General features: G+C 47.7%; 5 protein-coding genes and 2 pseudogenes across 5 annotated transcripts; 4 read left to right on the forward strand and 3 right to left on the reverse strand.

Annotated features, from left to right (window-relative positions):
* The first annotated feature begins 4,359 nt into the window (after window positions 1–4,359).
* Window positions 4,360–9,523, forward strand: LOC149346258 (uncharacterized; annotated as a pseudogene).
* Window positions 9,524–22,707: 13,184 nt separating this feature from the next.
* Window positions 22,708–44,176, reverse strand: LOC149346259 (uncharacterized). The gene is made up of 3 exons (XM_089541271.1): window positions 44,044–44,176; window positions 38,808–39,485; window positions 22,708–23,551 (listed from the first exon to the last, which is right to left on the reverse strand). Exons 1-3 carry the CDS (start codon window positions 44,174–44,176, stop codon window positions 22,878–22,880), a joined length of 1,485 nt encoding a protein of 494 aa, XP_089397397.1. The 3' UTR covers window positions 22,708–22,877.
* Window positions 26,347–37,389, forward strand: LOC149346260 (uncharacterized). The gene is made up of 9 exons (XM_089586357.1): window positions 26,347–26,452; window positions 29,352–29,548; window positions 29,842–30,018; window positions 30,152–30,235; window positions 30,721–30,783; window positions 34,945–35,001; window positions 35,264–35,460; window positions 35,531–35,696; window positions 36,544–37,389. The coding sequence occupies exons 1-9, from the start codon at window positions 26,421–26,423 to the stop codon at window positions 36,696–36,698; spliced, it is 1,128 nt and encodes a 375-aa protein (XP_089442483.1). The 5' UTR covers window positions 26,347–26,420; the 3' UTR covers window positions 36,699–37,389.
* On the forward strand, window positions 26,466–28,856 carry LOC149346261 (uncharacterized). The gene has a single exon (XM_089586008.1). It carries the CDS (start codon window positions 26,466–26,468, stop codon window positions 28,581–28,583), a length of 2,118 nt encoding a protein of 705 aa, XP_089442134.1. The 3' UTR covers window positions 28,584–28,856.
* A 259-nt stretch (window positions 44,177–44,435) lies between the features above and the next one.
* On the reverse strand, window positions 44,436–44,999 carry LOC149346262 (uncharacterized). Its single transcript, XM_089541272.1, has one exon. The coding sequence runs from the start codon at window positions 44,997–44,999 to the stop codon at window positions 44,436–44,438; it is 564 nt and encodes a 187-aa protein (XP_089397398.1).
* An 8,803-nt stretch (window positions 45,000–53,802) lies between these two features.
* LOC149346263 (uncharacterized) lies at window positions 53,803–54,366 on the forward strand. The gene has a single exon (XM_089541273.1). It carries the CDS (start codon window positions 53,803–53,805, stop codon window positions 54,364–54,366), a length of 564 nt encoding a protein of 187 aa, XP_089397399.1.
* Window positions 54,367–54,561: 195 nt separating this feature from the next.
* Window positions 54,562–78,985, reverse strand: LOC149346264 (uncharacterized; annotated as a pseudogene).
* Between the last annotated feature and the right edge of the window lie 64,665 nt (window positions 78,986–143,650).

Consider the following 143,650-nt stretch of genomic DNA (forward strand, 5'->3'; position numbering starts at 1 on the left):
CGATTAATAGAAAACTCTCCATATAGAGCCCCCTCAGCCCCACTTTTCGGAAAACATCAGATATTAACTATCACGAATATCATGAACAAAAGAGTAGCTTTGAAAATATATGATCAAATAAAAATGGACCCGGCTGGGTTCTCGCAAACTTTCTTCTTTAGAGACCACGACCATAACCTTCGGCATATTACCTGTAGAAAAGAACTAGTGCGTACGAACTACGGTACACAAACGCTAAAGTATCGAATCGCTGATCTTATAAATAAGTACCCGGGTATTATAGAAATCATTCACGACAGTCGTTCCATGAAAGCATTTAGCAAAAAGCTAACCCATTTCTTTTTGTGACATAGCAATGGCTTACTTTTTCTGCACATATCTGCCCTATAAAAAAATAAAAAATCCATGTTCTATTAGAAAAGAAAACCTTACTTTGGCCGGCTTAGTTAAGCTCTTCATGCCTTTTTGTTATGTTCAGGGACACCGATATTTGTATTTTATGTGCAATTCTGTGTAACAATGTTGACTGACGAATATACTTTTTGCAGCATTTCTTAATTGTGTGCCTTAAGCGAATATGAGCTGTTTTCTTGTTTTTTCTTTTTTTTTTGTTTTCGTGTATAATGTTATATGCAATGTCTCTTTGGTGTTACGGTCTGTTTTCTTTGGTTAAACCTGCCCACTGCTCAGTTGTAGAGTGTAAAGGGGGCGGACGCTTCGTCAGGCAACTTTTTATTGCCTTTTTGTTCGCCTCCTCGGCAACCAAGTGTTGTTGAAATAAATCTGAATCTGAATCTGAATCTGAATCTTTCGGGTCGGCAGCCGAGCACCATAACCCCTCAGCCACCGCGGCGGCCTTCAGTTCATATTTTAAGTGCATGGTTCCAGTTATGTTTGTAAGTGACGCGATAAAGTTGCTGCAGAATTTGCTAGTCTGAAGATAAAAAAATTGGCAGTGGTTTGGCTCTGGTTAAACCGGGTAAATTGCGTAAGCAATGGTGCGCGCGTTCTTCTGGCGATTCTACGGCGCATTCTTTTTCGCCTGGTAGAATTGCAGCGTCCCTGAGCAGTCACGTGCTGAGGTTCATCGGTGATGGATGATGTGGAACCACTCTGCGAGGTAGAACGTTGTCGCCGAGCTGCATCCTAAGCACGACGCTTCGCAAGACGTTCTTCATGCTGTTCTGGCGTCTCTTGTGCACGTCGTCGCTTTCTCGCTTTTTCCTGCCGCTGTCACTTCTCCTTAGATGACTGCACAGCAAAGCATTCACGCCAAGGCAAGCGCACAGCTATAGACGCTTAACAGCGCGGGAGCATTGGCGCCGCCATACGTGGTCACGTGACCATTCCGCCACGCTGCCAGGGAGTCCACAGAACGCCATCGCCCGTTCGGCTGTACACCTTGCTCGAAGGTAAATTGGTTTTTCAGGAAAGGAAATCTATCTGTCTCGCATAACTCGGTGGACACCTGAACCTCGAGGTAACGGGAAGGGAAGCAGATGGGAGTGATCGGACAGACCATATTCTCTAGACGCACCTTTGTTCATTCCAAATTATCGAGCTGGCATGGTGGAGTGGTAAGCGTGCTCGTCGGCTCTGGAGCTCCTGATTCGATTCCCCAACTTGACCAATTTCCTACTCGGTGTTATTTTTTATTTATGTGGTCTGACTAGAAATTAGGCTAATTGCTTAACAGATATCATTCGAACACCATCGACGCAAGGCGAAAGCGTTTCCAAGTGAAGTTTCTTATTTTTCATGTTTTAGCCTTTGTATTGTATCTTTTTATTTTTGTTACTTTTTCTTTTCAACGTTTCTTTTTCTTAATTTGGTTTTTAGTTTCTCTTATTCTATTTATCAGACCCATGCATTCACTAGATGAGCCTTTATTCTAGGCCAAAGCCTCAGTCCTCGTGGCGGAGTGGTAGCGTCTCCGCTTCAACGGCACTGTTTTTTTTAGCAAAGCAAACTGCTCGGCGCTGCCATCTTGGGGAGCGCGGCTGAAGCAACGCTGTTCAAGGTCAACGCCGGGAGCTACGCGACGGCTCCAAACCTGGCGTAGTATTGCTTACGCAATAAAATACAAATACCGAGCAGTGTTTGCAATCTCGAATGCTCCTTTTTTTAGATTGTGGACAGTATAGTGGCGGTTGAACCTAAAGAGAACGTAAATATTTGTGTGATAATATGGTTCGCGAAAAATGCACACGCAAGACTTTTAACACCGTTTTTAAACTCTTAGTTAGCAAAGAATAAGGAGTGATCACTTACAGTGCCCCGCCCAAGCACCAGTTCTCCAATCAAAATATCATGCGAGGTAGGAACTGAACCGTGGATTGTAGTAATGGATAGAAACAACTTTATTACAAACAGAAAAAAATCTTCCAGGGTGGTCACCTACTGGTCCAGGAGTCCACGGGCTTGTGGTTCACGTAAAGCCCGATCCACCAGCCGTTTCTGGCCGGCGTGCTGAGCGGTCCGTAGAGCCGTCTCCCAGGAAGCATGAGTGGGATTGGGGATGACTCTGTCCTGCAATAGCAAAACACATCGATCCGAACACAGATGGGCGCTGCCCGCACTGTGGAGAGATCTGCGATATCTTTCACATGGTGTGGGCATGTACTCAGAATCCTCACCTTCCCCCTCCCCCACCCCCACCCGAGAGGCATGGGAGACTGCCCTCCTCAACTGCTCCACACTGGAGTCCCAAAGGCTCTGGTCAAGCGGGCGCGAGACGGGGCATCGTCATGCGGTGTCCCGGACTAAGGATACCAACCATGCAGCAGGTTTTTTTTTTTACCCTCAAGCTCTCTTTGATTAAAGTTTTTCACCACCACCACCACCACCACCTTTGCGGAAGGAGATTCCCAAAGGTAGCGGAAAAGTGTGGATCTGGGCACGCCACAGGCATTAAAATCAGGAGGAAAGGTGGGGTGAAACCATGAGAGACGGCGGGGGGAAATGAAGCAGCCTGTCGGTAATTTTCGCCATGCGGCGCTGGATAAGGGCGACAAGGTACTGTGGGGTGGTGGCAGTGTCATGCTGCTGAGTTTGTAGAACGTGGGGATTTGATGATATGTAGAGAAGGCCGATGGGGCATCTTTGGGTTCAGTCTCGAACCCAGGATCTCGCTGCCAACGCAAACGAAATCAAAAACAAATACGACATCACTCTCTGTCCGGTAAGGGATGTCCGCACCGACTCCTGCCAGGGGCTTTCTTCTGACTCGCCTCCCGCACACAGCCTGCCTCGATCTCTGCTCGCGTTCATAGTCACATCCTTGACATAATGCGCTCCAATTTGCTATCAATAAGAGTGGTCCGTCAGTAACAGAAGAAGAAAGCCGAATACGGCGGGGCTCTCGGCGGACAAGAAAAAGAAACAAAATTGATGCTCATGCATTGCTAGAGAGCCGCCGTAATGTTCTTTTCGGACACCCTTTGCAATCTCGGTAAACAAGTTAAAGAGGGACCCGTTCCTGACGTGTTGAGTCAGTACGTCATGGCGACGCTGTAGTTCCTTTAACCGGCGTTCGTTACCGCCATCATTGAAAGACGCCATTGCTAGGCCACGCGGCAGTGTGGGCAGCTATGGGAAATCGGCCAGCTCTCCGACGATACCTACAGTGTAAGGAGTACGTGAAGACGGCGGCGGTGCGTCAAAAACACTCTCCAATTCTCCTCTACATTTGCCACCGAAGACTCTCGTTTACAATTGAAAGCCGCATCCGTGGATATTGGACTTCCTGCACCCGCGGCCGGCCTTACAGTTACCACGGCGACGAAGCTAAAAACCGCCCTTTGAACCTCCTTGGCTCTTCACACATGTTCTCGTTGAGACGGCTACAGCTTTGGGGGCGATTGCAATGCACAAATGATGGTGTGCTTAGAAACTTCGGCCAGAAGGATATATACGCTCGGCCCAACCACATCTAATCACGCTGCACTGGTTGTCTCGTATGGAAAGTGTCTTGCGTGCGCTAGATCTTAAAGACGAAAAGCAAAGGCGTCCGTATGCTGTGCGATCTCAGTGCACGCTGAAGATCCCTAGGTGGTCGAAACTATTTCGTAGCTCTCCACTGCGGTATCTCTTTCTACGAGCCGTCAAGGAGAGTGGACGCGGTTCTCGTCGGCTCCGCGAAACGGATGTCCTATTGCCAAACCATCGATCTGCATCGCTCAACACTAGTTGAGGTGTGTCCAGCAGGTTACCACGCACCCGTAGACACCATTTTCATCCAGGTGGGCCTGCCTTTGGCGATTTTACGGGGTTGTGTCTGTCGATCACATTGGCGCCGCTGCTAAGCCTAAGGCTTGGCGACGACGCCGGGTCGCTGACGCGGCACTAGGCGCGGCCACCATGAGTCTTGCACGGGGCTACGACCCGGAAAGCATGCAAGTAGTGGAGCTACAGGCTGCGAAGAAACCAGTCTTCGATGAAGTCACCGAATATGCTATTCGGAAGAAATCAGAAGAGCAAGAGCGAGCGTCCGCGAAGCGCGTGAGCTTGGAACGCCAGGAACGCTTGCGCGGTGGAGACGCTGCTGACGGCCTCGACCCTACTTCGGCGCCAAGCAAACCGCTTCAACCGAGGCGTTGGAGACCAGAGGTGGTGCCCAAGTTCGGCACTGAGGACTCTGTTGTCGTCGTGAAACCCAAGGGAAAGCTGAACTTGTCAGATTACAAGGGTACCCATCAGATAGCAGAAGCTATATATGCTGCGGTCGGCATCGAACGCAAATCACAAGCGCTTGCAATTTGGCCAGCGTGGGATCAGAACATAGTCACGATTGGAATCCGAGACGCAGCGCTTATTTGGAAAGTCCTCGCGGTGGAGACTCTACGGATTGGCGGCCAATTACAAACGGTGCAGGTCTACCTCAATATGCCCGAAAATATTTGCCGGGGAGTAATTCAAGTGGCTTCCAAAGTGTCCCAAGCAGATATTGCTCAAGCTATTTACTCGCCAGGCACTCCCGTGGTGGGTGTGAGGAAATTAGGAGAGTCGAACGCGGCGGTGATTACATTCCAGGGCCGTAAAGTGCCGTTCAACGTGTTTTACTGGGGAGAGGCTGTGCCCGTCACTCTACCGGAAGACCACACCAGCTTGTACCCGCTGCGGAACAGTGGGACATAGAGCGGACGTTTGCCCTAATCCACGAGATAAGCTCTGCCGGGCCTGTGGGACTATCATCCAAGAAGAGGGGCACGAGTGCCAGCCCCGATGCCTAGTCTGTGGAGGCGGACACCTCACGAACTCCGCGGACTGCACCTGGAAATACAGGAATGGTGCCGGAGCCGGGCGGAAGCCTGGCGGAAGAAAATCCAGCAACCAGCGTAAATCCAGAGAGGACCGGAAGAATTCAGGGCCTGGGCCGCAATCACAGAAGAAGCGGATGGGGACTCCGTCGCCGGGTCCCGCAGCGAGGACCGCAACGGGGGCGTCCCGGCAGGGGCCTGAAGGAAGCGGTCGTCCAGGTGGGAAGAAAACGGGAAAAGCCGGATCGGAGGAGACCACGGGTAGCAAGGTGAGCTGGGCACAAGTTGCCGCTTCCCCGCCTCCCACTTTGGCTGTTGAGAAACTTAAGGAGGAAAATAGCAGATTGAAAGAGGAACTAGCGAAGTATAAAAGTCAGGAACTGGGAACATCGGCAGGGGGAGAAAATATGCAAGAAACGCTTGGGGTATCTGCAATGGAGGAGGATGCTTCCCTCCCACCTACTCAACAGGCACTAACTCCTGTCCCCTAGGGTGAGAAAAAGGAGGAGGGGGAGAGAAACAGTAACGTAGTGGCAACGGAGACCGATAAGGGGGCTGGTGTCAGAGAGAAAGAAGCCAGGATTGAGGCTATTGTGGAGCGATGTTTGCTGAACGACCTTCCGCGTTTGGAAGCTCGCATAACGCGAAATATACAGGCGAGCCTCGAAGGAACTCTACAAATTATTATTGAAAAAAAAAACGTTCAGGCAGCTATTGAGAGGGGCATTCAGGCAGCGGTAGAGCGGGTCTTACAGGGCATCTTAGAGCCCCGTCTGATTAAGCTGCAAGCCTTTGAAATCAGAATCGATCGGAAACTTCAGGAGCTTGCGGAGTGTACGCGGACGAAGGTTCCAAAATTAACTGGCCGCGTGACTAATAGGCAGCTTGCAGCTGCTGATTCGCCCAACACCGGGGCGGACGCACCAAGCGCGATTTCCTTTAGTGTTCAACATGGCCCGCCCTCCTAAATTGCGGATTTTGCAGTGGAACTGCCGGGGGTTCAGAAAGAAGAGGGATTCGCTACAGCAATACGTAGATTCGTTGGATAAATTACCAGATATTATTGCACTGCAGGACGTGAATACGGAAGCCAAACTCAGACCATACAGCACGCATCAAAACAGCTCATCCACTTGCATTCTGGTGCAAAAGGATTGCACGGCTGTGACAATTGAGCTGCATTTAGTCACTGAGGTGGAACACACATTTATTCAGCTTTTACCGAACGTACGCACTAGCAGAAGTGCGTATGTGTTGAACATATATAGTCGACCGAAGAACAGGGGTGCGTCTTTCGATGAGATTTTCCAAAAGGCCGCGCAATTGGCAAAAAGTGCTCCTCTCATCATTGTGGGGGATTTTAACGCGTATAGCTCCTTGTGGGGATATAGTATGGAGGATATTAAGGGCAGGAGACTCGCTGCGGTCATATCGGACCTAGCACTGACGATTCTTACTGACCCGCAGCATCCCAGGAGGATTGGAAACAGTGTCTCGAGAGTTACATGTCCAGATCTCTCGTTGGTTAAAGGATCGAGAAACTATGATTGCCACAACACGCAGGAGACCTTAGGGAGTGACCACTGCATTCTCAAGATCTGCCTCGACTACAATAAGCATCGCATAGCGAGAGGGAATGCACGGCTCACGGACTGGTCGTTGTTCTGACAGGCGGAAGACTCTACGCTCAACGCGCCCATTGAAAAGTACGAGGAGTGGGCTGAGTCGCTGCTGAGAGTCAGGGACCGCTTCACACGTACGCTTCAGACATCAGAAGAAGTCCCGGCTATTGACAACCACCTACTACATCTATGGGAGGTCAGAAGAAGTCTCACACGGCGGTGGAAAAGTCAAACACATAACCGCAAGCTCAAGATCAAGGTCGCGAAATTAAGCTTGCAAGCAGAAGAGTATGCACGATCCCTGGCCAAAAACAACTGGTTGGCCAAATGCGACTCCATGAAAGGCACCCTAAGCACCAAGGCGACGTGCAGTCTTCTTAGATGTTTGATAGAGCCCTCTAAGTCTCGCGGGGATCAGCAACGTAATCTCAAGAGAGCCCTACACGGCTTCGCGGGCACGGACCAGCAGCTAGTTGCCGCCCTCGTGAGCAAGTACCTCTGTACAGTGAAAGACAACGAGCCAGTACGGGATTATGAGGGTATGGACAATCCGGACCTGGACAGAGAGTTCGAAGTCGAGGAAATACAGGCGGCGCTTATGGCCATGAGGCGGGGCACGGCGCCAGGGAACGACAGGGTGACGGTGGGATTGCTCGTCAATCTCAATCAGCAAGCGCTTGAACATCTCACGCAGTACATCAACGAATGCTGGAAAAGTGGACAGTTACCCAAGGCATGGAAGACGGCTGATGTCAGCTTTATTCCTAAGCCTGGAAAGGAGGTGAACATCAATAACCTCAGGCCCATCTCGCTTACGTCGTCCGCCGGGAAACTGATGGAGAAGGCGGTACACATGCGACTTTCTACGTATATAGAAGACCACAATATTATACCTCACACAATGTTTGGGTTTAGGGCACACTTGTCAACCCAGGACGTGTTACTGCAGCTGAAGATGAAGGTTATCGATCCCCCGCGCAAACGAAACAGTAGGGCCATACTGGCATTAGATCTGAAGGGGGCTTTCGACAACGTGAAGGATTCCAAGATTCTGGACAATCTACAGGGTACTCACTGCGGAAAGCGTACCTTTAATTACATCAAGGCTTTCTTGCAAGATAGGCAAGCGCATATAAGGATTGGCGACTCGAGGTCCGAGGCGATACCCATGGGCACCAGGGGGACGCCTCAGGGAGCAGTCTTTTCTCCACTGCTCTTCAACGTTGCCCTCATGCACCTGCCGGAACAACTTAATGCCATAAGGGGAATCCGCCACGCCCTATACGCGTTTGACATAACCATATGGACAATGGAGGGAAACATGGGACAGATGGAGGAGGCCCTCCAAGAGGCTGCCAATACATTTGAAAAGTATGCTGAAGAATGCGGACTGCGCTGTTCCCCGGACAAGTCGGAGCTCCTCGTCCTGCAAGGGAAGGGGGATACTGCATCTCTGGAAATCTCGGTCCATGACACACCTATTCCCGAGGTGGAAACAATACGGATTTTGGGGCTGCTCATTAACAACAAGGGTGTGAACGCAGCAGCGATCACCAAGCTCCGAACGGTGTGCGAACAAGTCATCCGTATGATATCTCGGATCACAAGCAAGAAAAACGGCATGCAAGAACAGGATACCCTTAGACTAATACAGGCCTTTGTCATCTGCAGGATAGTATACATGGCCCCGTACCTTCGTTTGAGGAAGACCGATCTAAACCACCTGGACGTTATCATTCGAACGGCTTATAAGAAGGCACTCGGCCTACCCATGAAAGCATCTACGGAGCGTCTACTAAAACTAGGGGTACACAACACGGCTGATGAATTGATTAGCGCCCATCTTACCAGCCAGGTAGTGCGACTGGCCACAACTACGACCGGCCGCAGGGTCTTAGAAGATTTAAACATTAGCTTTCCGCAGCAAGTGGCTGGGAGACAAGATATACCTAAAGAGTGGAAGAGCAAATTCCTACGCTTCCGCTTCCCAAAAACATGCACCCGGAGCATCATTATGCTAGACGAGTGGCGAAGAGCAAGAAGGTGAACGAGTGCTATTCAACAAAAGAAGGAACCTTCTTCGTGGACGCTGCGGGTCCTGTACAAGGAATATCAACAATCTCAGTGGTGCACCAAATGCAAGTCGTGGACGGGCTTTCAGTTCGTAACGGGGATACACAGGCTATGGAGGAAGTAGCGATAGCCCTAGCTGCAACGCACTCCGAATCTAAGTTTCGGCGTCACTACTTATAAAAAAACAATTGTGTCGAGGCTGACAAACGTACCAGGGCCTTTGGCATTTGGGCGGAGACGCTACCACTCCGCCACGAAGGCCCTGGGTTTGAGCATGATTGAAGGCGCATCTAGTGAATGCATGGGTTTCATAATTAAAATGAAAGAATTAAAAATAAAATGAGGACGCAAATAAAAATAAGAAATAAAAATGAGAAAAGAAAGAAAACAAAAAATAAATATAAAATATGAAAAAGTAAAAAAGTAAAAATTCAAAAACCAAACAGTGCGTCAGGCAACGCTTTCGCCTTGGAGCACTTTAAAGAGCCAAAGTGCCCCCTGAATTTTTACATCTAGCACCTCGAAATCTTGTACTGGAACGAAGATGGAGAGGTCATGAAGTGCACTTGAACCTTAACGAGAAAAGCGAAAAGGAACAGTTTTAAGTGACATCAAATCTAAGGAAACAACACAATCAACAGCACTGCTGTTCCCGAAATGTATGGAATTAATAAACATGCAATCCATAATTTGAACTTGTTTTATTTCCGCATTGTAGCATGCCAAAAACTCTGGAATGAGCGTTCCAAAACTACGAAATTGGTGGCGATGTTGAACGAAACATGCAGTCGATAGCTGTGTTATTGCCAGTTGCCAGCAAAACTTGTTACGTACACCGATCTAAACTGATTGGCAGCTTGCGGCGCATATGTCACAATAGTTTGTTGGCTTATCAAAAATAATCCGAGAACTGAAATATTCTGACGAGTAAGCGGGAATGCAGACCATGTTGCTACCTTGCCATAATAACCACGTCACTGGCATGCAATTGAAACAAAAGTGGCGGTCATGTCATAGAGAAACATTGTAACTCATCGTAGTGTTCTTTGAGATGCGGTGAGACTTCAAAAATGGTGATCGATATTTGGGTGTAGAGTGATAACGAAAGCCATAGCAATAAAAAATGCTGGCAATCTTATAAATAGATGCAGCTGGCACTAGGTTTCAAACTTAGATGTTAATTTTCTAAATTTTTGTTTTAGATTTTTAGCAATATACATTTCCGTAGAATGTACTGCACGTAGTATTAAAATTCTGCAAGACAATGTGATCAGTTTTCCTACAATAATTGTAATAAAAGTACAAGGAGTAATGAAAAATGATTTATTTTTCTTTCTTGGTACACTAAAACTGCCACCATTGAATGGCTCTTCCTCATTATAAAAGTACAGATAGGCTTAGGCTTATGGTACTAGTGCGAGTCATGTAAAAAGCATAGGTTAAAATCTGTGAAAAGTTTTGTTTGCCCACGCCTAATTGTCCCAGAAAAAAAGTCATAACTTCAAAAAATGCTGTGTCTAGAAAAATTGCAGGCAAACATTTAAACACTCGCACCTATCCACTCGACATAAGCACAAAAAATATGAAAAATATATTAAAATCACGATACAAAATGAATATATGATCTCGAAGGTAAAAAAATCCTGTATCAGATAGCTGCAAAACATGAAATCCTAGAACGTACTGTGGGGAGGAGATATAAATTAATCCTCTTAAAGTAATACCTTCCGCTATGACATGATCACGAAAGAAAACCTTGCTGAAGCCGTTAATCCGCAAGTGTTTTATATTTTGCGCTGCAGCAGAACAGGCAGAGTGCGAATTGCTAACCGACGAACATCACCCAACTGGACAGGGGAACAGCGTCAGTCCAGACACGTGCCCTGACTTAACCTTCGTAAGGGGCGCCAGACAAGCAGAATGGGAGAACCTGCTCGAGAACCTTGGAAGCGACCACCACATAATAAGGATCAGCACAACCGCAAACGGAAAATAGGCAAGGTCCGCCTAACGGACTGGGACGCCTTCAGAGCACACTGCAAGCAGATCAAGGGCGACATTGTATCTGCGGAGGAGTGGAGCCAGCAACTCAGACAGATCCAAGAACTCTATACTAAAGAGGTGGATAGAACCGAACAAACTCCGGAGGTGGACAAGCGGCTCCTCAAGCTATGGGAGGCGAGACGCGGGCTCACCAAGCATTGGAAAAGACAGAAGTTCAATAGGAAGCTAAAGATTAAAATAGCCGAAATAACTAAACAAGCGGAGGAGCATGCAACGCAGCTGGCTAGGCAAGGATGGCAGCAATTCAGCAACGCGCTGAACGGCACCCTCAGCACGGCCAGGACGTGGCAGATCCTCAAGTCCCTCATGGAACCGAGCAAGAACAAATCACAAAGCGGCAAATCGATTCAGAGGCTGGTGCACCAGTACACGGGCAGGACGAACAGCTACTCGAGGAAGTCCGGGTCAAATGCTACGGCAGAGACCAGGTCGAAAGCTACCAAGAAGAGTACCAGGGCGAAGAGAATCCAACCATGGATCGGCCCATAACGAGAGAGGAAGTCGTCGAGGCGATCAGGTCGGCAACAAAAAACACGGCAGCGGGGGCGGACAGAATCATGAACTCGCTCATAAGAAACCTCAGCGATGGAGCCATAGATCAGCTCACAGCCTACTTCAACAAGCTCTGGCAAGAAGGAACAGTGCCGGCCGAGTGGAAACACGCGGTAGTGGTAATGATCCCGAAGCCAGGCAAGAAACTCCAGGTCGAGAACCTCAGGCCGATCTCCCTCACGTCGTGCCTGGGCAAGATGTACGAGAAAGTAATCACAAAAAGGATCCAGTCGCACCTAGAGAAGAACCAACTGTACCCAGACAGCATGTACGGGTTCAGAGCCCACCTGTCTACGCAGGACGTACTACTCCAACTCAAGGAGGAAGTACTCGAGAAAATGCCGAGAAGTGGCGAAAACGTTGTCATGGCCCTCGACATAAAGGGAGCCTTCGACAACGTGAGCCACGCCGCCATCATGGAAGGCATCAACAACACCAACTGCGGGGGAAGAACCCACGACTACATCAGGGCCTTCCTGAGCGACAGAACAGCGACCGTGGGACTAGGCGAGCTGAGAAGCGACGTCTTCACCACGCCTTGCAAAGGAACACCCCAAGGCTCCGTGATATCGACCGCCCTGTTCAATATGGCGATGATCGGGCTAGCAAGACGACTCAAGGAAATCCCGGGCATCCAACACGCGATATATGCCGACGACATCACGGTGTGGGTCACCCAAGGATCGTTAGGGGAGAAGCAAGACAGACTACAAGAAGCTGCGACCTGCGTAGAGACCTACGTCAGGGAGAGAGGCCTCAGATGTTCGACGGAGAAGTCGGAAATCATCAGGATCGGAAGAAATCAATACCAAAGCCTCGCTGGAAGTAGTTCTAGAGGGGCAACTGATCCAAGAACAGAACATGGTACGAATCCTAGGCATGTGGCTGCAGAGCAGCCGAAAATGCAGCCATACCATCAGCCTGTTGAGAAGAGCCGCGGAGCAGGTTGGCAGAATGATCAGTAGAGTCTCTCAGAGAAGGTACGGGATGAAAGAAGAAGATACCCTCAAACTCGTCAACAGCCTAATCGTTAGCAGAGTTATTTACTCCTTGCCCTACCACGCAACAACAAAGGCGGAGCGAGAGCAAGCCGACTGTATTCTCAGGAAGGCATACAAGATTGCTCTACACCTGCCCAGAAACGCATCAAACGAGAAGCTACTCCAACTCGGAATCAGCAATACCTTCGATGAGCTTGCCGAGGCTCAATTGGGGGCACAACTCATCAGACTCAGAGGCTCCTCTACGGGAAGGGCGCTCCTGAGAAGGTTGGGTCGGAACACGTGCGGACTGGTAGACAGATACGCGGACGTACCGGACGACCTTAGAAAGACCTTTAATGTAGGACCCCTGCCTAAAAACATGGATCCTAACCTACACGAGGACAGACGAAAAGCAAGGGCCGAGCAGATAGAAAGGAGGCTAGGCCGATCAGAGAACACAGTCTATACGGACGCCTCCATGTACGTACATGCAGAGAAGCGCTTAGCGGCTACGGTGGTAGTTAATAGCACAGGAGACATGGCCACATGCGCCTCAGTGGAGGTCGTGGGCAAACGGAGGCCGAGGAAATTGCCGTCGCGCTGGCGGTACCAGAAGGCTATAGGAAAGGCCGATCCCTAAACATCTTAACAGACTCGAAAGACACGTGTAAAAACTATACGAAGGGCAGAATTAGCGGCATGGCCCTCAGGATAATCAGTGGGGCAGCAGCCTCTGCTGAGAAGACACCCATACAACACATAATCTGGGTCCCGGGCCACGCAGGCGTAGCGGGGAACGAAAGAGCAGACAGCCTAGCTCGAGGGCTTACATACCGAGCAGGCATGTCAGATGTTCTGGAGCTTCAGCTACTAGCATGCGAGGGGGGATACACAGAGACATTACAACTATACAGGGGGACTAGATTCAAGTACCCACCACCACACAAATCCCTCACGAGGGAGGAAGCAGTCGGCTGGCGTAGGCTACAAACAAACTCCTTCCCCAACTTGTACATCTATAGCAAGATGTCACCAACACAATACAGAGCAAACTGCCCCTGGTGCGGCGACACACCCACACTATACCACATCACATGGGAGTGCGAACGAAATAAAGCATTCCACCAACACGAATTCCCGAGTGCGGAGCAATGGGAGAGCCGGCTCACCAGCAGCGAGCTCGCGGCCCAAAGGGCCTTAGTGCGGCACGCTACTGATGCAGCGCAACTCAGTGGAGCCCTGGACTAGGGGCCCAACCTTGCTGAAGAGAAGCCTCCAGTCGCCGGCGCCACGAAAGACGACGGAGGCTTCGAATCCGCGAATCTCTTAAAAGATCTCAATAAAAGTTTTCTACTACTACTATATTTTCGAAAAGCTAGCAAAAAACTAACGCCTTTGGCAGTTCAATTTTGCTCCTGTCAAAAAAGAAATTTGAAAAATGGTTTTTTGTTTATGTTCGGATAACAACTTTATTGCACATTAACCGAAACCGAAAATTTGATTTCGAGAAAATAATTTTTTTATTCGCAAGTCCTTGGCGAATGTTGCTGCTTATAAAACCGGCTGGCAGGCATAAAGCATCGGCTGCCAAAGGTGCACCATCATGTTTAGAGCCTATCATCCTGGATACCTTTTGCATCGCCCCGTCTGCTGTAAATAAACTGAACACAGCGCGCTCTCATCTGTCATGTGTCAGAGTTTATAATACACAGCCTACTTGAACGACCACTTTGGGAAAGTGATAAATACCATCAATTGTACTCTTTAGTAATGGCGCAAATTAAAAAAAATAAATTGTCATTTATTGCTCACAAAGTGGCATTATATTAGAGTTGCATCATCAAAGTACTGAAGCTATATTTGAATTAATTATTGAATTTTATGCACAAAAATAACGTAAAGAGACTAAAACAAACAAACACTGAACTCTATTTAGACGCGAAGCACGCAATAATTAGTTTTTCCGCCCGATTCCTACGAACTAACTACTCACTCACTTCTATTATTCCTGCAAGGACTATTACGAAGATAAGAGATCGCGCTCCCCCCCCCCAAACGCAATGTAAACACAGGCATGGCCCAACATTTGTCGCCTTCAAGCTCAAAACAAATAAGCTTCTTAACACCTGACTGCTGAGAGCTATTTCAACCGTTTTAAGCCTCCGGAGCAAGTTATTTTTACGGCGGTCCCAGGGAGGGACTTGTACAGTCTACGCAGGGCCATATTCGCACAATATACATTTTAGTCTGTTCACCCTCCCTCGCACTATGACGACACGCGTAAACCGGAACCATTCTGTCCTTAGTTAGTGTGACCTTGATAGTGCCCCTGGTACCCAAAAATTCTTCACTAGCGCATCTTTCAATGGGAAGGTTTTTATGAACACGATTTTTTCATGTATTATGGGATTCCACTTTAACAATCAATAGAACGGCAGAAAATCCCCTTTTGCTGGCTTGCATTTTATCCCTGTTAACGTTTATGTATCGTCAGAAGCGTTTCCTGTTGCACTTTTTAGCAGTTCTAAATTATCCATCTGACCGATGTGCAAACTCTAAAAGAAGGATTTTCCTACGCAGCGAAGAAGTGCACCGCTACCTTCGAAATTTCCGTACATTAATATTTCCTTACATTATTCCACAGCTGTCTCTCAGAACTGATGCCCAAGAATCCTGAACTTGAAATCGACGCGCGCATTTCGAGACCACGCTGGTAGATACCTGAATAGAGAGTACATCGTAGATTGCAGACTGGCAGTCTTAGTTAATTCTGGTTATATTTCGCAGTACAGCGACTCACGAGGATAGACGTATACCGGATTACCACAAACCGAAATACACGCGTAGCGCCTACATTTCAAAACTTCACTGCCTCTACACGTGCGCAGACAGCGTCCTTTAATCAGGTGTATATCTAAGCTAATACGCCTCTGCTATGCTAAATCTCTCTGTTTTATGACTAGTTGCCGTTCCTGCACAATTCTCGAAGCCAGCCGTCCAGCGTTCTGCTGCTCAGTTGTCGTGGCAGGCCTACGAGAACCAAGCTTTTTCCTCTACAAACTACAGGAATGCTTGTTAATGAAATTTCGAGCGTAACCAGTTACTTTTCTCGCAGAACTACTGGTCTAACGCAATTCATTGTATTACCTAAATGTTATGAACGAAATGTAATTCATTGCATTACAAACTAATGAAAAGTTGAACAAAAAACTGAAATTTTTTAGAGAAATTCAACTGCTTCCATGCCAGACGTACAGTGCAAACATTTCCTTACACGTTGTAGTAAATAATTTTGTTGATTGAAAGTGCTTCACATCTCATGTATCGCTCAAGAAAATCATTCACTTTTCAAGACACGCGTGTTTGCTGTAGCCTGCTGCATAACCATGACTCACGCTATGCTCAGCAGCATTATTAGCCATGCTTTCGGAGACAAACTAAAACTAAGCCCCAGTTGAAACTAAATTACTAACGTGCTTCTTAATCATAAAAGCAGCACTAAAGTAAACGTGTACCATCTCGGATATCTTCACTTATTGTAACATCGGAGCACTACAAATTATCATTAGAAAGCCATTCGCTTTACTTTTTTTCAAAGTATCGCTTAACTGACACCTTAACTAACGTTGTGAGAATTTATGAGATTGTGGCCTTGCGGCTGCGCAGAAAGACTAAGGAAATCAGGTTATTTTTGTTTTTGCTAAACTTCCCGTGTTTTCCACAAGTCCAGACCTCTTCCTTCTATCGGTCACTACTCGTCTAACACTGAATTTTTACGACCAGTCGATGAAATTAGGCCATTTAAATATCCATTTCTTCCAGGCACTACAGGTGACCGCAACAAGTTGCTGCCAAAAATTCAAAACAGTGCTGATTCATTTCATACATTTCGTTGCTAACCGTTCGCAGTCTCAAAACTAAATTTCAGTGTGATTCTATATTTGCAGCCAGGTGGGCGGCGATGATTACGAAAGCTGTGGGAGTAAGATGCCGTAGCAGTAATAAGAGAGGGCTTAAAAAAGGGATATGGAATCGACCCGCGTCTTTTAGAGGAGGTTGCTCTGATAGAGATATTTACATTCTTCATATGTATGTATTAACAGATTAGCAATGCGGATGCTTAACAGTGAGCATTTTTCAAACGCACTTTGTACTATAAGAGGAGTATCGAATTTGTTGTCCCATACATTATGTTGCGACGTGTACTGTTCTGTCACACGTCATTGCTATCATGCCTACCGGCCCGTGCTGAGGGACTGCGCAGAACAACGGGCGACCAGCTGGTGCCGGAGCATGCAACAGACGCAAAAGTCACACTCGATGTTAAGAGCGCAGAAACACGCAGCGCTGGGCTTGTTTTCACCGACTGGCTGTAGCCTACGGTGCACTTCAACCAGGTGTCGCGGGTACTAGTCATGGGATCGGAGAAACAAGGAACGGAACACGTGCACTCAGCTAACTTATCGTGGAAACTATTAAAACAATACGGCGGTGATTCAGCGAATACATACCACATCAGTTGGCGAAAACATACCGAACGCCACGTGCCTCGGCGCTGTTTATTTATTTATTTCAGAATACTGCAGGCCACTGCTTGGCCCAAGCATTGTTACGTAACCAAAAGAATAAAATTATACAATACTAGCATCACACGAATACAAAACACACATATAAACAATATTTGCAGGTAAGTAGACGATTCAACGCATCAGAAAAATTTTGCGAGGAAAAAACAAATGCCGGTAACGAATTCCAATCTTGCACTACTCTAGGGAAAAAACTGTACTTAAAACTTAGTTTTGGCGAAAAGGGGAGTAAGCGAATGCTCATGAACGCTCCGAGTCCTTCTCACTATAGGACGCTTAATGCACTCTGGAAGCTTAAGTTTATTTTTCCCTGTTAAACTATTAAACAAGAATACCAATCTATTAATCTTTTTGTGGTTTTTTAGTTTAGGAATGTTATTTGAGATCATTAACTCCCATACGACTGAGGCATATTCAAGTAAAGACCGCACACAGAGATTTGCGCAGTGTGTGGCTCCGGATAGGTCTTACTTGGCGGTACGCACTGCCGAGTATGATGCTGCGAGTTCCCACCAAATGTGTTGTCACCTCGGTGGACTAGACAGGACAATACAGGTGACAATATCGCTTTCTGGTCTTATCAGTTGCCTTCTGTGAGGTTGATTGATTTATAATCCCACCGCAGATGCCTTATCTGAAACAACGCACTATGTCCTAAATAAACTAAATAAAGAAATATTGCACATATTATGCATGTATGGAATGTTTCATTTTCAAATACATTATATACCCCCATAGCGAATTTGAAATTCGCAGTTTGGGACTACTCGAGAAAGCTTAAATACTGAGAGAAACGCCATAAAAAATTCAGTGCGGAACTTTTTTATGTGGAACATTATTGAGACCAATCACACAAAACACTCACCGTATGCGAGGCTTTGCTGTCAAGGACAGCGGTTTCTCTCCAACAATGACATATCAGCGGATTTGGCTTGCATTGTAGGTATTCGAACGAATACTCCACCTTGCTGCCGCTTAAAAATGTCGTTCCACATAAACTCATTTCATTACATTTCTGTTAACAAGGAATGACAATGAGGTGTTGTCACGTGTACAACTTTTAATGCTGTTGCTGATTTGTTTAGAAGATAGCATAGAAAAATGTCGCCTACTAAGCGACGCAACCAAGCAGCAACCAAGGCGTCCTCTCAACAGGCTCATCACTGACTTCTGCCGGGAGATATTCAAATGATCACTTCTTGAACTCGGGAGAACTCCAACTTCTAAGAGAACTCCAGCAGCAGTGCTTTAGTTGAGATGCAGGGGTGCTTCAACAATCCCCGCAACGTTTCTTAAAGCACGCGCCAGTGTTCGGCGCCCACAATCTCATTATGTTTATATTCTTTTACCTGCTGAACGATTTGTGTTCCAGTCACGTTGTAATTGCTCCTAATTTTATGGAGCAGAATATCGTCTCCTAAAGGACGCACCTACTACCTACAGATAAATTGTTTATTTATTTATCGTGAACACACCAAGACAATGAGCATACATTAGGTTGCATGTAGTAGCTTCTGTTGGTATGTGCTGTCTGCCCGCACCCGATTGTTGATCTCGACTTAATCGCTAGTGGAAATCGGCATCCTGATTGTTTCGCGTCTGCTTCAGGTCAGCGGTACGCCGAGTTTTCACGAGTAGCTGGTTCACTGTCTCCTCCTTTTCCTCATCAGAAGGCGTCAGATTTGCTGGCCTGGAGCCGGCTGTGGCTGCTGAGGGGCTGTCAGAGGATAGAATGCAGTTATCTGTCAAATCAGTACCGTCTAGAATAAGCAAACATGTTTGGACAATATGTGACAAGACTATTCACGCGAATACAGGGAAACAGTAGCGTGTGAAAACAGGTGCATTTAGTGCTTAATGAACGCACCTCAGTTTCGACAAATTTGATCTGCGCACTCGCCAAACAAACAGTTGACATCACCGTCTCCATTAAAAGAGGAGAAACCTGCACAGGCCACAAATGTTTCCTACATAGGAGAGTTTCCTACCCGCTTATTAAGTGATTGCGGTTACATCTCTTGACCTGTATATCATGCTAAGTTCAAGCAGCATCTAAAGCGGGTAGTGCCCAAGCTACACACTAGAAGGCTGATTCACTACCTGTGCCACAATCACTCAGCTCCTCGACTGGTGAGGCTGCAATTGTGGTCGGTTCGAAAGCATTAAAGCACAACTGATCAGTGGACAGTTTCAGCAAAGCGTCTGGGACATCACAGTAAAGAGAGCGGCTAGTTAACCAGAGACCCAGTGAGGACAATCACATCCCTGACAGCAGTGCAATAAAAATCTGGAAACAATTCTAAAATTGCAAACGTAACCTCCAATTTCTGCATTCCAAATAGATCAAACCCACACATGAGGTCAACAACGTACACAAATAAACTATACAGCACAGAGGGTGAAATGGTCTTCCCACCTCCACACAGTGCGGGCACTGGTGCTGGCGACAGTGCTGCTGCTGCGTCTGGAGTTATTTATGGGGGTAGTGCTGAATCTGCAGGAAGTTGTGGCTGCAGGAATGCAAAACGCCGCACGTTTATAAAGAAGTCCTCTGGAGTTCATCCTGCAGGCGCATTATTCCCTGCACGTGTCCATGTGAAACAGTCTAGAACCTCTCGTTACCAGCACGCGGGAAACGGCGAATGTGTCCATAACATCACTGCGATTCCTTACCATTTCAACCGCAACTGTGCCCAGCAACGGGGGGAAAGGCGGGCGTACTTCCTCTACACTAACAGGCCCCAGCATGACAAAAAGACGACCTTCTGCACCTGGCAGACTCCAGTGCCCCTGGCACGCTAATGCGGCATTCAATGGACCAGTGCTGACAGACACCTTGGGTTGGCTCGCGGAGGCGTCACTTTCGCCCTTGTGTAGCAGCAAATCTGTGTAGCAGCAGTCGCGCGAGGCCCACCTAGTTTACCAATATACGCGGCTCGCAGACGGCTCCTGGGCGCCGCCTACTAAACCGCTTACACATCCAACACACATGCATAGTGGAAGAGACGGAGAACATGCCGGTTCTGTGGTGCCATATGCTCTGGGTCGCTAGGCTCCCGCGTAATATGAACACGACTTCACATGAAGCCTTACGACAAGCAGGGGTTCGCACACTTCATCATCATCATCATCATTTATTGAACCCTTAAAGATCCCGTCTGGGACATTACATAAGGGGGGGGGGGAGACAGTGATGTGAAACAGTCATACAAAAGCATGTAAGCATATAGAGAGGCAATATAGACCTAGACTTGAGAGGCAATATAGACCTAAAGCGAGCGTCTGCTACGTGGACATCACAGGGCTGTCGCCCGCAGGATTCTACGCGGATGCCGCAGTCCACTGAGGAATGAATGTCGACGGGCTACCTTTTCGGGCCCCAAATTCAACCCGAGAGGAGGAAGTTGCAATAGCTCTCGCTCCCGCCGATCCAGAATCGAGAACGGTTATCACAGACTCTCGCCGGGCAGGTGAACATTATCTTGCAGGCGAAATATCACCTCTTGCCTCCCAAATTCTAAGATGCTCTCCCGCCGATCCAAATCGCACAAAAGTGATCTGGGCTCCTGGCCACCAGGGTCTACGAGGCAACGCGGCCGCTGATGCGGCCACCCGAGCGCTCACACACTGGGCTCCTCATCCTAGCTGTCCTGGCTCAGAAGCTCATAAATCGCTCCTGCGGTTCCGCGAAATCCTAATTCATTATTGCGACAGCCACCGCCTCTACCCGGCACCTGCCAAGGAGCTGAGTAAGGCGGAGGAGCGAACTCTGCGGTGCCTGCAGACAGGAACTCTTCTGTGTCCTGCCATAGCAAAACACTTTGATCCGAACACAGATGGGCGCTGCCCGCACTCTGGAGAGATATGCGACATCTTTCACATGGTGCGGGAATGTACTCGGAAACCTCACCTTCTCCCTTACCCCACCCCCACCTGAGAGGCATGGGAGACTGGCCTCCTCAACTGCTCCACACTGGAGTCCCAAAGGGCTCTAGTAAAGCGGGCGCGAGACGGGGCCTCGTCGTGCGGTGTCCCGGACTAAGGATACCGCCATGTAGCAGGGTTTTCTGACCCTCAAACTCTCTTTGAGTATTAAAGTTTTTTTACCACCACCACTCTCCCCCCGCCACACCCCTCCCTAGATAACAAACAAGCAACACTCTGGCCCAGACTACAGACACCAACTCTCCCCTCACCCCTTAACCTAGCCCACTATCATCCCTCCTTCCCTACTCCGGCATGCGCCCTATGCCCAGAACCCTTCGCTTCTTCCCTCCACATCCTTTCCCTCTGTCCGGCGGACCCTTCCCCCGCGGGACATAGAGAACCTCAAGACCTGAGTGCAGTGGGATTTTGCGGGGACCCTGGGGCGTGCCCTGAATTCCTCTTCAAAAAATTCAGGGGCACTTTGACTGTTTAAAGTGAGTAGAGGCCAAAGCGTTTTCCGCACCACTTTGCCTATGTGGCACTGGTGACGTCACCACTGGATGACGTCACACATAATTGATTGGTTTATTGGGGTTTCACGCCACAAAGCAACTCAGGCTATGAGGGACGCCGTAGTGAAGGGCTCCGGAAATTTCGACCACCCGGGGTTCTTTAACGTGCACTGACATCGCACAGCACACGGGCTTCCAGAATTACGCCTTCATCGAAATTCAGCAGCCGCGGCCTCGATCAAACACGTGTCTTTCGGGTCAGCAGCCGAGCGCCGTAACCACTGAGCCACCGCGGCGGGGCTGATGACGAAGTAATTACAAATTACTATTTAGTGACTAATTACTGATTTATGACTAAATACTAATTAACTGCTAATTAATGACGCTCTTCGCCTTTAGGAGTGGAACGCGCCAGCGTGTTGTAGCGTTGCCAGGCAGTCCACGGAACGCCACCCCCCGTTCGTCGCGATGCCTTGTCCTTTGAACGCGACGCTTTTTGAGCAAAGGAAATTACGCAGTAATTCTCTGTAATCTCGGTTTTACCCCCAAATCGCACCGTACAGGAAGGGACGAACGCCACCACCCGTTCGGCGCGATGGCTTGCCCTTTGAACGCAACGCTTTTTGAGGAAAGGAAATTCTGTGTCATCTCAATGGACACCCGAACCGCACCGTACAGGAAGGGAGGAAGTGGGAGTGAAAGAAGAAAGAGAAAGAGGGGCCGTAATGAAGAAATTGAAAATGGTATTTGAGAAAAGTAAATTATGCAGTAACTGTCTCGCATATCTCGGTGGACAACCGTTAAAACGCGGACACATCTGTCGACACGGGCGCAGACACGGCTGACGACACGGATTGCTAACGTAAGCATGAGGCATTAAAGGCTCTCGCCTTAATATAGCTTTTCTCTCCATCTCTCGCCTCGCGCTCCAGGGGCCATGGTTCGGTTCCCCAACTCGACCAATTTCCTACTCGGTTTCATTTATTAATAAGAGTTGAAGCAGGCATTTCATCAAAAACATTACAAACAATTGTATGGTCGTTGAAGAGAAGTTTATTGGACTGATTATTCATACAAAGGGACCATAGTCCCTCACAAAGACAAAAACAACAAGGCAGCGACTAGTGTCGCTCGGTACAAACAAGCTATGAAACTAGAACACGACGGCGATTGCTGTCGCCGTTCACACAAAATCATTCACAGCAGAGAATGTTCAAAGGGTCCATAATGTCCAGGCATCGCGGGGGGAAGCACGCTCACTAAATACGATGAACGCGCACCGACACCGCGCACCACACACTCAATACGGCAGGAGCCGCACCGTCACGCGGCCCCCGCTGGCGGCGATGAAGCGGGTGCTCCACCGCCGCAGGAACTCGTCTTCTGGGAGGGTCACATGATCTAAACACGCCTGTTGAAACAGGCGCGCCCGAACCCTCTGCAGCATGGGGAACATGGCGCGTTGAGGCCGGCCCTGCAAGGAAGCGACGCCTCTCTGGCGCCACAAAACAAAGGCCCCGACACACAGCAAGAGCCTCACAAATGCGTCGCGCGGCCTGGTGTGCGAGTCGAGGTTAACAAAAAACATGCGCGACATGAGCCTCCAAAAAGTGCGCGCTACGACGCACTCAAAAATCGCGTGTTCGAGGGTCTCTGTCGCACCGCACTGCGGACACCGAGAAGAAGGAGCGATGCCCCACGCGGCGATGCGGACCCCCGTTGGGAGGACTCTCCAGCCTCGCAGCCAGCCGAAGTCGCGGACGTCTGGTGGTATCGAGTGCGACGTCAAGTCTCGCCACCGTACCCGCCTGCTCCGCTCTAGCTGTTCAGGTGTAGCCTCCTGGATGGCAAGGAGCTCGCAAACGCGGGAGGCCTGCGTCTGAGAGACGTCGACCTCGGGCAGGGTGGCGGTGAGAGACTCGGCCGTCCGACAGACATACCGGAAGAACGCCGGCTGCCGTTCGGCTGAAGGACCTACGAGTTCACCAAAAAAGAGGCGCCGCGAAGTCCCGAGAAGGTAGGCGAGTAGCCCTCTTCCTGGGTAGTCGGTGGCGTCGACCAGGTCGCGGACGCCTCTAACAGCAAGCACGCTGCACATTGTGCGCAGGTTGGGCAGGCTGAACCCGCCCATGCGCGTGGAAAGACGGAGGAGCGCGCGAGCGACGGTCTCCGTTTTCCCCGCCCAGAAAAAACTGCCACAGAGAGTGGCCAAGCGGCGCGTAAAGGTTCGCGGCGGACAAGCGACGCGAGCTATATAATAGAGCGGCGCGCACACCGATGACCTGATGATAAACGCGCGTTCCGACAGCGACAGGCGGAAACGCGCTGCCACTGTCAGGCGTCGCTCAGCGGTCGCTCTCAACTCGGTCCACGAGTCGCGGGCTACCTCCCCCGAGGAGAGGAACACGACTCCAAGCACCTTACAAGCCGGGACCCACTCCACCTCGCCCAGCAGGTCCGACGCGAAGGCCCCGAAACGCAGAGCCTTGCTCTTGCCCCTGTTGAGGAGGGCGCCGGACAGCTCGCTGTAACTGGAAAAAAGCCGTACAAACGCTACGAAGCTGTCCGCGTCCCTCAGAAACAAGGACACGTCGTCAGCGTACGCTGACACCTTCACCTGGCCCTGGCCAGGCAAAGGGAAACCGCGAATCGATGGAGACTCTGCTACGCGACGCAAGAGCGGGTCTAAACATAACACGAAGAGCATAGGTGACAGGGGACAACCCTGGCGAATACCGCGCTCTATCCCGAAACGTGCGGACAACGCCCCGTTGAAGAGCAAGCAAGCTGTAAGATCGGAGTACAGCCGCTCCAACCGCTCTACGAACTCCGGCGGAAAGCCGAAAGCCCCGAGAACTCCAAAAAGGTATCGGTGCTCGACCCGATCGAAGGCTTTAGCCTGATCGAGAGAGACAAAACAACCCGGAATTCCTGTTCTCGAGGTGAACGTGAACAAGTCACGCGTTAGTGCGAGAGACGAGAACACCGAGCGTCCAGGCACGCTGCAGGTCTGCGCAGGGCTTACGAGCACCGATAAAACCTTACTCAACCTTTTAGCCAGCAGTGACGCCACGATCTTGTAGTCTGCGTTTAGCAGAGTGATCGGGCGCCACGCCTGCGGGTCAGATCGACACCCGCCGGGCTTCAGGATGAGCACTACGCGGCTCTCTCGAAAAGACTCCGGCCTCTCGCCGTCCCTGACGAAGGCGTTCACCATCCGGAGGAGGTGATCCTCCAGGACGGTGTAAAACCTAGCATAAAAGCTGATGGGGATGCCGTCAGGGCCTGGAGCTGAGGCGGCGTTCATGCCCTTAACGGTGGCGAAGAGCTCTTCCGCGCCTACGGGAGCGCTCAGCTGCGCGCCGAGATCGCTCGGGACCTGCGGTAGCGTAGCGAAAAAACTACGGAGGGAGTCCGTGAAAGAGGCGTCGTCCCGCCTTTCGGCCTCGGAAGCAAACAGCTGCGAAAAGTGACGCGTAAATGCGTCAGAGATGTCAGCCGCGCTGCTGCTCCTGGTACCGTCCGGCAAAACTACCTCCTCCACGCGGGCCTGTCGCTCCTCGTCATGGCTACCTGCCCGTACTTGGCGTAATACGGTCGAATCGGAAACCGGTCGGCCCTGTGCGAGCGCCCTACTTGCTGTCCGCGATGACTGACGCAGGAGTGTGTGGTAGCGCGCCTTCAAGATGTTCAAGTAATCGCGCATGGCGAAAGTAAGCGGCGCGCCACGCTGCACGGCGCGTATACGAGCGAGAGTGATGTTAATTTCGCCCGTTATTCGCCTGCGGCGTTGGCGCCCTTCGGTGATAAGGAGCGCGCGCCATGCCGCTTTTCGCTCGTCCCAGGTAATGCGCGTCGCGTCGCGTCCACCCGGGTTCCCCAGCGCATGTTCAAGGGCTATCACGCTCGACCAATCTGTCAGCAGACATGGGTCCATACCCAAGTGAAATTGGCCGACGGCCGACCATCGGTAAGCAATTGGAGAGTGCTCGGCAGCCGGTATCCTCGGCCAACCAATGGCGGCCCCTAGACGGGCCGTGGTTGGCTGCCATTGGGCTGGTTAATAGTTGGCCAAAAACGCTCAGCCAACTACCGGCAAATGATAGGGAATTAGTCGGCACCCAACGCTCGGGCAACCACACGGGGACCATCGTAGGGCCATGGTTGGCTACCCACTGGCTTGGCCAGTGATGCCAGCCGCAAGACGCACGCGCAGTAGGCGCGTGGAAATTGCGGACGAAACGCTCGATCGACGTACGTTTCATATTATCTCAATATTCTTTTTTTACGAATACACTGCGCGCATCACTGCATGCATGGTGAGCCTAATTAAGTTATCAATCGGTGAAATGTAATGTGCAAGCAATATGCAGGTGCAGTGCTGCTGCATCAATTTCGTTTTAATGCTGAGCATTTAAATAACTGTCGGACGTGTGCAGTTTCATCGAGAGATAAAAAGGAAAGTCCCGTTATTCTGACATCAAACGAAACCGAAACTCAAAAGTTTCTGTTTCGATGTTTTATTGAAACTGGCAAGTAAATTTTTTTATGTAGACGTAGTGAAGCAGTGTAAATTTTAACTTGCATAATTTGAGAACAAAGAATAAAATAACACATTTATATTACTTTTGTTTCTTGCGAACATATTTTCGACAGCACATCTACGAAAGCGCGGTGTCAGTCACAACGACTGAATTTGCGACGCGATGCCCTTCCCGCGCTTTTCACTCTTTCGTCGCGTCGCGTCTAAAGTTCCGTATTGCGCTGTAGCGGCGTAGCTGGCAGAGTGCTTTGGATTTGAAGCATTGGTTGTTCCTGCAGTGCCGTGTCTTGGCCTTTCACCATGACAACACCGCCTGATCTAAACGTCGGAAGGTAAGACCTCATCATGGAGCGGTTCTTGAGGGCGAAACGTCGCCGAGAGCTTTATCTGGCGAAGGCGGGCAGCGTGCGGTGTTTGCAGCAAGTCACAGAAGACGCAGAGGCGGCAGCTTGCTCTGAGACATTCCCCCATTTGCAATCCGACAATCCATCACGTTTAGCAAGTGTTGGAAACGATACATTTGCACCGCTCGGGGACAGCTTAGGGCAAGCATATGCAGCAGTGAATACTTTTGAATCCTCTGTCATCGCAGCAGAGGCACAGTGTTGTTCAAGTGCAGATCAAGCTGAGTCAGATGGAAGTGACTTGCGCGGCCAAAACGCTGGTCCTGTGGAGCCTGATGAACATGACTTGATCGATGTTCCCGATAATGCCGAGTGTCCAGAGGGGATAAGGAGCCAGTTGAGGGCTTGGGCTGTGAAGCATCATATCAGGAGAGCGGCAGTTAATTCACTGCTTGACATTCTTAGGCCGCACTTCACTGATCTTCCTAAGACACAGTCTGCTCTAGTGTCCACGCGACAAAGCGTGCCGCTTGAAAAACTCGGCAATGGTGAGTACGTTCATTTTGGCCTTCAGAGAGGCTTATTGCGTGCATTGGACATGTGGCATTCGGTTCCAAGTAATGTTCTCTCAATATCAGTCAACATCGATGGCCTGCCTCTGTTTAAGAGCAGTTGCACACAAGTATGGCCCATACTTGTACAGGTTCACCACCCTCACAGCAAACAATCTGATATTATTTTTCCTGTGGGGATCTTTTGCGGCACATCGAAACCGGCTTGTCTGGCTGAGTACCTCAAAGCGTTCATTGAAGAAATGGGCCCTCTGCTGTCAAATGGTATTCTACACAAATCCACTGCTTATAAGGTGGTACTAAGAGCCATTCTTTGTGATGCACCAGCGAAGGCCTTTGTGAAAGCCACGAAATTATTTTCTGGCTACTATGGATGTGACAAATGCTGCACCAAGGGCGTCTATCTTGGGCGCATTACTTACCAAAACATGGACAGCCCACTGCGCACCGATCAGTCATTTGCTGATCAAACTCAGACGGAGCATCACAAAGGCATTTCCCCATTGACATCAATTGGTATCCCGATGGTAACAAGCTTTCCATTAGACTACATGCATTTGGTGTGCCTCGGTGTTGTGCGAAAGCTTATTGGTTACTGGTTGCGAGGTCCATTAAAAGTGCGGCTGGCACACTTCTCAGTTATGCAAATATCGGGGCATCTGGCTACAATGCGACAACACATAACTAGTGATTTTGCACGAAAACCCCGAGCAGTCGACATGTTTGAGCGATGGAAGGCTACAGAGTTCAGACAGTTCTTGTTGTATTCAGGTCCTGTTGTTTTGAAGAAAATTTTGCCGAGGGCTATGTACGAGCATTTTCTACAGTTACATGTTGGCATTGCAATTCTTTCTTGTTCATCAATGGACTGTTTCATAGACTATGCTGATCAGTTGCTGCGCAGTTTTGTAAGCAAGTGCAAGTCAATTTATGGGAAAGAGTCCCTAATTTACAATGTACATGGTCTCATTCACTTGGCCAATGACTGCCGGCAGCTTGGCTGCCTGGATAACTTTAGTTGTTTCGCTTTTGAGAACTACTTGAAAGATCTCAAGGCTCATGTGAGGTGTGGAAAGAAGCCTTTGGAACAGCTTTACAGCAGAATCATGGAAGAACAAGCCTGTTCAGTTGTTGGAAGTGGATCCAGTGCTGAATTTTCTGCATGTGGAGTCCTTCCCTCTTCTTGTCATTCCAGTGGTCCTGCTTTGTCGTACCCTACCCTGAAGCAGTACCGTAAAGTGGTGTGGAGGGGGAGCGTTATAAGAACAAAACAGCCAGACAATTGCCTCTTACTTACTAGAAACAGGATTGTTCTTGTCAGCAATTTTCTTTTGTCTGGGTCCGAAATTCTCATTGTTGGTAAACTGTGCAAGAACGAAGGCGACTTCTACACACGACCCTGTAGGTCATCGCTACTGTCAGTCTTTAAAGTTTCTTCTCGTGGCAGCAATCTTGAAGTATTTTTATTTTCTGACGTTGTCTGCAAAGGCCTGCTTTTGCCCTTCAAGGGAAAGGATGTTTTTTTTCCACTGTTTCACCTCTTCTGACTTCTTTTCATGTTGCCCAGGCATTTCAAATATCTTTGTTGTTTGAGATCATCTGCAAAAGACAGCTTTTGCCTTTAAAAGTATTTTTCTCTGTTTTACATCTTCTGATTTTTTGCATACTCCAGTTGTAGGTGCTTTTGTGGCTTTTGAAAACCCCCGTGTTTTTACTAATGCATCATGAAGATCATGTCAGTGCACTGTGTATGTGGCTGCGAACCCAAAGCTGTTGATGTGAAGTGCTAGTGATTGTGAAGTTGGGACGTGACAATGCAAAACTGCTAATTGAAGTGTTTGCGGCTGTGACATCTGGAGTTGTCAAGATTTTGCTCCGTGTGTTTCTTCTTGCCTACGAAACACCGGCTCATTTTTCTAGAACGTAAGCACAACAATCTTTTGATGCCAGCATGTTGCAGTGTTTTATATGCATGCTGTGTTGATGCATGCACACAGAAGCTGTTCTTAGCAGCCAGATGAAGCTCTTGATTTTCTTCTAACTGCTGAACTAGAGCCAAGGGATTTTCACTTTCTAAGCCACAGTGACAGGCACTACACTGCCCTTGGGTGAATGAAGCATGCGAGTACATATAGTCTTGCTTGCATTTGATGCTGATTTCTGAATACCCCAGGATCAGGTTAATTGTGAAGTAGCTCTGTAGCTCTTAGAAGCGCATTCGGCTCCTGTGCCACACTATACTGTCCATCTCTCATTTGGTTTTTGTTTTATGTGCCATGTCTTGTTCACACATATTGTAATACTTCTCCCTGCAGGTTTCACATTGTGGAATTTACTGACGAAGGTAGCACGTATGTGGTGCCCGAAAGCTGGGTGAGAAGGGAAGGTGGTAGTGCAACTTGCTATTGGCCACCAACGACAGCAAAAAAGGAAGTTGACCGCATGATTTCATTAGAAGTACCTGTAGAGGACAACTGGCAAGGCTACAAGGCAAGAATTCTTGCAAATAAAAGTGAGCACCATTTTGTTTCATTTTTATAGTGATAATATAGCACAAGGCTGTCTATGTCTGGTCTTTTGTAATGGACATGCATCGCTTTAGTACTGGAACTTTTATTATTTGGTGTAAGGTTAGGAAGAATGTGTTTAGCAACAATTCTCTTTTAAAGATGATGCAACATAACAGTACTCTTTGTATGAAGTTGCCACCTACTGCACAAAAATGCTTCTGAAATATTGTTTATATGCAGTTATTAAAATTTGAAAACTTTCTCACGGGTGCTCTAAAACTGTTTCTTGACCCAGGCACATATGAGCGCGCCAAAGAGTGTCTTCCACATGCGCTTATAACTTCACATCTGGACTCGGAAGGCTCAGTTTCTGAAAAGAAGCGCCAGAGAAAGCGAAAGGCAGTGCTTCTTTCGGACAGCGAAAGTGGTGACGACATTCTCGTGGTTCGGTCACCAAGCACTAGGATGAAAAGTTAGTGCTTGTTGCATTTCGCTCATTTCTTGTGACTTGTTTGTTAATTTTCTCAATTTCACTATTGCTGAATACATGATTTTTCTTCTGTGGGGCAGTTATTTTCCTTTGTTGTTATATTTCTTTCATGTAGGAAGGAAAATATCTGGCATGAGCCAGGATGTCCAAGAACATACCCCCTTCAGAGGCAACTCTTCACAACAAGTCCACATTCAAGGTATAACACTGCTGTGTGCTGCCATATTTTTATGTGAAAGTAATTAGGCATAATCATATTGTTTAGTCTATATTGACCTTAAACTGCTTCATTGAATCAAACATTGAAGAGCATATTGCAACAAAGTATGTCTCTGAAAACTTTATAGATGGCTTCGTGGCTTCAAGGGAAAGACCTGTTCAGAGGGTGTATTCTAAGTCACCTATGACAAAAAACAGGCACATGAAAGAGCTTCCAGGAATGTCTCGCCTAGCAGAGAGATTTGCCAGACATGGTGGTATGGAGTTATTTCTATATATTTTACTGTTTCATTTTGTCTGTAGTTCATTTCAAGCTGGCTGTACGTCATTTAGTAGTGATTTTAATTACTGTCAGTAACCAACTAATTTCTCTCGCTTTCGAGGGTCTTAGATTCAGCAATGTATTGTGCTTACGACTGAAACATTTGCATCTAAAAATTATATGCTTCTGCAATGAAATTGCAGGTCTTCAGGACAAAGCCACCACACCCTCATGGGGTCACGACAGCAGCACTGACTGTGAAGCAGGTGTGATATCGGCTGCGTTTTTTAACAACCTTATCTTTCGATTTTTATTATTTATTGTGTGATCTTATGCTGCACACATACTGAAATGAGTCGAATAAGATTAAAAATTCCGAATACCTTTGACTTGTGTAAACTGTACATTGCTCCATGATGGTTTCCAAAGGCAGTTGAAAGGTTCAACATCTGGCATACTACAGTGACGCTGCTGCTGCCTAGTTTAGTTTTGATAACCTTAGTTCAATGTTTGAAGCTTATGAGGCTGGACACTTGTGGCTGGCACGTTCAAAGGCAAAGCAGTGTGGCTACCAGTATACCTGGCAGAGAGGTGGCAAAATATTTGTCAGGAACAGAACCGGAGAGAATGCAATCTGCATTGCTTGCGAAGACGACTTGGTAAACATTCGGTAGCCTTAGGTTTTCACGCGCGCTGATCTTCTGTGGGAAAAAAGAAACCTATCATGACCTATTTTGATATTGATTCTTTCAATAAGTACATGCTGAATTCTGAAAAGTCTCTCAACAATTCTCTCAGTTTTTTTCATTTAAACGCACGAAGCCTGCAAAACAAAATAGATGAAATGGTTGTGTTGCTGTCAACTTTGAGGTTAAAGTGGGATGTATTAGTATTTTCTGAAACTTGGTTTAGCAATGATAATGATGCTCCTAACATTGATAATTATAAATGCGTATCTTTGGCGCGACAACAGAAAAGAGGAGGGGGCTTATCAATTTATTTGAGGAATGAAATCGGCTATCACTGTTTACCTGAATGCTGTGAAATGAATGAAGATGTAGAAGCTTTGTCTTTGTGCTGCGGAAAAATTGTTGTTATAGGTATATACAGACCGCCTTCAGGTTCGGTATCTGCGTTTTGCAACTTTGTTGAAAAAACTTTGGAATATGTCTCTCTTAATAATTATGAAGTGGTTTTTCTTGGTGATATAAATGTTGATATTCTGGGTCAAACGTCCGTTACGAGAAATTTGCTAGATTTGTACAACAGCTATGGATTTGTGAACTTAATTTCCTCACCAACAAGAGTTACTGACAACTCTGAAACGCTTATTGATGTGTGCTTTACGAATATTTGCACTAGTGATGTCCCGGCTGGCGTTTTGACATTAAGCATTAGTGACCATATGCCTATATTCTGTATAGTTCCGAGTCAACCAAAACAACACAGGAGTAAACCGGAATCTTCCACATTTAGAAGAATTGATGAAAACAGCTTATCAGAGTTTCGACGTCTTTGTGCTAGCACAGATTGGAGTAATATTTTAAGACAGGAGGATGCATGCCAATCGTACACAAATTTTATATCTACTATTCAAGAACACTACAATACTGCATTTCCGCAAGCAACGCGCAGAACTCATAGAAAATCAAGAAAGCCGTGGATTTCAAAACAACTATATGACCGCATACAGGAAAAGAACAGACTTTTTTCTCGTTTTGTGAGAACAAAAGACACTGACATTCTCCGTCAATTCAAAACGTTCCGCAATAAGTTAGGCGCTGACATTAAAAAAGCAAGAAGTGATTATTACGCGAGAAAGTTCTCCATGTCTGATGGCTCGAAGGGAACATGGAATACACTTAACGATCTTCTAGGTAAAAACAGAACCAATGCACCCGTCTCACTCCACATTCATGGCGCGAACTATGATGGCGCTGAACTAGCAAATGAATTTAATGGGCATTTCTTATCTGTTTTTCCGCCAAAATCAACTGATGGTCCACATCAAGATGCCTCAGTCTATATAACCAGTAAACAAAGTAATTCCATGTTTTTGTTACCATGCACTGACTCAGAAATAATTACCATTATTCACTCCTTACGCAGTAATAGTGCTCCAGGTGTCGATGGCATAGCTCCAGTCCCGATCAAGAAAGTAGCAGATGTCATTGCGATACCATTAGCACATATAGTTAACCTAATGTTCACGACAGGCACATTTCCACATCAGTTGAAAATAGCTCGTGTCACTGCCATTCACAAAGGGGGTGACATTGATGATTTAAATAATTATCGGCCGATCTCCATTCTTTCAGTTTTTTCTAAGATTGCAGAACTTGCAATCAACACACGTCTTTCTCAATATCTCGACAAAAACCATGTCATCTCCAAGCAACAGTACGGATTTCAAAAAAACAAAACAACTGAGGCCGCCTTACTGGAAATCAAAGAAAAGCTAATTGAAAACATAGAAAATAAACTGCTAACAGTTGGCATATTCCTTGATATGAGGAAAGCGTTTGACTCGGTTAACCATAAGATATTGCTTGAAAAAATGCAGTGTTATGGAATACGCGGCGTTCCTTTAACCTTATTTGCTAGCTACCTTGACAACCGATCTCAAACAACTATCATTAACGGTATTTCATCTGGGATCGGTCAGATTGTGTCTGGTGTGCCACAGGGCTCCGTTCTAGGACCAACGTTGTTCTTATTATATATTAATGATATCGTCAACCTTCGTCCAGCAGACAACATTATAATCTATGCAGACGATACTAACGTATTTTTTTCAGGGCAAGATAGTAATATTTTGCAAGCAGCCTCCAATAGTTGGTTATCCCAATTGTCTGTTTGGTTAAAATCAAATAGGTTAGAACTTAATGTCAGGAAAACAAAGTACATACTGTTTAGAGCCAAAAATAAGGAAGTTCCGAACAACTTCCAAATTCACTTCGAACAAGCTCCTATAACTCGTGTCAGCTCTACAATGTTCCTTGGAGTCATTTTTGAAGAACATTTACTCTGGACAGATCATGTAAACTACGTTTGCACTAAAATGGCTCGCTCTGTTGGTATCCTAAATAAATTTCGCACAATACTGCCTCGAAAATTCAAACTACAAATTTATTTCTCTCTAGTCTTTTCGCATGTACAATATTGTTTGTTGATCTGGGGAACGACTACCTCAACCAATCTTGTGAAAATACTTACTTTACAAAAAAGAGCTGTACGAGCGATTGATAATTTACATTACAGTGAGAGCACAGGTCCTTCCTTCCTCAACCATAGACTGCTAACCATCACGGCGGCTTACCACAAGAAGCTTGCTGTTTATATCAGAAACCTTATGAAAGGAAACTGGCAGACTTTCGAGAGCACATATTTAATTGCCCAAACAGCATACAGTCTTAGGCACCCTCAATACCATGCATCAAAATCGCGTACAAACTATGGGTTCCAAAAACTAACTCACATAATTCCTCATACATTAAACACCTATCCATATTTAACAGAATTGTCGCTACAAAATATGTCCGAAGTCAGGTTTAGGAAAACTGTTCATGAATATTTTTGTTATAGCTAGTTGTGGTGTGTTTCTACCTAATCAGTTTTTGACTTTGTTATGTTTTGATCTTAGTTTGTTGTGCTTAGCTCTATGCATGCTTGATCTCTGTTTCGTTGTCAATATATCCGCTGCTTTTCTAGTTTCTGTTACTTATGGAAACTTTGTACCATTGCCAAGTGCCACTTTGTTTTGTTTTTTTTTTTACATGGGGAGGGCAGGCCTCTGTCAGGCGCTACTAGGCGCCTTTAGCTTGCTCTCCCTTGTTTGCAGTCTCTGTACTGGCCAAACAAAACCAATAAATGAAATGAAATGAAAAATGTGCTGTATAGAATTGGGGGCTTTTGTTTACTGGGTGCAACTTGTATCTAAAAGCCTTGCTGTGGGCTGAGTGCTTTACTTTTATTGTGTGACATTTTTTGTGTTGTGTATGTTTACTTGGTGTCATTTCACTCCCATTATGTGTTGCGCTTCCGATGAACATGGACTTCAAAACTAAGCTGGTAAAGGCCAAACCACACCTCCAAGCCACCACATTGAGTAGCGCATTCCTTACAGTAAATAAAAAGGCATTTCATGTGGGGTCAGCTCACATTTATTCACTTAGAAGCAGGTATTCACTTGTAAATTTTCATTTTACAAATTATAGCTTGAATACATCGTGCACTGGGGTACACAAACTTGCATTTAGAAGGCATTTGAAACTGTCGAATGTTTCTGTGGTGCTCTTTCGACTGTAATGGCATTTCAACTTAATGCTCTGTAACAGCACAGCTGTTAATGCTTACAGCACGGGTATGAGATGCTCCTTATGGGAAATGTGTATAAAAATAGGTACCATATTTTTTGTTTGTTACAGCTCCTGCAAACACAAGTGTCCCGAAAGAGGCCGGTAGCCTGCCTGCATGGTTCACAGGTATGAGTGCACCTACAGCTTTTTTTCTTTAGTACCAGTTTATTTGCTATCCAAACAATATATGATGCACTGTGCCTTTGACAATACTTTAGATGTTGATGTACGAGTTATTCGGGCCTGTAAAGAGGAACAGTATATAAGTTTGAAGTTCTAAATACTCGACTGTAGTGCATAGAGGGCTGATGCTCTGCTTAGTACTTAGCAGAAGTCAAATTCCCTTTTTCTGGATTTTGCCTCAAAGTTGTTCTTATTTTGCTTGTAGCCTTCGAAAAGAAAGTTTTTGACAACCAGATGAAAATAATCATCGAGCTGAAGAGTTTGAGATCACTGCTAACTGCAAGCAAAGCAACAAGAGCTTTAGTTTTGCCCCAAGATTGCCCAAAGCTACCTGCATCAACAGTGGAAGATGTCCAAGCAATTGAAGAGTATCTTTCCTCGGAAGGGAACATGGAAGTACTTGTAAGTCTAATTTTTGCTCTTTAAACTTTTCCTCGGCTTTTCTTTAATGTTTGGTATGATGTATCTGCAGACAAACTACTGCTCAAGGTTTGGCGGCACGGATTTTCAAGACACAGTGCGAATTTTGATGCGAAACTTGATGAGCAAAGCAGCATCACTTCGATTCAGCTGGAAAGGGTCTCACGGCTGCAAGCACGCGTTTGCTGAGATGAAGAACATCAATAACATGATCCTGGGTAAGTGATTGTTTACACTGGTGAAGAATTGTCATGCTGTGCTAAACATGCTGGTCATTTTACCAGCCATATATTCTTCAGTACAATACATTTGTCCCAGGTGGTGGAATTTCCTGGAGCCCTCCACTAAGGTGTCCCTCATAGTCCATGTGTTGCTTCTGGGACATTAAATCCCGCAATGTTTTCCCAGGAAAAAAATAATTTTAAGTGCTTCGAGATTCTATTCTATTTAGTCTACTTTGTCATGAAAAAATTTCGTGTACATTCTTAATTTTGGCACTGCAGTGACGTGGACGTAATGAAATGCAGGTTGTAAATGATTTGCCTGTATATAAGGGTAAATATGCATGTTGGCGGCAGTGTAGCTGTTTTATTGTTGGCTTAGATTGCCTCATTAAAGCAACTTGTTAAAACAATTGCTACTGTATACTGCATCAGGTTTCATGCAATTGTAAAAATATTGAATTTATAATGCTGCTTGCAATTGTTTAGTGCTATTTACAATGATACACACAATGCCTAATTTTTCAGTATATAAGGCCCTGATTTTAGCTAAAACATTTATAATACTGTTGTGAAGACATTGAACACTGCCCACAAATATATCATAATGGATGCTATGTACAAAGGACAGCTATTCTAGGTTATTGCATTTTGCCCTCATTGCTGCATGTTATTTTGGGTTTAAAGTGAATATTGCAATGATTATAGAATATAGTGCTGACTACTGTTATATCCGAGTCTGGACTAAAAAGCACCGGATTATTTGGTTGGAATATCACTGCTGAGCTGGTTTGAGCCTTTTTGAAGTGGTGGCATTTGTTTTTGCTCTCTTCTTTTATCGTAGCCTGCCTGAGAGCACACTACCCTGAAGAAGCAACCCTGCAGAAAAGCAGCGCTGTTATAAAGCGCTGGCTGATTGGCGCGCAGGATCGGGAGGGTGGCCGCAGTCAGAGGCGCCAGCCGACTCGTGCAAGGGAGGCAGTGGGCACAGAAGAATAAGACTTCACTTCACTTCTCTTTCTTCACTTTAAAGACCCCCTTCAGGGAGTATTACATAAGGGGTTGGTTAATATATTCAACAATCATAAATGTGCGGCAATCATAAACAATCATATTGAACAATCATTGCAGTATCATACAAATGGTTACAGTGGATAAGAATGAAGGTGGGCAAGTGATGGCGGCAACATCGGCAGGGAGGGCATTCTAGTCAACAATGGTGCGGGAAAAAAAAGAACCCGAAAAAGTTGCAGTACGCGATAGAGGCCGGGCGATCTGAAATGGGTGTTACACAATACTTGTGGCGCCAGATCGTTATATATATTAGGAATAAAAGCGGACCGAGCACAGATCCCTGTGGAACACTCGATGTTATGGGGAGAGTGCCTGAGTTGTGATTGTTAATAGATCGAAACAAACTGAGAACAGTTAGCTAGGAATTCTTTAATTCAGTCTAGAATATTAGTGTGCAAATTTATAAAAGGCTAGTTTCAGTGATAGGCATTGGTGTGGTACCTTGTCAAATCCTTCGCGAAATCTAGAAATAATTAATCGGTCTGTATGTTACGGTCGAGGTTAGCATGCAGGTCGAAAGTGAAGATTGCCAATTGGGTCTCGCAGGAAAGTCCCCTACGAAACCCGTGCTGAGCCGGATGAAGAAAGTTGTTAGAATCTAGTCATCCTTCCAGTCACCCGGTAGCATTCCGGGTGAAAGTTATTCTGAATACAATAATAAAAGATATATATGGCTGAAATGAGTTTGATGTTTTTCAGTATTTTGTAAGATTTCACCGTACACATGCGTTTACAACAAGTGGAACTGCTTGTATACTGATGTCTGCATAAAGGAACCCATTAATAATTGCTGCAAGTTCGTCTTCATTGTTTGTGTCTCCTCAAGATGCCTGTGCATACAGGTCAGATTCCTCATGGCCAAAATTTAGTTTTCAAACGTCATATATAGATAAGGTAACCATGATTTGTCATTGATTCACAATCTAGCAGGGCACTGGCTGGCGACGGCAAGGTCGGCATACGGCCTCGGCCCTATGTTGGCAGCCAAAGGTCGGCCGGTGTGAGGCCAATAACCAATCCCGACCTCGGCCCAACCTAGTTTGCCAAGCTAGGGCCAAGGTCGGCCAGGCCGGCTACCGACTTTGGCCCAACATAGGGCCGAGGTCGTTTTTTCAGTTGGGTACGCCACGCTTCCAAACGTGGGGCGCGCTCGCCCATGTCCAGTACTGCTGACAGTGGTCGATGGTCGCTAATGCGCGGTGTACCCGGGGGGAACGCGAGCACATTGCAGGCCACCAATAAACACTCGAGCTCTCGAGGGAACAAGAACTTGTCAATTCTGCTCGCTGAGCTGCCCCGCTCCCAAGTTCCACCAAAACAACCATCGTGAAGCTTAACCCACGCGTCGGTCAAACCAAACTGAATACAAATATCCCGCAGAGACCGGGCCCCGGCGTAGGGTCGCCCCTGGCCTCGACCGCGAACGTCTCGTACGGGATCCAGAACACAGTTAAAATCGCCAACAAGAAAGCAAGGGTAACAATCTAACATAAAAGAATCTAGCGAATCAAAGAAGCTAGAAGAGTCGGAGTGGCGGGCTGGCGCGTAAACCACCAACGCTCTGACGCGCATGCCACCGAGGAAGAAGTCGACCGCGAGGGTGCGGCCATCCACGCCGTAGGTGCAATGCGCGCCAGAGCGAAGGGAACTATTGACAAAAACGACGCCAACACCGCACGAAACAGAACAGGTTAACGAAAAAAAAGCTTCAACACAAAAACGCGACTTAAAATCAGTGACCTCGCGTGGGCAGCGTAAGTTACACTCTTGCAAAAACAGGATGTCGACGCCCTGTGCGCGGGCGAAGTGCATCACCTCTCTCTGCTTGTCCGGCGATCGAAATCCCTGAACATTCAGGGAGAGGAGATGCACTAATGCCATTATGGTAAGACAGGGTGCCGACGTAGTGGTGACACGTCTAAGTAGCCCCGCCATGAGCGGAGCTGGGTGTGGACTTTTTTGCGTGGGGCGGGGCAGCGCCATCTAAGTTAACATCAGAGCTTTCCTGCCTGGCGTGCTTCCCCGCGAGCTTACCCGTGTCCATATCCTCAACGGGGGGCGCGCGCAGGTCAAGTGGCTGGCTCATCGACACTGAAGCGAGCGGTGTTCCGGATGCCGACTCCGACGCGTCGGGGGCGTTCGAGGCGGCCAGGCTGGCGGTTCGTCGCCCGTCCTCCTCCCCGGGCGGTGGTCGACGGGGTGTACGACGGGGCAGGCCCTGGTCGGTCGACGTGGTGAGGGCCGCGCGCTGCTCACAGGTGAGGTCCCCCGTGAGGCGCAGCACAGAGCCGCTGTCGATGGGCCCACCCTCCTCGGTCGAGGAGTTGGAGGACTCGGAGTCCCGGCTCAGCTCGTCAGCCGAACCGAAAGGTGCGAGCGACTCGGGAGAGAACGCCCCCGTTGTGTCTGAGACGGTCGGGGACGAGGGCGAGCCGAACGCGAAGAGCTCCAGGGAGCCCTCCGCCTGCGCGCCGGCAGACGAGGTGGTCGGGCTGTCTGCAGCAGGCACTGCGGCTGGGTCCTCCTCAGGGGTCTCGGCCAGATGGTGTTCGGCCTGGACCTCCTTGGGGGTCTCGGCCGGGGTGGTCTCCACCCGGTCCACCTGGGGGCCGTCGGCAGGGCGGTGCGCAGCGGTGGGCTGCTGCTGGTCGTCGGCAGCTCTCTTGGGCAGCTCGGGCCGGGAGGTCGCTGGTTTCCTGGCGGCAGCCGCGTCTGCGTAGGAACGCGGCCGCAGGCAATCCTGATCCACGCACACCGTTGTGTTTGGAGCCACTGGAATTAGCGCTTTCTCGCTCAAGCCATATTCCAAAACACGATGAAACAATTCAGTTTATAGGTGCATTTTAGACGCAATGCACTTTTACTTAGCGGTGATTTGGGCAGATGCTGAGTTCACCCTAACCCATTTCAGGGGATGCGCAAGTCCTTTTGACAAGTTCTTAAAAGTACACATTTTCCAATCGTCAAAGTTATGAAACCTGGGGTGCTTCGGTATCTTACATAGCAAAAGAACGTGTCCCTAAGCATACCACCAAATTGGAGGGCGCTTTTAAAGCTTCAAGAGTGGGACGCAACAGTGTGTTGCAGCGCTGACAAGGAGTCCTGGGAACGGCGCGACGCCTTGTACGACGGGCAGGAAGCGACGCCTGCCTGTCATATCTCAGTGGACACCCGAACCTCGCCAAGGGCGTTAAGTGCAATGAAATGAAAATTGGTTTGATGGAAAAGAAATAACGCCTGTCTTTGTATCTCAGTGGACACCCGAACAGAATATGCACCACAGTACATGTTTGTAAAGCACCATCCTAAGACAACACCATATTACTACTACAAGCACCTTTGTTCACTAGAAACCATCGTGCTGGCGTGGGTGGCGGTCTGTTTAGTGTGCTTCGTCTCACTCCGGAGCCCCCCCCCCCCCCCCCCCCCCCGCTCAAACGGCGGCCGCTATCCCTTGGGCAGCGGCGGCGGCTTCAGCCAGCTGGAGGAGCTTGATCTGCGTCCCCCTGCTCGGGGCTGAGCAATAGAGCATCCCAATGAGCAGAGTCGGTAATGACCTGACTCGCGGGTAGGGACTGAAGGCAGTTCCAAATCATATGATTTAGATCGGCTTTCCTATCACAATTTTTGCGTTTGTCTCAGTAGAGTCCTTCCGAATAGAAGCTACAAAATTGGGGGGAATCTGAGACTTGCAAGCCTGTAGTGCAGCAGGATTTCTTTGCAAGAAAACAACCTCTCCTTGCCGGAGTATAGGGCGGGTGGGCTGCACGACCCAGCTCGGCGGGACAGTTCTCGATCTAGGTTATGAGCCGCCTCGTTACCAGCAAGGGAGGCATGAGCAAGTGTCCAGATTAGGCGAATGCGCCACGTGGGCTGATAATTTAGCAGAATCCGTGCTGCTTTTGGGGAGATTCTTCCAAACGTGTAGTTACGTATCGCCAATTTTGAGTCGCTGACAATGGTTTCTGCCGAGAATCCCGCAGTGGCTAGAGCAATGGCTGTTTCTTCTCCAACATGTGTGTGCCTAGTGCGTATAGTGCCCCCAGTTATGAGTGTACCACGTTGTATGGCGACCACAGCTACCATCTTGTCAACCGAAGAATCTGCTGCATCGACATATACCAAAGAGGTATCATTAAGAAAGCGTTTTCCTAATGATTTCGCTATCTCTGCACGACGTTCAGCGTGGAAGTCTGGGTGCATGTTCCGAGGTAGTGGACGAATGACTAGAAGCGGGCGCATATGTTTGGGAAGGCCAGTTGCTGGTCCGCCTTGTCGTCTGTATGTTATGCCTAGTGTAGACAGAATGTGTCTGCCAGTTGGTGTGGCTGATTGTCGTTGTACTGCGAGACGGTTACCGCTTCCATATTCTTACTTAGGATGCTATGAAGACCGAGACCTAACACTTTCTCAGTCGCTCTGTGCATGGTTAGCCCAACTGCCTCTTCAACGCATTTTCTGATTATGGCCTCCACTTTCTCTCTTTCAGCTCACTTGAGATGTCTGTAAAGGCATATGCAAGTTATGCGGCTGATCACAAAGGCTTGTACTAAACGGAGAGCATTGCATTCCCTCAAGCCCAAGTGGCGGTTACTAATGCGGCGAATGAGTCGCATAATTTGCTGCGAGGTTCCCTGAAGCTTCTGAATTACGTCACCATTGAAGCCGTGTTCTTGTAGAACTCCCCGACTGGACTGATTTCCTACACGATTTCATTTATTAATACTTCTGGGATTTTCCGCTCACGGCCAATGCCGCCGACGACGACACCGGCTTTTCTGCGACACGGGGCTCTTAACGGTGTCGCGTTAATACGATGATCACGAGGGCTCTTGGCGAATTCGAAAGGCGCAGAATTCTTTATAGAACATATATGTGTAAAACAGGGCGGTGCAAGAAAACGAGAAAAAGGACAGAAGGCGGAACTATATTCTGGATGATAATAGATGGCTGCTGTATACACATCGTATAAAATGAATAAAAAACGTAAAACGGCAATCACTCGCAGTGGCAGGCTACCATACTACGGGCGCGTTGTCTGGCCATGTATACCGCATTTTTGAAACGGAATCGAAGACACTAGTGCCGTCCTGGCTGTTCACAAGAAATTGGTAACTAAAATGGACCGATTAAGAGAGGCGAGTTACCTCACCTATCTGGCGAGACGCCTTTAAAATAACATTTGCATCGGCGGCAAAGCAATCGAATTCCTTTAGAGCTCTCCTTTTAAGGAAGGACGGGAAAACTTTATTTACACTAATGGTTTTTCCTGCGGTTTGGGGGCATCTTCAGAGACGTCTTGGTTCTACCCCCAGGAGCCTTCTCTGTCGAAGTCGTCCGCCTCTAATCAGTGCTCGGTTGCCCTCAGTCCAGGGCTCCGCTGGCCACTGCCGCCCGTTGAGCTCGCTGTACCAGACCTTGTTGGTCTTCACAGCGGTCGCTGGATAGCAGAGTCTCCTACTGCTTCGCACTCGGGTTTTGTATTTTGGGGACCACTTCTATGTTTTGGCAGGCCCATGTGATGTGATAGAGAGTAGGTTTTCCGTCGCACCAGGGACATTTGTCCGCGTATATGGTAGGGTGCATTTCGTTTAGTATATGTAGGTTTGGGAAAGAGCCTGTTTGTAATTGTCTCCAAGTGACCGCTTCCTCTCTGCTGAGAGATTTGTGCGGTGGGGGATATCGCACTCTTCTGCCTCTATTGTTTTGTAGTATGGCCGAGTATTCCCTGGGTGCTGGCGCGAGTTCCGCGGTCTCGTCGGATGCTCGGAAAGTAATGTATCCCAGAGCTATCCTGTCGGCCTCTCGGTTCCCTGCCACCCCCGTGTGCCCCGGTACCCACACAATTTTGCGTCGGATCTTGTCGTTTTGTTCTTCCTGGTTTTTAATTCTGTCGCTCGCTGCGAGGAGTATACGGAGCGTGTGACGACCTATCCTGCCATTTATGTAATTTCGGCAGGCAGTTTGAGAGTCCGTGAGTATTGTTAGTGACCACCCGGTTCTATAGCCCTCCGCCACCGCTAGAGCAACAGCTACTTCCTCGGACTCTGCAGTTGTGCAGCCTCGGAGAGACGCGCTGGTCATTTCGGGTAAAGACGAATCGACCACCGCCGCTACAGCGATTTTGGTATCTCCTCCTCTCCAAGACGCGTCTGTATACACGGTCGTGGCTTGAGGAGCGTATGTTTTCTCGATGAATTCGGCCCTCGCTTCTCTTCTGCCTCGATGGAGGTTGGGATCCATGTTTTTTGGTATTGGCGCTACCTTGAGGGTCTTGCGAAGCTCGTCGGGGATCGTTGCCGTCCTCGACATTTCTCGCATCTGCTCGCGGTATCCGAGCCTCTTCAGGAGCGCTCTTCCTGTCGTTGTTTGCAACAGCCTGAGTTCTTGCGACTCAAGCTGAGCCTCTCGTAGCTCCTCAAAGGTGTTATGTAATCCCAGGGCCATGAGTTTTTCTGTAGACCTGTTGCGTGGTAGTCGGAGCGCTGTCTTATACGCTTTGCGTAGCAGGGCATCCACTTTTTGTATTTCATTTTTGTTGAGGCACTGGTAGGGTAGACCGTTCTTTTCTAGATTCTTTATTGATGATATTTTTCTAAACTGGCACCAAGGTAAAAACAACTGTTAACGTTCATTGTAGAATTTAATGGTCTCATTCTGGAAAGCTCACTATGTTTCAACTTTTCATTGGTTTATATAGCAGTCAAAAGCCACTGTAAAATCGTGTTAATACCCCATCCATTACCATTTATAAGTATGAATCTGCTTTTTTAGATACACGGGGCTGAGTGTGCTTTGTGGCTCACTTATCTTTTTTTCTACTTTTTGTGCAAGCCTCGCGCCCATGGGTGGTTATTGCTAACCCTCTTGATTGTTTTTCTTATATTCTTTCACATTCGCAGTCTGTAAACGATTGGAAGTTGCGCCTGTCCCGTCTCGCTTGCAAAGTGTTGTTTTCCTCGCGACAACCCTTTTCTGGAGCAATCTGCTGGTAGTCTCCGCGTCGCAGCGTGGAGGCTCTACGTGGAGCGTGGCAGTGAGCTAAATGTCGACCGGTTGTTGTTGTTAGAGGTTGTCGAGAATACGAAATGGAAATGGGCACGGGGTTGTGACTGGTATGGATACCACTACCACTGCCTGTATGTCGATAGGAGAGAGGAGGAGTAAGAAAAGATGGAAAGAAGTATGGAAGAGAAGTAGTGAAGGAGTGGAGAGAAGAGCCGCCACGCCCTGTTGTAGGCTTCAGTCGTCGAAGAGCCTGTGGTCCTGCCCTCCATGATGGTCTGGGGGACAATGGGGTCTATGTGCAAGGTGGCCAGGGGGAAGGACCTCGGGCTGGTGGTGTCTGGACGACTAGAGGTAGACGTCCAGTCCCGTCTCCTCCAAATAGACGAGGAGACCATTCATAGCGCGACGGGTGTTGTGGCCGGCAGGAAAGAGCAGGTCTTGTGTGGTCTGGGCTGGTAAGCCCAGTGCCCAGTAACAGGTGATGAGCTTGGCCTGTTGAGGCGCGAAGGTCGGCCATTCCCGGAGGAGGTGGTCCAGTGTCTCCTCCGGGTGCCCGCAGCGGGAGCAGTCGGAAGGACCTGCAAGGCTCTTCCTCTATAGGCGGTCGCCCGTCCAAGAGCACCCGATCATCAGGCGCAGCAGGAGAGACCTCTGCTACCTGCTGAGTCGGCTGGATGGAAGGGGTGGTGGTTGTTTCCCCTCAGCAACTCTGGGGTCAGGGTGCTGAAGCAGCAGGTGGCACTCCGTGATGGTGCGGCCATCGTTCAAAGGCACCACAGCTGAGTTCGGTGGTGCCCTGTTGCTTTGTGCAGCCCTGGCCGCCGCGTCGGGGGCCTGATTGCCCGGCACTCCGTCGTAGCCAGGAATCCAGGCCTGATGGACAAGGCAGCCCCTGTCCAGGTAGCCATCCAGCCTGGCCGCCAACTTGCGAACAACAGGCTGTGGACACGTCGGCTCGGAGAGCAGCTGCAGAGCCGCCCTGAAGTCAGTGACGATTGCTGTGCACAGAGCCTCTGGATAGGACTCTAGAACGTCTGCAGCCAGGTGGAGGGCCGCCAGTTCTGCCAGGGTGGAGCTGGCGACGAAAGGGAGGTGAGGCTGCCTGGTCTCGGCGAGGTTCGGGGTCACGCAGGCAGCAGCTGCGGAGGGGCAGTCTCCGTGGATGACCGAGCCGTCAGTGAACAGGGGAGTGCAGCCCGGAAGCTCCTCCGCCAGCATATATGCCGCATCCTGGCGGGGACCGACGGCAGGTGTTCAGCGCTTGGGACGAGCCCCATGTGCCGGGAGGTGGATCCGGAACCCTTATCCCAGGTCTGGTCAGGGGGGAGGCGGCAGGGTCTCAGGCTGCCCCCCAACCAGCAGTTCGAAAGCCAGGGCAAGGTGCCCCATGCGAGTGTCATGCCGCGCCAGGAGACGCTCCAGGAGGGGGCGGCCATCCGGGGCGAGATGAAGACGTCCTATATGGCGCAGGGCCATGCGGTTCGCCCGTAGCTCCATTGGCCGGGCCCCACCCTTGGTCAGGGTGGCAGGCTTCCGGGAGTCCCGGGGCAGTCCCAGGCAGACGCGGATGGCAGCCCGCTGACAGCGCTCGATGGAGAGGAGCTGGCTGACATTGAGCCGAACCAGTGGAAGGGCGTATAGGAAGAGAGCCCCTGCCATGGCCTGGAAGAGGCGGAGGCCCATGTGGGGCGTGATGCCCTTTCCCTTGGCAAGATGCTTCCGGATGGCACCCCGTGTGCATGTAGTTGCAGTTTACAAGGCACGTAGTGCAAGGCCTATTGACTAAGCGGATGATTGACTAAGCGTATTCTAAATTTATTGAAGCCTTCGCACGTATTTACGCTAAGCATTTCCCTCTAAAAACTAGTAAGCCATCGAAAAAGCATAGAAAACCCTTGATTTCACACGAGCATATCTGCATGATCAGAAACAAAAACCGTATTTACCCCAGATTTCTGCTCTCAAGGTCAGAAATGGCCTTGAAAGAATTTAAGACTACTATGAATAAGTTAAATTCTACACTACGACAAGCGAAAATGACCTACTACCAGCAACTGTTCGCAGATGTTTTTAGAAAGCATCCCACTGCTATCTGGAAAATATTAAATAGGGTCTTAAATCGTGGGAACATTGATTCAGCCCCGAAACTCATATTGCACGGCAACGAAAACTTATCTGGAAAAGAGCTTGCTGAAGTTTTTAATCATCAATTTGTAAATATAGCAGGGCCGATCAGTAATGCCACATGCGTGCCCCAAAACACAGTCAATATCAGTAACGTTCCTTTGGGAAGTATTTTCTTCGAACCAACAAATGTATCTGAAGTTTTCAGTTCATTTCTGAACCTTAGAAACAGTAGAGCCCTCGACTTTGATAACTTGCAAATCAAGCCAATCAAATATGTCCTTGAATATATTACTCCTGTACTTTTCCACATATTTAATTTGGCAATTGCAAGACATACATTCCCAGACGCTATGAAAGTAGCCAGAGTATCGGTAATGTACAAAAGCGGCGACAGAAACCTAATGTCAAACTATCGGCCAATTTCAGTGCTTCCCGTCTTTTCAAAAGGACTTGAAAAAATCATTCTTTACGCATAACAAAATTTATCGAAAAATTTCATATTCTTAGCGATGCGCAATTTGGATTTTGAAAGGGTAGATCAACAGAATCAGCGTTATTGGAAATAAAAGAAGAAATTGTACAAAACACTGACAGCAACCAATTTACTCTAGGCCTTTTCATTGATTTTAGTACGGCCTTCGACTGCCTAAACCATAAAATTCTTCTTGGCAAGTTACATTCATACGGTATTCGTGGAGAACAGCTAATGCTGCTTGAGTCGTACCTGAGTAACAGAAGACAATGCGTATCCCTAGACAGCCAGCAATCTTCCTTCATACCTATTGTCTGCGGCGTGCCGCAGGGAAGTATATTGGGCCCCGTTCTTTTCAACATGTACATTAACGATTTGGTGGAAATCGATAAAACAGTTAAATTTTTCATTTATGCCGACGACAGTAGCTTTCTAATTACCGGTAGTGACCCAAACACACTAGTTGTAAAATGTAATGAAATACTCGGTAAACTATGCATGTGGTCACAGTCTAATTTTCTTATATTTAATGCTACCAAAACCAAAGCAATATTATTTCGCGGCCCGAAATAAAAATTTTTAAGATGAACAGCGCACTACAATATCAAGGCCAACCTATCGAACTTGTCGAACAACATAAAATTCTAGGCGTAACGTTTCACAGCGATTTGAGCTGGAACAATCATATCAGTCACATCTGTAAGAAACTTTCTGCCGTTGCTGGTGAGCTATCCCGCTGTCGAAAGTTACTTCCTGTAAAAGCTAGGCTTCAAGTATATTATGGCTTATTTTTCTCTCAAATAGACTATTGCAACCTAGTTTGGGCTACCACAACACAAACCTACATAAACAAAATCAGTGTCCTTCAAAAAAAAATTATGCGCCACATAGCTGGTATTGATCCTGGCTTGACCACCCCCGATAGTTTGGCTGACTACAATATTATCCGAATTCATCAGTTTTATGAGTATAGCATCTTGAAGTCATTTCTCTTTTCCACAAAAGAGTTCCAATGTTTTTTTAAACGTGTATCTTTATTGACACGCCACGAACACAATGTTGCTACCCGTAACAACGACCCTTGGCTCGTTCCTCATTTTCGCACCAATTATAAATTGCAGTCCATAAAACACAATCTACCTGTTATATTAAATCGCCATAAAGATATGAATAACTTTTCGCGCAAGAAGCTACACGAATACTTTAGTAAATTGTAATTGCCTTCTTTCTCGTATTTTTGTAGTTATGTAACTCTGTACAAGTGTCCTCTTTTGTGTGCTTTGTATATATGTATGAACTTTTTATATGTGTATACTCTGTTTAATTTTTGTACTCCGTATGTACTGCCTGTCGCTGCTCTGTAAACGTCTCCGGGACTCAGTCAAGGCCCAGTCGGTCCTTTTAGCCCGCAGAACGTTCCAGTGTATAACTGGAGAATAAATTTAATCTAAAACTGAATTGAATTTCACGAGAAAGACCAGGCCCGATTAGGGCCCTCTCGTTCCATTCAAGAGAAGGCAGTGGTCATCATGTGGTTCCATTGGGCAAACAGAACTGCTGCAGGCAGTGCAAAAAGAACAACATAATGATGTGCCGAGCGTGCAATGTGCCTTTTAATATCCAATGTTTAAATGCATACTATCATAAGCCGTGTAGCAGCATCCCACCGCTGCAACCAGTGTGTACGGCTCGGGTAGCATGACCAGTTGTTGTGACGCAGGGTAGCGTGGTGTGGTTGGTGAAGGGGGGAGGATGGATGAAAGTTGCAATTTGGAACGAGAACACAAGCAGGTTTACTGATACTTTGAAGAAACTTAATTACATATTGTACAAAAGAGCAAAGGGTCAAGACTTAGAAGTTGATAGCGTCGACCGACTGGATGAGCCTTGTCGCCAAGGCCCAGAGCGTTAGTTCTCACTTAGGGCACCGGTTAAATATCCTAAGGCTCCACCCGTTCACCATGCGGTGGCCAATTCAACACGAGGCACAGCTCGGCACAGCACAGCAAGCGGAGGCACTCGTTGCGGAGTCAACGCGTGGGAACTGGCAAGGAGGAAACGCAAGTCCGCAGCTTTTTCGCACTGTGGTGCCACCTTACTGCAAGCGTCACGTGTCTACCGAGCAAAGGGGAGACGTGTGGCGCCGAGGACCGCATCTGCGCTGGCTCCCTCCGATTCGACCCGGCTCCTCTCAGATGCGGTTAATCCCTTCTTCCCCTGTCGTCTGTCCATCGTCGGTCACTTCTTGCGGGGTACCGAGGGGAAGGCCGTTCGCACCAAGCCGAGCGTGGGAATTACTCCACAAGCTACTTCCCAGCTAGTCATCTTTTTTTTGGTGGGATCATCGTGGGGTCAAACGACATGTCGAAATTGCCGCTACTGTTGCCGCCACCGTGGTCATCCCGGTGGATTGAATCTGCACCCTAATCTTCTTCGGCTGGTGTGCACACCGTTCATTACAGCACCCCGTCGCCAGACAATACATACGGAAGATGAGCTGCTCCTACGCAGCTCGGCTGACTGGACGTGCTAGAATGGGCTCTCGTTCGGCAGTCCTCCAGGCCTTTCCTTATCGAGGTGTCTGAAGTACAGCACTGGGAGTTCTCTGCGAGGAGCGGCAAACGGAGCCAGAAACGCCAAGCCGCACACAACAAGAGGAAGCACCGTCTGTAGCCCACTCGTCCCGCCAGCCCATCACTAGATCAACACTGATTACACTGCCGAGATGCCTCTAAAATCACGCTTAAATTAAGCCTAAATTAAGCCAAATTATCAATCAATCAATCAATCAATCAATCATTTTATTTCCTTAGAAAAGGAGGAGTACGGGAGTAAAAGCTCGAACAGCTTGACGAGGTCCCGACCCCTTGTTAGTTGGCATGACAGCAGGATGACGGCCAGTCTTACACAAAAATGAAAAAATATCACAAAGCAACGGGTAATACAGAATGAAACAAGACGGCAATCAATCGGAGAAGCAACAAAAGGTAATACAGATAAATCAACACACATAAGCAACATTAGTGAACAAAATTAGGCGAATAGGAAGGCATGGTTTAGTCTTGCGAATGAAGAAGTTGACAAAAACGTTTAATGCGACAGTTTCGGTTTCTGGAGGGATCAAATTTTGTCGGTCTAGTAAGTTTAACAGCGAAGGTAATGTATAAGATACAGATTGTTCATCATAGGAGGTTCTCGGGGTGTGTACAAACCACATTTCTTTATGTCGGGTCTGACGAATATTTGTGTTTTCTTGCAGTTTTGCCAGATGAGTTATGTAATCAATGCCAAACTTTACAAAACATTTGTAGCACAACATCAACCTGTAATTATAAAAACAAAACACAGGAAGAATTTCATATTTTGGAAAAAGTGGTTTTGTGGAGTATGTATAATGGACATCAGCTATGTAACGTACAGCTCTTTTTTGTAGCAAATGTAGTTTCTGCAAGTTTGTCACGCCAGTTGTGCCCCACACCACAATGCAATACTGCATGACAGATACCACCAGTGCATTGTACAACATTAATTTTACCCTGGTCGGGAGAATGCGACGCAGACGAGCAATGACACCAATGGCAGATGACAATTTTGATTGTAGGTGATCAACATGCTCATTCCAGGTAAGGTGCTTTGAAAAATGCACCCCAAGGATGTTAACGGAGTCCACTATCTCTAACTGCTCACTGCCCAGACACAAATTCATATTAGTTGTCAACATCTTACCTCTAGGCGTGTACAAGATTACTTTTGTTTTCTTCGGGTTGATTTTTAAACAGTTTATCGCGGACCAGCGTTCTAAGTCAGACAGCGTCTTATTAGCCTTTATTTCTAGATCTGTTTCCACGTTGCCTGTAATAAAAATGGTTGTGTCATCGGCATACGAAACGAATGTAGCATTATCTGTGCAGCTTGCAATGTCATTTATGTAAACGTGACGCTTGCAGTAAGGTGGCACCACAGTGCGAAAAAGCTGCGGACTTGCGTTTCCTCCTTGCCAGTTCCCACGCGTTGACTCCGCAACGAGTGCCTCCGCTTGCTGTGCTGTGCCGAGCTGTGCCTCGTGTTGAATTGGCCACCGCATGGTGAACGGGTGGAGCCTTAGGATATTTAACCGGTGCCCTAAGTGAGAACTAACGCTCTGGGCCTTGGCGACAAGGCTCATCCAGTCGGTCGACACTATCAACTTCTAAGTCTTGACCCTTTGCTCTTTTGTACAATATGTAATTAAGTTTCTTCAAAGTATCAGTAAACCTGCTTGTGTTCTCGTTCCAAATTGCAACTTTCATCCATCCTCCCCCCTTCACCAACCACACCACGCTACCCTGCGTCACAACTGGTCATGCTACCCGAGCCGTACACACTGGTTGCAGCGGTGGGATGCTGCTACACGGCTTATGATAGTATGCATTTAAACATTGGATATGAAAAGGCACATTGCACGCTCGGCACATCATTATGTTGTTCTTTTTGCACTGCCTGCAGCAGTTCTGTTTGCCCAATGGAACCACATGATGACCACTGCCTTCTCTTGAATGGAACGAGAGGGCCCTAATCGGGCCTGGTCTTTCTCGTGAAATTCAATTCAGTTTTAGATTAAATTTATTCTCCAGTTATACACTGGAACGTTCTGCGGGCTAAAAGGACCGACTGGGCCTTGACTGAGTCCCGGAGACGTTTACAGAGCAGCGACAGGCAGTACATACGGAGTACAAAAATTAAACAGAGTATACACATATAAAAAGTTCATACATATATACAAAGCACACAAAAGAGGACACTTGTACAGAGTTACATAACTACAAAAATACGAGAAAGAAGGCAATTACAATTTACTAAAGTATTCGTGTAGCTTCTTGCGCGAAAAGTTATTCTTATCTTTATGGCGATTTAATATAACAGGTAGATTGTGTTTTATGGACTGCAATTTATAATTGGTGCGAAAATGAGGAACGAGCCAAGGGTCGTTGTTACGGGTAGCAACATTGTGTTCGTGGCGTGTCAATAAAGATACACGTTTAAAAAAACATTGGAACTCTTTTGTGGAAAAGAGAAATGACTTCAAGATGCTATACTCATAAAACTGATGAATTCGGATAATATTGTAGTCAGCCAAACTATCGGGGGTGGTCAAGCCAGGATCAATACCAGCTATGTGGCGCATAATTTTTTTTTGAAGGACACTGATTTTGTTTATGTAGGTTTGTGTTGTGGTAGCCCAAACTAGGTTGCAATAGTCTATTTGAGAGAAAAATAAGCCATAATATACTTGAAGCCTAGCTTTTACAGGAAGTAACTTTCGACAGCGGGATAGCTCACCAGCAACGGCAGAAAGTTTCTTACAGATGTGACTGATATGATTGTTCCAGCTCAAATCGCTGTGAAACGTTACGCCTAGAATTTTATGTTGTTCGACAAGTTCGATAGGTTGGCCTTGATATTGTAGTGCGCTGTTCATCTTAAAAATCTTATTTCGGGCCGCGAAATAATATTGCTTTGGTTTTGGTAGCATTAAATATAAGAAAATTAGACTGTGACCACATGCATAGTTTACCGAGTATTTCATTACATTTTACAACTAGTGTGTTTGGGTCACTACCGGTAATTAGAAAGCTACTGTCGTCGGCATAAATGAAAAATTTAACTGTTTTATCGATTTCCACCAAATCGTTAATGTACATGTTGAAAAGAACGGGGCCCAATATACTTCCCTGCGGCACGCCGCAGACAATAGGTATGAAGGAAGATTGCTGGCTGTCTAGGGATACGCATTGTCTTCTGTTACTCAGGTACGACTCAAGCAGCATTAGCTGTTCTCCACGAATACCGTATGAATGTAACTTGCCAAGAAGAATTTTATGGTTTAGGCAGTCGAAGGCCGTACTAAAATCAATGAAAAGGCCTAGAGTAAATTGGTTGCTGTCAGTGTTTTGTACAATTTCTTCTTTTATTTCCAATAACGCTGATTCTGTTGATCTACCCTTTCAAAATCCAAATTGCGCATCGCTAAGAATATGAAATTTTTCGATAAATTTTGTTATGCGTAAAGAATGATTTTTTCAAGTCCTTTTGAAAAGACGGGAAGCACTGAAATTGGCCGATAGTTTGACATTAGGTTTCTGTCGCCGCTTTTGTACATTACCGATACTCTGGCTACTTTCATAGCGTCTGGGAATGTATGTCTTGCAATTGCCAAATTAAATATGTGGAAAAGTACAGGAGTAATATATTCAAGGACATATTTGATTGGCTTGATTTGCAAGTTATCAAAGTCGAGGGCTCTACTGTTTCTAAGGTTCAGAAATGAACTGAAAACTTCAGATACATTTGTTGGTTCGAAGAAAATACTTCCCAAAGGAACGTTACTGATATTGACTGTGTTTTGGGGCACGCATGTGGCATTACTGATCGGCCCTGCTATATTTACAAATTGATGATTAAAAACTTCAGCAAGCTCTTTTCCAGATAAGTTTTCGTTGCCGTGCAATATGAGTTTCGGGGCTGAATCAATGTTCCCACGATTTAAGACCCTATTTAATATTTTCCAGATAGCAGTGGGATGCTTTCTAGAAACATCTGCGAACAGTTGCTGGTAGTAGGTCATTTTCGCTTGTCGTAGTGTAGAATTTAACTTATTCATAGTAGTCTTAAATTCTTTCAAGGCCATTTCTGACCTTGAGAGCAGAAATCTGGGGTAAATACGGTTTTTGTTTCTGATCATGCAGATATGCTCGTGTGAAATCAAGGGTTTTCTATGCTTTTTCGATGGCTTACTAGTTTTTAGAGGGAAATGCTTAGCGTAAATACGTGCGAAGGCTTCAATAAATTTAGAATACGCTTAGTCAATCATCCGCTTAGTCAATAGGCCTTGCACTACGTGCCTTGTAAACTGCAACTACATGCACACGGGGTGCCATCCGGAAGCATCTTGCCAAGGGAAAGGGCATCACGCCCCACATGGGCCTCCGCCTCTTCCAGGCCATGGCAGGGGCTCTCTTCCTATACGCCCTTCCACTGGTTCGGCTCAATGTCAGCCAGCTCCTCTCCATCGAGCGCTGTCAGCGGGCTGCCATCCGCGTCTGCCTGGGACTGCCCCGGGACTCCCGGAAGCCTGCCACCCTGACCAAGGGTGGGGCCTGGCCAATGGAGCTACGGGCGAACCGCATGGCCCTGCGCCATATAGGACGTCTTCATCTCGCCCCGGATGGCCGCCCCCTCCTGGAGCGTCTCCTGGCGCGGCATGACACTCGCATGGGGCACCTTGCCCTGGCTTTCGAACTGCTGGTTGGGGGGCAGCCTGAGACCCTGCCGCCTCCCCCCTGACCAGACCTGCGATAAGGGTTCCGGATCCACCTCCCGGCACATGGGGCTCGTCCCAAGCGCTGAACACCTGCCGTCGGTCCCCGCCAGGATGCGGCATATATGCTGGCGGAGGAGCTTCCGGGCTGCACTCCCCTGTTCACTGACGGCTCGGTCATCCACGGAGACTGCCCCTCCGCAGCTGCTGCCTGCGTGACCCCGAACCTCGCCGGGACCAGGCAGCCTCACCTCCCTTTCGTCGCCAGCTCCACCCTGGCAGAACTGGCGGCCCTCCACCTGGCTGCAGACGTTCTAGAGTCCTATCCAGAGCCTCTGTGCACAGCAATCGTCACTGACTTCAGGGCGGCTCTGCAGCTGCTCTCCGAGCCGACGTGTCCACAGCCTGTTGTTCGCAAGTTGGCGGCCAGGCTGGATGGCTACCTGGACAGGGGCTGCCTTGTCCATCAGGCCTGGATTCCTGGCTACGACGGAGTGCCGGGCAATCAGGCCCCCGACGCGGCGGCCAGGGCTGCACACAGCAACAGGGCACCACCGAACTCAGCTGTGGTGCCTTTGAACGATGGCCGCACCATCACGGAGCGCCACCTGCTGCTTCAGCACCCTGACCCCAGAGTTGCTGAGGGGAAACAACCACCACCCCTTCCATCCAGCCGACTCAGCAGGTAGCAGAGGTCTCTCCTGCTGCGCCTGATGATCGGGTGCTCTTGGACGGGCGACCGCCTATAGAGGAAGAGCCTTGCAGGTCCTTCCGACTGCTCCCGCTGCGGGCACCCGGAGGAGACACTGGACCACCTCCTCCGGGAATGGCCGACCTTCGCGCCTCAACAGGCCAAGCTCATCACCTGTTACCGGGCACTGGGCTTACCAGCCCAGACCACACAAGACCTGCTCTTTCCTGCCGGCCACAACACCCGTCGCGCTATGAATGGTCTCCTCGTCTATTTGGAGGAGACGGGACTGGACGTCTACCTCTAGTCGTCCAGACACCACCAGCCCGAGGTCCTTCCCCCTGGCCACCTTGCACATAGACCCCATTGTCCCCCAGACCATCATGGAGGGCAGGACCACAGGCTCTTCGACGACTGAAGCCTACAACAGGGCGTGGCGGCTCTTCTCTCCACTCCTTCACTACTTCTCTTCCATACCTCTTTCCATCTTTTCTTACTCCTCCTCTCTCCTATCGACATACAGGCAGTGGTAGTGGTATCCATACCAGTCACAACCCCGTGCCCATTTCTATTTCGTATTCTCGACAACCTCTAACAACAACAACCGGTCAACATTTAGCTCACTGCCACGCTCCACGTAGAGCCTCCACGCTGCGACGCGGAGACTACCAGCAGATTGCTCCAGAAAAGGGTTGTCGCGAGGAAAACAACACTTTGCAAGCGAGACGGGACAGGCGCAACTTCCAATCGTTTACAGACTGCGAATGTGAAAGAATATAAGAAAAACAATCAAGAGGGTTAGCAATAACCACCCATGGGCGCGAGGCTTGCACAAAAAGTAGAAAAAAAGATAAGTGAGCCACAAAGCATACTCAGCCCCGTGTATCTAAAAAAGCAGATTCATACTTATAAATGGTAATGGATGGGGTATTAACACGATTTTACAGTGGCTTTTGACTGCTATATAAACCAATGAAAAGTTGAAACATAGTGAGCTTTCCAGAATGAGACCATTAAATTCTACAATGAACGTTAACAGTTGTTTTTACCTTGGTGCCAGTTTAGAAAAATATCATCAATAAAGAATCTAGAAAAGAACGGTCTACCCTACCAGTGCCTCAACAAAAATGAAATACAAAAAGTGGATGCCCTGCTACGCAAAGCGTATAAGACAGCGCTCCGACCACGACGCAACAGGTCTACAGAAAAACTCATGGCACTGGGATTACATAACACCTTTGAGGAGCTACGAGAGGCGCAGCTTGAGTCGCAAGAACTCAGGCTGTTGCAAACAACGACAGGAAGAGCGCTCCTGAAGAGGCTCGGATACCGCGAGCAGATGCGAGAAATGTCGAGGACGGCAACGATCCCCGACGAGCTTCGCAAGACCCTCAAGGTAGCGCCAATACCAAAAAACATGGATCCCAACCTCCATCGAGGCAGAAGAGAAGCGAGGGCCGAATTCATCGAGAAAACATACGCTCCTCAAGCCACGACCGTGTATACAGACGCGTCTTGGAGAGGAGGAGATACCAAAATCGCTGTAGCGGCGGTGGTCGATTCGTCTTTACCCGAAATGACCAGCGCGTCTCTCCGAGGCTGCACAACTGCAGAGTCCGAGGAAGTAGCTGTTGCTCTAGCGGTGGCGGAGGGCTATAGAACCGGGTGGTCACTAACAATACTCACGGACTCTCAAACTGCCTGCCGAAATTACATAAATGGCAGGATAGGTCGTCACACGCTCCGTATACTCCTCGCAGCGAGCGACAGAATTAAAAACCAGGAAGAACAAAACGACAAGATCCGACGCAAAATTGTGTGAGTACCGGGGCACACGGGGGTGGCAGGGAACCGAGAGGCCGACAGGATAGCTCTGGGATACATTACTTTCCGAGCATCCGACGAGACCGCGGAACTCGCGCCAGCACCCAGGGAATACTCGGCCATACTACAAAACAATAGACGCAGAAGAGTGCGATATCCCCCACCGCACAAATCTCTCAGCAGAGAGGAAGCGGTCACTTGGAGACAATTACAAACAGGCTCTTTCCCAAACCTACATATACTAAACGAAATGCACCCTACCATATACGCGGACAAATGTCCCTGGTGCGACGGAAAACCTACTCTCTATCACATCACATGGGCCTGCCAAAACATAGACGTGGTCCCCAAAATACAAAACCCGAGTGCGAAGCAGTAGGAGACTCTGCTATCCAATTACCGCTGTGAAGACCAACAAGGTCTGGTACAGCGAGCTCAACGGGCGGCAGTGGCCAGCGGAGCCCTGGACTGAGGGCAACCGAGCACTGATTAGAGGCGGACGACTTCGACAGAGAAGGCTCCTGGGGGTAGAACCAAGTCGTCTCTGAAGATGCCCCCAAACCGCAGGAAAAACCATTAGTGTAAATAAAGTTTTCCCTTCCTTCCTTAAAAGGAGAGCTCTAAAGGAATTCGATTGCTTTGCCGCCGATGCAAATGTTATTTTAAAGGCGTCTCGCCAGATAGGTGAGGTAACTCGCCTCTCTTAATCGGTCCATTTTAGTTACCAATTTCTTGTGAACAGCCAGGACGGCACTAGTGTCTTCGATTCCGTTTCAAAAATGCGGTATACATGGCCAGACAACGCGCCCGTAGTATGGTAGCCTGCCACTGCGAGTGATTGCCGTTTTACGTTTTTTATTCATTTTATACGATGTGTATACAGCAGCCATCTATTATCATCCAGAATATAGTTCCGCCTTCTGTCCTTTTTCTCGTTTTCTTGCACTGCCCTGTTTTACACATATATGTTCTCTAAAGAATTCTGCGCCTTTCGAATTCGCCAAGAGCCCTCGTGATCATCGTATTAACGCGACACCGTTAAGAGCCCCGTGTCGCAGAAAAGCCGGTGTCGTCGTCGGCGGCATTGGCCGTGAGCGGAAAATCCCAGAAGTATTAATAAATGAAATCGTGTAGGAAATCAGTCCAGTCGGGGAGTTCTACAAGAACACGGCTTCAATGGTGACGTAATTCAGAAGCTTCAGGGAACCTCGCAGCAAATTATGCGACTCATTCGCCGCATTAGTAACCGCCACTTGGGCTTGAGGGAATGCAATGCTCTCCGTTTAGTACAAGCCTTTGTGATCAGCCGCATAGCTTGCATATGCCTTTACAGACATCTCAAGTGAGCTGAAAGAGAGAAAGTGGAGGCCATAATCAGAAAATGCGTTGAAGAGGCAGTTGGGCTAACCATGCACACAGCGACTGAGCAAGTGTTAGGTCTCGGTCATCATAGCATCCTAAGTGAGAATATTGAAGCGGTAACCGTCTCGCAGTACAACGACAATCAGCCACACCAACTGACAGACACATTCTGTCTACACTAGGCATAACATACAGACGACAAGGCGGACCAGCAACTGGCCTTCCCAAACATATACGCCCGCTTCTGGTCATTCCTCGACTACCTCGGAACATGCACCCAGACTTCCACGCTGAACGTCGTGCAGAGATAGCCAAATCATTAGGAAAACGCTTTCTTAATGATACCTCTTTGGTATATGTCGATGCAGCAGATTCTTCGGTTGACACGATGGTAGCTGTGGTCGCCACAGAACGTGGTACACTCATAACTGGGGGCACTATACGCACTAGGCACGCACATGTTGGAGAAGAAACAGCCATTGCTCTAGCCATTGCGGGATTCTCGGCAGAAACCATTGTCAGAAACTCAAAATTGGCGATACGTAACTACACGTTTGGAAGAATCTCCCCAAAAGCAGCACGTATTCTGCTAAATTATCAGCCCACGTGGCGCATTCGCCTAATCTGGACACTTGCTCATGCCTCCCTTGCTGGTAATGAGGCGGCTCATAACCTAGATCGAGAACTGTCCCGCCGAGCTGGGTCGTGCAGCCCACCCGCCCTATACTCCGGCAAGAAGAGGTTGTTTTCTTGCAAAGAAATCCTGCTGCACTACAGGCTTGCAAGTCTCAGATTCCCCCCAGTTTTGTAGCTTCTATTCGGAAGGACTCTACTGAGACAAACGCAAAAATTGTGATAGCAAAGCCGATCTAAATCATATTATTTGGAACTGTCCTCAGTCCCTACCCGCGAGTCAGGTCATTACCGACTCTGCTCATTGGGATGCTCTATTGCTCAGCCCCGAGCCGAGGACGCAGATCAAGCTCCTCCAGCTGGCTGAAGCCGCCACCGCGGCCCAAGGGATAGCGGCTGCCGTTTGAGCGGGGGGGGGGGGGGGGTGGAAAACATTTATTTACATATGCACTACTGGAGGTATTGCATGAGCTGACCCAGAGGGGGCCAGCCCTTACAAGTACTAGGTGAAGGTCCCTAGTTCGGGACCCCAGTGGCGTCGGCCGCCGCCCGGGCTCGCGCGACCGAGGCCCGTTGGGCCTGCAGGTCAGAGCAGCCGAGCAGGGTCGCCTCCCAGTCCTCCCGGGTTGGGTTGGGGTGAGGGGGGATAGCAGGGTTGGAGGGGCAGGCCCACACCATGTGGTAAATGTCCGAAGACTTCTCCGCACAGTGCGGACAGCTGCCCGAGAAAGAAGGGTCGAAGTGTTTGAGAGCTGCCGGGCACAGCAAAGTATTGGTATACAGGCGAAGCAAAAGCCGCTCCTCCGCCTTTGAGAGACCTTTACACGGGCGGGGATAAAGACCATGGCCAGATTGATAATGTAAAACAATGTCTTTAAAGGAGTAAGCGGGAGTGAATTCGAGTTCCTGATCGTCGGGGTCGGAGGGGCGCCTCCGGAGTGAGACGAAGCACACTAAACAGACCGCCACCCACGCCAGCACGATGGTTTCTACTGAACAAAGGCGCTTGTAGTAGTAATATGGTGTTGTCTTAGGATGGTGCTTTACAGACATGAACTGTGGTGCATATTCTGTTCGGGTCTCCACTGAGGTACTAAAGACAGGCGTTATTTCTTTTCCATCAAACCAATTTTCATTTCATTGCACTTAACGCCCTTGGCGAGGTTCGGGTGTCCACTGAGATATGAGAGGCAGGCGTCGCTTCCTGCCCGTCGGACAAGGCGTCGCGCCGTTCCCAGGACTCCTTGTCAGCGCTGCAACACACTGTTGCGTCCCACCCTTGAAGCTTTAAAAGCGCCCTCCAATTTGGCGGTATGCTTAGGGACACGTTCTTTTGCTATGTAAGATACCGAAGCACCCCAGGTTTCATAACTTTGACGATTGGAAAATGTGTACTTTTAAGAACTTGTCAAAAGGACTTGCGCATCCCCTGAAATGGGTTAGGGTGAACTCAGCATCTGCCCAAATCACCGCTAAGTAAAAGTGCATTGCGTCTAAAATGCACCTATAAGCTGAATTGTTTCATCGTGTTTTGGAATATGGCTTGAGCGAGAAAGCGCTAATTCCAGTGGCTCCAAACACAGCGGTGTGCGAGGATCAGGCACGACCATACAATTGTTTGTAATGTTTTTGATGAAATGCCTGCTTCAACTCTTATTAATAAATGAAACCGAGTAGGAAATTGGTCGAGTTGGGGAACCGAACCATGGCCCCTGGAGCGCGAGGCGAGAGATGGAGAGAAAAGCTATATTAAGGCGAGAGCCTTTAATGCCTCATGCTTTCGTTAGCAATCCGTGTCGTCAGCCGTGTCTCCGTCCGTGTCGCCAGCCGTTGCTGCGTCCGTGTCGACAGATGTGTCCGCGTTTTGACGGGTGTCCACCGAGATATGCGAGACAGTTACTGCATAATTTACTTTCCTCAAATACCATTTTCAATTTCTTCATTACGGCCCCTCTTTCTCTTTCTTCTTTCACTCCCACTTCCTCCCTTCCTGTACGGTGCGGTTCGGGTGTCCATTGAGATGACACAGAATTTCCTTTCCTCAAAAAGCGTTGCGTTCAAAGGGCAAGCCATCGCGCCGAACGGGTGGTGGCGTTCGTCCCTTCCTGTACGGTGCGATATGGGGGTAAAACCGAGATTACAGAGAATTACTGCGTAATTTCCTTTGCTCAAAAAGCGTCGCGTTCAAAGGACAAGGCATCGCGACGAACGGGGGGTGGCGTTCCGTGGACTGCCTGGCAACGCTACAACACGCTGTCGCGTTCCACTCCTAAAGGCGAACAGCGTCATTAATTAGCAGTTAATTAGTATTTAGTCATAAATCAGTAACTAGTCACTAAATAGTAATTTGTAATTACTTCGCCATCAGCCCCGCCGCGGTGGCTCAGTGGTTACGGCGCTCGGCTGCTGACCCGAAAGACACGTGTTTGATCGAGGCCGCGGCTGCTGAATTTCGATGAAGGCGTAATTCTGGAAGCCCGTGTGCTGTGCGATGTCAGTGCACGTTAAAGAACCCCGGGTGGTCGAAATTTCCGGAGCCCATCACTACGGCGTCCCTCATAGCCTGAGCTGCTTTGTGGCGTGAAACCCCAATAAACCAATCAATTATGTGTGACGTCATCCAGTGGTGACGTCACCAGTGCCACATAGGCAAAGTGGTGCGGAAAACGCTTTGGCCTCTACTCACTTTAAACAGTCAAAGTGCCCCTGAATTTTTTGAAGAGGAATTCAGGGCACGCCCCAGGGTCCCCGCAAAATCCCACTGCACTCAGGTCTTGAGGTTCTCTATGTCCCGCGGGGGAAGGATCCGCCGGACAGAGGGAAAGGATGTGGAGGGAAGAAGCGAAGGGTTCTGGGCATAGGGCGCATGCCGGAGTAGGGAAGGAGGGATGATAGTGGGCTAGGTTAAGGGGTGAGGGGAGAGTTGGTGTCTGTAGTCTGGGCCAGAGTGTTGCTTGTTTGTTATCTAGGGAGGAGTGTGGCGGGGGGAGAGTGGTGGTGGTAAAAAAACTTTAATACTCAAAGAGAGTTTGAGGGTCAGAAAACCCTGCTACATGGCGGTATCCTTAGTCCGGGACACCGCACGACGAGGCCCCGTCTCGCGCCCGCTTTACTAGAGCCCTTTGGGACTCCAGTGTGGAGCAGTTGAGGAGGCCAGTCTCCCATGCCTCTCAGGTGGGGGTGGGGTAAGGGAGAAGGTGAGGTTTCCGAGTACATTCCCGCACCATGTGAAAGATGTCGCATATCTCTCCAGAGTGCGGGCAGCGCCCATCTGTGTTCGGATCAAAGTGTTTTGCTATGGCAGGACACAGAAGAGTTCCTGTCTGCAGGCACCGCAGAGTTCGCTCCTCCGCCTTACTCAGCTCCTTGGCAGGTGCCGGGTAGAGGCGGTGGCTGTCGCAATAATGAATTAGGATTTCGCGGAACCGCAGGAGCGGTTTATGAGCTTCTGAGCCAGGACAGCTAGGATGAGGAGCCCAGTGTGTGAGCGCTCGGGTGGCCGCATCAGCGGCCGCATTGCCTCGTAGACCCTGGTGGCCAGGAGCCCAGATCACTTTTGTGCGATTTGGATCGCCGGGAGAGCCTCTTAGAATTTGGGAGGCAAGAGGTGATATTTCGCCTGCAAGATAATGTTCACCTGCCCGGCGAGAGTCTGTGATAACCGTTCTCGATTCTGGATCGGCGGGAGCGAGAGCTATTGCAACTTCCTCCTCTCGGGTTGAATTTGGGGCCCGAAAAGGTAGCCCGTCGACATTCATTCCTCAGTGGACTGCGGCATCCGCGTAGAATCCTGCGGGCGACAGCCCTGTGATGTCCACGTAGCAGACGCCCTGTTTAGGTCTATATTGCCTCTCAAGTGTGCGAACCCCTGCTTGTCGTAAGGCTTCATGTGAAGTCGTGTTCATATTACGCGGGAGCCTAGCGACCCAGAGCATATGGCACCACAGAACCGGCATGTTCTCCGTCTCTTCCACTATGCATGTGTGTTGGATGTGTAAGCGGTTTAGTAGGCGGCGCCCAGGAGCCGTCTGCGAGCCGCGTATATTGGTAAACTAGGTGGGCCTCGCGCGACTGCTGCTACACAGATTTGCTGCTACACAAGGGCGAAAGTGACGCCTCCGCGAGCCAACCCAAGGTGTCTGTCAGCACTGGTCCATTGAATGCCGCATTAGCGTGCCAGGGGCACTGGAGTCTGCCAGGTGCAGAAGGTCGTCTTTTTGTCATGCTGGGGCCTCTTAGTGTAGAGGAAGTACGCCCGCCTTTCCCCCCGTTGCTGGGCGCAGTTGCGATTGAAATGGTAAGGAATCGCAGTGATGTTATGGACACATTCGCCGTTTCCCGCGTGCTGGTAACGAGAGGTTCTAGACTGTTTCACATGGACACGTGCAGGGAATAATGCGCCTGCAGGATGAACTCCAGAGGACTTCTTTATAAACGTGCGGCGTTTTGCATTCCTGCAGCCACAACTTCCTGCAGATTCAGCACTACCCCCATAAATAACTCCAGACGCAGCAGCAGCACTGTCGCCAGCACCAGTGCCCGCACTGTGTGGAGGTGGGAAGACCATTTCACCCTCTGTGCTGTGTAGTTTATTTGTGTACGTTGTTGACCTCATGTGTGGGTTTGATCTATTTGGAATGCAGAAATTGGAGGTTACGTTTGCAATTTTAGAATTGTTTCCAGATTTTTATTGTACTGCTGTCAGGGATGTGATTGTCCTCACTGGGTCTCTGGTTAACTAGCCGCTCTCTTTACTGTGATGTCCCAGACGCTTTGCTGAAACTGTCCACTGATCAGTTGTGCTTTAATGCTTTCAAACCGACCACAATTGCAGCCTCACCAGTCGAGGAGCTGAGTGATTGTGGCACAGGTAGTGAATCAGCCTTCTAGTGTGTAGCTTGGGCACTACCCGCTTTAGATGCTGCTTGAACTTAGCATGATATACAGGTCAAGAGATGTAACAGCAATCACTTAATAAGCGGGTAGGAAACTCTCCTATGTAGGAAACATTTGTGGCCTGTGCAGGTTTCTCCTCTTTTAATGGAGACGGTGATGTCAACTGTTTGTTTGGCGAGTGCGCAGATCAAATTTGTCGAAACTGAGGTGCGTTCATTAAGCACTAAATGCACCTGTTTTCACACGCTACTGTTTCCCTGTATTCGCGTGAATAGTCTTGTCACATATTGTCCAAACATGTTTGCTTATTCTAGACGGTACTGATTTGACAGATAACTGCATTCTATCCTCTGACAGCCCCTCAGCAGCCACAGCCGGCTCCAGGCCAGCAAATCTGACGCCTTCTGATGAGGAAAAGGAGGAGACAGTGAACCAGCTACTCGTGAAAACTCGGCGTACCGCTGACCTGAAGCAGACGCGAAACAATCAGGATGCCGATTTCCACCAGCGATTAAGTCGAGATCAACAATCGGGTGCGGGCAGACAGCACATACCAACAGAAGCTACTACATGCAACCTAATGTATGCACATTGTCTTGGTGTGTTCACGATAAATAAATAAACAATTTATCTGTAGGTAGTAGGTGCGTCCTTTAGGAGACGACATTCTGCTCCATAAAATTAGGAGCAATTACAAAATGACTGGAACACAAATCGTTCAGCAGGTAAAAGAATATAAACATAATGAGATTGTGGGCGCCGAACACTGGCGCGTGCTTTAAGAAACGTTGCGGGGATTGTTGAAGCACCCCTGCATCTCAACTAAAGCACTGCTGCTGGAGTTCTCTTAGAAGTTGGAGTTCTCCCGAGTTGAAGAAGTGATCATTTGAATATCTCCCGGCAGAAGTCAGTGATGAGCCTGTTGAGAGGACGCCTTGGTTGCTGCTTGGTTGCGTCGCTTAGTAGGCGACATTTTTCGGTGCTATCTTCTAAACAAATCAGCAACAGCATTAAAAGTTGTACACGTGACAGCACCTCATTGTCAGTCCTTGTTAACAGAAATGTAATGAAATGAGTTTATGTGGAACGACATTTTTAAGCGGCAGCAAGGTGGAGTATTCGTTCGAATACCTACAATGCAAGCCAAATCCGCTGATATGTCATTGTTGGAGAGAAACCGCTGTCCTTGACAGCAAAGCCTCGCATACGGTGAGTGTTTTGTGTGATTGGTCTCAATAATGTTCCACATAAAAAAGTTCCGCACTGAATTTTTTATGGCGTTTCTCTCAGTATTTAAGCTTTCTCGAGTAGTCCCAAACTGCGAATTTCAAATTCGCTATGGGGGTATATAATGTATTTGAAAATGAAACATTCCATACATGCATAATATGTGCAATATTTCTTTATTTAGTTTATTTAGGACATAGTGCGTTGTTTTAGATAAGGCATCTGCGGGGGGATTATAAATCAATCAACCTCACAGAAGGCAACCGATAAGACCAGAAAGCGATATTGTCACCTGTATTGTCCTGTCTTGTCCACCGAGGTGACAACACCTTTGGTGGGAACTCGCAGCATCATACTCGGCAGTGCGTACCGCCAAGTAAGACCTATCCGGAGCCACACACTGTGCAAATCTCTGTGTGCGGTCTTTACTTGAATATGCCTCAGTCGTATGGGAGTTAATGATCTCAAATAACATTCCTAAACTAAAAAACCACAAAAAGAATAATAGATTGGTATTCTTGTTTAATAGTTTAACAGGGAAAAATAAACTTAAGCTTCCAGAGTGCATTAAGCGTCCTATAGTGAGAAGGACTCGGAGCGTTCATGAGCATTCGCTTACTCCCCTTTTCGCCAAAACTAAGTTTTAAGTACAGTTTTTTCCCTAGAGTAGTGCAAGATTGGAATTCGTTACCGGCATTTGTTTTTTCCTCGCAAAATTTTTCTGATGCGTTGAATCGTCTACTTACCTGCAAATATTGTTTATATGTGTGTTTTGTATTCGTGTGATGCTAGTATTGTATAATTTTATTCTTTTGGTTACGTAACAATGCTTGGGCCAAGCAGTGGCCTGCAGTATTCTGAAATAAATAAATAAACAGCGCCGAGGCACGTGGCGTTCGGTATGTTTTCGCCAACTGATGTGGTATGTATTCGCTGAATCACCGCCGTATTGTTTTAGTCGTTTCCACGATAAGTTAGCTGAGTGCACGTGTTCCGTTCCTTGTTTCTCCGATCCCATGACTAGTACCCGCGACACCTGGTTGAAGTGCACCGTAGGCTACAGCCAGTCGGTGAAAACAAGCCCAGCGCTGCGTGTTTCTGCGCTCTTAACATCGAGTGTGACTTTTGCGTCTGTTGCATGCTCCGGCACCAGCTGGTCGCCCGTTGTTCTGCGCAGTCCCTCAGCACGGGCCGGTAGGCATGATAGCAATGACGTGTGACAGAACAGTACACGTCGCAACATAATGTATGGGACAACAAATTCGATACTCCTCTTATAGTACAAAGTGCGTTTGAAAAATGCTCACTGTTAAGCATCCGCATTGCTAATCTGTTAATACATACATATGAAGAATGTAAATATCTCTATCAGAGCAACCTCCTCTAAAAGACACGGGTCGATTCCATATCCCTTTTTTAAGCCCTCTCTTATTACTGCTACGGCATCTTACTCCCACAGCTTTCGTAATCATCGCCGCCCACCTGGCTGCAAATATAGAATCACACTGAAATTTAGTTTTGAGACTGCGAACGGTTAGCAACGAAATGTATGAAATGAATCAGCACTGTTTTGAATTTTTGGCAGCAACTTGTTGCGGTCACCTGTAGTGCCTGGAAGAAATGGATATTTAAATGGCCTAATTTCATCGACTGCTCGTAAAAATTCAGTGTTAGACGAGTAGTGACCGATAGAAGGAAGAGGTCTGGACTTGTGGAAAACACGGGAAGTTTAGCAAAAACAAAAATAACCTGATTTCCTTAGTCTTTCTGCGCAGCCGCAAGGCCACAATCTCATAAATTCTCACAACGTTAGTTAAGGTGTCAGTTAAGCGATACTTTGAAAAAAAGTAAAGCGAATGGCTTTCTAATGATAATTTGTAGTGCTCCGATGTTACAATAAGTGAAGATATCCGAGATGGTACACGTTTACTTTAGTGCTGCTTTTATGATTAAGAAGCACGTTAGTAATTTAGTTTCAACTGGGGCTTAGTTTTAGTTTGTCTCCGAAAGCATGGCTAATAATGCTGCTGAGCATAGCGTGAGTCATGGTTATGCAGCAGGCTACAGCAAACACGCGTGTCTTGAAAAGTGAATGATTTTCTTGAGCGATACATGAGATGTGAAGCACTTTCAATCAACAAAATTATTTACTACAACGTGTAAGGAAATGTTTGCACTGTACGTCTGGCATGGAAGCAGTTGAATTTCTCTAAAAAATTTCAGTTTTTTGTTCAACTTTTCATTAGTTTGTAATGCAATGAATTACATTTCGTTCATAACATTTAGGTAATACAATGAATTGCGTTAGACCAGTAGTTCTGCGAGAAAAGTAACTGGTTACGCTCGAAATTTCATTAACAAGCATTCCTGTAGTTTGTAGAGGAAAAAGCTTGGTTCTCGTAGGCCTGCCACGACAACTGAGCAGCAGAACGCTGGACGGCTGGCTTCGAGAATTGTGCAGGAACGGCAACTAGTCATAAAACAGAGAGATTTAGCATAGCAGAGGCGTATTAGCTTAGATATACACCTGATTAAAGGCGCTGTCTGCGCACGTGTAGAGGCAGTGAAGTTTTGAAATGTAGGCGCTACGCGTGTATTTCGGTTTGTGGTAATCCGGTATACGTCTATCCTCGTGAGTCGCTGTACTGCGAAATATAACCAGAATTAACTAAGACTGTCAGTCTGCAATCTACGATGTACTCTCTATTCAGGTATCTACCAGCGTGTTCTCGAAATGCGCGCGTCGATTTCAAGTTCAGGATTCTTGGGCATCAGTTCTGAGAGACAGCTGTGGAATGATGTAAGGAAATATTATTGTACGGAAATTTCGAAGGTAGCGGCGCACTTCTTCGCTGCGTAGGAAAATCCTTCTTTTAGAGTTTGCACATCGGTCACATGGATAATTTAGAACTGCTAAAAAGTGCAACAGGAAACGCTTCTGACGATACATAAACGTTAACAGGGATAAAATGCAAGCCAGCAAAAGGGGATTTTCTGCCGTTCTATTGATTGTTAAAGTGGAATCCCATGATACATGAAAAAATCGTGTTCATAAAAACCTTCCCATTGAAAGATGCGCTAGTGAAGAATTTTTGGGTACCAGGGGCACTATCAAGGTCACACTAACTAAGGACAGAATGGTTCCGGTTTACGCGTGTCGTCATAGTGCGAGGGAGGGTGAACAGACTAAAATGTATATTGTGCGAATATGGCCCTGCGTAGACTGTACAAGTCCCTCCCTGGGACCGCCGTAAAAATAACTTGCTCCGGAGGCTTAAAACGGTTGAAATAGCTCTCAGCAGTCAGGTGTTAAGAAGCTTATTTGTTTTGAGCTTGAAGGCGACAAATGTTGGGCCATGCCTGTGTTTACATTGCGTTTGGGGGGGGGGGGGGGGGGGAGCGCGATCTCTTATCTTCGTAATAGTCCTTGCAGGAATAATAGAAGTGAGTGAGTAGTTAGTTCGTAGGAATCGGGCGGAAAAACTAATTATTGCGTGCTTCGCGTCTAAATAGAGTTCAGTGTTTGTTTGTTTTAGTCTCTTTACGTTATTTTTGTGCATAAAATTCAATAATTAATTCAAATATAGCTTCAGTACTTTGATGATGCAACTCTAATATAATGCCACTTTGTGAGCAATAAATGACAATTTATTTTTTTTTAATTTGCGCCATTACTAAAGAGTACAATTGATGGTATTTATCACTTTCCCAAAGTGGTCGTTCAAGTAGGCTGTGTATTATAAACTCTGACACATGACAGATGAGAGCGCGCTGTGTTCAGTTTAGTTACAGCAGACGGGGCGATGCAAAAGGTATCCAGGATGATAGGCTCTAAACATGATGGTGCACCTTTGGCAGCCGATGCTTTATGCCTGCCAGCCGGTTTTATAAGCAGCAACATTCGCCAAGGACTTGCGAAGAAAAAAATTATTTTCTCGAAATCAAATTTTCGGTTTCGGTTAATGTGCAATAAAGTTGTTATCCGAACATAAACAAAAAACCATTTTTCAAATTTCTTTTTTGACAGGAGCAAAATTGAACTATCAAAGGCGTTAGTTTTTTTGCTAGCTTTTCGAAAATATAGTAGTAGTAGAAAACTTTTATTGAGATCTTTTAAGAGATTCGCGGATTCGAAGCCTCCGTCGTCTTTCGTGGCGCCGGCGACTGGAGGCTTCTCTTCAGCAAGGTTGGGCCCCTAGTCCAGGGCTCCACTGAGTTGCGCTGCATCAGTAGCGTGCCGCACTAAGGCCCTTTGGGCCGCGAGCTCGCTGCTGGTGAGCCGGCTCTCCCATTGCTCCGCACTCGGGAATTCGTGTTGGTGGAATGCTTTATTTCGTTCGCACTCCCATGTGATGTGGTATAGTGTGGGTGTGTCGCCGCACCAGGGGCAGTTTGCTCTGTATTGTGTTGGTGACATCTTGTTATAGATGTACAAGTTGGGGAAGGAGTTTGTTTGTAGCCTACGCCAGCCGACTGCTTCCTCCCTCGTGAGGGATTTGTGTGGTGGTGGGTACTTGAATCTAGTCCCCCTGTATAGTTGTAATGTCTCTGTGTATCCCCCCTCGCATGCTAGTAGCTGAAGCTCCAGAACATCTGACATGCCTGCTCGGTATGTAAGCCCTCGAGCTAGGCTGTCTGCTCTTTCGTTCCCCGCTGCGCCTGCGTGGCCTGGGATCCAGATTATGTGTTGTATGGGTGTCTTCTCAGCAGAGGCTGCTGCCCCACTGATTATCCTGAGGGCCATGCCGCTAATTCTGCCCTTCGTGTAGTTTTTACACGTGTCTTTCGAGTCTGTTAAGATGTTTAGGGATCGGCCTTTCCTATAGCCTTCTGCTACCGCCAGCGCGACGGCAATTTCCTCGGCCTCCGTTTGCCCACGACCTCCACTGAGGCGCATGTGGCCATGTCTCCTGTGCTATTAACTACCACCGTAGCGGCTAAGCGCTTCTCTGCATTTACGTACATGGAGGCGTCCGTATAGACTGTGTTCTCTGATCGGCCTAGCCTCCTTTCTATCTGCTCGGCCCTTGCTTTTCGTCTGTCCTCGTGTAGGTTAGGATCCATGTTTTTAGGCAGGGGTCCTACATTAAAGGTCTTTCTAAGGTCGTCCGGTACGTCCGCGTATCTGTCTACCAGTCCGCACGTGTTCCGACCCAACCTTCTCAGGAGCGCCCTTCCCGTAGAGGAGCCTCTGACTCTGATGAGTTGTGCCCCCAATTGAGCCTCGGCAAGCTCATCGAAGGTATTGCTGATTCCGAGTTGGAGTAGCTTCTCGTTTGATGCGTTTCTGGGCAGGTGTAGAGCAATCTTGTATGCCTTCCTGAGAATACAGTCGGCTTGCTCTCGCTCCGCCTTTGTTGTTGCGTGGTAGGGCAAGGAGTACATAACTCTGCTAACGATTAGGCTGTTGACGAGTTTGAGGGTATCTTCTTCTTTCATCCCGTACCTTCTCTGAGAGACTCTACTGATCATTCTGCCAACCTGCTCCGCGGCTCTTCTCAACAGGCTGATGGTATGGCTGCATTTTCGGCTGCTCTGCAGCCACATGCCTAGGATTCGTACCATGTTCTGTTCTTGGATCAGTTGCCCCTCTAGAACTACTTCCAGCGAGGCTTTGGTATTGATTTCTTCCGATCCTGATGATTTCCGACTTCTCCGTCGAACATCTGAGGCCTCTCTCCCTGACGTAGGTCTCTACGCAGGTCGCAGCTTCTTGTAGTCTGTCTTGCTTCTCCCCTAACGATCCTTGGGTGACCCACACCGTGATGTCGTCGGCATATATCGCGTGTTGGATGCCCGGGATTTCCTTGAGTCGTCTTGCTAGCCCGATCATCGCCATATTGAACAGGGCGGTCGATATCACGGAGCCTTGGGGTGTTCCTTTGCAAGGCGTGGTGAAGACGTCGCTTCTCAGCTCGCCTAGTCCCACGGTCGCTGTTCTGTCGCTCAGGAAGGCCCTGATGTAGTCGTGGGTTCTTCCCCCGCAGTTGGTGTTGTTGATGCCTTCCATGATGGCGGCGCGGCTCACGTTGTCGAAGGCTCCCTTTATGTCGAGGGCCATGACAACGTTTTCGCCACTTCTCGGCATTTTCTCGAGTACTTCCTCCTTGAGTTGGAGTAGTACGTCCTGCGTAGACAGGTGGGCTCTGAACCCGTACATGCTGTCTGGGTACAGTTGGTTCTTCTCTAGGTGCGACTGGATCCTTTTTGTGATTACTTTCTCGTACATCTTGCCCAGGCACGACGTGAGGGAGATCGGCCTGAGGTTCTCGACCTAGAGTTTCTTGCCTGGCTTCGGGATCATTACCACTACCGCGTGTTTCCACTCGGCCGGGACTGTTCCTTCTTGCCAGAGCTTGTTGAAGTAGGCTGTGAGCTGATCTATGGCTCCATCGCTGAGGTTTCTTATGAGCGAGTTCATGATTCTGTCTGCCCCCGCTGCTGTGTTTTTTGTTGCCGACCTGATCGCCTCGACGACTTCCTCTCTCGTTATGGGCCGATCCATGGTTGGATTCTCTTCGCCCTGGTACTCTTCTTGGTAGCTTTCGACCTGGTCTCTGCCGTAGCATTTGACCCGGACTTCCTCGAGTAGCTGTTCGTCCTGCCCGTGTACTGGTGCACCAGCCTCTGAATCGATTTGCCGCTTTCTGATTTGTTCTTGCTCGGGTCCATGAGGGACTTGAGGATCTGCCACGTCCTGGCCGTGCTGAGGGTGCCGTTCAGCGCGTTGCTGAATTGCTGCCATCCTTGCCTAGCCAGCTGCGTTGCATGCTCCTCCGCTTGTTTAGTTATTTCGGCTATTTTAATCTTTAGCTTCCTATTGAACTTCTGTCTTTTCCAATGCTTGGTGAGCCCGCGTCTCGCCTCCCATAGCTTGAGGAGCCGCTTGTCCACCTCCGGAGTTTGTTCGGTTCTATCCACCTCTTTAGTATAGAGTTCTTGGATCTGTCTGAGTTGCTGGCTCCACTCCTCCGCAGATACAATGTCGCCCTTGATCTGCTTGCAGTGTGCTCTGAAGGCGTCCCAGTCCGTTAGGCGGACCTTGCCTATTTTCCGTTTGCGGTTGTGCTGATCCTTATTATGTGGTGGTCGCTTCCAAGGTTCTCGAGCAGGTTCTCCCATTCTGCTTGTCTGGCGCCCCTTACGAAGGTTAAGTCAGGGCACGTGTCTGGACTGACGCTGTTCCCCTGTCCAGTTGGGTGATGTTCGTCGGTTAGCAATTCGCACTCTGCCTGTTCTGCTGCAGCGCAAAATATAAAACACTTGCGGATTAACGGCTTCAGCAAGGTTTTCTTTCGTGATCATGTCATAGCGGAAGGTATTACTTTAAGAGGATTAATTTATATCTCCTCCCCACAGTACGTTCTAGGATTTCATGTTTTGCAGCTATCTGATACAGGATTTTTTTACCTTCGAGATCATATATTCATTTTGTATCGTGATTTTAATATCTTTTTCATATTTTTTGTGCTTATGTCGAGTGGATAGGTGCGAGTGTTTAAATGTTTGCCTGCAATTTTTCTAGACACAGCATTTTTTGAAGTTATGACTTTTTTTCTGGGACAATTAGGCGTGGGCAAACAAAACTTTTCACAGATTTTAACCTATGCTTTTTACATGACTCGCACTAGTACCATAAGCCTAAGCCTATCTGTACTTTTATAATGAGGAAGAGCCATTCAATGGTGGCAGTTTTAGTGTACCAAGAAAGAAAAATAAATCATTTTTCATTACTCCTTGTACTTTTATTACAATTATTGTAGGAAAACTGATCACATTGTCTTGCAGAATTTTAATACTACGTGCAGTACATTCTACGGAAATGTATATTGCATAAAAATCTAAAACAAAAATTTAGAAAATTAACATCTAAGTTTGAAACCTAGTGCCAGCTGCATCTATTTATAAGATTGCCAGCATTTTTTATTGCTATGGCTTTCGTTATCACTCTACACCCAAATATCGATCACCATTTTTGAAGTCTCACCGCATCTCAAAGAACACTACGATGAGTTACAATGTTTCTCTATGACATGACCGCCGCTTTTGTTTCAATTGCATGCCAGTGACGTGGTTATTATGGCAAGGTAGCAACATGGTCTGCATTCCCGCTTACTCGTCAGAATATTTCAGTTCTCGGAATATTTTTGATAAGCCAACAAACTATTGTGACATATGCGCCGCAAGCTGCCAATCAGTTTAGATCGGTGTACGTAACAAGTTTTGCTGGCAACTGGCAATAACACAGCTATCGACTGCATGTTTCGTTCAACATCGCCACCAATTTCGTAGTTTTGGAACGCTCATTCCAGAGTTTTTGGCATGCTACAATGCGGAAATAAAACAAGTTCAAATTATGGATTGCATGTTTATTAATTCCATACATTTCGGGAACAGCAGTGCTGTTGATTGTGTTGTTTCCTTAGATTTGATGTCACTTAAAACTGTTCCTTTTCGTTTTTCTCGTTAAGGTTCAAGTGCACTTCATGACCTCTCCATCTTCGTTCCAGTACAAGATTTCGAGGTGCTAGATGTAAAAATTCAGGGGGCACTTTGGCTCTTTAAAGTGCTCCAAGGCGAAAGCGTTGCCTGACGCACTGTTTGGTTTTTGAATTTTTACTTTTTGCTTTTTCATATTTTATATTTATTTTTTGTTTTCTTTCTTTTCTCATTTTTATTTCTTATTTTTATTTGCGTCCTCATTTTATTTTTAATTCTTTCATTTTAATTATGAAACCCATGCATTCACTAGATGCGCCTTCAATCATGCTCAAACCCAGGGCCTTCGTGGCGGAGTGGTAGCGTCTCCGCCCAAATGCCAAAGGCCCTGGTACGTTTGTCAGCCTCGACACAATTGTTTTTTTATAAGTAGTGACGCCGAAACTTAGATTCGGAGTGCGTTGCAGCTAGGGCTATCGCTACTTCCTCCATAGCCTGTGTATCCCCGTTACGAACTGAAAGCCCGTCCACGACTTGCATTTGGTGCACCACTGAGATTGTTGATATTCCTTGTACAGGACCCGCAGCGTCCACGAAGAAGGTTCCTTCTTTTGTTGAATAGCACTCGTTCATCTTCTTGCTCTTCGCCACTCGTCTAGCATAATGATGCTCCGGGTGCATGTTTTTGGGAAGCGGAAGCGTAGGAATTTGCTCTTCCACTCTTTAGGTATATCTTGTCTCCCAGCCACTTGCTGCGGAAAGCTAATGTTTAAATCTTCTAAGACCCTGCGGCCGGTCGTAGTTGTGGCCAGTCGCACTACCTGGCTGGTAAGATGGGCGCTAATCAATTCATCAGCCGTGTTGTGTACCCCTAGTTTTAGTAGACGCTCCGTAGATGCTTTCATGGGTAGGCCGAGTGCCTTCTTATAAGCCGTTCGAATGATAACGTCCAGGTGATTTAGATCGGTCTTCCTCAAACGAAGGTACGGGGCCATGTATACTATCCTGCAGATGACAAAGGCCTGTATTAGTCTAAGGGTATCCGAGAAAAGCATTTGTTGGGCGAGTTGGTGTTTTTGATGATCCATAACTAACAGCCCCGTGCTGTTAAGCCCATCTTGCCGTTTTCATCAGCTCACTCCAAGCTGGTGAAGAGAGCAATTGTACATACCGTTTTTAGCAACACAGTCAACAAATCCTGTGAACACAGGTTGAAGCATAGCTTCAGCAACCAAGTAGACCGCCTGGCAAAGGCAGGCTACCCGTCTGAATTATTAGTTTCCGTGGCAGGAAAACTACTGGAAAAGTTAAAATCAAAAGGAAATAGTAAATGTACGAAAGAGACGAAGAAAAGGAAGATTGTTGCGCTGCCATATCTTCACAAAGTATCGCACAATCTGAAAAGAATCGGAAAACATGCAGGCGTTGATGTCGTCTTTTCGGCGCCCAAACGACTGTCCAGCCTGATTAAGAATGTCAATTCAGAGATTAAAGAATCGCGCAAGTGCCCGATAAAGCACGCAAAACAGTTCGTGCCTTGCCAGGAAGGGGTGATATATTCGCTGCCACTGTCTTGTGGTAAGCGATACATCGGCCAAACCGGCCGATGTTTAAACAAAAGACTCAGAGAGCATGAGTATAATGTCTCCCGTGTCGCTATCTCTGGCCACGTGGCGAAACATTGCAGGCACTGCAAAGGCAATGAAGATGACGATGACACCTACGTCTGTGCGCCAAACTATCAGGAAAGTGCAGTGTTAGAAAAGAACCGTGACTCGTTAGCAAGGGAGATCATTGGAGCTCACTTAATAGGTAGGCTCTCGGAAGAATGCATCAGTGCTTCATCTGTCGCGTTGTCAGAAAAAGAAAGAAGATACCTTGATTGCGAATATTGACAAGTGCTTGCTCACTGATTATATTGTATTCTGTCACTGCTTATATTGTATTCTCGCGCATGTGATTTGATTGGCGGCATATGACTGGTACACTATTATGTCAGTCACGCATGTAAGTGTGGACTGCATTCTTTCTGGCCGCCAGGGAGGTATTTATACCTTCTGGCATCCAATAAACTTTAGTTGTGAGCAGCGCTGTGTGGTGTCCCTTCTTCATCTCTGTCCTGTCGTTTGCGCTGTAGTTATGGAAGGATATCCTGTTCTTGCATGCCGTTTTTCTTGCTTGTGATCCGAGATATCATACGGATGACTTGTTCGCACACCGTTCGGAGCTTGGTGATCGCTGCTGCGTTCACACCCTTGTTGTTAATGAGCAGCCCCAAAATCCGTATTGTTTCCACCTCGGGAATAGGTGTGTCATGGACCGAGATTTCCAGAGATGCAGTATCCCCCTTCCCTTGCAGGACGAGGAGCTCCGACTTGTCCGGGGAACAGCGCAGTCCGCATTCTTCAGCATACTTTTCAAATGTATTGGCAGCCTCTTGGAGGGCCTCCTCCATCTGTCCCATGTTTCCCTCCGTTGTCCATATGGTTATGTCATCCGCGTATAGGGCGTGGCGGATTCCCCTTATGGCATTAAGTTGTTCCGGCAGGTGCATGAGGGCAACGTTGAAGAGCAGTGGAGAAAGGACTGCTCCCTGAGGCGTCCCCCTGGTGCCCATGGGTATCGCCTCGGACCTCGTGTCGCCAATCCTTATATGCGCTTGCCTATCTTGCAAGAAAGCCTTGATGTAATTAAAGGTACGCTTTCCGCAGTGAGTACCCTGTAGATTGTCCAGAATCTTGGAATCCTTCACGTTGTCGAAAGCCCCCTTCAGATCTAATGCCAGTATGGCCCTACTGTTTCGTTTGCGCGGGGGATCGATAACCTTCATCTTCAGCTGCAGTAACACGTCCTGGGTTGACAAGTGTGCCCTAAACCCAAACATTGTGTGAGGTATAATATTGTGGTCTTCTATATACGTAGAAAGTCGCATGTGTACCGCCTTCTCCATCAGTTTCCCGGCGGACGACGTAAGCGAGATGGGCCTGAGGTTATTGATGTTCACCTCCTTTCCAGGCTTAGGAATAAAGCTGACATCAGCCGTCTTCCATGCCTTGGGTAACTGTCCACTTTTCCAGCATTCGTTGATGTACTGCGTGAGATGTTCAAGCGCTTGCTGATTGAGATTGACGAGCAATCCCACCGTCACCCTGTCGTTCCCTGGCGCCGTGCCCCGCCTCATGGCCATAAGCGCCGCCTGTATTTCCTCGACTTCGAACTCTCTGTCCAGGTCCGGATTGTCCATACCCTCATAATCCCGTACTGGCTCGTTGTCTTTCACTGTACAGAGGTACTTGCTCACGAGGGCGGCAACTAGCTGCTGGTCCGTGCCCGCGAAGCCGTGTAGGGCTCTCTTGAGATTACGTTGCTGATCCCCGCGAGACTTAGAGGGCTCTATCAAACATCTAAGAAGACTGCACGTCGCCTTGGTGCTTAGGGTGCCTTTCATGGAGTCGCATTTGGCCAACCAGTTGTTTTTGGCCAGGGATCGTGCATACTCTTCTGCTTGCAAGCTTAATTTCGCGACCTTGATCTTGAGCTTGCGGTTATGTGTTTGACTTTTCCACCGCCGTGTGAGACTTCTTCTGACCTCCCATAGATGTAGTAGGTGGTTGTCAATAGCCGGGACTTCTTCTGATGTCTGAAGCGTACGTGTGAAGCGGTCCCTGACTCTCAGCAGCGACTCAGCCCACTCCTCGTACTTTTCAATGGGCGCGTTGAGCGTAGAGTCTTCCGCCTGTCAGAACAACGACCAGTCCGTGAGCCGTGCATTCCCTCTCGCTATGCGATGCTTATTGTAGTCGAGGCAGATCTTGAGAATGCAGTGGTCACTCCCTAAGGTCTCCTGCGTGTTGTGGCAATCATAGTTTCTCGATCCTTTAACCAACGAGAGATCTGGACATGTAACTCTCGAGACACTGTTGCCAATCCTCCTGGGATGCTGCGGGTCAGTAAGAATCGTCAGTGCTAGGTCCGATATGGCCGCAGCGAGTCTCCTGCCCTTAATATCCTCCTTACTATATCCCCACAAGGAGCTATACGCGTTAAAATCCCCCACAATGATGAGAGGTGCACTTTTTGCCAATTGCGCGGCCTTTTGGAAAATCTCATCGAAAGACGCACCCCTGTTCTTCGGTCGACTATATATGTTCAACACATACGCACTTCTGCTAGTGCGTACGTTCGGTAAAAGCTGAATAAATGTGTGTTCCACTTCACTGACTAAATCCAGCTCAATTGTCACAGCCGTACAATCCTTATGCACCAGAATGCAAGTGGATGAGCTGTTTTGATGCGTGCTGTATGGTCTGAGTTTGGCTTCCGTATTCACGTCCTGCAGTGCAATAATATCTGGTAATGTATCCAACGAATCTACGTATTGCTGTAGCGAATCCCTCTTCTTTCTGAACCCCCGGCAGTTCCACTGCAAAAGCCGCAATTTAGGAGGGCGGGCCATGTTGAACACTAAAGGAAATCGCGCTTGGTGCGTCCGCCCCGGTGTTGGGCGAATCACCAGCTGCAAGCTGCCTATTAGTCACGCGGCCAGTTAATTTTGGAACCTTCGTCCGCGTACACTCCGCAAGCTCCTGAAGTTTCCGATCGATTCTGATTTCAAAGGCTTGCAGCTTAATCAGACGGGGCTCTAAGATGCCCTGTAAGACCCGCTCTACCGCTGCCTGAATGCCCCTCTCAATAGCTGCCTGAACGTTTTTTTTTTTTCAATAATAATTTGTAGAGTTCCTTCGAGGCTCGCCTGTATATTTCGCGTTATGCGAGCTTCCAAACGCGGAAGGTCGTTCAGCAAACATCGCTCCACAATAGCCTCAATCCTGGCTTCTTTCTCTCTGACACCAGCCCCCTTATCGGTCTCCGTTGCCACTACGTTACTGTTTCTCTCCCCCTCCTCCTTTTTCTCACCCTAGGGGACAGGAGTTAGTGCCTGTTGAGTAGGTGGGAGGGAAGCATCCTCCTCCATTGCAGATACCCCAAGCGTTTCTTGCATATTTTCTCCCCCTGCCGATGTTCCCAGTTCCTGACTTTTATACTTCGCTAGTTCCTCTTTCAATCTGCTATTTTCCTCCTTAAGTTTCTCAACAGCCAAAGTGGGAGGCGGGGAAGCGGCAACTTGTGCCCAGCTCACCTTGCTACCCCTGGTCTCCTCCGATCCGGCTTTTCCCGATTTCTTCCCACCTGGACGACCGCTTCCTTCAGGCCCCTGCCGGGACGCCCCCGTTGCGGTCCTCGCTGCGGGACCCGGCGACGGAGTCCCCATCCGCTTCTTCTGTGATTGCGGCCCAGGCCCTGAATTCTTCCGGTCCTCTCTGGATTTACGCTGGTTGCTGGATTTTCTTCCGCCAGGCTTCCGCCCGGCTCCGGCACCATTCCTGTATTTCCAGGTGCAGTCCGCGGAGTTCGTGAGGTGTCCGCCTCCACAGACTAGGCATCGGGGCTGGCACTCGTGCCCCTCTTCTTGGATGATAGTCCCACAGGCCCGGCAGAGCTTAGTCCCACAGGCCCGGCACAGCCTCTCCCCAGTAAAACACGTTGAACGGCACTTTACGGCCCTCGAATGTAATCACCGCCGCGTTCGACTCTCCTAATTTCCTCACACCCACCACGGGAATGCCTGGCGAGTAAATAGCTTAAGCAATATCTGCTTCGGACACTTTGGAAGCCACTTGAATTACTCCCCGGCAAGTATTTTCGGGCATATTGAGGTAGACCTGCACCGTTTGTAATTGGCCGCCAATCCGTAGACTCTCCACCGCGAGGACTTTCGAAATAAGCGCTGCGTCTCGGATTCCAATCGTGACTATGTTCTGATCCCACGCTGGCCAAATTGCAAGCGCTTGTGATTTGCGTTCGATGCCGACCGCAGCATATATAGCTTCTGCTATCTGATGGGTACCCTTGTAATTTGACAAGTTCAGCGTTCCCTTGGGTTTCACGACGGCAACAGAGTCCTCAGTGCCGAACTTGGGCACCACCTCTGGTCTCCAACGCCTCGGTTGAAGCGGTTTGCTTGGCGCCGAAGTAGGGTCGAGGCCGTCAGCAGTGTCTCCACCGCGCAAGCGTTCCTGGCGTTCCAAGCTCACGCGCTTCGCGGACGCTCGCTCTTGCTCTTCTGATTTCTTCCGAATAGCATATTCGGTGACTTCATCGAAGACTGGTTTCTTCGCAGCCTGTAGCTCCACTACTTGCATGCTTTCCGGGTCGTAGCCCCGTGCAAGACTCATGGTGGCCGCGCCTAGTGCCGCGTCAGCGACCCGGCGTCGTCGCCAAGCCTTAGGCTTAGCAGCGGCGCCAATGTGATCGACAGACACAACCCCGTAAAATCGCCAAAGGCAGGGCCACCTGGATGAAAATGGTGTCTACGGGTGCCTGGTAACCTGCTGGACACACCTCAACTAGTGTTGAGCGATGCAGATCGATGGTTTGGCAATTGGACATCCGTTTCGCGGAGCCGACGAGAACCGCGTCCACTCTCCTTGACGGCTCGTAGAAAGAGATACCGCAGTGGAGAGCTCCGAAATAGTTTCGACCACCTAGGGATCTTCAGCGTGCACTGAGATCGCACAGCATACGGACGCCTTTGCTTTTCGTCTTTAAGATCTAGCGCACGCAAGACACTTTCCATACGAGACAACCAGTGCAGCGTGATTAGATGTGGTTGGGCCGAGCGTATATATCCTTCTGGCCGAAGTTTCTAAGCACACCATCATTTGTGCATTGCAATCGCCCCCAAAGCTGTAGCCGTCTCAACGAGAACATGTGTGAAAAGCCAAGGAGGTTCAAAGGGCGGTTTTTAGCTTCGTCGCCGTGGTAACTGTAAGGCCGGCCGCGGGTGCAGGAAGTCCAATATCCACGGATGCGGCTTTCAATTGTAAACGAGAGTCTTCGGTGGCAAATGTAGAGGAGAATTGGAGAGTATTTTTGACGCACCGCCGCCGTCTTCACGTACTCCTTACACTGTAGGTATCGTCGGAGAGCTGGCCGATTTCCCATAGCTGCCCACACTGCCGCGTGGCCTAGCAATGGCGTCTTTCAATGATGGCGGTAACGAACGCCGGTTAAAGGAACTACAGCGTCGCCATGACGTACTGACTCAACACGTCAGGAACGGGACCCCTCTTTAACTTGTTTACCGAGATTGCAAAGGGTGTCCGAAAAGAACATTACGGCGGCTCTCTAGCAATGCATGAGCATCAATTTTGTTTCTTTTTCTTGTCCGCCGAGAGCCCCGCCGTATTCGGCTTTCTTCTTCTGTTACTGACGGACCACTCTTATTGATAGCAAATTGAAGCGCATTATGTCAAGGATGTGACTATGAACGCGAGCAGAGATCGAGGCAGGCTGTGTGCGGGAGGCGAGTCAGAAGAAAGCCCCTGGCAGGAGTCGGTGCGGACATCCCTTACCGGACAGAGAGTGATGTCGTATTTGTTTTTGATTTCGTTTGCGTTGGCAGCGAGATCCTGGGTTCGACACTGAACCCAAAGATGCCCCATCGGTCTTCTCTACATATCATCAAATCCCCACGTTCTACAAACTCAGCAGCATGACACTGCCACCACCCCACAGTACCTTGTCGCCCTTATCCAGCGCCGCATGGCGAAAATTACCGACAGGCTGCTTCATTTCCCCCCGCCGTCTCTCATGGTTTCACCCCACCTTTCCTCCTGATTGTAATGCCTGTGGCGTGCCCAGATCCACACTTTTCCGCTACCTTTGGGAATCTTCTTCCGCAAAGGTGGTGGTGGTGGTGGTGGTGAAAAACTTTAATCAAAGAGAGCTTGAGGGTAAAAAAAAAAAAACCTGCTGCATGGTTGGTATCCTTAGTCCGGGACACCGCATGACGATGCCCCGTCTCGCGCCCGCTTGACCAGAGCCTTTGGGACTCCAGTGTGGAGCAGTTGAGGAGGGCAGTCTCCCATGCCTCTCGGGTGGGGGTGGGGGAGGGGGGAAGGTGAGGATTCTGAGTACATGCCCACACCATGTGAAAGATATCGCAGATCTCTCCACAGTGCGGGCAGCGCCCATCTGTGTTCGGATCGAAGTGTTTTGCTATTGCAGGACAGAGTCATCCCCAATCCCACTCATGCTTCCTGGGAGACGGCTCTACGGACCGCTCAGCACGCCGGCCAGAAACGGCTGGTGGATCGGGCTTTACGTGAACCACAAGCCCGTGGACTCCTGGACCAGTAGGTGACCACCCTGGAAGATTTTTTTCTGTTTGTAATAAAGTTGTTTCTTTCCATTACTACAATCCACGGTTCAGTTCCTACCTCGCATGATATTTTGATTGGAGAACTGGTGCTTGGGCGGGACACTGTAAGTGATCACTCCTTATTCTTTGCTAACTAAGAGTTTAAAAACGGTGTTAAAAGTCTTGCGTGTGAATTTTTCGCGAACCATATTATCACACAAATATTTACGTTCTCTTTAGGTTCAACCGCCACTATACTGTCCACAATCTAAAAAAAGGAGCATTCGAGATAAATAGAATAAGAGAAACTAAAAACCAAATTAAGAAAAAGAAACGTTAAAAAGAAAAAGAAACAAAAATAAAAAGATACAATACAAAGGCTAAAACATCAAAAATAAGAAACTTCACTTGGAAACGCTTTCGCCTTGCGTCGATGGTGTTCGAATGATATCTGTTAAGCAATTAGCCTAATTTCTAGTCAGACCACATAAATAAAAAATAACACCGAGTAGGAAATTGGTCAAGTTGGGGAATCGAATCAGGAGCTCCAGAGCCGACGAGCACGCTTACCACTCCACCATGCCAGCTCGATAATTTGGAATGAACAAAGGTGCGTCTAGAGAATATGGTCTGTCCGATCACTCGCATCTGCTTCCCTTCCCGTTACCTCGAGGTTCAGGTGTCCACCGAGTTATGCGAGACAGATAGATTTCCTTTCCTGAAAAACCAATTTACATTCGAGCAAGGTGTACAGCCGAACGGGCGATGGCGTTCTGTGGACTCCCTGGCAGCGTGGCGGAATGGTCACGTGACCACGTATGGCGGCGCCAATGCTCCCGCGTTGTTAAGCGTCTATAGCTGCGCGCTTGCCTTGGCGTGAATGCTTTGCTGTGCAGTCATCTAAGGAGAAGTGACAGCGGCAGGAAAAAGCGAGAAAGCGACGACGTGCACAAGAGACGCCAGAACAGCATGAAGAACGTCTTGCGAAGCGTCGTGATAGGATGCAGCTCGGCGACAACGTTCTACCTCACAGAGTGGTTCCACATCATCCATCACCGATGAACCTCAGCACGTGACTGCTCAGGGACGCTGCAATTCTACCAGGCGAAAAAGAATGCGCCGTAGAATCGCCAGAAGAACGCGCGCACCATTGCTTACGCAATTTACCCGGTTTAACCAGAGCCAAACCACTGCCAATTTTTTTATCTTCAGACTAGCAAATTCTGCAGCAACTTTATCGCGTCACTTACAAACATAACTGGAACCATGCACTTAAAATATGAACTGAAGGCCGCCGCGGTGGCTGAGGGGTTATGGTGCTCGGCTGCCGACCCGAAAGATGCGGGTTCGATCCTAGCGCGGCGGTCCATCTTCGATGGACGAGAAATTCTAGAGGCCCGTGTACTGTGTGATGTCAGTGCACGTTAAAAAACGCCAGGTGCTCCAAATTTCAGGAGCCCTTCACTAAAACGTCTCTTATAGCCTGAGTCGCTTTGGACGTTAAACTCCATACACCAAACCATAACAAAACCTGAAGTTCAGAGCTTTATAACTGACTCATTCTTGCGCCTGAACATATATTCTTTCCATATGCGCTGTATACATACTTCTAATGGAGCGGCCACTTCACAGACTCGGGAGTGAGTGAGTAGAAACTTTATTGATTTCTAAGATTTAGCCTGCGGTGGAGGTCTTCTTCAAGTCTTCTCTTCAAGTCTTGAGGTTGCCTCCTTAGCCTTGGGTGGTCACCTAGTCCAGGGCTCCACTGAGTCTGGCCACCTCGCTTGCGTGTGGTATGAGTGCCCTTTGGGGCTCTAGCTCGCAGCTGGTGAGCCGGCTCTCCCATTGTTCCGCACTTGGTGTGTCGTGTTTGTGGAACGATATGTTTCTGTCGCATTCCCATGTTATGTGGTATAGTGTTGGCCTCGCTTCGCACCAAGGGCATGTGGCGCGGTATTTTGTCCGGAACATCTTCCTTAGTATATATAAGTTGGGGAAGGAGCCTGTCTGTAGCTTCCGCCATTTTGCGGCTTCTTCCTTGCTTAGCTCTTTGTGTGGTGGGGGGTATTTGTATCTTAGCCCCCTGTATAAACTTAGTGTTTCAGAGTACCCAGCCCCTAGGCTAGTCCAGAGCTCCTCCGGGGCTTGTGACCCCCCAGCTCGGATAGTAAGCCCTCGAGCTAGTTCGTCCGCCCTTTCGTTGCCCCAGACCCCCGCGTGGCCTGGTATCCAAATTATGTTATGTTTCTCTCTCCTCCCCGAGGGTGTCCCCTCGCTGAGGATCCTGAGTGTCGTTTTGCCTACCCTTCCTTTTGTGTAGTTTCGACACGCTTATTGTGAGTCTTTTAAGATATTCAAGGGTCTCCCCTTTCTATCCCCCTCCCTCATTGCTAGGGCTATCACTATCTCCTCCGCCTTTGCTACATTTGATTCCCTGGCCGTGAGGCTCGTTATGTGTTCTCCCTGGTGGTTGACGACTACCGCCACCATTTTATTTCCTCGTTCACCATAGTACGGGGAAGCGTCGGTGTATACCGTGCTGTCCCTGTGCCCTATTGTTTTTTAATAGTATTCTGCCCTGGCTCTCCTCCTGCTGGCATGGAGGTTTGGGTCCATGTTGCGGGGGATGGGTTGTACGCTTATGTTTCTTCTTAGTGCGTCTGGTATGTTGGCCCTGTTGTTGTGATGGTTCTCCGTCTCCCGACCCAACCTAGTCAGAAGTGCTCGTCCGGTTCTTGCGTCGCTGAGTCTTTGAAGTTGTGCCTTTATTTGGCATTCACTCAGCTCTTCAAAAGTGTTGTTTAGCCCTAGTTGCATTAGCTTCTCGTTGGACGTGTTCCTTGGTAGATGTAAGGCTATCTTGTACGCTTTGCGAAGGATAGCTTCTGCTTGCTCTCTTTCAGCTTTGATGGTTACGTGGTATGGTAGTGAGTATGTTATTCGACTGACTATGAGGCTGTTCACTAGTCTTATTGTGTCTTCTTCCTTCATGCCATGCCTTTTGCTGGCTACTCTATCATTCGGCCTACTTGCTCCGCCGCTTTGCGTAGCAGGCTGAGTGTGTGGCTGCATTTCCTGCTACCTTGCAGCCACATACCGAGTATTCTTATCATTCTTTGTTCCGGTATGTTCTGCCCTTCTAGTTTCACCTCGAGGTTAGCCTCTGTAGGGTGCCTTCCTACTCTGAGAAGTTCGGACTTTTCGGTGGAACACCTTAGGTCCCTCTTCTTCATGTATCCTTCAGTGCAGGTGGCTGCCGCTTGTAGACTTTCTTCTTTGCTTCCTAGCGAGCCTTCGCTGGTCCATATGGTGATGTCATCCGCATACATTGCGTGTCTGATTCCTTGTATCTGGCTGAGCTCTTTGGCTAGGATGATCATTGATATGTTGAAGAGCACTGGTGATATCACTGAGCTTTGTGGAGTTCCCCTGCATGGTGTTTGAAAGACCTCACTTCGTAGGTCTCCCAAACCCACCGTTGCAGTTCTGTTTGTGAGGAAGCTTCTCACGTAGTTGTGTGTTTTCTTTCCGCAGTTGGTGGCGTTGATGCCTTCCATGATTGCTGCGTGGGATACGTTGTCGAAGGCCCCTTTGATGTCCACGGCCATGACTACGTTTTCCCCTTTGCTTGGCATTGTTTCTAGTACTTCTTCGTTGAGCTGAAGCAGCACGTCTTGGGTCGATAGATGTTCCCTGAAGTCGAACATGGTGTTGGGGTACCATCCTCCGTCTTCTAGGTGTCTTTGTATTCTTTTAGTGATGATTCTTTCGAAAAGCTTGCCCAGACACGAAGTTATCGAGATAGGTCTGAGAATTTCTATCTGCAGTTTTTTGCCTGGTTTGGGTATCATAACGACTTCAGCGTGTTTCCACTCTTTCGGAACCGTTCCCTCTTCCCAGAGTTTGTTTAAGTATTTTGTGAGCTGTTCTACCGCTTCATCGCTGAGATTTCTTATCAACGAGTTCTGGATCTTGTCCGCCCCCGCTGCCGTGTTCTTTGTCGTTGCCCTTATGGCTTGAATAACTTCTTCTCTTGTTATCGGTTTTTCCATGTCCTGGTTTTATTTCCCTTGGTATTCTCCTTGGTAGGCTTTCACCTGTTCTTTTCCGTAGCATTTCTCTTTTACTGCTTGGATTAGCTGCTCCTCCGTCCCTACGTATTGGTGGATCAGTCTTTGTATCGATTTGTTACTTTCTGCTTTGTTCTTCGATGGGTCCATGAGCTTCCTTCGTATTTGCCACGTTCTGGCCGTGTCTAGGGTCCCATTCAGTGTTGTGCTGAATTGTTGCCATCCCTGTCTAGCCAGTTGTGTTGCGTATTCTTCCGCTCGCTTGGTGATTTCTGCTATCTTCTTTTTTAGTTTCCTGTTAAGCTTCTGTTTCTTCCAGCGTTTGGTTAGGCTTTTCCTTGCCTCCCATAGGCCGAGGAGTCGTTTGTCTACCTCTGGTGCCTGTTCTGTGCGGTTAACTTCTTTGGTATATGTATCTCTTATTTCTTTAAGTTGTTGGCTCCATTCTTCTAAAGACGTGATGTCGCCTTTGATGCTTTTGCAGTGGGTGCGGAAAGCGTCCCAGTCATTCAGTCTTGCCTTGCCTGTTTTCCTTCTGATGCTTTCGGCTTCAATGGCCACTCTGATTATAAAGTGGTCGCTGCCTAGGTTCTCCTGTGTGTTTTCCCACTCTGCTTGTTTAGCTCCTCTGACAAAGGTTTGGTCGGGACACGTGTCTACGCTTACGCTGTTGCCTTGCCTTGTGGGTTGGCTCTCATCCGTAAGTAGCTCGCAGCCTGTGTTTTCTGCTGCTGTACATATGCTCCGCCCTTTTATGTCCTCTTTTCTGCTGCCCCATTGCGGGCTTTTCGCGTTGAAGTCTCCTGCTATAACTAGGGTGTTCTGCCCTGCAAGTTTCTTTGCCTCCGCGAAAAGCTTGATGAAATCTCCCCTGTTTTTAGGTGGGCTATATATGTTTATAACAAAAGTGCTTTTTGCTTTCCTTTTCCTTTTGGGAATTATTTCAGTTATCACGTGTTCTAGGTGTGTGTCTGCTATTTCCCCATGATTTATTGCTGTTATTTTGTCGCTAATGAGTGTTGCTGTTTTCCCTTTTTCCTGGCATGAGTAGCCTCTTAGGGTTGGGGTACAGTTTGTTTCTTGTAATAAGATTAGGTCTGGTGGGGTTCCCCTAGTGCTAATGAATTGCTGCAGGAGCCCCTGCTTGCGCCTGTAGCCCCTGCAGTTCCATTGCCAAATCTCTAGTTGTTGTCCTCCTGCCATGTTGCTGTGTTGCAGCTACTATTGTTCCCTTGAGTTTCTGTACCGAACCTCCGCTCATTAAAGAGGCGGTCTCTGGCGTCGTTTAGTGTTCTCTTTGTTGTTTGATTTTTAACGTAATTACGGAAGCTCTGGTCTTGCAAAGCTATCTTCTGGCTTAGTTGTTGCATTTGTTGCTGCATTTGTTGTTGCATCTGCAGCATGAGTGTTTTTAGGTCTTCCCCTGCCGTGTTGGTCTCCCCCATGTTTTGTGGGTTCTCTATAGTTTGTGGTGGTGGTGTTGGCGTTCTCACTGGTGAGAAACCTGTTCTCCGTATCTCCTGTAGTTCTGCGATTAAGTCGCTGATCTGCTTTCTTAGCTGCCTATTCTCCTTTCTTATGTTGTTGATTTCTGCTCTTAGGCTTTCGTTTTCTGCCTTGGTGTCTGTTGTGTTGTTTTCCTCGTGCGGAGCAAAAAGTATTAAGCATGAAATGCTTTTAGCCCCCGTTGTCGGCAGTGTGGTGACGTCACGCCGAGACCGAGAGCCATCATCCGGGCACTGAAATCCAGTCATCCGGGCACTGAAATCCAGTCATCCGGGCTCTGAAACGAGAACATCCGGGCACCATACGAGACTTAGCGAGATTTAACGAGACTCTGTAAGCCCTCCTACGCGACCGCCATGCAAGCGCTGGTTGGTCTCCAAAGGAGTCAGTAAAAATAACTGCTGCCAGTGCCTTCTCAATGCTTTTCAAGATATCAGTCGCTGTGCGTTTGATAATGCACGGAATTATAATTTCCGATTTCTAATAACGCGTGCAAAAAGCACATAAATGCCACGATACACTTCGTTGTCATACGTGATCTCTTAGGGGCTTCGCGCATCGAAGCAAAGCCGCACACGGGCCCGGGGGAGACGCGCTGCGTTCAAAGGGCAAGGCATCGCGCCGAACGGGTGGTGGCGTTCCTCCCTTCCATTAAGGTGTGGTGCGGGTGTCCACCGAGATGGCAGAGAATTACTGCGCCATTTCCTTTCCTCAAAAAACCTTGCGTTCAAATGGCAAGGCATCGCGCTGAACGGGTGGTGGCGTTCCTCCCTTCCTTGACGGTGCGGTTCGGGTGTCCACCGAGATGACATTAGGCCCGTAACATTTCATGCTTACTCTACTCTCGGTTACGGGAGAGGCAGAGTTTTTTTGGGAGAGCCGCCTCCCCAGCTTACCTTAACTCCGCCGCTTTTCTTCTGCTGCGTTTGCTGCTGGCTGGCCGTGGTCTGGCTCGCCTCGCCTCGTCCCCGGCTCTGGCTCCGGTCCCGGCTGCGGCTGTTGCTGCGTCCCCTGGACTCGCTTCGGTAGTCAGGTTGTTTCTCCTGGTCCTCGTTCCGGAACCAGCGTGGTCGTCGTCCTCCATTTCTGCCTTGGCTGCGGCCGCGTTGCTGCTGACCCCATGCTCGTAGCTCTCCGAATGATTTTAGTCGCTGTGTGCATTCCCGTGCTCCTGTGACGTGGGAGCCCTTGCACACGAGGCACTTCGGTACGCATTGGTGTTGCGTCTCCGGATTTGCTTGGCCGCATTGCCTGCACGACTTGCTTTCCGCGTTTGGGCATACATCTGCTCGATGCCCTTGCTGGTAGCATATGTAGCATATCTGCCTCGTTGGTATGTATGGGTGGCACCACATCTCTCCCCCGTAGAGCAGGACTTGCTTGGGAAGGATTGGGCCGCTGAAGGTAATGACTGCTGTGCTGGATCTCCCTAGCATTCGTGCCGCCAAAATCTTCACTCCGTGCGTTCTTGTCCTTAGGTTCGCCTTTAATTCTTCTTCTGGGGTTCCCGGGTCTACCCCGCGGATAACTCCCCGTAGCGTTCCCTCCGGCGCCGCCACGTCTGCCGTGACTTGGTAGCTTCTTCCACCGAAGTTCAGCTGCGCTATGTTTCTGACTTGTTTGGCTGTCTCTTCCTTATTCGTGCTGACGATTATGATGTTCGAGCCGTTGCGCAGTCGGATTATAAGGTCTTCTGCCGTGCATCCATGCCCGGTGGCTGCAACCACCGCTCGCGCCACTTGGTGTATTTGCAGCTCTCGCACTGCTAGTCCCTTTGGCCTCAGGACCACCTTTAAATCTTCTTTCGGTAGGGGAGGGAGTCTCCTCTTCGGCGCTCCTTCCCTCTCGCCTTGCTTGGTTGTGCTTTGTTTGTCGCCTGTGCTTTTCCCTCCGCTCGAGGGGCTCGGATCCCCCGTCACGTGGCCTGCCGTCGCTTCCTGGCTCTTCCGTATTTTCTTGTGCCGCGGTTGCGATATGGCTACTGTCCAGTCTGAGTCCGAATCGTATTCGCGACTCGCCTGCGCTGGTTTTGTTAGGGTGCTGCCTCCCGGGATTTGGGTGTTCACCGTCGGGCCCTGTACGTGGGATTCCCCGGCGGTGGCGTCTCGTTGGTCTTCCTCCATTCTTTCTTGGGTCTCCATAATTCGGTTTGCCAAAAATTCATGTCTGGCATGGATGTCTTGCGTCTGGGCCATCTTTCCGCTGCCTCCGTCGCCTGCCGAGGTCGAGGAGTCCGCGGAAGTCGCCGCCCGTGAAGCCTAGTCGCTAGGCCTAGCGTTAGCTTAGCTCATTCGTCCACGTGGTTGATCTTCATGACCGGATAAATCCAAAAATATTGGGCTCACCGGTTTGAAAATGGTGTCATCGTGGTCCGCTTCTCTTCCTGCGTCGCCTCCCACCAAAATTTTGGCAGTTCCGCTGAGTTGACCGGGCCGAAAAGCCCAAAAACTGCGGAGCGCATGTGGCGCACGTCCGCTCGTAGTGGTACGGGAAAGACTCGGGACAAATATTTCTTCTATGCATTACTTTGTTTTTGTTATTCCCTTTGCACATTGAATGGTTTCTGTTATTTCTGGTCTACATATTGGGCATTTAGTTAAAGTTTTCGTAGCTAGTTATTTCGTGTGCTTATTTCTCCTATCCCGTCAGAAATGTACAGCTGTACGCTGAGGAAAAATAACCGTATGAAATGCAAAGAAGTTTTACCAGAACAGCTTTAATTGAACTCTTTCGATGTCATTTTCAAACTAACTACGTGCACTGCAGGGCGAAGGTCTCTTCATATCCCGCCCATTAACCCTAGCCTGTGGCGGGTGCGTTGCCACAGCGTCAGCTCTGTAGCTGGGCATACTGTGTATGAATCTAGGAAGTCGTAAAGACCTTTCAGCAAGTTCTGGAAAGAACAAGGAACAACCGGCAACTATAATCTTGATAGATTTTTCGAATAAATCAGCAAATGTAGGAAACGCGACGAGATTAGCCGCAATCAACGCTGGATACGCTATCGAAACTCTGGAGAAGCATTCTTGAAACTTAAACAGGAGCAGCAGAGCTGCGTTTGCTGCTTCTGTTTTTTTTTCTTGTGTGTGTGGTTAAATCTTGATACCTACCGAGATGTTGCGCCACGGCTTGTGCCCAAAATTCAGTCCTCTATTTGAGGCTGATACGTGTGTCGTGGGCACAATGCAGAGATAAGAGCGCTTATTTTTTTCTTAATTGCGATATCAGCTGCTCCCGAGCGTTGTCATTAATGTACGATGCGGTGACCAAACGTGATTTTGATTAAAAAAATGCATTTATGAGATATTGCTATGGAAGGTGCTGAAACTAATAACAAACGTGGCTGTGAAGTGCCGTTATGATCGTAGAGTTAGAAGCGGCGAAAGTGAGTATTTTTTTTCAAAGTGGCGCACAAGGTGCCTGCGGCTGTGCCCAAAACCTTCCTTCTAACGTGGAACATAGGGGAAAAGAGCTATTTATTTATTTATTTATTTATTTCGTTACTATAAGGGCCGTTGAAGCGTTACAGATAGGAGTGGTAAGTATCCTTATATAAATAAATTACAACAAGGAGACTAGTTAACATAGGTGATGAAGAAGAGCAGATTTAAAGAACTTCTGGTTCAGAGATGGAGACGATGCTGGCGGGCAGGTGGCTCGAGTCTGAGCTGGTCTTGGGCAGGAAAGAATAAAAATACTGGTTAGTTCTGCAACTTGGAACACTCACTTTGAGTCGGTGATCAATGCGAGATGATACATAACTTGGAACAGCGAAAAGACTTTGTTTTAGCGATTGATTTGTGTAATATATTTTTTGGAAAGTGAAAAGTCTAGAAAGATGACGCCGCAGTGAAAGATCTGGAAGGTCTAGAGTTCTCTTCATGAGTGTGACGCTAGAGAAACGCGAGTAGTTAGACAAAATAAAACGGGCTGAACGACTCTGAATTGACTCTAAAGTGTTAATCAGTGACTTAATGTTAGGGTCCCATAGAGAAGACGCATATTCTATTTTAGATCGGACGCCCGTTTTGTACAGTAGTAGTTTTAAACTAACCGGAGCAAGTGAAAAGTTACGGCGAAGGAAACCAAGGATGCGATTAGCATTGTTAGTTACGTGTTCGATATGCGTTTTTCATGAGAGGTCATTGGTAATGTATACGCCAAGATACTTATATGCAGAAACAAAAGCTAAGGGGGAGTCATTTAGAATATATGGATGCGGCTTTGCTTTGTAAGGTATTCGTGTTACTTTCATTGCTTTACATGTAGATACATTAAGCTTCATTAGCCAAGTGTCGCACCAAGCAGAAATGTTATTAATGTCAGATCGAGAACCAAGGTATCGGATGGGCTGGAAATTTCTTTGTATATTACACAGTCGTCAGCGAACAGCCTGATAGATGATGTTATGAGATCAGGAAGGTCATTAACATAGATTAGGAAAAGAGAGGTCCTAGAACAGATCCTTGAGGAACGCCCGATGTTACTGAAGAAAGATGAGAATCATGTTCATTAACTGTTACATACTGAGTACGAGCGGCCAAAAATCATTCAATCCATTTTAATACATCACAATCTATGTTTAGTTTGCTGAGTTTGAGAAGTAGAAGAGATAAGACACGGTATCGAAGGCTTTAGCAAAGTCAATGAATACGCAATCAACAATCGAAGAACGATCCAAAGCTGCAATAAGGTCGTTAGTAAATGCAATTAACTGTGTTTCACATGAATGATTTCTTCGAAAACCATGTTGATGGGGTGTGAAAAAAGAATTGGACTCAAGGTGACTCATGAGGGCAGAATAGATTACATGTTCAAGTAATTTGCATGGAATAGAAGTTAATGATATTGGTCTGTAGTTAAAAGGGCTGTGAACATCACCAGACTTGTGTGCTGGAACCACCTTGCCCACCTTCCAGTCGTCAGTTAGCATGCCGGCCTGCAATGACTGAGTACAAATTTCGGACAACATGAGTGAAGAATAAGTAATAGTGCTTTTCAACATCTTGTTGCTGATACCCTCAGCACCTGCAGAGGATGAAATTTTAGCACTATCAATAAGTTTATGAATTCCCTCCCAGTCAATAGTGATGGCATCCATTAACTGGGAGTCAAAGGTAGGCATGTCGGGAAGGGTAACTGGCCTGGTTGTTACGAAAGACAAAGACAAAGTACGATTTAATAATGTGCAACATTCCTTTAGTGGGACCAGGGCAGCTGGGTTATCTTTCAGCATCATATCTTTTTTTGGTTTCACGTTAAGGATAGTCCAGAACTTGCGTAGGTTAGTAATCAGTAGACTAGGGAAGGTATCTTGAAAAAAGTTCAGTTTCGCGTTGAAAAGAACCTTTTTGTATTGTGATGCCACAGTGCGATAAGCATTCCATTGCTCTGTACAGTTAGATGCTGTGCAGCGCCGAAAGATGCGTTTTTTTTTTGTTTAGCAGTCGCCTCAAGGAAACACTGAACCATGGTGAACGTTTAGTGCACGTTATTCTATGAAGTGGGATGTACTTATCAGTGAGGGCTTCCAATTTGTCTTTGAAAAGAGACCAGTTATCGGGCAGTGAACGTTCCCAAAATCGGGGGGAAAAATGTCAGCAAATGTTTCTAGCTATCTCGGAGTTTGCTTATGACATTTCTTACCCGTTCAGGAACGTTGTTCTAAGTTTTATCTGAAATAAAGTCTTTTCCATGGAATTGAAAACAGCAGACTAAATCCTCATTTCAGATCAAATACCTTTGTAATTCAATAGATATAAGTATTTACAAACAAGCTTAGTTTATTCTCCTACGAAAGTTCGTAACAGAGAAACACTGCCGAAAGGATTAGCCATCACCTGCGCGACAATGATTAAACAATGCTTTTTTAGGTTTGAAACGTTGCACCTGGTGTATTTCAGTCGATTGCATAATCACATACGATAACGCATTCAGCAGTCATTTTGCTTCATTTATGGATCATATTGTCACGTAGCTGTTGGTACAGGTAGCGCCGCGCCCAGAAGCCAGAGGAACGCCAACACCGAGATGATGCCAGCGCACACCGAGACGGCCAGGATGGAACGTCCAGTTTCGTCTTCTTCAGTGGCGCACGAGGTGCGTGCCGAACAGCCGCCGAGCGGCTATTATTGTAGACGCGGCATTACCCTCCCTCTCGGAAAGAGCATCGGCCCGATGCTTTAACAAGAAAATAGGGAGAAAGAAACAAAAAAAAAAACAGAGTAACGCAGAGCACTTAGTCACTGAATGTCTCGCGAAAAATAGGGCTTCATCCGCACTACATGAACAATCTCTGGTCTCTGCTGACGGCGAGTAGTCCGGGAAGACCCATCCGGGAGAACTTCATAGGTTACGTCGCTTAGCTGACGGAGAACTCGGTAGGGGCCGAAATACTGCTTGAGCAGTTTTTCGGAAAGACCACGGCGTCGAATGGGGGTCCATACCCACACTTTGTCGTCCGGGGCGAACGTCATCAGTCTGTGGCGGCGGTTGTAACGTCGGGCGTCACGGTCTTGTTGGTTCAGGATGCGCACTCTTGCAAGTTGTCGAGCTTCTTCTGCGCGAAGCGTGAACTCCTCGGCGCCAACGTCGGGGTCGCGGCCATCATGGGGCAGCATTGCTTCCGACATTGTCGACACTTCGAGGCCGTACAACCGACAGAAGGGCGTCCTCCGCGTGGTTTCCTGTTGAGCCGTGTTATACGCGAAAGTAATATATGGCAGGATATCGTCCCAAGATCGATGCTCAACGTCAACATACATGGACAGCATGTAGACGAGAGTTTTGTTGAGGCGCTCGGTCAGGCCATTCGTCTGGGGATGGTAGGCGGTTGTTTTCCTGTGAGTAGCGCCACTCAGCCGCATGAGGGATTCCAAGAGTTTGGCAGTGAAAGCGGTGCCTCTATCCGTGATAATTAGTGCTGGAGCGCCATGCCGGAGGACGATGCGTTCCACGAAAAATTTCGCAGCCTCGGCTGCTGTGCCGCGCTGGAGAGCCTTGGTTTCAGCGTAGCGCGTAAGGTAATCAGTGGCGACGATAATCCACCGGTTTCCCGAAGATGAAGTTGGAAAAGGGCCGAGAAGGGCCATGCCAACCTGCTCAAACGGGAGTCTGGGCACTTGAACGAGATGTAAAAGTCCAGCTGGCTTGACAGGGGGTGTTTTTCGTCGTTGACAATTACGGCACGTGCGCACATAGTGTCGTACAGTCGCCGCAAGCTTAGGCCAGTAATAGCTCTTTTTGATCCGAGCCAGAGTGCGGGCGTAGCCGAAGTGACCTGCGGTGGGCTCGTCGTGACACGCCTGCAAGATTTCTTCACGGAGATTCGCTGGAACGACGAGGAGGTAGTCGCTTCCGATTGGAGAAAAGTTGGCTTTGTACAGCCCGTTGTTGCGCAGACAAAAGGAGGACTGGGTTCTTGCGAAGGGCTGGGGAACCTCCTCGGTACGTGCTTCCAGGAAGTCGATGAGAGGTTTCAGCGCCGGGTCCTCACGTTGCTGACTGGAAATAGTCGCTGCGTCTACGGCTGCGATGAGAGGAAAGTCCGGTTCATCCTCGTCGCGCGCAGCCTCGACTGGATACCTGGACAAGCAGTCGGCATCGTTGTGCTGGCGCCCTGATTTGTACACGACGGACATGTCAAACTCCTGAAGGCGTAAGCTCCAACGCGCAAGGCGGCCAGAGGGATCCCGTAAGTTCGTCAACCAGCAGAGAGAGTGGTGGTCGGTTACAACTTGAAAATGACGGCCGTACTGGTAAGGTCGAAATTTTGTCACAGCCCATACCACGGCAAGGCATTCTTTTTCGGTCGTGGAATAATTAGATTCAGCAGCTTTAGATTCAGCAATAATTAGTGCGGCTGGCGTATGCTATTACGCGCTCAGCGCCGTCCTGCCACTGGACGAGTACAGCACCGAGACCCACGTTGCTGGCATCGGTGTGGAGGAGAGTCTCCGCACGAGAATCGAAATGACCAAGGACAGGCGTGGTTTGCAAGCGTCGCCGTAATTCATCAAATGCCTGCTGCTGCTGTTCTGTCCACGCGAATGGGACGTCCTCTCTTGTAAGATGCGTCAACGGTGCAGCAAGTCGGGAAAAGTTGGCAATGAACCGCCGGTAATACGCGCAAAGGCCCAAAAAACGCTGGACCGTTTTCTTGTCCGAAGGAGTGGGAAAGTTGGCGACGGCAGCTGTTTTAGCAGGATCCGGCCGGACTCCACGATGGTTGACGACATGGCCCAGGAAAAGGAGCTCCTCATAACCAAAGTGGCATTTCTCGGGCTTCAACGTCAGGCCGGCAGATCGTATAGCCTGTAGCAGGGTCAAGAGGCGCTGGAGGTGTTCTTCGAACGTTGGCGAAAATACAACGTCGTCCAGGTATACCAAGCACGTCTGCCATTTCAGGCCCGACAAAACAGCGTCCATCATTCTCTGAAATGTTGCCGGAGCTGAACACAAACTGAAAGGAAGGACCTTGAACTCATAAAGGCCATCCGGCGTCACGAACGCCATCTTCTCGCGATCCCGCTCGTCAACTTCGATCTGCCAGTAACCACTTTTTAAGTCCAGCGAAGATAAGTAGCGCGCGTGCCGCAGCCGGTCAAGAGAGTCGTCTTCGGGAAACCGGTGGATTAATATGTCGCAATACTCATACCCATATGTCGCAATACGCAATACTCTCAAGAAAGCAGAAATAAGAATAATAGCATCGGTACATTTTCACTCATCTCTAGAACCAATGCACAGGGATTTTAACGCGGTATATATTCATTTATTTCGACATTAGAAGACTGTACGTTTGGTCAAGTGCATTATATGTGCAAACACATTGCAATTATTTCATGCTTCTGCCTTGAAGTGATACTTGAAAGTCTAATAACAGTATCCTCCATCTAGCTTTCGTCCACAATGTATCTGGACCTCCAGCAATGTCATCTGTGAGCGCTAAAGTGACGAACGTCATTTCGTCCTGCAAGTGAAACCTGTCCAATATTCTCCCGCTTTAAAGCGCCACATACAGCGAGCGCAGTGCAGCTCTTCCGACTAATTAAGCGTGCATACCTTCGAACCATCATAAACTAACCGCCGAGCTCGGCTGCTGACCCGAAACATACCGGTTCGTTCCCGGCCTCAGTGGTCGCATTTTGATGGGGATGAAATTCTAGAGGCCTTTGTATACGGTGCGTTGTCAGTGCATATGAAGAACCCCAGGTGGTCGAAATTTTCGCAGCCCTTCACTACGGCGTCCCTTATAGCCTGAGTCACTTTGGGATGTTATGCCCGATAAAGCAAACCATAATAGCCTAGTAATACACTCTGGCGGGGGGGGGGGGGGGGGAGGGGGGGGTAGTTGGTGCTTGGTTTTGAAAAAGGTGATGGGCAAAACAGACAACATAGGAGGAAGACTGATGAAACAAGGTCTGTCTGTGTTGTTTCGTCTGTTTTCCTCCTGTGTTGTCTGTTTTTCGCAACTTCTTTTCCCAAAAGCGTAACAAACTGGTTAGAAATGTGGCATTTTTTAATGGATCTGCAACTAGCCACCCAGTAAGGATTTAGTAATTTACGCCAAAGATGACTTTGTGTATCTTTTCTGTGATGTATTAAAAAAAAAACGATAGGCAACCAGAACCAGACTACTTTTCCTTGGAATATAAAGACGACCCGAATGGCATGAAGAATGCCCGTTAAACAGAGACTGCAACCGCAGAGCACATCGTGTAGAGGCTGCCTCTTCATCCTGATGCTGTGATATCGATCACGTAGTCGCTCAGACACGGACGCGCACCCTGAATCGGAACAGAATAAACCTGCACCAGAAGTAGGCCCGATCACCACAACAAATTAGGCTAAGCTATATAGGCAACCTTTTCTCAGAATTCTTTGTTGTCAAGAATGGTTCTGAAGTCGAGCCCCGAAGCTCTGTTGTTCTTGTTTGACTGTAGTTAAACTGCATTAGAACATTTTCAGGGCTTATTTTATGATGGTTGATTTTGAGAGAGAATAGGCATAAAACAACGTCTTCCTCAAGCTTTGTACAAGGCGCGTTTCTGGAGGTACGAAGGCCGAAAAAGTGAACAAATTACATGTATTTTCAAAACGATTGTTCTCCTGAACTTACAATCTCTACGGCTAATTGGGATGTGAATGCCTATTTCCAAATTCAAGATAAAACTTTCATTTTCGCCCCATTTTGGAACGCATAAGTAATTATGATTCCTCGAAATATCACTAAAATTGGAGTCACAATTGAAAGATAAACGTGAAGCCCGTCATCCGCGTTCAAATATATCTACTTGTTTGAACCATGCAGCCTTTCCGACGCTGCGGCGAAACTTCTCGAACGACCCTTACGGGACATTCCACTAAGTGCCCGGCATTATTTTCACGAAAAAGGAATGGCGCAAAATAACCGTCCAGCGGAAGACGCACTCACACGCACTAACCACTGTGGCACGTCTTCTGTTATATGTTCTTCACCCTTTGCAGGGTAAAATGCACGCACATCTTAAACTTGTGACAAAAAGCAGAAAAAAGTAGCAGACCATGCTTGCTCGGCAATTTTTTACCTTATTAGCGATCTGATACATATTTGCCACTGCTTCGGGTTGAACTGAATCTGCTTCTGTTCGTGTGCTTTGCCTAGCATCTCCATTTGCGTATTTTGATTCAGAACTGATCTGATGATCGCGCCGGGTAAGATGGTGGGCAGACGCCAAATACGAGGAATGCTTTACTTCCCTGTTAATGTTTTGGCGCTGATACTTGTGAATATCGGAAATGTAAACTTTTATTTATCTCGTTGTTACCACACATATGGAGTAAAGACTCCGCGTGTATCTGTAGATGCGAATGTCCTACCTAGGCACTATACCCGTATGAGCTCCAGAAAATTATGTGACATGCATTTCCGCCGCCGCAGGTGATTCCGGCCTGTCCAGAACGGGTTAAGGCCCTTTTTTTCCTGCAACACACGCGTGTGTCATAGAAGAACGTCAATATAACGAGGTTGTTCAACTCTGACGCCAGTTGCCTGACGGTATGAGGCCGTATTTAAACATGGCTCTGACACTTAAGTTACGTCTTTTTCAATTTACAGCGATGGCTCTTGGTCCGGTCTCTGCGCTGCTACTGGTGCTGGCCGCTTCAGTTGCCTATGGAAGCTCACCGCTTGTAAGTACAGATCGCAGACAGTATCAGATGTAAGAGGGTGGTTCTCCACAGCCCCCTTACAATCAAGGAAAAGCAAATCGATGTGCGTGTTTTTAAAGCGCGATTATCACTGTGACTATTTTTGGCAAGACGTTCGGCACTGTGTCCTATCCTAACACGCAAAATTTATGCCTCCTCGCTTCGCAGCGCAACATATTTTGCGGCTGTTCTTATTTTTATTCCGATGCGGCTCCTGTGCTTGTAGGGAGGGAGTTTTAATGGGCCTGCTGTAATTCCTAAAGCTCTATGCAGAACGACGCAGCTCATGGTGCGTAAAGTAGTATATAAGGTGAAACTGCAATAAGCTCCCACGACGGCCGTAAGCGGAATTACAGCGCTGCCAATCCTGTGTTCGTAACGCAATACATGATAAGTTGAGGGAGTTTAGGTGACATAACTATATGTCCTGCGAATTTCATTACAGGTTCAGCAACAGCCGCTCTCTGTGGCGTATGCAGTGGCGCATTTCCTGTCGTCAATTTCTTATTAATCAGCGGCTCAATCTATGCACTAAAAACGAACTCAGGCAGTAAATGCTCAATTTAATGTTTGTTGAAGGGGTCGTAAAACATAATTTCAGTACATTGCTTTGCTGATGGGTTGCATAGAGTTAGTTATAGGGATGCTATTGGCATCGAAAGCACCGCGCATATTACGGTTTATTATTTCAATTAGCTCGCAAAAACAAATTCATGGCGCTGATGGTGTCATCAAACAGTGGCGGTTTTTAGAAGTGGATATGACATCATTGGGTGAGAGCTTGATGACTGGACAAACCGTAAATATACTGAGAATTGTGTTATTAAACGAAGATTCGTTTTATCACGTTTTGCGTTTTATATTAGACAAACAAAACCAACTCCTTTGCCTTGCTTAAGAACACTGCAACGCAAGTAAACCAAAAGCACCAGCAGAGGCTTTATCTATTCTTTTGCATCAAAGGCGTGCTGCTCTCTCTACACATCTATGACCTAGCACACAGCACATATGGCTACCCTCTTAGCACCTGAGAACGGCGTGGCAGAATCAATCTGCCGAGCCATTGCATTTTAAAGCGTTGCTTCTGTCCCAAGAAAGGACGCAAAGAGAACGGCCATTCGTTTCACGGTTACCAGTACATGCATTGTCAGCTTGTGAAGGATCATAGAGAGGCGGCGCTAGATTCCGCCACGTTCCCGTCAACAGCGCGCGCGCCTTGCTCGTCGTGGCCAATCAGCGCCTTTGTAGTGGCGGGCCACGCTACGCGGTCACTCCGTTGATGGTTCCGTTGCCATATCTCGCACTCGAGTTCGGATAAGTCAGGGAAGGCCATTGATGGATGTTCTATTCGTCGTCATCGACGTGACGATGAGGCACTGCTGGGCCAGCTGAGCGTCCCATCATGGAAATCATGGAAATGACGCTTCCAGCCTTGGCAAGAACAAGTTGCAGTGAGCAGGCAACCATGGTATGCAAACTTCCGATTGGTGCTCAGATAGGCTGTGCTGACTAGTCCCACCCAGTGGTGTCATCGGGAAAGCGAAATAGGAATGGGAGGAGCCGCAAAAGTTGAGTTAAGGGCAGCATTTTCTTTGTTTTTATTTTAAAATTTGATTACTAAATTACTCCTGTTCCTACGCGCCGATTCTGGGAGTTCTTCTTAAGTCAGCATCTGTGGGAGAAATATTTCGCCTGAACTATAGCAGACACCCCTTCAAGCAGTATTTCACAGCCTATTTAAGTGACCACAACGTAACTGGCAGCCTTGTTCCAGGCTTACTAAAACAATTGCAAGATAATAAAAAATTAATGAACATCAAAGACAGAACTAGCGACTGCATGTGTTACGTGAAGCGACTTAAAAATTAACCTGTCAGTCACAAAGTTTGAGCAGAAAATTAAAAAAATGGCCGACGAGGAAGGAGAAAAATTCACACACGTGCCCAGAAGCCCGGAGATGGGAGTTTACTGCAAAAAAATAACATGAAAGGTAATACATCATCCAGGCTCAGCAAACAAATTTTTATTTTCATAATTCATCCATCATATCTTTGCAATAGAGCAGAAAGAACATAAACTCTGTGATAACAACAGCCTCATCCTATTTTCATAAGGATGAGAATCCATTTCAAAAATGGCAAGAACATGTTGCGAACAGAATTGTATCAAAACACACGAACCTATAGGCTGGTAAGGTATAACTGTCAAGATTCTGTTACGCGATCCGAATGTGGGTTGCCGCATTTAGGCTCCCTGCATGGGCCCGAAATTTGATTCATCGAAGTTATTTGTGGTCAGCTCATAAAGGGCTCATTGGGCAGCATTTTCAGAATCTGGGTACCAGATGGGCTGCTTACATGGGACATGCTGGGGCCCCCACTTAATAAGCTAGTTTGTGTACAGTCTACCACTTTTGTTTTAAAAAGTATCGCACAACCGGGGACCGCGAGGCACAGTGGTGCCGAGCAGAAACACAATGGAAATAGTGGAGGGGGAGGGGGTGGGGAGTTGGATCGGGGTACAAGCAGATGTACCACTGAACAGTTCTCGGAAATTACCGACCTATATCCGTGTTACCGGTATTTTCGAAAATAGCAGAGAAAGTAATAAACTCTAAGTTTATATGTTTTTTCGTTAATAAAAGAATCATAACCGAACATCAATACGCGTTTCAGAAATGCAAGTCAATTGAGTCTGCCTTGCTCAGTATTAAGGAAAAAATAATTGCAAACATAGAAAACGGAATTTACACACTTGGAATATTTTTAGATTTCAAGAACGCTTTAGATTTCAAGAACGCTCCTCATCAAAATTCTTACTAACACTGTACTGTGCCCGGCGGTGCTTAAACATTTCAATACATCCTTTGATGGCGCGTGCCAGTTCTGTGGGGAGGTGGCTGACACCTTCCACATGGTTTGGGCGTGTCAGTCAAACCCATCTATCCCCCCCAACCCCAACCCCACCAGAGAGGACTGGGAGGCGGCCCTGCTCGGCTGTCAGGACCTAAAGACCCAAAAGGCCTTGGTTCACCGGACGCGGGCGGCGTTGCTTGCCAATGGGGCCCCGGAATAGGGGCTCCACCTAGTATTGTTAGGGGAAAGGGCCAATAGGGCCTACCCCAATCACCTCTCTGTAAATATTTATTGCATTATAAATGTTTTTCACCACCACCACCACCTTTAGCCGGGGCCGGGAAAAGGCGGTGGTTGTCGCTATAATGTGTTATTTCCCTGAATCGCAGCAGCGGCTCGGTGCACACCCGAAAGGAATGGACACCACAGTACATGTGTCTAAAGCACCTCCTAAGACAACACCCGCATTCACTATACGCGGCTTTCTTCATCCCAAACCATCGAGCGTGCGTGTCGGAGTGGTTAGCGCGCTCGCCTCGTACTCCGGGGCCACGGTTCGATAACCCAACTAGACCAATTTCCTACTTGCCTTCATTTCTTAATTAATGCATCTGCGATTTTTCGCTCACGGCCAACTTTTCTGCTAGTACATGAGTAGAACGGATTGAAACTGTTTTTGAAGCAGGCATTTCATCAACAACATTACAAACATTGCATTGCGCTCATAAACGGAGACAGGATCCAGCACAGCACTGCGTTTGGAATCACTTGAATTATCACTTTCTGGTTCAATCCATATTGCAAAACACGAGCAAGTCATTCTGTTTATGGGTGCATTTTAGACGCAATGCACTTTTACTTAGCGGTGACTTGGGCAGATGCTGAGTATACCCTAACCCATTTTAGGGGACGCGCAAGTCCTATTGACCAGTTTTTAAAAGCACACATTTTCTAATCGTCGAAGTTACGAAACCTGGGGTACTTCGGTATCTTACATAGCAAAAGAACGCTTCCATCGAGCATACCACTAAATTGGAGGGCGCTTTTTAAGCTTCGAGAGTGGGACGCGACAGCGTGTTGCAGCGCTGCCAAGAAGACCAGGGAACGCCATCGCCCATTCGGTGCGACGCCTTGTCCGAAGGAGAGGAATCGACGCCTATCTCTCATATCTCGGTGGACACTCGAACCACGCCAAGGGCAATAAGGACAATGAAATGAAAATTGGTTTCATGAAAAGTTGTTGTTGCGACTGTGAGAAAGATGAAAAGGAAATTGGACGGGGCTGCCAACTGGCTCCAGCCAAGCCACCATTGCTGCCACGAGCAGATAAAGGAGAGTTAAAATATCAGAGGGAAGAGAAAAATAAAAGAAAAGACGCGCGTCGCACCAACAACCGCGTCCGCCGAAGCGGACGCTCGCTAAAGAAACAGACAAGCGGCCGTAGCCGCGATTCGTCACCACCTTCGATGAAAAAGTAATAACGGCTGTCTTTAGTATTTCAATGGACACCCAAACGGAATATGCACCACTAGTACACGTCTGTAGTACTAGTAGTAGTAGTAGTAGTAGTAGTAGTACCCTTAGCAAAAACTAATACGTTTCGAATATACGGTGGGCTATTTAAATTGTATTTTAAACATATTTTGTATTCATGAATGCACTATAAATATGTAGGAAATACGTTCCTGAAATTTCATGCTTGGTATTCGAAATATATTTTTAAAATGTGCCAAAAATACCTCACTTAAAGCATACTTCGAGCACTTTTCAAATATGTGAAAAAATATGTATGCAGTTTTAGCATCTTGTCAGTGCATTAAAGGTGTATTTTCAGGAATATGAAATTAATTCATCGAAAGTATACTTCAATTCTAGAAAACGGGCAGCCCTTATAAACGTATATGTATGTAGTTTTAGCATCTTGTCAATGTATTAAAAGTGAACTTTCGTAAATATGAAATTAATTCATCCGAAATATACTTCAATTCTAACAAACGGGCAGTACTTTTAAACGTCTTTGCACACTTCTAGCTGCCGTTGAGCAGTCGAGTGCTCGAAATCGCGTTTCGGGAAATGGCATTTGCGTGTCGTCAATATATTTGAAGTGTACTTCCGTAAATACGCAATTAATTCGTCCAAAGAACACTGAAATTCTAGCAAATTGGCAGTCCGCATTAGCATGTTTGCAGCGCACTACAAGCTGTCGTTGAACAATCTAATGCTAAAAATCGAGTTTCGGGATCGCATTTTGGTGCCGGCCATCTATTTAAAGTGTACTTTCGTAAATACGCAATTAATCCGTCTGAAGTATACTTAAATTCTAACAAATGGGCTGTGCGCATAAACATATTTGCATTACACTTCAAGCTACCGTGGAACAATCTAGGGCTCGTAATGACGTTTCAGCGAGGAGTGAGAACTTTCCCTTTTGTGTCATCCTTTCGTTTGTGGTAACTTCTAGCAGGAAGGTGATCACCACTTATACTCCTGCTACACGGGCGCTTCGAATGCCTTCAAACCGAATGTCATCTAACGATGCTACACGTGTTCTGTCTAAGGGAGTGCTTGAAGATAATATTACGCCAATGAATATTAACCGCGTCAGCATGAAATTTCCCCGGGAGTGCGCCGATGAGGACGACTGCACTCATACTGTTGTTTACATCGCTTGTTTACATAACATAAAACGCAATCTGCGCTTTCGTTCTATTAAACAATCTGTTTTCTTTTTTACTGGTTGTACTCGTGCTTGTTTACGCAGTGCGAATATGTGTGGGAAGCGATGATGCGATCGCACGCCTGAGAAAGCCGGGTTGTTGGCATCGCGCAGGACTGGCGCTTCTCGCTTCTTGTCCCGGCTTTCTCCGACGCGACCAGTACTTTTTTTAAACTACTTTATCCAGAAGTATGTCTGGCGACTGTTATCCACAAGCTAGCGACGGCGACGACTGCTGCTGGCCGTAAAGCACGGCTCGGCAGTCTGGGTCACACCGGCGATTCCCGTTCATCGTACGCGTGCCCTGCGATGTAAGCAATAGTTGATTTCAGGTCACTGTTGCCAAAACTACACCTGGTGACTATTTGCATTCGCTAAAGCTTGTGATTCGCTCTTCATAACCGCCGAAATCCCTGCGAACTCGCTGGGCCTAGTCGCCGCGGAAGGGAACAGAGCCGTCGTGATTTGGCAAGCGCTTATCGCTGGTGAGTGTTCAGATGTGCACACGTGAAATATAGCCGTTCGTTTCGCTCATTTAGAAGCGCGAGCATATACACACCGCCGCCTCATCACCGTGCTCTCGCTCAGCCGCCTACAAGGCTGACCGTCCGCCGACCGGATTCGTCGGTGTCGTTGGCCTGAAAAACGTGTCCCTCTAGAATCATATTATAGTAAACTAGATATTTCACTATAATTACATGCTGTTCAGCTTGATATATACTGTCGTTGTCGGACTAGTGTGACCGCCGTCATCGCTGTACACTGAAAACGAGCTGAGGCTTTCGAATGCGTTTCGAAAGTGTCGTGCAGCACCGCGGCAGTCCGTCGAATCCGAAGTCATTCCTATTCTCGAATGTCATTCCGCTCAATGTCATTCGAACATTTCCGTGTGAGAACGTGATAACATTATACCAGCAAAAGCGCCTTGGGTACTTCTGGGTCTGAATAAGCCAGCGGGAAGGACCCCGTCTGGCAGGGCAGACCGGCTCCCTTACGCGCCCATGTATCTGTTGGTTGACAGTTCGACTCCTGACCTGTGTCTGACGCAAGTTTCAACTAGCAATTCCGTTCTCAATTAACCTCAGATTCGAACGCGACCAGTAGGGTACTTCTGCGATAATTTGGCAGCCCACAGTATTTGCGCAAAAAAAGGCCTCACCGCGCAAAATAGTGCGTCGCTTTCGCTGGGTATATAAGCGGCAAGCCAAGTATAGCGCTTGTCATAGGATTTGTGGTTTGCTGTGTCGCTGTCGCCTTGGTATGCTGTGTGTAGGTATCTGCCGTTCCCATTCAATCACCTGACCTTATAATATCAGACTCCTGTTGATGAATGATAAATACCCGTGTGCGATTTGTTCTCCAGTTGAAGAATTCACCCGTGTCATTCCATGGAGCCGCCCAGTAGACATATTTTTAATGTATTAAATGTATATTTTTAGTATATTTCTACTGTGTATTTTTATTATATTTTTAATGCATTATAAATATGCTAAGCGGGCAAAAATGTACTTTTCACGTATTTTTAAGAACGTTCAAAAAATTATTCCTAGTATACTTAGAAAGCATTCGTATTGCAGTTTAAGCATAGGGACAAAAAAATGCGAAATAAATATGAAATTAATACAATACGTTTGAAATGCATTTTTAGCACATCCTCTTTTTCGCTAAGGGTAGTAGTAGTAGTAGTAGTAGAAGACGTTTATTCGGCCACAATTTACAGGCCGAGCATGTCGACCGCCTGGGCGACCAGAAGTCGCTGCTCTTCCTCCCCTTCAGCGCCAAGCCAGTCGAGCCAGGTGGTGATGGATAAAGATGGTGGGGGGTAGAAACTCGACTGCTGAGCAGCCGGGCAATAGAAGAGGCAATGGGCAAGGTCCGCATAGATACAGGGGCAGTTGGGACAGGAAGGGTCCGATCGATAGCGATAGAGAAAGAGGCGAGACGGGGTGATGATTGCATTTATTTGAACGTGCCGAAGAAGGCGAGCCTCCGGCACTGTGAGTGATGGATGAGGGGGAGGGTAAAGGCGTTTCTCGAGGCGGAGCTCGAGGTAGACCTCTTTTATGGTGCGGCGAAGGGTGAGTCTCCCACCGTCCTCCGAGGGCTTGGGCCAGGGGATCAACGGTGCCCGGAAAAGTGTGTCACGGGCGAGCTGATGAGCCAGCTCATTGCCGTCAATCCCTGAATGGCCAGGGACCCAGCGGAGGAAAACGATGGAAGGCTGCAATGCGGAGACCGCTCGTTCGACCTCCTGTTGAAGAGAAGGGGTTAGGGTGCCTTTCTGTATGTGGTGTATAGCGGCTTGTGAGTCTGAATAGACTGTGTACTCTTGAAGAGAGGGAAGGAGGGCAAATGACTGGAGGGCATGCGCAATGGCGAGGACCTCGAGGGACAATGCATCCGGAGGGCGTAGAAACGGCCCGCTGGTGTGAGTTTCAGGAGCGGGGAGGTGGGGGTGGTACAGGGCGTAGCCGCAGGAACCTCGAGGAGCCACGAAGGACGCATCCGTGTAAGCTACACCCTGGGTATCAAAGAGAGGGAAATGGTGCTGTGCGGCCGCATGACGACGGCCGGCGTGCACAACGGGAGACATGTTGGACGGAAGGGGGAGGATCCGAAGATTGGGAGCCGGGGTGGAAATAGGAGAGGTAAACGGGGCGCAGGGAATGGGCGAGATACCCGCTTGAGTCAGTAACCACTGACCCTGACGGGTAAGGGAAAGCCGGGCAATCTGCGAGTCGTGATGGAGAGAGAGCAGAGAACGGAGAGGATGAAAGAGGCCTGTTGCAAAGATCTTTGCAGTAGAGGTAGTGATAGGGCGGTTGAGAGCTGCCTTGTAGAGGCCCACAAGGGCAGTCTCAAGAGCGTTAAGTTGAGTCTGATAGAAGGAAACGTAGGGTGCAAAGTACAAGACCTTGTTGAGGGCCAGCGCGTGGGCAACTCGGCACGCATGAGCCTCGTAGAGACCTGAGCGCCGAGTGACCACGCGCCGCAGGAGGTCAGTTACGGAGTGGCAGGTGGTGACAGCACGGTGGAGGGATTGCACGTTCTTGGCTGCATGCAAAGGAAAGCCAAGAACTTTGCACTGCATGACGACAGGAATGGGAGAGCCAGAAAGGTGGAGAGAGACGAATTGGTTGTGTGAGCGCTGGTATGAGGAATGGTTGAGGAGAAGGAGCTCGGATTTTTCAGGAGCAGGAGAGAGGCCAGCAGTGGTGTGAAAGGAGTCGATGAGGTCTAGGCCACGTTGCAGGGTGTCCTGTACGTGACCGGGAGAGCCAGACGAACACCAGAGAGTGATGTCATCGGCGTAAAATATATGATGTAGATCGGGAATTTCAGCTATCTGGGAGGCGAGAGGGGCCATAGCAAGATTGAAAAGGGTAGGAGAGAGAACAGCACCTTGAGGAGTGCCTCGGGTGAGGTTGGGGGGGTCGGACAGATAGGTGTCGACTCGAAAGCGAGCGACACGTTTAGAGAGGAATGAGCGGATATAACAGTACATGCGGGAGCCACAGTCTAGGGAGGCGAGTTGGGAAAGGATGTGGTCGTGGCAAACACCGTCGAAGGCCTTGCGAACATCGAGGGTCACAAGTGCGTGAATTTGAGGGGGGGTAGGTGACAGAAACGTGTGCTGGAGAACCAGAAACATGTCCTGTGCACAGACGTGGCGTCGGAAGCCGATGAGAGAATGAGGGAAGAACTCCCTCGTCTCGAGAAAATTAGAGAGGCGAGTCAGGGACATTCGCTCAAGGGTCTAATCAACACATGATGTCAGGGAGATTGGGCGGAGGTTAGAGAGAGAGGGAGGCTTGCCCGGCTTTCAAATCATAGAAATGAGGGAGGAGGTCCAGGAGCTGGGCAGGCAGCCGCTGTACCATGCATCATTGTAGGTTTTAAGGAGGAATTCTTTGGCGCAGTCAGGAAGGTTGCGAAGTGTGGTGTATGTAATGGCATCCTCACCGTGAGCCGAGCGTGTAGCATTAGCAGCCAGAGCCGATTCGAGCTCCCGGAGAGTGAAGGATTGGTCCAGATCGTGGTTAGGTCCACCGCAGTACACCGGGTAGGAGGGTGCCAGAGGGGGCGGGAGATAGAGAGAGGCGAGCTGATCAAAAACATCGGAGGGAGTTCCTTGAGTGAGGGCTTTAGCTAGAGTGGGAGCAAGGGCAGGCTTAGTGCCAAGGAGGGATTTGAAGAGAGACCATGTGGATCGCGAGTGCAATGCAGAGTCAAGACGGTCACAAAGAGCACTCCAACGAGAGTGCTCGAGTGAGGCGCAGTGGGCGACGATCTCGGCCCGCAGAGCAGTGATCCGGGAAGAAAGTTGAGCATTGTGGGGTTGGCAGCGGAAGGAGCGTTGAAGACGTTTACGGCGACGCCATAAACGGAGTAGGTGAGGATTTGGGTCTGGGACTGGGTGACAAGAGCGAATGCGGCGGCTACTGGACGTGAGCGCTGCAGTGGTGCGCGACGTCCAGTCTTCGTAGGATTGAAAGGAGTCAGAGGCGAGATTAGCGCGGAAGGCGTGCCAGTCAGTATGAGTGACCGGATGACATCGAGGGATGTGGGAAAGAGAGGTGGAAATGTGGACAAGATAGTGGTCACTGAGAACAGTTTCGGCTGTCACTTGCCAGTGAAATGAAAGTGAACCCCGAGAGAAAGTGAGATCGGGTGTCATGGGGCGCTGTGAGGCAGTGCCCGCTCGAGTAGGGGAGCCAGGAGTATTGAGAAGGGTGAGGTGGCGTTCCTGGGCCAGGCAGTGGAGGAGGCGGCCGGGTTTGAGGGTAGCCCCAGAGTGTGTGAGGGGCATTAAAGTCGCCACCAAAGAGGAGATGGGAGTTAGAAGGAAGAGAGTGAAGGAACTTGCCCAGGGCGGAAAATAAAGAGGAGGTAACAGGGGGGTTGTAGAAAGAGAAAAGGGCGAGTGAGACGCGGGAAGAAGGGTGGTAATAGACCACACCAACCAAACATTTAAGAAGGACGGAAGGGATATCAAGTCGCTCCACGAGCACGTCGCTACGTACATAAATAGACGCAAGTGGTGTGGCCGTAGCGGCATGGTAGGCGCGGTAGCCTGGGACAGTGCGGGCCGTCCGGGTCTCCTGGAGAAGGAGAAAATGGGGCAGGGAGGGGCGGCCGAGTAGGTACTGGTGGAGGGGAATCTTATTATGGCACAGATTTCGGCAGTTCCACTGCACAATCTCGAGGTCCTCGCCAAAAGCCAATATGATAGTGTAGAGGTAGAACTTCGTGAGGGTACGCGTTCCACGTCTGTAAAGCACCATTCTAAGACAACACCATATTACTAGACGCGCCTTTGTTCACTAGGATACATCCTGCTGGCGTGGGTGGCACTCCCGAGGCGCTGGTTCGATTCCCCGACTGGACTAATTTCCTACTCTATTTCATTTATTAATGCTTCTGGGATTTTTCGCTCGCGGCCAACGCCACCGACGATGACACCGGCTTTTCTGCGACACGGGGTCCCTAACGCTGTTGCGTTCATACGAAGAGCACATGGGCTCTTGGCGAATTTGAAAGGCGCAGAATTTTTTAGAAAACACATATGCGTAAAACAGGGTGGTGCAAGAAAACAATAAAAAGAACAGAAGGCGGAACAGTATTCTGGATGATAATGCATGGATGCTATATATACACACCCTATAAAATGAATAAAACAACGTACAACGGCAATCACACAGAGTGGCAGGCTACCACACTACGGGTGTGTTGTCTGGTCATGTATACCGCAGTTCTAAAACGAAATCGAAGACACTATGACGTACTGGCCTTTCACAAGAAATTGGTAACTAAAATGGACCCATTAAGACAGGCAACCCGTATAAAAATTTCTTTAGACAGTCCATTGAGTGTCTATAGACTTTAGTCTATGAAGTCTGTAGACTGTCTATCGACAAATCCTATACACTGATCTATAGACAGTCTATAGATTTATGGCCATACACTTTTAGCAGAGTTTTGTATATAGCCAGTCTATAGACAATTGTCTACTGAATGTCTATAGGTATATAGGAAGTCTATAGACACAGGTCCACAGAGAGTCTATAGACCATCTATAGACTTATGGCCATATATTTCATATAGAATTGTCTATAGACCATCCATAGACACTTGTCTATAGACAGACTTATGGCCATAGAGTTCCTGTAGATTACTGTCCATAGAGAGCCTACAGACAAAAGTCTACTGGTCCAGTAGACTATGTCTATAGACTGTCTATAGACATTCCATAGGTGTGTGGCCTGGCAGTGCTATAGAACTTTGTCTATAGACAGTCTATAGACATCTGTCTACTAAACTAATAGTAGACCATTGTCTATAGACTGCCTATAGAGAGACTGTCTACCACCGTTGAAAAAGGTCACCAGACAGAGTTCACAAATGACACAATCAATATACTTAGAAATTTAGTTTATTTACAAGCTATCCAGGCTGGGAATATGCAATACTATAAGAATGCAACACAGGAGCATAAATGTTCAAAGTAACAGTTCGGCTAGTTTCTTCAGAAGCATTCTTGCGGCCTCTTGTCTGCAGTCAATCATCCAGGCATGTTCACCTGTACAGCACAAAGAAAAAAATAATATAAAAAGAACTGAAAAAAAATTCCCATTCCATCTCTACACATGTACTTTATAATGCAAGGCATATCCTGGCTATTCCATTCTAGAAAGGCAATCTTGATCTTTTGGTTTGGTTTTATAAGGCTCAAAGACCCAAGGCGACACAGGCTGCGGCAGTGAAAGGCTGTGGAATAATTTCGGCCACCTGTGCAGAGTACGCAGGCCTTTAGCATTTTGCCTCTACTAAAATGCAACCGCCTAGGCCGGAATCGAACCTGCATCTTTCAGGTCTCCAGACGAACATGATAGCCACTGAGCTATCTCGCCGGCTCAGTCATTTCAGTAAATACACGACAGATTATAAGTGTCTTAATAAAACATTGTAACAAAGACCCATAATCCCTAGAGCACTCTACTCTGAAACCAGTAATGATACTGATTTCTGTATGGCAATACTGTTACAGCCAATACTGATTTCTGTATGATAAACCTTTTACACTATTTGTAACAGAAGACTTCCAACAATTGTGCCACATATCTGCATTGACTCCCTAAGAGCTGTTGAGAATGCAACCTCCATTAAGTACAGATTTAGTGCACCTTACACAGGGATCCAAAAAGGAGAATATTGCAGCATTTATTCTTATAACCGCTATAGAAGAAGCGCTTCAAAATACTCTGCGTGAAGCCTGGTACACCCGGCGAAATATTTAACTGGCTTGGGTGTTGCATCGCTAAATGCACCTTGTAAAAACGAGTGAGATGTCATTTCGTGGTCCCTTTGTGTTCATATAATGTTTGAGTGAGTACTTGCGTGTTGAGATCAACGTTATCAGAAATATTCATCGTCTGCCACAACGAACAGCTGAAACAAGCGGCATACGCAGCAATTGATCTGGTCCATATGGCCTCATCCTCTGGGTAAACTACCGCTCCTTTCATGACGGACAAGTCGTTTACCCAGAGTAAGTGCAAATGCGCCACCAGAACCTATGCTGCGTATTCCACTTGTTTCGGCTCTTCGTGGTGGCAGACGATGAATATTTCTGATAACTTTGATCTAAACACGCAAGTACTCCACTCAAACATTATATTAATAAAAAGAAAGCATGAAATGCCATCTCACGCGTCAAATTACAGCATGAATATTCCAGCAGTGTAGCCGATAGGCACCTATTTACAAGGTGCATTTAGCGATGCAACACCAGAGCCAGTTAAAGATTTGGCCGGGTGTACGTAAGCCGATAGCAGCCAGTTCACAACAGATTTGCGCCTGTAACATGAAGCACAAAGACGGAACAGCATACTCATACATCAGCGCGTGCTCCTAAAAACAAGCGGGTTGCAGCGATTCCATGCCACGCTCATTATTCAGAAACCTCATGCAGCACACAGTGGCTGCAGCTGCACTGTTTCTAATGCAGTCGCGAGGTTGAGTTAACATATTACTGTCATTTAATGCCATATAAAATTCGCTTATTTTTTCCTTCAAGTACAGCCCCAAAAGCGCAGTAAATAGGTGTGTTTTTGCATGGAGGTAGACTTACCTAACGCTGCTAGAAAAATCAGCGAAAGCATTGAATGCGCTCAAAGTAGGCAGTACTTCAATGAAACAATTAACGCCTTCAACAGGCGCAGCTATAACAACACGAGACCTGAACTGCATTTTAGGAGCATGTAAGTGGCGAGTTACATCGGCGCTTTCGTAACGCAGCAGTCTGAAATCAGAAATATATACTTTGCCTCTCGCGCAAATGATATTCGAGAAATTTGTGCACGCGTGAGCGGGATTCATGCACGAACCACTCGGAACGAAATGTAAGCCACCTCTTGTCGAGCCGACCTTTACCCAGCTTTCAAAATGAAGTGCGCGCAGGCCAGCGGGGGCGGCCAACGGCACTGATGACAGATATGAACGAATTCATGCGTGTGCGACGAAGGGTAGACGGGATGCAGCTCGTGGGTTCTTCGTGGTGTTTGAGCACGCTGGCCATTCGCGCCGGCAGCGAATTTTATTCACCCATCACACTATAAGCATTCCTCCAGCGCCGCTTGACTACAACTTTGACAAACGTCCCGCGCTGCAGTCTATAGCGTTACAAAACACCTTTGCTGACAAGTCGGCGTCCACGACGCGCACCGAGCGAGCGTTCACACGTAGGAAGCAATGCATACCTCAAAATGAACAGCACTCCATGGTCCAGACAGGTGATAACACAAAGATTAGAAAATAAACGTAATCCACCACAGAACGAGAGTGTATGTAAGTACGTTTTCGGAGGTGCGAAATAAATTGAGCTCAGACGACGCTAACTAACGCACAGTTCCATTTCGTCCATTATTCGGGGGCTAAACGACATTTCTAGCCGCGCATCTACCTTGAAACACGAAATATTTAGTAGACAGCTCACGAGGAGCGGCTTATCGTCAAGGGCATCGCGCAGACTGCCTTTCCGGGCGTTAATAAAGACAGCGGTACCGACATAAGCGGCATTAGTCGAGAACCCGATGGCTTCCGCCTTAGAAACGAAGATAGGACGTTTGTCGCAGCGCACATAATCTGTTCTGCACACGCAGCTCTGCCTAGAGTGGTTTATGAGACCAAATGAATAAAATATAAACGAGTACACTTACCGTAAGCGGACGATGAAGTTGGATTTTGAAGAAAACGTAATTCGCGAGAGAAAACGCCAACGCCACCGATGCATCCACGCACAGGGTTGTTTGCAGCCCGAATGATTTTCCGCCCTTTCGCGGTAAAACGGGTAACACATGAAACAGAAACCCCTTTCACGGTCGTATCTTTATCGCTCGCACTCTTGCCGTGTGCAGCTTGATCTGATATCCAAGACCACAGAAGGCAATTGGTTTATAAGCTTAAATTAGTCGCTTACCCTCTAAAAACCTTATTGTTTTCGTGAAAACAGAACCGAAATCTAACTGCTTGTCCGTATACGCGCCGCATCTCCCACCGAATAGTATGTGGTACAATTCTTAAATAATGATTATAATGCTGCATAGCATAACGTCTTTTTTGCGCGTGTTCATGTTTAGAAAACTGATATGCGCGACAAAAGCGTGTCATCGGCTCCGAAGCAACAGGTGCAAGGGTAGGAACGAAAAATACTGGCTTTGTGATTGTTGCGCCGCAGCACTTATTCACGTGAATACAAACTGCAAAGGTATAAATGGCAGATGTTAATCGCACAGAGGACCAGGCTCTTTGAGACTATTCTAAGGTGTTTCTAAGGGATGAGCGCTTCCTTGAATTCTGACCACCGCCTTGCCCCCTTTGTTTTCAGGGCGTTTTAAAGAGAAATGTAGAACCGTTGAAGAAATGTTTCTGATTTCAGCGTGTAGGACAGTAACGATCGAAAGATGGAATGGAATTGTGTCGAGCGATTCCTTTAAGAGACAGCGTATTCGTTCGATGTAGTACAGTTTGCGGGTGCCCTTACCTGAAGAACGGCTGCCTTTCCTCGGCTTACTTGTTAGCATTAAATATTTAATTGCATTGACAATATACGTCACGGTATAATGAAAAGGAGCTTATCAAGGCTCCTAAAACAATATGCAGGAGGGTGTTGTAGTGTCCTCACGCAATACTTTTTAATTTCCGTAATAGCGAAGGTGGTGGAGGACTCCCGACATAGCTGCGGTCACCAGATGCAGGTCCCCTCAGCATGCAGTGCAAAAAGTAATTGACATTGTTCTGGACTTAGTCGAAAGTCAGCGTATAGAACATTATTAGAGAAAATTAGCATTGTTATAAACTGGTCTATAGACAGTTGACTGTCTATAGTGTACAGTATATAGGCGAAAGGAAATTGAGGTATTTCTAAACTGTAGCCGATAGAGAGTCTATAGACCGTCTATAGACAAAAGGAAATTGAAACAGCTATAGACTTTAGTGTATAGAGAGCCTATAGACAGCCAATAGAAGAAATGAAATTAAGGCAGCCATAGACCTTAGTCTACAGACTATCTATAGAGGAAAGGAAATTGAGGCAGCTATACAATTTTGTCTATAGAGAGTCAATAGACCATATATAGACGAAAGGAAATTGAAGCAGCTATAGACTTTAGTGTATACATTTTCTATAGACTGTCTATAGACAAAACGAAAAGTCTAAAGGATGGCTATAGAGTCTATAAAAAGTCTATAGAAAGCCTATAGACCATTTTTATAAGGGAAGTTAGCTTACCTACCCGTGGAGACGCCTTTAAAATAACATTTCCATCGGCTGCAAAGCAATCGAATTCCTTTAGAGGTCTCGTTTTAAACCGTTCTTTTCTAGATTCTTCAATGATGATATTCTTATAAACTGGCGCCAAGGTAAAAAGAACTGTTAATGTTCATTGTAGAATTTAAGTCTCATTCTGGTAAGCTCAATCTGTTTCAACTTTTCGTTGGTTTGATATAGCAGTGTCTCTTGACGATAACAAACTAGTAAGCAGCCTTTATAGAAACCCTTCGGACTGCGATAATTACATTCAATTCAACAGCAGCCATAGAAAGCATTGTAGGCCGCCGCGGTGGCTCAGTGGTTATGGTGCTCGGCTGCTTATCCGAAAGACGCGCGTTCGATCTCGGCCGCGGCGGCTGAATTTCGTTGGAGCAGAACTTCTAGAGGCCCGTGTACTTGCGATGTCAGTGCACGTCAAAGAACCTCAGGTGGTCAAAATTTCCAGAGCCCTTCACTACGGCGTCTCTCATAGCCTGAGTCGCTTTGGGACGTTAAACTCCTTAAACCAAACCAAACCTAAAGCATTGTAAAACTAGGATTCCCTAGAGCCCAGCCGTTCTCTTTTAAAGAATATGCTCAAAACCTTCGGGGTTTCATTAGAATTGCACAGAACTTCGCACAGATGTTATGAAACAGAAGTATCCTGCAAATATAACTGGTAACGCCGTGAAACGCGCACGCGCAAGTGAACGCAAGATACTGTTTTGCGTCTGCTTTGATACTGCATCTACCCCAACGTAACGCGCATATAAGAAGGCATATTATCATGATGCGAAGTGACCGTTTACAGGACGTGTTTAATGAACCGCAGTGAGCTGTACTATCGCGATCCACTTGCGATATATTTTCGCGTCTTCCAAAGTTACCCGCGCAGTGCTTCCGGTTGTGCACCATGCAATATATCTCGCTCTAAACCTTGCACGTACAGAGATGACAGCGTCAGAGATAGCTATTTGCACTGCTGTCAGCTACGATGAAAAAATGAGAGGCAACTTCACCTGCAACAGCCAAAATGTAATTTGTCTTCAAGATTGTTCTTTCTGACAGCTGCAATATATAAGTCGAACAGCGATGTCTTTCTGACTACGGTCTGTCCAACCTGCCCTTATCTAAGCATGTAAATGTTTAGGGTCGCCTATTTGATAAGTTGGTCCCTCTGGCGTCATTCTTCACATTTGGGAACAAATCACTAGCACACAATAACACACTGTAGCAGTGCTTATATTTTTATAATCCACTAAAATAAGGATTTATCACGTTTTAAAATGTCTACACTTTCATTTATAAGCAGAAAAACACTCGCATTTAGTTTTTTTATCACGCTGACGCAGGCTACAACTTCTTTACAAATTTCCCGCTATAATCTCACATCGGCAAGTCGCCAAAACAGACTTCTATGAAAGTTCTAATGTGTCTAATGTGTAACCAATTGCGATGACGTATTCAACTTAAATTATGTGATGCGATGGTCTAAATATTTGAGAATTCATATAAAAGTTCCCAGATGAAACATTGACCCAAAGCGGTAGTATAGGGGCAGCTTAATTTGTAGCTGGTACTGATTTGATCACTGGCCATTTTTACCCTACAGATGCCTCGGAACAAGTTTTTAACTTCTGAGGAAGCTGTGGAAATGGTTCGCAGCGATGATGCTTCAGGAAACATTGATTTGAAATTAAGCCACCATCAAATCTGGAAGAGGCCCTTACCGATGTAGAAGGGGGGATACCGATATCGCTTAGGCGGATGCTCTGCCAAATGATGTTGCAAGAGAGATAGAGGTGCACACTTATGATACTGAGGAAATCGAACCCACTCTCTAAGAAGTGGCGCATTAAAATGCAACAAATCGAGCCCGAGAACATCAAATGCAAGCGTACTACTAAGTGCACGAGCTGAATGGCTAGTTCTCAGGGCAAACCGCTTCGAGTAATGCACGCGGATTTAGTCGACGCAGGTCCGTACTGGCTATCCTCTTTATTCTTCAAAAAAGAAATCATTCATCTGATAAGTGAACAATCGAACAAGTATGTTCGACAAAGAATGATCATCACTAGCTGTGAACTCACAGAAAAATACCTTCGTCTATTTCTAGCGATTCTTTTCTTCAGTGGCTACGATAAGCTTCCCCGCACAGACTTTACTGGTCAAAAGTTGATATCAGTGTTTCACTTGTATGTAATAGAATCAGTCAAGCCAAATTCCGCTAAATCAAAGAGTGCATTCATGCTGCTGATAGTACATTGCTTGAAAAACGAGACAAAATGGTGAATATCATGCCCTTCAGCGCCTAGTAAGTACTTCGCTTGAGCAGACTGAAACCTTCCCGACTAATGTCAGTGCCGATGAAGAAATGGTTCCATATCTTGGTCGCCACAGCTGCAAAATGTTCATGAGGAGAAAGCCAATGCGATTTGGCTACAAGCGGTGGACTCTCTCATCTTCATGAGGTTATCCCTTTCACATTGACATTTGCAGCGGAAAAGGCGGTGAGGAGATCAGTGTGTGGCAGAACCAACAGACCACACTGTTTTTACGGATAACTTTTTCATGTCTCATTCTCTACCGCAAGAACTCAAAGCGCGAGGATTTTGGGCTACCGGCACCGTGCGAGAGAATAGATTAAAAAGGTGTCCGATAGAATATTCAAAAGAACTCTCGAAACGAAAGAAAGGATCCTTTGACTACATGCCTGATGGTGACATAATTGCAGTAAAACGGAAGGACAAGTGCGTATGTGCTGCCACTAATATAACGAGATGCACTCTACAGCAAGAGCTGTAATGGGTCAATGTGCCACCGCCAATACTAATCCAAGAAAATAAACAGAACAAGAGAGGCGTGGACTCTCTTGACCGGATTTTCAGTGACTATTGGCCATGTATTCATGGCAAAAAGTGGTATTTGCCATTGACGAGCAATCTGCTGAGTAGTATTTGTTGAGGGGGGGGTAGTTGGTGCATGCTTCCAGAAAAGGGTTGTAGCACGCATACTTTGCAGCGATGACTTTGACGAAGCCCAAGAGCTGAAAACTTTTTATATGTAGAACTTTTTTTCATAGTTTTAAAGAAGCAGGCTCCCCCATCTTACCCACAAACCGCGGAAGAAATTTTATCTGGTTTTAAACTACTTGGAAAAGGTTTAGACTTCATCCATGAGCTTGCCCAAGGCAATAAGTTGCAGTTTTGAGATACTAACATCAAGCTCAAAGACGAAAGCTTTTGCCCTCGCTCGCGAAAAAATTGATGCCCTATGACCCTTCTCATTTGAAGAATGTAAAGCGCGTCATTGCTCAGATGTTCCTGGAAGCGTCGCTGAAGAAATAATGCTGCCATAAAGCGGGGGAAAGGTCTCAAACCCAGTTTCGAAAGTTGGAACAAGCAGGTTTTCCAACTTCGATCTTAAGCGCAGTAGGAGAAGCTTTGCTGAGAAAATTTAAGAAGGCATTTTGTAAAAAAAGTACTCAATATGAGGTCACCAAATGAAAAAGTAGACTGGTTGTCATCACGTACACTCATAAGGTGGCGCACAATTTGAAGTGTGTGGCAAGAAAATACAAGATTCCTGTTGCTTGTTCCGCCCCAATAAAACTGACTGCCTTGTGCGTCAAAACTGATCCCAACAAGGCAAAAGAAGCTGAATGTAAAAAAAAGACATGCAGCTCCGTCTGTTAATTGTGCAGTAAGAGTCGTCTGTCAGATTCCTCTCACGCGCGGTAAGAAATACACCGGCCAAACCAGCCGCTCTGTTAACGAAAAATTACGAGAACATAATCGGTATTTACAAAATGGCACATTTGCCGCATCATTCTAAAGCCTGCGGTGAAGGACGAAAGCTTAAGTGTGCAGCAAGGCTGAAAGAAACGAAGGTTTAAAACAGAAGTAAAGACCAGACAGCCAGTGAACTGCTGGAGGCTTTCTATATCAAAAGCCACTGTAGAATCGTGTTAATACTCCAACAATTACTATTTATAAGAATGAATCTCCTTGTTTAGATACACGGGGCTGAGACTGCTTTGTGGCTCACTCATCTTTTTTTTCCACTTTTTGTGAAAGCCTCGCGCCCATGGGTGGTTATTGCTCATCCTCTTGATTGTTTTTCTTATATTCATTCACATTCGCGGTCAGTAAACGGTTGAAGTTGCGCCTGTCTCGTCTCGCTTGCAAAGTGTTGTTTTCCTCGCGACAACGCTTTTCTTGAGCAATCTGCTGGTAAACTGCGCGTCGCAGCGTGGAGGCTCTACGTGGAGCGTGGCAGTGAGCCAATGGTTGACCAGTTGTTGTGGTTGTTAGAGGCTGTCGAGAATATGAAAGGGTAAAGGGCACGGGCTTGTGGCTGGTATGGATACCACTACCACTGCCTGCATGTCGATAGAAGAGAGGAGGAGTAAGAAAAGATAGAAAGGATTAGGGAAGACAAATAGTGAAGGAGCGCAGAGAAGAGCCACCACGCCCTGCTGTAGGCTTCAGCATTTGAAGAGCCTGTGCCCCTGCCCTCCATGATGGTCTGGGGGACAAGGGGTCCGCATGTGCAAGGTGGCCAGGGGAAATGACCTCGGGCTGGTGGTGTCTGGACGACTAGAGGTAGACGTCCAGTCCCGTCTCCTCCAAATAGTCGAGGAGACCATCCATAGCGCGACGGGTGTTGTGGACGGCAGGAAAGAGCAGGTCTTGTGTGGTCTGGGCTGGTAAGCCCAGTGCCCGGTAACAGGTGATGAGCTTGGCCTGTTGAGGCGCGAAGATCGGGCATTCCAGGAGGACGTGGTCAAGTGTCGCCTCCGGGTGCCCGCAGCGGAGGCAGTCGGAAGGAGCTGCAAGGCCCTTCTTGTGTAGGCGGTCGCCCGTCCAAGAGCACCCGATCATCAGCGCAGCAGTAGGGCCGCCTGCTGCCTGGTGAGTCCACTGGATGGAAGGGGTGATGGTTGTCTCCCCTCAGTAACCCTGCGGTCAGGGTGCCGAAGCAGCAGGTGGCGCTCCATGATGGTGCGGGCAGCGTCCGAAGGCACCACAGCTGAGCTCGGTGGTGCCCTGTTGCTATGTGCAGCCCTGGTCGCGGCGTCGGCGGCCTCATTGCCCGGCACTCCGTCGTGGCCAGGAATCCATGCCAGATGGACAAGGCAGCCCCTGTCCAGGAGGCCATCCAGCCTGGCCGCCAACTTGTGGATAACAGGCTGAGGACACGTCGGCTCGGAGAGCAGATGCAGGGCCGCCCTGGAGTCAGTGAGGATTGCTGCGGACAGAACCTCTGGATGAGACTCCAGGACGTCTGCAGCCAGGAGGAGGGCCGCCAGTTCTGCCAGGGTGGAGCTGGCAACGAAAGGGAGGCGAGACTGTCTGGTCTCGGCGAGGGTCGGGGCCACGCAGGCAGCAGCTGCGGAGGGGCAGTCTCCGTGGATGACCGAGCCGTCAGTGAACAGAGGAGTGCAACCCTTAAGCTCCTCCTCCTGCATATATGCCGCATCCTGCCGGAGACCGAGTGTAGGTGTTGAGCGCTTGCGACGGGCCCCAGGTGCCGGGAGGTGGATCCGGAACTCGTATCAAAGGTCTGGATGAGGGGGAGGCTGCAGGGTCTCAGGCTGCCCCCCACCCAGCTGTTCGAAAGCCAGGGCAAGGTGCCCCATGCGAGAGTCATGCCGTGCCAGGAGACGCTCCAGGAGGGGGCGGCTATCCGGGGCGAGATGAAGACGTCCTATATGGACAAGGGCCATGGGGTTCACCCATACCTCCATTGGCCAGTCCTCAGCCTCAGCCAGGGTGGCAGGTATCTGGGAGTCCCGGGGCAGTCCCAGGCAGAGGCGGATGGCAGCCCCCTGACAGCGCTCGGTGGAGAGGAGCTGGCTGACATTGAGCCGAACCAGTGGAAAGGCGTATAGGAAGAGAGCCGCTGCCATGGCCTGGAAGAGGCGGAGGCCCATGTGGGGCGTGATGCCCTGTCTGTTGACATGGAGCTTCCGGATGGCACAACGTGTGCAAGTAGCTGCAGTTTACAAGGCACGTAGTGCAAGGCCTATTGACTAAGAGGATGATTTCACTAGAGAGACTAGGCTCGAGGAGGACCCTCTCGTTCCATTTAAGAGAAGGCAGTGGTCATCATGTGCTTCCATTGGGCAAGCAAAACAGCTGCAGGCAGTGCAAAAAGAACACCAGAATGATGTGCCGAGCGTGCAAAGTGCTCCTCCATATCCACTGCTTAAGTGCATACTCTAATAAGTCGTGTAGCAGCATCTCTCCGCTGCCACCAGTGTGTACGGCTTGGGTAGTATGGGCAGTTGTTGTGATGCAGGGTAGCGTGGTTGGGCCGGTGAAGGGACGAGGATGGAAGAAAATTGACATTTTGGAACGAGAACACAAGCAGGTTTACTGACACTTTGAAGAAACTTAATTACATATTGTACAAAAGAGCAAAGGGTCAAGACTTAGAAGTTGATAAAGTCGACCGACTGGATGAGCCTTGTCGCCAAGGCCCAGAGCGTTCGTTCTCACTTAGGGCACCGGTTAAATACCCTAAGGCTCCGCCCCTTCACCAGGCGGTGGCCAATTCAACACGAGGCACAGATCGGCACAGCACAGCAAGTGGAGGCACTGGTTGCGGAGTCAACGCGTGGGACTGGCAAGGAGGAAACGCAAGTCCGCAGCTTTTTCGCACTGTGGTGCCACCTTACTGCAAGCGTCACGTGTCTACCGAGCAAAGGGGAGACGTGTGGCGCCGAGGACCGCATCTGCGCTGGCTCCCTCCGATTCGACCCGGCTCCTCTCAGATGCGGTTAATCCCTTCTTCCCCTGTCGTCTATCCACCGTCGGTCACTTCTTGCGGGGTACCGAGGGGAATGTCGTTCGCACCAAGCCGAGCGTGGGAATTACTCCACAAGCTACTTCCCAGCTAGTCATCCTTTTTTTGGTGGGATCATCGTGGGGTCAAACGACATGTCGAAATTGCCGCTACTGTTGCTGCCACTGTGGTCATCCCGGTGGATCGAATCTGCGCCATAATCTTCTTCAGCTGGTGTGCACATCGTTCATTACAGTACCCCCGTCGCCAGACAATACACTCGGGAGATGAGCTGCTCCTACAGAGCTCAGCTGACTGGACGTGCGAGAATGGGCTCTCCTTCGGCAGTCCTCCAGGCCTTTCCTTATCGAGGTGTCTGAACTACAGCACTGGGAGTTGTCTGCGTGGCGAGGCAAACGGAGCCAGAAACGCCAAGCCACACACAACAAGAGGAAGCGCCGTCTGTAGCCCAATCGTCTCGCCAGACCATCACCAAATCAACACTGATTACACTGCAGAGATCCCTCTAAAATCACGATTAAATTAAGCCAAATTAAGCCACTCATCCCGCCAGACCATCACTAAATGAAAACTGATTACACTGCAGAGATCCTTCTAAAATCACGCTCAAATTAAGCTCAAATAGTGGGTGGATTGAGGAGGGCAGTTAGACGGATGTCAATTGGTAGGTGTTGCTCAGGAAAGGTGGTTTGTGCTTGCGGAGGTAGGATGGGGGGAGTGGAGCGGTTTGAAGTTGGGTGAAGCGATGGGTAAAATTGTGTTCCATGAGCTGCATCATCTTGGTAAGCATAGCGTCCATTCGCTGCTCAAGTTTTTCGGTGAGGTTGGTGGCAAGGTGATTGAATCCGGCCTCGAGGCTGGCATCTAGATCTTATAGTTTGTGGTCAAATTTGGCTTCGATGCAGTTAATTTAACGTCTACAGGGTGACCGAAAAATACTGTAACGTCTGTTGAATTTCATGCTATTTATTATTGTTTGCATTTTTGAGCGTCGACACTGATTTGTTCATGTCACTTGTGTTTTTCTAAAATAGAACTTCTATTTTACTGCCATTGGTGCAATATTTCCAGGAAAAATGGTCTCCGAAGTATTGCGGTACTCTATTATTGCCCAGCACAGGTTGGGGATGCGTATTCCTAAAATTGCAAATATGCTTAAATTGCACCGAGTCCAAGTGCATCGTGTCGTCAAACGATTCCAGGAGACAGGAGATGTCAAGGACCGGCCGCGAAGCGGAAGGCCTCGAACTGCAAAAACCAGGGAACTGAAATTGGCAGTCAGCAAGAAAGTGAACCGAAATTTCCAGAGGAGCATGCGAAAACTCGCCCGCGAGCATGGAGTTAGCAACTCCACCATGTCGTTACTTGTAAAACAAGATCTATGTTGGTCAAATGTTTAGGGGAATCTCCCAAGGTGGAGTAGATTTGTAATAAGGGAGTAATTACTCATTTGCATCCACCCGAGCGCAGCCATACGGCTACAAAGGAAAGCTATACAGCTTTCTCAGAAACTGAGTTTCTGTATAGCTGTATAGCTTTCCTTTGTAGCCGTATGGCTGCGCTCGGGTGGATGCAAATGAGCCATTACTCCCTTATATCAAATCTACTCCACCATGGGGGATTCCCCTAAACATTTGACCAACCCAGTTCCCAATTCGAGTTATTGATCAATTCGCTCTCGTCCTACCATAAGCTTGCCGTCCTGGTTAGCTCAATTGGTAGAGCGACTGCTCCGCTGTAGCGGTGGTCCTGGGTTCGAACCCCGGACGAGGACGAATTTTTCTTTAACTACGAAGTTTGTGAGGAAGCTGTATAGCTTTCCTTTGTAGCCGTATGGCTGCGCTCGGGTGGATGCAAATGAGTAATTACTCCCTTATTACAAAACAAGATCTAGGGCTTCAGGTGGGCAAACCAGCAAAGGCCCAGCTGTTTATGGACCACGTGAAGGTCTCCAGATTGGAAAAGTGCTGCAGAGTTAAGCAGCTGAGCCGCGGCGAAGCCCTCAAACCGGTTCTCTTCACCGATGAGAAGATTTTCACTCTCTAACCGACCTGGAATTCAGAAAACCATCGAGAATTGCTGCCAGTCGGGTCACCTCGAAAGTTTAGCGTGGAGAAATCACATTTTCCCAATAGGGTCATGGTTTGGGGTGGGATTTCAGGGTTTGGGAATACCAATACTATATTTTTTTCCAAACTGAGTCAAAATCAATGCTGAGAGCTACCGTGAGTTCATCCTGGGGGGCGCCGTCATACCCTGGGCCGAAGAAAATGCAAAAGCGTTGGCTGATAGCTGCAGCAAGACTGTGCACCTGCCCACGGAGGGATGAAAACAATCCAGTGGAGTGAGGCGAATCTTCCTGCCTTCTGGGGGAAGCATGCTTGGCCGTCCAATTCCCCTCATCTCACTCCTTTGGAGTTTGCTGTTTTGGGTATCCTGGAGCAAAAAGTGTGTTCTTCCAAGCACAAATCCATCAAATCCCTCCAACGTGCTCTGCGGAAGGCCTGGAACCAAATCACTCCAGAAGGCATCGAGGCTATTTTGAAAAATTTCCGAAAGCGTCTGGAGGCCTGTATAAAAGCAGGAGGTGGACATTTTGAAATTAAAATGAAAACTTTTTTCCATAATTTAGTCAGCTTACGAATAAAAAAAAAGTGCGCCTCAATTGGGTTGCTTTTGAAAAGTTTTTGTCTTTTCGCGTTACAGTATTTTTCGGTCACCCTGTATTTCTGGGGACATGGGAAGAGGTGTGGCGTCTGAGTAACGGTTCTTCTTTGCAGGAGGGCTGCTCGGAGTGTCTCTGGGTGAGAGAGCGAGAGAAAAGCTTTATTTCAAGAGGTAAATAAAGTTTTCCCTTCCTTCCTTCAAGAGGAATTCGGGGCACGTCCCAGGGTCCCCGCACGACCCCACTGCACTCAAGTGTTTATATTCCTAAGGTCAATAACACTGGCAGCTCGGCCGGTGGCGATGGTCTGCACGGCCGGGTCCTCCGAGCGCAGCAGGGTCTCCCAGTCCTCCCAGGTCTTGAGGTTCTCTAAGTCCCGTGGGGTAGGGTCCGCCCGGCAGAGGGAAAGGATGTGGAGAAAAGAAGCGAAGGGTTCTGGGCTAAGGTACATGCCGGAGTGGGGAAGGATGGATGATAGTAGGCTAGGGTAAAGGGTGAGGGGTGAGAGTGTGTATGTAGTCTGCGTCAGAGTGTTGCTTGTTTGTTATCTAGAGAGGAGTGGCGTGGGAAAGAGCTGGCGTGAGGCTCTGCAGGCCTGCGTCAGCTCGCTGAATGAGTGCATGCGCTCCTTCGCGAATCTCCGATCAGAGGCCTCCTGAGCCCGGTTTAAAGAACCTCGGGCTAAAAGGTGGGCTGCCTCGTTTCCGGGATTCCCGGAGCGCGCAGGCACCCATATGAGCTTCACCTGGCGGGGTGGCGGTGTATCTGGCGAATCCAGTATGCCAAAATCAGGGATATGGACTCGGCCTCGAGCAAAAATTAGAATCGCAGTTTCAGAGTCACTCAAAATGTACCGGGCTTCCGTGCGAGTGATAGCAAGTGCAATGGCGGCTTCCTCTGCAGCCTCTGGGAAGGTGTCTGGAGAGAGAAGTAGTGTAAGGAGGGCAGATAAAGAGGAGTCCGCCACAGCTGCGGTCGCTTCATCACCCGTGCAGGCAGCGTCCACCCATACGGCGTTCGGCTCGGAGCCGTACGCTTGATGGAGTGCCTTCGCACGGGCTCTATGACGCTGCTCGTGGTGGGACGGGTGCATATTCCTCGTGAGCGGCCTGATGAGGATCTCTCGGTGAAGAGGTCGTGGGATGGCGAGGAGAGTTGGGGTTTGGCAGGTATTCTGATTCCCAGGGAGTGCAGGATATACCGACCTGTGGAGTTTTGTGTGAGGCTGATGTGTTGGGCCTGTCGGTGGGTCTCCACCAGTTTCCCGATCGTGTTGTGGAGGCGCAGGCCTAGTAATCTTTCTGTGGGTGTGTTGAGGGGAAGATGAAGTGCTACCTTGAATGCCTTGCGAATCAAAGCATCCAAAGCGTTTATGTCAAATGTTCGGATAGTTGTAAGTGTAGGGTAGTGTACAGCACACAGTTGAGGACAAAGGCATGAATGAGGCGACATACTCGCGCTCCTTGATGCCTCTGTGATGTCCTGAAACTCTGCGGGTGAGGTGCGATATCGTGCCTACAACCTGCTTGAGTTTCTAGACGGTGGTGGTGTTTTTGCCATCGTTCTAGATATGCAGACCCAATACACGGAGGGTGCCAACCTCAGGTACCGGGTCACCATTCAGTTCAATGGCAATAGGGGAGCGGGGGCAGCGGTGGTTCTTAGGCCGGTTGAGGAAGAGTTCGGACTTCTCTGGGGAGTCCGATGGTCCGTGCGTAATTTTGGGTGAGTGTGGCTGCTTCCTTTAAGGTGTTCTGTATGCCGCCGTTACTGCCGTGGTTGAACCACAGGGTGATATCGTCGGCATAAAGATTGTGCTTCAGGTGGGGAATAGTTGCCAATTTTCGGCCGAGGGGGATGAGGGTAATGTTAAAGAGAAAGGGGGAAAGGACGAACCCTTGAGGGGTGCCGATACTCTGAAGCGTGTACGAGGGGGAAGAAAGAGGGCCGAAGTGTATTTCAGCCATGCGGTCAGTGAGGAATGCTTGTATGTAGGCGTACGTGCGCACACCCACATACAAAGGGGAAAAGGAAGTCATGATAGCCTGATGTTCAATTTGATCAAAAGCTTTGGTAACATCCAAAGCTAAGACTGCCTTGGTGTGACCTGAAAGAAGGAGGTCGAAAAGGTCTTTCGTGAGTTGTAGCATGGCGTCCTGTGCGGATAGATGGGGGCGAAATGCCACCATGCTATGCGGGTAAAGATTGTTGTCTGCAATGTGACTTTTGAGTCTCGCTAAAACAACATGCTCGAGGAGCTTACCGAGGCATAAGGTTAGCGAAATCGGGCGAAGGTTTTGGATTGTAAGGGGTTTGAGGGGTTTGGGTATGAATATTACCTTCTCGTGGCGCCAGGACTGCGGGAGGTTACCATTGCTGCAGCACTGGTTGAAGTATTTCGTAATCTGCGTGATCGATCGTTCGTACAGATTACGGAGCATGGAGTTTGTGATCTGGTGTGCACCGGGTGCGGAGTTTGCGTAGAGAATCATGAGGGCCGCTCTGACTTCCGTCTCCGTGATGTCGGTGTCGAGTTTGGAGCTTGCTTGTCCTGTGTAGTGGGGTAGAGATGTGGGGGCGCCTGGAGAGGTGTACATGGTTTGAAATGTGTGTAGCAGGGTGTCGGGATCGTCAAGGTGTTCGTGTGTGAGGCGTGTCACGTGGTGTTGTGTTGCTAATTCGGTGTGTGGGGGGTCAATGAGGTTTTGCAGGAGTTGCCATGCGCGTTTTCTGGACAGGTTTCCGGCGATGCCGTCACATACCTGGTCCCAGTTGGACCCGCAGAGCTCCTCAGATTGTTGTTGGATTTGTGTCTGCAGTGCGGCTAGGCGTTTTTTAAGCGTTCTGTTGTGTTTGTTGCCTTTCCAGCGTTCAAGGATGCGGTGATAAGCCTCCCAGAGGTGGGCTAGGCGTGTGTCGAGGGTAGGGGTTTCGGTTGTAGTTTCAATGTGTCGCGTGTTGTGGTGAACGTCATGCGTGAGTGATTGCGCCCATGTGACGACGTCCGCGATGGGAGTGCCTGAGAGATCGGTGCGTATAGCGCGAAAGGCATCCCACTTAAGGAGTTTGTGTGTTGTATTTGCGTGACGGGGTGGTTTCTATGAGACACTGATTTGTATAATGCAATGATCACTGCCCAGTGTATGTTTTGTTCTGTTCCAGGTAACACCGCGGATGTAGCGGCTCAGCGTCAGGTCCGGGCTGGTGTCCATGCTGACACTGTTGCCGTTCGGCGTAGGCGTTCCGACTGTCCGACGCATGGGTCTCCTTGCATGGCGACAACTTCGGGGCCACGTGGGAGAGAGGGAGGTCGGCCAGTAGGCTCGGTAAGTTTTTGTTCCCTCGTGCGAAGTACTCGAGTTTCCCCGGGGCACTCCGCGCATCTCCGACCATCGACCGCTATCAGTAGTGCTGGACTTTGGCGGGTGCGCCCCACGAGTAGACTTGTGGCGAATGGACGCCAGCCTGCTGACAGATTGGTCGAGTGTCACATCATTGCAGCGTGCGCTGGGTGCTCCGGGCGCGCGCGCTAACGCATCACTGCCGTGGGACGAGCGGAAGGGGAGTGGCGTGCACTCCTTATCGCGGAAGACCGTCGGCAAAGAGCGCGCATCACTCGCTAACTCAATGAGACGCTGGCTCGCATCCGCATAGTTAAGAGAGACGCGCCGCTAACGTTTGCTATGCGCGATTGCTAGAACTTATTGAAGGCTCGCTACGAGACGCTGTTGCGGCAGTCGTCGCGCGCTGCCAGCCGGGCCCTCGTTCAGGGCAGGCCCGTAGCCGACCCATCGGTCTCAGGGCAGGTTCGCGCTGGCGCCCTCGAGGAGGATGCGACCGCATTCATTGCGGAAATCGCGCTGCCCACCGGGGCCACGAGTAGGAGCGCCACGGACATCCGCGACGTCCTCGCACGCCACGTGTCCGAGCTGTTCGCCTCCAGTGTCGAGCGGACGGGCGACCCCGCGTTCTGCGACGCACTCCGCGGTTTCTGCCGGGGTCTCCCCGCAGTTGAGGACGAGCTCTCGCAGCAACTCTGCGCACCGATGACGCGAAAAGAGCTCCGCGCCACAGTAGCAAAAATGAATGCTGCCTCGGCCCCCGGACCTGACGGTATCCCCGTGAGTTTTTACGCAGAGCTTTAAGACGTCTTAGAGGGTTCTCTGCTCGATATAATCAGCAGCTTTCTGACGGACGGATCCCGACCACCGTCTTTCAGTGAGAGCCGAGTCGCGCTCATTGCCGACCACTTGCCGACAACCTCCATTGCCGACCACCTCCTAAATTTGCATGCGGACGTTGTCAATAACTGTACAAATGACAATGAATATGTAAGAAAAATACCAAGCTCTAGTGAGGTTGAAACCATGGCATCGCAAGGCGCTAAATTTGTGTATTAGGGGTCATTTAAAAAAAATTTGGATTACGCTTAAGCTTAGTCTTAACGAGAGGGACGCGACAGCGTGTTGCAGCCTTGCCAAGGGGCCCACGGAACGCCGTCGCCATTTCGACGCGGCGTTTTACCCGAAGGGGAGGAAACGACGCTTGTTTCTCATATCTCGGTGGAAATCCGAACCGCGCCGTAAGGGAAGGAAAATGAAATGAAATTTGGTTTCAAGGAAAGGAAATACGCCCGTCTCTCATATCTCGGTGTACACCCGAAAGGAATGGATACCACAGCACATGTGTCTAAAGCACCCTCCTAAGACAATACCCGCATTCGCTATACGCGGCTTTGTTCATCCCAAACCATCGAGCGTGCGTGTCGGAGTGGTTAGCGTGCTCGCCTCGCACTCCGGGGGCCATGGCTCGATAGCCCAACTCGACCAGTTTCCTATCCGGTTTTATTTATTAATTAATGCATCTGCGATTTGTAGCTCACGACCAACTTTTCTGCTACTACATGAGTAAATGGACAGAAAGGGTTTTTGAAGCAGTCATTTCATCAAGATATTTGCATTGCGCTCAGAAAGAGGACTGGACCTAGCACAGCGCTGCGTGTGGAGCCACATGAATTATCATTTTCTGGTTCAAGCCATACTGCAAAACATGAGCAAGCCGTTCAGTTTATGGGTGTATTTTAGACGCAATGCACTTTTACTTAGCGGTGATTTGGGCAGTTGCTGAGTTCAGCCTAACCCATTTTAGGAGACGCGCAAGTCCTTTTGACAAGTTTTTAAAAGTACACATAGCAAAAGAACGCGTCCCTAGAGCATACCACTAAATTGGAGGGCGCAAAAAAGCTTCAATAGTGGGACGCGACAGCGTGTTGCAGCGCTGCCAAGGAGACCTGGGAACGCCATCGCCCGTTCGGTGCGACGCCTTGTCGGAAGGAGATGATAGATGGATGGATGGAAACAAGTTTATTACATCAAAAAAAAAAAATCTTCCAGGATGGTCCCCTACTGGTCCAGGAGTCCACGGGCTTGCGCTTCACGTAAAGCCCGATCCACCAGCCATTTCTGGCCGGCGGGCTGAGCGGTCCGTAAAGCAGCCTCCCAGTAAGAATGAGTGGGATTGGGGGTACTGTCTTTGGGGAAGGACATTCCCAAAGGTAGCGGAAAAGCATGGATCTGGGCACGCCACAGGTGGTACAATCAGGAGGAAAGGTGGGGTGAAAGCATGAGAGACGGTGGGGGGAAATAAAACAGCCTGTCTGTAATTGTCGCCATGTGGCGCTGGATGAGGGCGACAAGGTACTGTGGGGTGGTGGCAGTGTCATGCCGCTGAATTTGTAGAATGTTGTAATTTGATGATATGTATACAGGACCGACGTAGCCTCTTTCGCAGGGTTGTGTGCCTGATCATCCGGGGTCCGGGAGGAGAGTTCTCGGGCCAGCGCATGAACGCGCTCATTACCGGGGATTGAGGCATTCCCAGGGACCCACGACAGAGTAACCGTTCGGTCGAGAGAGGTGACTGTGGCAAGAATACGATGTGTTGCCGGCGTCGCCACGCCCTTTAGCTAGTGGCGGTACGCGGCCTGGGAATCTGTGCAAATTTCGGTTACGTTTTTGTCAATATCTCTCATATCTCGGTGGACACTCGAACCACGCCAAGGGCAATAAGGACAATGCAATGAATTTTGGTTTGATGAAAAATTTGTTGTTGTTGCGACAGAGAGAAGGATGAAGTGGAAATTGCACGTGCCTGCCAACTGGCTCCAGCGGAACCACCACCGCTGCCACGTGCAGATAGAGGAGAGTTGAAAGATCAGAGGAAAGAGAAAAAGGAAAGAAAAGACGCGTGTCGCAGCAACAACAGCACCCGCCGAAGCGGACGCTGGCTCAAAAAAGAGAGAAGCGGCCGTAGCCGCGATTCGGCACCACCTCCGCCCTTTGATAAAAGAGAAATAACGCCTTTCTTTAGTATCTCAGTGGACACCCGAACGGAATATGCAGCACAGTACATGTCTGAAAGCACCATTCTAAGACAACACCATAATATTATTACTAGACGCGCCTTTGTTCACTAGAAGCCATCGTGCTGGCGTGGGTGGCACTCCGGAGGCGATGGTTCGGTTCCCCGACTGGACTAATTTCCTACTGGAATTTATTTATTAATTCGTCTGGGATTTTTGGCTCACGGCCAATGCCGCCGACGACGACACCGGCTTTTCTGCGACACGGGGCCCTCAACGCAGTCGCGTTAATACAGGAGCACAAGGGCTCTTGGCGAACATGGAAGGCGCAGACTTCTTTAGAGAACATACAGTTCGTAAAACAGGGCGGTGCAAGAAAACAAGAAAGAAGACAGAAGGCGGAACTATATACTGGATGATAATACATGGCTGCTATATATACACATCCTATAAAATCAATAAAACAACGTAAAACGGCAATTACTGAAAGTGGCAGGCTACCACACTACGGACGTGTTGTTTGGGCATGTATTCCGCATTTTTAAAACAGAATGGAAGACACTGTTGATGTCGTGGCTGATGACAAGAAATTGGTAACTGAAATGGACTGATTAAGAGAGAGTTAGCTCACCTGCCTGAAGAGACGCCTTTAAAACAGCATTTCCATCGGCTGCAAAGCAATCGAATTCCTTTAGAGCTCTCCTTTTGAACCGTTATTTTCTAGATTCTTCATTCATGATATTTTTATAAACTGGCAAGAAGGTAAAAACGTTCATTGTAGAATTTAATGATTTCATTCTCGTTCGCTCACTAAGTTTCAACTTTTGATTGGTTTGATATAGCAGTGACTATTGACGATGACAAAGAAACTACCCTAGGAGCTCAGTATGTTACTGCAACATTGCAACAACACTGCCAATGTTGTACTATGTCGCGCTAACATTGGACCCCATTTAGTCACCATAACGCAAAAAATAAAAACATTCTCCAACATTAAATAATGGTGCTGCAATGTTACCAAGCAACATGCTGATAACGTTGCTCGAAAGCGGTCTTTTCACATTGCAGCAATTTTGTCAAATGATGAGTAAATGTTGAACCACATACGATGGCATTGCTAAGTCATTTATGCTATAGGTTAATTGACTTCTCTTTCGGGCTATTTCTGAAGCCCAAATAGCAAAGCCGATACCAGGTCACTTCGTCTCACCATGACAATACTTATTTATTAATTTTTACTTCGAGTGCAAGCTTGCATGTGGTGCGTATGCAACTGGTGAGCGGCGCAAGCGTACTTGCACTCTGTGGCACTGAGGTAGAAAGATACATTTCTATCGAAATATTCTTAAACACCTGTAGTTACGTTTTATTAATTAAACACGCAGACAAAATCATAACTGCCAAAAAAACTTAGTTGTGGTTTAAGTGACGCCCCGCAGTCTAATGGTCATGGAGATCACTATCACAAATCCAACCCGCGGCTACTCGCGGCCGCGCCAAGAGCCAATCGTGCGACGTGCGCTCATAGAGATGGGCAAAACGGCTCACTTCAGTGAGCGGCTCAGAGCGGTTCCGCTCACTGAAGTGAGCCGGCTGAATTGAGCGGCTCACCGGCTCACTTGAATCTGCAACAGTGAGCCGGATCTTTTGAGTGAGGCTTCTTTTGGAGAGAGGAAGCCGGCTCTCTCTCGCTCTTACTGAGCCGTGCCCGCGGACGGTAGACAACCCTGAACCGTTCCGCCGGAGCCGGGTAATCTGCCGAATGCAACTGCTCTCCCACCCTTCCTGGCAAGAGTCGCAAACACCCCCACCTTCGGTCTTTTTAATCGCTCTTTTTAGAGAACGAGTCAGCCGTGGCGTCGTACGTGGTTCAGTTAAAGTGAGCGGCGGTTCTTCTGGAGAGCCGGCTCTCTCTCGTTCAGTGAGCTGTACCGAACAGCCGTGTCTTCTCGCCTTCGCCTGTCTTTTGAACCGCTCTTTTTAGAGAACGAGTGAGCTGTGGCGCCGTGGCTCAGTAAAAGTGAGCGGCGGTTCTCCTGTGAGCGGCGGTTCTTCTGGAGAGCCGGCTCTCTCTCGTTCAGTGAGCCGTACCGCACCGTTCCCTTCGGAGCCGTCTTCTCGCAAAGCATTGGCAAAGAATGGCGCCGTTCGTTGACCGCTGCTGTTCGAACGCTGTCTCACGACTCTCACTGATATTGCATCGTGTGTTGATGCAACACTTCGAAGTCATTTTTCTTCGAAGGAATTAGTGAAAATACCTATCGTTATAATTCACTATAATTTATTAACTAATCACTGAATACAATCATCAAATTTGGATTCGGAGTTACATTTTGTCCCCTGTATCTGATGCTACCATTAATTTTCTCCTATCCTGATTAGTAGGCGCGTTATTCGTGGAAGACAGCGTTACACCGTACGTGACTTTAGCCGCGAGTATCAGCCAAATGAGGTTTTCGCCTTAAAAACGCGGGTGCCAGCGGCAGTGCACACGAGGAAACAGCTGAAGGCGAGGGAGTGGTTGCGAAGGAAGGGAATGCAGTTGCTTTCTCGCAATGCTCAATAGATGGCACGCAAATCGCACCCTGGAGCAGACCCGGCTCTGACGGAACGGTTAGGCACGGTCAGCACGGCTCACGGAACGAGAGAGAACCGGTTCTCCAAAAGAACCGCCGCTCACTTTACTGAGCCACCGCTCACTCGCTCTCCAAAAAAGAGCCGCTCAAAAGATCCGGCTCGCTCCTGAGCGACCCATCTCTAGCGCTCATTCGACAACCCGCGTGTCAGCAGCAGTCGTGGAATAATTTTGACGCTTTTTGTTCTTCTAGTACAGTATTTTTGCGGTCGCCGTGCCCGTGCTGCTGTGTTTCATTGTGGTGTCACTGGAATTCAGCTGAAACGGCAAAGGCTTGCCCAGAGGATGACCTCAATGGTGAGTTATTTCTAAACATGCATTGTTGTGCTGTGACAAGTGTTGGTTGGCACAAAGCCAGTAGTGTATATATGTTACCCATGCCCTTCGTGATAGTTTGATAAAGTGCTAAATTCGCTCTATCATGAAGAGAATGAAGTGCTCGCTAAGCGAAGTGTTCATTCGTCAAAGACGTCGACTGCTGTTCACGACGAACTAGAAAACTGTTTGGCAGTTGTCAGCCTTGATATTGGTCGTGGCCGCAAAATGTGCGCAACAGGAGGAGAACAGGATCCAGGTGCCTTTTCATCGCGTAATATTATTTTATCCTCTTTGTCAGCGCCAGGCGAGGACGCAGATGAAAGGCGCAGTTCTGACTTGTCGAATTTTGGTGCCGCTAGCAGCATCTTTGAGATAGGAAGTGCAACGTAAGAGTTGGCGCAGATATCTGACAATGAGAATTTGGTGGTTTATGAAGATAACATGACACCTGAGTGTGGTGCCGCTACTCAATGTATAGAGTACGACTTGCTTGTATGGGCAATTAATAGCTGGAGCAAAATGGTGCGTGCTTTTTGCGGGAAGCGCAGGCGCTTTGGGTTGTCAGATGTGCGCATATATTCTGTGTTTTTTCAAATAAACTTTCAGTTGTTAGTAGCGCTTGTCCTTGTCTTCCTTCTCTCTTTCTTGTTCCTAGTCGCAGCGCTGGTGAAATTTTAAAGCAATTAATAGCGAATTTCCTGCTTCAAACCTCCATTCCCCGCTTAAAGGGCTGAAGCCATGCTACCCAGAGTTACCCATGGATGCTAGAAAATTACTAAAGACGCAGAGGCATACTGACCCAGCAGTTGAAGCAGTGTGCTACTAAGGTAATAACCACCTATGGTCATTACCACTACTTTGGAATTTTTCGTTCTCTAGAAGAACATGTTGTGCACGTTCCTTAACGTCTGAACTTTGTGCAAGGGCATTACACCAGTTCTCATGCATTCTACTGGAGAGATAGCATAAATCCAGTAGCATTTTAAGCTAGAAACCAGACTTTATTGCTTCACTTCAGATTGACGATGCTGCATCATGCCTAGTAGTTTAGACTTTGCCCCCCAATTCCCAATCAGATGCATACTCTTATAAGCAACATTAATGGGACTGTGCAGAGATTTGCGCCTTGGATAAGAAAAGTGAAATATATATTCGTATTCAACCACCCTTCATCATCATCAGCCGGACTGTACCCACTGCTGGGCGAAGCCCCTCCCATATTTACCCAATTAACCGTTTTCTGTGCTAGCTGCATCCACCTGACCCCTGCACCCAACATCATCCCACAAAAGTTTGTGATCTAGCTTATGTAGCACAAGAAGAATCGGCCGTTAGCAACTTTGCCTTTGAAATTGTGTACAGTAAGTGAGGCTGAAAAAGACTCTAGGCTGGGTCTGCCCTCTTCGCTCAGTTTACTTTGTCGGCCACCCGGCATGGCACAATTTAGGGAAGAAAAAGGGAGTGATGTGCTACCACCTCCAGCCGGCTACGCCTTCATCTACAAGTGCCCTTGTGGTTTTAAGCAAGCAAATGGCCATCCGCACGGCTGATACCAGTTGGTCCGCGTGTCGTGAGGCAGGATTCAAGCGAGAGCAGCACTGGCCATCGCTGTGAAGTGCAGGAATGGGAATTTTTGTTCGTAAATTATTGGCTTGCTTTTGAGAACTTTCAGATGGCATGAATAGTCGATGTCCTTTATGTAATGAATGCATTTTTTTTAGCCACTTTCAGAACAATTTGTTGCTCAGGCCTTTAAAATATGCACACGGTGCCAGAGAAGGGTGTTTTTTTCTTCACTATATTGGTTTCACCCAAGTGACTGGACATAAATTCTTTTTACTGAGCTGTGCAATGTTTGTGTTCATTGAAGAGTGTAAAAGGTTTGTTATTAGACACATACCTATTAAAATGCTTATATGAGGAAATTTCTGGTTCTTTCTTTTCTTTGCAGGGATGCAGCTTCGCTTGTGACATTACGAATTAGAAGAGACCATCACTGTGCGCAGCTAAAGGCTACCAGAAGACATGCATTTTCTAGACGTGCTAAATTGTTCAGGCAAATGTTGACAGCACTTTAAATTTGTAGCTTTGCAGTGCAACGGCGCATGACCAAAGAAGGGATGAAGGATACTTAAAGAAAACAATGCAGCAACATGGACAAGAGAGAACACGGTACAAGTGGTGACTAGCTAACTAGCCATTGTCTCAACGTTGTCTTATGTATGTTGCGTTAACGTGGCAAAAGAGGACGCTAGGCACGTTAGGCAATGCTAGAAGCTAACGTTGTGGCCACACTGTGGCAATAAAGTGTGCTACTAAGGTAATAACCATCTTTATAGAAAACCTGTGCACTGCCACATTACCATCAATTTAACAGCAATCATATAACCTATTGTAAAACTAGGTTTCCCTGGAGTCCAGCGATTCTCTTTTAAAGAATATGCTCAATGTCATCGGGGTTTCACTAGAATATCACAGAACATCGCAGGGATTTTACGAAACAGAAGTATCCGGCAAATATAATTGATGACGCCGTGAAATGCGCAGGCGCACGTGAACGCAAGATACTGCTTTACGATATAAAGAAACCTAAATCGAAAAATCTGACCAAATTAGTTTTAAGCTACTCGCCATCAATCCCCATGTAACACAGATTTAAGAAGACATTATATTATCATGATGCGAATTGACCGTTTACAGAATATGTGTAATCCCAATCTCTATCATCAGGCGTGATTCCGCTCGGCTGGCGCCTAGCTAAAGTTGTGCCAATTTTCAAGTCTGGCGATCGTTCCTCAACACTAAATTACCGACCCATTTCATTAACTAGCACTGTTTGCAAACTTCTTGAACACGTAATTCACTCGCAGGTAATTACCTATCTTGAAGAACATAATGTTATCTTTAAATATCAACATGGGTTCCGTAAAGGCTACTCATGCGAAACGCAACTTGCCGGATTCATTCAAGACATACATTCATCGATTGATGTCGGCATTCAAGTAGACTCCATATTTCTTGATTTTTCTAAAGCTTTCGGCAGAGTACCTCACAACCGGTTATTAATGAAACTAGCGCTGCTTAATATTCACCCTCTTGTCATTGCATGGGTTAAAGATTTTCTCTTTTCCAGGTCTCAATATATAACTGTCAATAACCACAATTCCTCTTTCAGCCAAGTACTCTCTGGCGTCCCACAAGGAAGTGTGCTTGGCCTCTTACTTTTCCTAATATTTATCAACGATTTACCGGATTCCATTTCTTCCCATATCAGACTTTTTGCTGATGATTGTGTGATTTATCGCAAAATTGATTCTAACACGGATTGCCAATCCCTTAAATCTGATCTGGATTCAGTAACAGCATGGTGCCCAACCTGGCTTATGCAACTTAATCATTCAAAAACAAAATTGATGTCTTTTACTAACCAAATGTCTCGAATTCAAACAGCATACTCCTTAAATAATAGGTCACTCGAGCTAGTCACCACGTATAACTACTTAGGACTTCACCTTAATTCAGTCTTAACATGGAACCACTATATTAACCTTATGCTTGCATCTGCTAATCGGTCATTAGGTCTCTTAAAAGATAACCTAAAGCATGCTCCTCGTCACCTCCGTGCCCTAGCCTATACCACTCTAATTCGACCTAAAATTGAATATGCCTCGGCTATTTGGGACTCTTACCAATCTTACCCAATAAATAACATTGAATCATTGCAGAACAGCGCCGTTCGTTTTATTTACTCCCATTATTCACGTAACACCAGCATCACAGCCTTGAAGAAACGCGCTGGTCTCAAGGATTTATGCCTCCGCCGCAAAGGTGCACGACTATCACTTTTTCATAAACTTTATCATCATTCATCACTTCATAGCGGCTTTTTTTCTTTGCCTCCTTCGATTTTTGACCGCCGCGATCATCCCTTTAAAGTTAGGCGTTTCACGTGCAGAACATCTAACTATGCGCGCTCATTCTTACCACTCACAATATCTGACTGGAACACTGCCTTCACATATCGCAACCACCACTGATCCTGATAAATATTTTAATCTTATTTCTTCAATAACTACAGCTTAACTCGTCGCGTACATTGTTATTTTATTTGTTCATGGCTTCCTTTTTTTGCATGGTATGTTACTAAATTTATTCATTGCATTATTGTTCTGTTTGTATAATTATAATACTGCAGTAATTTTCGTTCTTTGCCGCGCAGCCATTCTTTTTATTCTTTTGCTTATTTATGTCATGCAAAGTGTCTTATTTGTGGTTTTTGTTTTATTGTGTTCAATTGCCTGTGCCCCCCCCCCCCCCCCTATGTAATACCCTCTCGAGGGCGTTTAGAGGTATTTTGTATAAATAAATAAATATAAATATGCACTGCATCACATGCAGATTGAAGTGCATTTCGTGACCATGTGCAGACGTTTCGAGAATTTCATAGCCTGAGGCAAGGACAAAGTAGAATGTAAACTGCCAAAACTATGGAACGGGCTCGAAGACAAGCAAATGGCCTTTTTTGTCGACAAATGTCCGACACTTTCTACAGAGGATGCCAAAGTTACCCAGACGTACTTCAAGTTTAACTGAATATGGTCACTTTTCCTTGCAACTAGTCTCCAGATAGCTTGCGGCAAATGAATGGACCTCTGACAGCTTTGGAGCACGTGTGCGCAATTCTCTGGAGGTCTTAGAGAAGTTAATCGGAGATTAACCTGGCAGTAGGAATGATCTCAGGAGTGAAAACTTAAGGGGCCCTAAAAATAATTTTTATGGGCATACACTAGTGCAACAGATCTGTAGAGGTGGTTTTAGTAAGCATGCAAGCCAAATTTGTAAGCTCTGCGTGGACAGTAGAATTTATAATTCATTTTTAAAAATTTCTTCTCCCAGTAGCTCGCAACCGATTAGGGCAACACATCGTTCCCCCTACCCACATGACGTCAGTGGGCAGAAGAGCCATCAAGCTCGCCCTGTCTGCCCACTGACGTCATCCGGATAAGAGATGCGCGGTGAGGTGTGTCGCCCTAATCCATGGCAAGCTACTGCGAGAAGGAATTCTAAAATATTATTTCTCAAGTCTAGGGTCCTCGCAGAGCTTTCAAATCTTACTCCAATACCCACAAAGGCCACCTCTGCAGATTTACTGCACTAAAATATGCACATCGAAATCATTCTAGAGACCCTTTATTGTTGGGTGTGTTATAAAATATTTGAAAAGCATAACTTTCAATATTATAACCGAGCATATACTTACCGACAATGCATTGTACAAAGTACCATTGAGCGAAAGGAATTTGCCGTCAATTCTGCTCCCATAGGTTCATACATAAGGTATCGCTCGCAAGTTCCTTTTGTGTAGTTGTAGAAATATGCTTTTTTTTGTCGGGGTCATCTTCGTGTGTAGAATAAGGTGGAAAATGTAAGCAAAAGCTTCCTTCTTCATCTGGCAGTAGAAAAATGAAAAAGAAAAGTGTACGCCTACTGTCATTCCTTTACACGAGTGTCTTAGCACTTCATTTCTTTCTCAGCCTGAGACAATTCCTTTTACTGTGTTGGCATCTTCGAACAAAATGCTAAAGTTTTTATTGGCTCCGTGTTTATTACTTAGTGAAGTATTGCCCCCACTGAAACTGATGCAAACTTCAGTGCTAAGGGTATATACGGTAGCGAAAGCGCCCTATATCTTTTCCGCCGTATGCTTCCTCAGGCTGGAATCCTTGAGGGTAGGCATATTTTGTGCCCTTTTTAGTTGATTCCATTTTTCTTGGAACTGGAGATCATTCATAGAGTCTGCAAAAACAATAAATATTTTTCTAGTGGAACTTAACATCTACTTTAGATGGACACCCGGCCTTGGCGAATTCCATTCTAATTTAATTTCCCCTGTATTTCTGCCGTCGTCGACTGCACCCCTATTGGTAAGGAATGCGGCGTTAAGTATCGGCTATCTGCTATTCTAGCTTTCAGACTCAGGTTCTGTTGCGAAATTCAGCAATTTACTGCCAACGCAGAATAAACGTTAATCGCTGATTTCAACATGAATATTTAAAACATGCTGCTGCACACATGCAATAGCGATGTTGGGTCCGCTATTACGTAGCTTGGGATAAACTGCTGCATTCATCGTTAGAATCTCCCTAGGCTTAACTCAATATCTAAATAACGCTAGAGAAGAGAACAAATATGAGACAAGCAAGCATGATGTTGGGTGTGTAAAGCGTCCGATAGAGCCGAGCTTTCAAATAGCAATTAAAAAACAGAAAACAGTTTTTGGAGCACCGTTTCAGCGAGTTCAAGATAGCAAAACAAGTCATGAAGCATTGAAGTGCTCAGAAATCATCACTGGCTGTTTAGTTGTTTTTAAAGCAGTATTGTTAAAAGTTACATCACGCATAAAAATTTAGGTTCATATTTGTGCATGGGTCGCAAGCGCACCAGAAGCCCTGAATTACTGAGAATGATATTTGTTTGATATATTTTGCCAAGCAGTTTGTTTCTGTCCAAGATTCTGAGTTTAATAGGCATGAATTATGACATGCAACGTTAAATTAAATAATTTTTTTCATTTTTTACCTCCTGAACGTAATATTTAGTTCGGTTAAATTTTTGTGGGCAGGAAAAAGCGTGATAGAACGTGCAATAAACAAGTGCCTGCCCCTAAATTCTTGGCATGTGCATTTTTTCGACAGGAAGTTGGTTATGGCGGTACTTTTTTTTACATATTTTAAGAGTGCGTGACAACGGCCAATATATACCCAAATACCACTCAGTATCGTATGTTGTTTTCGGCTGTTGATTGTATAAACAGTGCCTAATGGTTTTCTGCGGCAGTCCTAACTACTAGGTGCGAGCAAAGGACAAATTCTAAATACAGAATACGCTTCGGAAGATTAGACTATTCCCATCAATATATAAATAACAATGTTTTATAATATTCCACTGTTCGCTGACAATTTTTGACAATTTTAGTTATCTAAGACACAGCTCACTGCTGGGTGTGATCGCAGGAGTAACCTTAAAACGCCGATTTTTGACGCCTTCTGTCAAAGAAAGCTGGTTTTTTAGGAGAAAAAATATCCATCATGATGATCGGTCTGACGGCGCCCACTGCAGAACGAAGACCTTTCCAATACATTCTCTTTTAGCCCCGTCCTCTGCCAGCTGCGGCCGCCCTGCTCCTGCAAGCCTCTCAATCTCATGCACCCACCTAACTTTCTGCCGCCCCCTGCTACGCTTGCCTTCTCTTGGAATCCACTCCATTACCCTTAACTACCATAATTTTTTTTCCCTTCGTGCGTCACTCAAGCCAATTCATTTGTATTTTATTTATATTAGGATATAGTTCACCCGTGGTTCACCCACCGCGGTGGCTCAGCGTTTATAACACTCGGCTGCTGACCCAAAGGATGTGGGTTCGATCCCGGCCGCGGCAGTCAAATATCAATGGGGGCGAAATTTTGTCACTACAATATGTCACTGCACGTTAAAGAAATCCAGGTGTTCGGAATTCTCTGCAGCCGTTCACTACGGCGTCCCTCATCATTTGAGTCGTTTTGGGACGTTTAACCCCCCTAAACCATAAACCAGCTCACCCACCTTTGTTCCCTGGCCCACTATGCCTTCTTCCTGTGGCGTAAAGTTTCATCGTGCATATTCATTTAAATACCTGGTTTCGTTGTTCTCTATTTCAGTTCAGCCCTTACCGTTAGCACCCAGGTTTCTAAGTGAGGACTGGTACAACAAACCTTTTATAGGCTCTTTTGTTGATGTATATTCGGACATTATCTTTCATGATGTGAAAAAACCTGCCAGATGCGCTCCATCACATTATTATTTCGCTACGTATGTCACTCTCGTGATCCGGATCTGTGGTCACTATCTGCTCCAAGCAGACGGATTCCCATACAACATTCAGCACCTCACTGCAAATTTTGATCTACTCTTCCCTTTTTTGTTTGATGAACATTATTTTGGTTTTCTGCGTATTATTTCTAGGTTCACAGTTCTGATCTGCCTGTTCATATCATTGACTGTGTTTTGCAGTTCATCACCTGTGTGGGTCAGGAAAAGGATGTATCGGGCAGGTCACAGCTTACTGGGGTCTCTTTCATTAACTCCTATCTGCAGCTTCTGCCAGTGCAAGCTTCTGAATATCTCAGGTTATAAATCAAGGAACAACATTGACGAGAATGTGTCTTCTTGCCTGACACCTTTTATCATTGGATATTTATAGCCGGCAATAACTAAACACATTTAAATGTTAAGTTGTGAATACAGCCTTCTTTAGCAATTGCAGCAGGAAGGCCTACACGTGCTCTAATACAATGAGAAAACTACACTTAAGCCTGTGTTGTAAACATCACGCGTAAAGTTTTTCAATCTATTGCCGAAGGTGGATGTGACGGAGAGCCAATGCGATGTTAAGAGATCAAAGTGTTGATTCCAACCAGATCTTTTACTTCGTTTTGCTTTCATTTCGCGTATAAGCCCTCCTCCTGCCTTCAAAAGAGAGCCTCATAATTTATTTATTTATTTATTTATACAGAATACCCCTAAAGGCCCTCGAGAGGGTATTACATAGGGGGGGGGGGGCACAGGCAATTGAACAGAATAAAAACAAAAACAAAAAAACCACAAATATAAAACAAACAACAAAAGCACAAATAAGACACTTTGGATGACAAAAGTAAGCAAAAGAATCAATCAAAAGCACAAATGAGACAGTTTGCATGACATATAAGTAAGCAAAAGAATCAAAAGAATGGCAGCGCGGCAAAGAACGAAGATTACTGCAGTATTAAAATTATACAAACAGAACACTAATACAATGAATCTTTTTAGTCACAAACCCTGCAAAAAAGGAAGCCATGAACAAATAAAATAACAATGTGTGCGAAGAGTTAAGCAGTAGTTATTGAAGATATAAGTTTAAAATATTTATCAGGATCAGTGGTGGTTGCGATATGTGAAGGCAGAGTGTTCCAGTCAGATATTGTGCGTGGTAAGAATGAATGCGCATAGGTAAATGTTCTGCACATGAAACGTCTAACTTTAAAGGGATGATCCCGGCGGTCAAAAATGGAAGGAGGTAAAGAAAAAAAGTCGTTATGAAGTGATGGATGATGATAAAGTTTATGAAAAAGTGATAGTCGTGCAATTTTACGGCGGAGACATAAATCCTGGAGACCTGCGCGTTTTTTTAAGGCTGTGACGCTGGTGTTACGGGAATAATCGGCGTAAATAAAACGAACGGCGCGGTTCTGCAATGATTCAATGTTATTTATTAGGTAAGATTGGTAAGGGTCCCAAATAGCCGAGGCATATTCAATTTTAGGTCGCATTAGAGTGGTATAGGCATGAGCACGGAGGTGAGGAGGAGCATGCTTTAGGTTATGTTTTAAGAGACCTAATGACCGATTAGCAGATGCAAGCATAAGGTTAATATGGTGGTTCCATGCTAAGTCTGAATGAAGGTGAAGTCCTAAGTACTTATACGTGGTGACTAGCTCGAGTGAGCTATTATTCAAGAAGTATGCTGTTTGAATTCGAGACATTCGGTTAGTAAAAGACATCAATTTAGTTTTTGAATGATTAAGTTGCATAAGCCAGGTTGAGCACCATGCTGTTACTGAATCCAGGTCAGATTGAAGGGATTGGCAATCGGTGTTAGAATAAATTTTGCGATAAATTACACAATCATCAGCAAAAAGTCTGATATGGGAAGAAATGGAATCCGGTAAATCGTTGATAAATATTAGGAAAAGTAAAAGGCCAAGCACACTTCCTTGTGGGACGCCAGAGAGTACTTGGCTGAAAGACGAATTGTGGTTATTGACAGTTGTAAATTGAGACCTGGAAAAGAGAAAATCTTTAACCCATGCAATGACAAGAGGGTGAATATTAAGCAGTGCTACTTTCATTAATAACCGGTTGTGAGGTACTCTGTCGAAAGCTTTAGAAAAATCAAGAAATATGGAGTCTACTTGAATGCCAGCATCAATCGATGAATGTATGTCTTGAATGATTCCGGCAAGTTGCGTTTCGCATGAGTAGCCTTTACGGAACCCATGTTGATATTTAAAGATAATGTTATGTTCTTCAAGATAGTTAATTACCTGCGAGTAAATTACGTGTTCAAGAAGTTTGTGAACAGTGCTAGTTAATGAAATGGGTCGGTAATTTAGTGGTGAGGAACGATCGCCAGACTTGAAAATTGGCACAACTTTAGCTAGGCGCCAGTCCAGCGGCATCACGCCTGATGATAGAGATTGTGAAAAAATAGCGGACAAGATGCGATGAATATCATCAGATGAATTTTTGAGTATTTTGTTATTAAAGCCAAGGTGATCTGATGCTGATGTTGTTTTAAGCTTCCCTAGTAAGGATAAGATACCGGTCACACTGATAAATATTTCGGACATTGATGTATTAGAAGTGCTGACAGAAATAGGAGGTAGAGGGAGATCTTCAAGGGTAAAAACGGATGTGAATGCGTTATTGAAAAGTTCGGCGCATTCGGCCACTGGAACACTGCTGCCTTCCGCGTTGGTAAGAGTAATGTAATGCCTAAAGAAAAAAAAACAGAAAGGATGAATTGTCTATCCCGCCACTCGATCACAACGGAAGTATCGTTCATGATAATCTGGAGAAAGCCAAGTGCTTTAACACGTTTTTCAGCTCAGTTTTTTCTGCTGAGGACAGCAATAGCCCTGCCGATTTTCGCCTTGCCTTGAACTGTACGGAACCCATGGAGAAC

The sequence above is a fragment of the Amblyomma mixtum genome, chromosome 4, assembly GCF_055824585.1.
Source record: "Amblyomma mixtum isolate Tamu chromosome 4, ASM5582458v1, whole genome shotgun sequence".
Taxonomy (NCBI): Eukaryota; Metazoa; Arthropoda; class Arachnida; order Ixodida; family Ixodidae; genus Amblyomma; species Amblyomma mixtum.

Excerpts from the sequence above, each read along its gene's own strand:
- LOC149346261 (XM_089586008.1), top strand. The coding sequence starts at position 26,466 with ATGGAGCGGTTCTTGAGGGCGAAACGTCGCCGAGAGCTTTATCTGGCG.
- LOC149346262 (XM_089541272.1), bottom strand. The coding sequence starts at position 44,999 with ATGCTGGCGGAGGAGCTTCCGGGCTGCACTCCCCTGTTCACTGACGGC.
- LOC149346259 (XM_089541271.1), bottom strand. The coding sequence starts at position 44,176 with ATGGTCTCCTCGTCTATTTGGAGGAGACGGGACTGGACGTCTACCTCT. Across the intron at positions 39,486-44,043 it reads CCCCCAGACCATCATGGAGG|ACGCGGCTGCCGCCAGGAAA; the intron begins GCAGGACCACAG and ends GTTCCTACGCAG. Across the intron at positions 23,552-38,807 it reads CGTTGAGGATATGGACACGG|GTCCTTCAGCCGAACGGCAG; the intron begins GTAAGCTCGCGG and ends GTGAACTCGTAG.
- LOC149346260 (XM_089586357.1), top strand. The coding sequence starts at position 26,421 with ATGACAACACCGCCTGATCTAAACGTCGGAAG. Across the intron at positions 29,549-29,841 it reads AAGAATTCTTGCAAATAAAA|GCACATATGAGCGCGCCAAA; the intron begins GTGAGCACCATT and ends TTCTTGACCCAG. Across the intron at positions 30,236-30,720 it reads ACAACAAGTCCACATTCAAG|GTCTTCAGGACAAAGCCACC; the intron begins GTATAACACTGC and ends ATGAAATTGCAG.
- LOC149346263 (XM_089541273.1), top strand. The coding sequence starts at position 53,803 with ATGCTGGCGGAGGAGCTTCCGGGCTGCACTCCCCTGTTCACTGACGGC.